General features: G+C 43.8%; 1 protein-coding gene across 1 annotated transcript; it reads left to right on the top strand.

Annotated features, from left to right (window-relative positions):
• Nucleotides 1-32,781: 32,781 nt before the first annotated feature.
• On the top strand, nucleotides 32,782-139,999 carry LOC126298652 (uncharacterized). Its single transcript, XM_049990106.1, has 3 exons — nucleotides 32,782-33,424; nucleotides 134,162-134,980; nucleotides 139,795-139,999. The coding sequence occupies exons 1-3, from the start codon at nucleotides 33,177-33,179 to the stop codon at nucleotides 139,997-139,999; spliced, it is 1,272 nt and encodes a 423-aa protein (XP_049846063.1). The 5' UTR covers nucleotides 32,782-33,176.
• The last annotated feature ends 4,180 nt before the right edge of the window (nucleotides 140,000-144,179 follow it).

The following is a 144,179-nucleotide window of genomic DNA, read 5'->3' as shown; positions in this document are numbered from 1 at the left end:
CAAGACAGCAAAATTGGCAGTGTACCTTGGTGAAGACAAGGACTGCACACAGATAGGTTCCAGCTTCAGTTCTTGATAATAAAACGCACAAAAATGAGGGCAGCGCAGATGTCAGTGCCCAGGTGAAATGTATAAAATAAATGTATATGTATAAAGAAATGTATAAATGTATAAATGAAATACATAAAACAAACCACAGGATCAAAAACAGAAAAATAACAGTGATCCCCAACTGTAATTGCACTGTGGTTACCGATACAGTACATATAAAAGAATAAATAATGCCCATCATAAAATTAAACGAACATGTGCTGGTTAGAGCAACGTGGCATCTTCTCCCTGATGGTGTATGTTAATATTCAACGTATTGAGTTTAATAGTAAAATTAATTTTTTTAAAAATGTGTTGTGGTATGAGACACGATGTTTGCCTCACGTTCTTATAGTCGATAATTTATCGGCTACACAGACAACATCGTTTCTAGGGCTGAAGATGAGTTGGAGCAAATGACCAGAGCACTAAAGGAGTCTGCCAGAAAATTTGGGCTAAACATAAATATAAAAGACCCAAGACAGTGTACCTCGTTTTGACACGTGGTCAATGACAGATTGCTGGTCATCTAAAATCGATGCAGGTGGGAGACCAGTCCTACAAGACATTGCATCAATTTAAATACTTAGGGGAACTTTTCGCTGTCACCTTGTTACGTGATGCAGAGATCAGTGCCAGAATAGAAACAGGAAACCAATCTTTTCACGACCTAGCACAACTACTTCGGTCCACATATCTCTTCAAGCAGTTGAAGATTCTAATATACAAAACCCTGATCCAGCCTGTTGTTCTATATTGCTGTGAGACATGGAGTATCGGGAAACAGGACCTCCATAAGCTCCTAGTTTTTGAGAGAAAAGTGTTTCAAAGATCTTCCGTCCAGTTCTCTATGCAGGCAAGGGAGAATGGAGGATCGGTCAAATCTAAGAGCTTGAGGAAGTATACCAGCAGCCCAACATAGCGCGATCTGTGAAAGCTAAGCGAATACAGTGGGCCGGCCATGTGTCCATAATGGAGGATTACAGATGGCCTCGGATGCTCCTGGCTTTCACACCTACAGGAAAGAGACCCCCAGGGAGACCCGAGAAGCGTTGGAGGTATGGCCCCCATGAATATTTCAACCAGACATCAATAGATTTGGACGGACGGCGGATAGCAGCAATGAACAGAATTCATGTAGCAGCGTATAGTCGACTGTGCCTGATCATGTAGAAGAAGAAGACAGAGAGTATCCCACTACGTAAATAATTCCCCACAGCTCTGTCCAGCACTCGCAATAAATCTAGCGATCACTTTCAGAATTCAAAAAACTTTCTTTTGGACTGGTAGTATTTCGCATCGTGCAGCAATGTAGCACTCTTCGTACTGTCTTCATTGACTACTAATTTATTTAGGTATAATTTTGTCAAGAGTTAATAGAAACTCTACGCGTTTAAAACGGTACAGTAAGCTTTCAGAATTTTCCGAATGGTCTTTCTAAGGTAGGAAATTGTTGCTAACATCACTGTATCAGCTGCTAAGTGAATTGATTCACGTGTCTTAATCACAGCGTGAAGTGCATTAAAATACGAACTATCTCACTTCTCTTTAATATTATTAACCAATATTCCATGGATATCTTCACCTGCAGCCTAACTGTAGGATGAGATAACACGCTAAGACTTAACTGAAAACAACTCATATCCTACCGCCTTTGGAATACATTTATCGAATCTGATAGCTTTGGTACTAAATAAGAATAACAATTTCCTCAGTTCTTGTTCACAGAAGGCTGGGAGTTCAATTACATTTTCAGTGTTAATTAGTTGCCTCATATTATTCCCTGGACTTCTCAGGAAAGCGTTTAAAAGTCTTCCTATCTCTGCTCCTTATCTCCAGGTACATACAACTTACTCAGAAATCCAAGAGCCAATAAATCTCACTGATATAATTTGTACAAAAAAGTGTTTGGTTTTAAATCACGAGATTAATTTTCGAGTCTCCTTCACGAATTTTTGTGTTTAATTTAACGATGGTACTTCAACGAACAATCACGTCTTCTGAGTGCTTCACATTTTATTTTTGTCAGGCAGTTTAGTTGTTGCCAGGTAGCAGGACGGGCGCTGGTCCAAACTGTACATATATTTTAGTAAAACATGCAATTGCAAGGAATCAACTGCTCAATGTAGAATTAATTTTGCTCTGTACTTAGGGGATAGTAGAGAACAAGAGAATAATTTCCTCATACAAACGCTGAAGACAGTAATTTAGATGGTTCTGAATAAATCGTCATGTCATTGTTATACGGAAGTTAAGCACTAGGCCCCTCTATCTTTATGTAGATACTCTGCTAGCTCTTGTACTCATGGATAAATACACTCTTGTCGCCCATAAAAAATGCGATACCTAACAAAATTTAAACATTTATCTAAAATTTGTTGAACAGTACAGGCAGATTCAAGTTATTTATAAGTTAATGAAATAGTGCAAAAATTAAATAGAAAACATTTTGGCTTTGTTCAGTCTGCAATATTTAATGTTCAAGAAATTGAACCATCTTTACTATTCTCTGCCAGTCTTTAAGGAATATAATTTATGCCTTTCGTTGTGGATATAAGATTTAGACACATTTTAAGATTCGGACGAGAGTCCTATCAGTCCTACATGATTTGTAGTAATGGCAAAGTGAAGCTATAGGCATGTTAAACTTTGAATACACCGAATAAATGCTGGTATATGTATATTTAAAAACATACTTTGTCTAACTGGGATGGTGCGAATCAGTGTGATGAATTCAGTGGGTGATAAACAGCCATGGTGTCAGCATTTATATGCCATACACATTGCTCATCTTCCAGTACCAATTGCCGCGGAGACTAATTTTAGCAGTCTATACCTTTATATGTGCAAAACAACATCAATTCAGGACTGGAATCCATAGGAACTGGAGATACTTTAGCCTCACATCCACACCGGGAAATGTACTGTTGAAGACTATTAAACGACTGGTGCTTTGTTCTCTTTTCTCACTTACCACCTTTCGTTTCTGCGCTCTTGCCACCCTGACACAAAGGGAACAACTTCATTTTCCCCTATTGTCTTGCTACAGTTCTATCGACCTCGTAAGTGGACAGTAAACCACAAAGTATCTATGCCCTGATAGGAAACGTCAATATTCGATTCAAAATATAGCTTAAAATAATTATTAACAAATAAAGCGCAATTACCGGTAAAGCATATTTTATGAACAACTGAAAATTACTAATGAGATAAAGATCTGGTTCAAATGGCTTTGAGCACTATGGGACTTAACTTATGAGGTCATCTGTCCCCTAGAACTTAGAACTACTTAAACCTAACTAACCTAAAGACTACAGTCACATTCATGTCCAAGGCAGGATTCGAACCTGAGAGCGTAGCGGACGCGCGGCTCCAGACTGAAGCGCCTAGAACCGCTCGGCCCCAATGGCCGTCTAAAAGATCTGTATGAACGACACGATTTTCATGTTTGTACTTGCAAAGTTTGTGTAGCTGCCGCGATGGTTAGCAGCCTGTTTGTTCAGATTTGCATTGAAGACGCGATGTGTTTCAGCGTCATTTTGTAGCCATTACTAACCGTGCGGCTCTCTTCCTGGTTGTGATTCAGTGGCAACGAGGAATCATAATAATTGTCTACAAAGAGAGGACAGGAATTCGGACACACAAAAAACACTTTAACACACATGACACGGCGTAGAAAAACAGCTGGCGTTCCGAGAGAGCTGCCTGTCATCCATGGACGCTAAACATAATGGTACTGCTAGGATTTGAATGGAATGGCTAGAGTTGTTCCAGCAAAATAGTGTGAATCTGAGATAATGGTAATGGATGTGGACTGCGATCACACCCCCTTCTCTGCATAGTAGATCACAAGTACTCAATAATATTGAGGTCTGGTTATATGGAGACCAGGGCGATGCGAAGACTCATATTTGTGGCCACTAAACTAGTCCTCGAATATACGACCTGTGTGGATAAGCGACTGTCTACCTGGAAGATAGCAGTGCCATTTTGGAACACTCGTTGTACTATGAGATGATTCAGATCAGGAAAAATTGTCACTTAAATGTTGACAGTAACCCCAGCTTGCAGAGACCAAGTGTCTGCCGGAATATCACAATATTTCTGTCCCAAGCATTCCCGAACCTCTGCTATGTTTCGCTCTTGAGACGTGAACTTAGCCACCTAAATGTCTTTATTCCATTAGCTACATATGATAACATATTTTTTGATTTCAGCACCACGTTTTCCTTTTATAGGCATCTGTTCGTTGGTTTTCGAACCCAGTTTACTGGGTAATATACGGCTTATAAAGGTCAGATAGTGTTGTTTTCGTGCTTAGAGGGTTCGCCAGTGGCACATTCAGTTCTGCAGTGGCTTCTGCCACTGTCGTCTTGTATATTTTATTGCCAATCACCGTTCATCACGCTCATTCAAAACAGTCTTTCGTCCGTTCTGGTGCTTAGCGGATAATATCCTTAGCTTTCCCCGTGTGCGGTATGAATCTTCGAGCGGAACCTCTTAAATCAACAAACATTTCGGTTACACAATACGAGATGAAAAATTTTCCCACGTTCGAAAGCACTGGGCTTCTACTTAATGCACGCACAATTACACATCAAACTATTATGACCGCCACTGAGATTTGCAACGCAATGAGAACATTGCAAACATGCCGTTCGTGGTCAAATACAACAGTGCAAAATGCCGGTTTGGCTATCCGTGTTTGTGTTGAAGCATGCATTTCTGCCTTTGTTTCAATTTCTGTGATGCCCAGGCCGCTTGAACGTTCTTAGGGTTGGAGAGTTGACAACTAGATTATGCAAATGTTCTGAGGCAAGAAACAGGACTTTTCTCACAAGAACCAGCCATTTTCAGAGAGCGAAACCGTTGCTCAAAACCACGTCGGGTGTGCCCATAAACACGATTTGCCATCCAGTGCAGACAAACTTAACATTCTCGATCAGGTGGCGGTCATTAGCTATGATTCGTGTCATGTGAGCAATTGTAACCGCGATATCCTCAAGAGAATGGGAGGCTATTCTGTTGGTTTGCATAGAGACTGCCTGGCTTCATCGGTGGTGTAGAACAAGTAATTTCCGCACTCACTGGCGACAACGTGGAAGAGACGCTTTGGGAAATGTGCTCCACGCTCACTAGAGCTAAACACCACGAAAGCGGGATGAGCTGGCATTCGATAACTACGGAGCGATCCCGAAGTAGTCTGTCTACCTGAGGGCAAAGGAAATTCCACTGTACCATAACCGCTGACACAGTACACTCGAATAATGTATTACCTACTCGAGGATTTGGCACACAGAAAATTGAAGTCAGACGACACCAATGGAATGAAGAAGACTTGAGCTTCTCTGATAGGGCCTGCCAAAAGAAATGGTCCATGAGTTTCGACCACTAGCTCCTACACCACCAAGGCTCTGCGGATTACCAAGGTTCAGAAACAGGACGTCCATCTATGTCCTGTTATAACCAAAATAGGCACATAAACGTACCAGCTGGCCAAACACCTAACGGCAGTATTAACGATCCTACATCGCTGATTGTCAGGACTGCATCAGTAGCTCTGCACGTTTCATTCAACAGGCGCAAAAGCGGCGCCTCCGCGACCAGGACCTTATACTGAGCTTTGATGTGGTATCTCTCTTCACCAGGATGCTGCTTGTTGATTCCGTCAAATTAGTGAAGGAGAAATTCAACGACATAATGACTAACATCTTCGAATTTGTCCTCCCATAAACATTCTCTCTCTTCAGTGGTCACTATTACGAAAAAATGTGGAGAACACAGCTGCACTGAAATCTATACGTTTGTCGTTTTGCCACTTGGGAGCGAAAGACTTCAGGATTTTCTCAAACATTTGATCTTTCAGCACTCCTGTGTAAAATTCACCATGGAGATGGAAGAGAACGGCGAACTCCTCTCTGTAAACGTCTTAGCCAAGCACAAAGCAAAACGCCACTACAGTACATAGCGTATACAATAAAGCCACTCACACTGATTTGGATCTCCACGCAGCCAGCTGCTATCATACTTCATTGCATGAAAGTATTCTACGGATATAGAGACACAGTCATCTATGATGGAGAACCCAGAATATGCGCCACCAATGTATAAAGAAGCGGGTGTGACAGTATCCGGCCAGGAAAGCGGGAAGACCCTACTACGACCACTATACAGCTAACTTAATGGGCAGCTGCTACAGCACAGAATCCTGCCACACCCACTACGACTACGGTTCCGAATGACAATGTTAGTGAAAGAGTATTTCCCAATGAGACCACAGATACCGAACGTATCGGTGTCTTCACCGAAGCAGACAGAATCTGTGGTGAAAGCTCCAATAGCTACTGTATTAGGAAACAGAATTGTAGCGGCTGCTACCACCCACCCCGATTTCGACGACTCTAATGAATGACAATGATTGTGCAAGTGACATTCCAATGGCGACCAACCGAACTGTTGGGGCATCCTTTATCAACACAGAAATCTCAGAACCAATGACGAAAACCACACTCTCCAATATTAGATGTTACTAGAAAGTTTCTGAAGCAGAATCTGCTCATGATAACATTTGTGGTGAGCCCCAGGAAACATCCTGAGTATCGTTAGTGAATATCTCTCTGGAAAGTACCTAGAAAAAATAGTTCGAAACCCCAATAGCGATCGGACTGAACTTGATTAAATGGCAAGGAATTGATCTCACATCCCTTGAGGATGTCGACACTTAAATTGGTTCCAGTGACTATGAAGAATTTGTAGTAATTTCATGTCAGAACAGAAGCTGTAGAGGTATGCCTACCATGGCACTATTTTCAAAGAATAACTGACCATGCCGTCGTTAGATATGTTCCTACAAGAGGAGTTCGTGACAGGATGGACACTACATGTGTTACGGTCACCACACAGAAGCATGAAAAGAAACGGATACAACTCAATAACATATATAAACCACAGTATACTGCTCCAGACAGAAGACGAATAAAACGAGTTAAGCTGTCTAGAGCACAGGAGAAATTCAATGAGTACCTTAGAAGAAGATAAGCGAAGAATCACTCAGAAGACTTGATAACATTCCGGTCGTATGTAAAGGCCGCTGGTGGCACGAAAGTTATTGATAGGCACTGAGGGACGAGGCAACGACTAATAATAAGTTTAGGAGACTATAAGCTGAAATACTTAACACATTTTTCAAACTGCCCTGTAAAGACGAGTCAATGGCGTCGAGAAACAGTTGAGATCGTTAAAGCCAGACAAAAAAAAAAAAAAAAAAAAAAAAAAAAAAAAAAAATTGGCAGAAACGGTGCCACATGACAGGATCAAAGCACAGGTCAGAGCCCTCCAGAAGAAGGGTAGCACATGTGAACCACAAAGCCACTGTCCAATATCCTTCAACGCCTCCCATTGTTATGCAGTCTTAGAAAATATTATGAGGTGAAATTTTAAAAGGTACCCAGAACAGATTGGCCTTCTTCATGCCAACCAGCACTGATTAGGTAACCAGCGATCATGTCAAACCAAACTCGTCCTTATGCGAAGCACTGAAAGTCAAGGAAGCATGCATTCAATCATATGAAGTATTTCGTAGCTTTCGAAAGGCATTTGAATCAGTACAACACATATGTATCTCTCCTGTAGAGATCGTGAAGACACAGTTAATGTAATGTCATAGTGCGCAGAGGCGTTTAATCAATCTTCTTGCGTCCCAAACGAAATAGAACAGCAAAACGTCCCAAAACTTGATACTTTGAAAACACCCTCTTCCATGCAGTTCACAGTAATTTGTAGTTTATAGATACATATGTCGATGGAGATGTATAGGTGGCGTGCGTTGTTCAAAAAATTCACTCCAGTGGCGATCTGTCTCTTTCTGCTGGTATTTGTTAGTTACAGTCCTTTGCCGTTCAATAAAGTCGTAGCAAGGATATATTTGTAGATGACACGCCTATCTGCAAAGGAAACAAGGAGAATTCACTTTTGAAATAAGGACAGACGTGTTAGGATTCAATAGTTACTCCACAAATCCAAAATCACTTACTCATTTAGGTCTCGAACCAGTCGAGTATACGAGACTGTAGCGATAGTTTCTGAACCCCTGGCATTCCCTCCCTTCAGATCGCGTCCGAGTTGGGTTTTTGCGGGCGGAGCCAAACAGCGAGGCCATCGGTCTCACCGGGTTAGGGTAGGACGGGAAAGGAAATCGGCCGTGTCCTTTCAATAGAGCCATCCCAGCATTTGCTTGCAGCGATTTTGGGAAATCACGGAAAACCTAAATCGGGATGGCCGGACGCGGGATTTTACGGCCGTCCTCCCAAACACGAGTACAGTGAGCTAACCTATGCGCCACCTCCCGCTGTCACAGACTTCATGACGTCACTGTCAACAATGAGTTCCGACAGCAAACCAATCGAACCGTTGCGTAGCATCAGTCTCATTGACAAACCTTCCGAAGAAAGAGTCGATTTCGAAGTGCCAATTAGGTATGAGACTGAACTGTTTATTTAGACCAAACCTTCTTGTCAGTAATCAAAGTTTCATTTGACTATTTTCGTGTCAGGAAACACTGTCGCTACTAAAGACTGCTTGTTTCACGTTTCCAGATGTTTTCTCGAGTGAAGTCGCTGTTCGGCTCGCCAGCTGCCAGCCAGGGGTGTCCCAGGCTGGTCGACGAGCCGCCAACACCTGCGCCTCTACGCTGCCTTCGGCCACCTCGACCAAAGCCGAGTGAGAGGAAGGTGGAGTCCACCACCACCGACTGCGAAGAGGCCGCAACTGATAAACCGCACCTTCAGGCAATCCATGTAAGCAGCAGAGCCTCCTTTGCACAACATTCATGAATAGTAACTCTCAGAGTGTTCCAAGACAAAAGACACAAATGAATTCCAAAACGGTTCTGCAGACACGTTTACTGACATACATTTTTCTTTTCACAGTTTGGTCCGAGACCGAGAATTGTGCATTTTGACTTGTCTGACGTTGAAGATGAAGAGGAGGAAGTCTCCGGCTCCTACTATCCTCCTGGAGTTCCAGTTCCACCCAGTCGGCTGCAGATCTTTGCCAACAGACCGCGCCGGAGGAAGATTATCCGAGAGCCACCGTCGCAGGAAGTGCAGACTGCGATGGCACATCTAAGAGCTGACATCCAAGCAATGGTATGTTAAGCATTTAGCTGTTAAAAACACTGCATTACGTTAGAAACACAAAAGTAGATTTCTTATAAACGCTGAAATAAATGTAAATGTAGGATTCATTTTAATCTACACACACATCCAACTGTGTAGACTACTTTCAATTGATGCTGAGGGGTGACATGGGATTGTGAAGCCACACGCGGTATATTGTTTGATGATATGTGGAAACGATATTTTGCAAAACTTACGTTAATTACGTTGGATCGAATGCTTATGAAGTCGTGATAAGATCAATACGAAGATTCAGTTAACTGGCTTTACAAATTATACCTCTGTAGTTTTCATTACTTGCTGAAGTCATAGTGATGTCACTGTTAGAGATATTTTGTAGCCTGTAATAGCTGAAATGCTAGATATAGTGCTGCTAAAGGAAGCAGCTTAATAAAAAGAATTCTTTTTGTCATTTTCAGGAGAACCCGGCACCTACAACATGGATTGGGCTTCTAGTGGAGACTCTAGTGGACCTGTACCGAAAGAAGAGAGAATACCGCCGGAACCACGGGTTGGCAGAGAGACCAGGGTTCGTCATCCGAATGAAGGGAAGATTCGCACCTGTTCGTGAGGCAGTGAGAAGATTTCTGCACCTGAAGAAGAGTGTGGACAAGAGACAGCTGCCGACGGGCATAGATTCAACACTGCGTGATTACTTTCTTCAATGTGAACACCCTGACCCTAATTATCCACAGATTATTCCATTAACACCTCAGCTACTTGAAACCGCGCTGTGATGTGAATGTTGGAAGCCAGTCTGGTTTGGCTTGAAATAAAACACCTTAAAACCTGTTTAGTTGTGTTTTTATTGCACAGTTAATAATCAAATACATTCTACACACAATGTACTAGTGTGAATGTGGAATAGTTCAGCACTGTGAAGATTGAAGTAACCTGATTTGTTGGAAATAAATCAAATTTAACTGGCAGTAGCATAAGCTGAATTAGAGAAGATGGCGCTGAAGATGACGTCACTAAGGTTGTGAATGGAGCAGATCAGTTTACTGTGTTCAAACTTTCAATCCGGTGAACGCGTTAAGAGGTGGAACAGACTCCTATGTAGACCGCCTCCAGACAACCCAAAGGAGTCAGATACAGTGAGACAAGAAAGGAAAAGTACAAGTCATGGTTAATGATAGTAGACTGAAAGCAATACTGAGAGGGTACATGTGTTAGGCAGTTTTCATGATATGAAATGTCTCAATTAACGCAGAACATAATGGGTATTCAACGTCTCAGTATGGAATGGTTTTAACTGAAACTTGGGACTCACCATTATATGAGGTGTGTGGCGAAGGATATTCATAAATAAGAATACATACTTATCATTTAGGTACAGGAAATTTTTTAGATGATAACCTTAATAATGCAATTTAGGGTGATACAGGAACATCGCTGAGAATGCTTCTTTCACTAAGGTGAAGATTGCGCCATTCCTTGAGTAGTGCAACAGCACTTGGATCCTCGAGATTCGTTCAACCAGCTGTTCCGGTCATGTATGTCCGTGACTGTTGCATCGTACGGCGCATTGTCGCACAACATACCGCATGGCCTACATCAGAATATTTTCACCAAGAGATTATTTGCATTACTAATTTCCAGAGGTAGTCTGCGAGGCAGAACTGTGTCAGCTAATCCCTATATTCTCGAATAATTTGAGTAAATGGCAAATATTTCTGAGCAACAGAGCTACCATCTGACTATACACGCATTTGCAGGAGTTAAGTGTAAAGCTAAAATAAGTTGACTGGATACCACAAATAATAAAAAATCATGGTACGTTATGCTACATACGAAAAGTCTATTTAACATGAACTCGTATCAGGAAAGGAAACAATGCAATCAAAAATATATGTTCTGGCTTGCTTAACTACGAGAATACGACTCCTCTTCATAGTTACAGAAATCGAAGAGATCTATATCGATACAAGTTAATATAAAATTGACTGCACATCACAAGAGGAAGTATAGATGGAATAAGGTGGCAAGCCAGATGTAGAGGAGTACATATTAAGCGGCTTTTCGACTGCTGTACATCAGTGACAGAGCTGGGAACACAGAAAGTAATGGTTTTGTCAGTGTAGAGGCTCCAGCAGAGAAATTCTTTACACTTCATTTAACTATTACAAAGGACAAAATACAGACTGTGGTAGTAATTGCGCATTCGGTAAAATATGTGAGGACTTCGATATTTATTTGACGTGGGGCAGTGAAAGATTGAGGGCACCTGCTGACACTGGCGACCGGTTTCAGTATGTTCCAAAATGAAACACTCCTAGGAATACCAGAAGTACACAGTCGTCGATAACTAGTTTCTAAACTCACCTGTGTTTAATCGAAAACACTAGAGTCCGGCGATAATTGATTGGTCTGCCCATGAATGGCAAATGAGAGCAAAAAAAAAATTCACATCAGTCACATTTGTTTAAGAAAGACAAATTCCAATACAGTTTTGTTTTACTAGAACTCAGAGTTGACCATACTGGAATTCAAGAGCATTTTCTGCTAGAAAGTGCCACAAACGAAAATGCGGCTGGCACAACAAAGATGGAACTATACTACAAATAATCCATCACGTTCCTCAGTATATTCTGGATTGTAAAAATCACACACTGCACACAAGAAATACCAAATTTCAGAAAGAAAGCAAAGGCCAATACGAGAATTGTTAAGCACCGAATGAATAAACTTGTTAAGGCAGATGACATTCACCTCTAAAAACACAGCAATGCTGATTCAGGTTATATTAAATTCAAATTAATTAACATTATTCCTAAGCCTTCCTATCAGTCCCAAGAAACCGTAATAGAGAAAACCATTTATAGAAGCAGATCCACTACTTTACTTAAACAGAAAATACAGTCCATACAAACAAAAATATCTTTTGTTATTCACCCAGTAAGTCTTATGATTATAATCGTATTTCAAATAAAGGACGAAAATTATGTTCTCACTTCAACATGCCACCTTCTCTCTAAGACGCCATTACAGTCTGATTCTTCCCTGTTTACGTTGTTTTCTGAGTGTTTAAGATGCCTCCGATAATCGTGGGTCCCACCGACTGTGAAGTACGGGCTGTTATAAGGTTTTGTTTATGCTAAAGACATAAAACCGATCGATATTCATCATGAGATCTGTACAGTTTACGGAGAAAACGTGAGTGATGGAATGGTAAGAAAGAGGGTGAGAGCATTTAAAGATGGCCGCACAAATGTGCATGATGAAAAACTTTGTGGGCGTCCTTCGATCGTTAATGAAAGTTTGGTGCAGGAAGTGAACAATAAGGTCAGAGAAAACAGGCGCTTTACAATTTCCTCCTTGCGGGATGACTCTCCTAATGTTTCTCTTAGTGGTTCTTATGGAACTGTGACCGAGCCCTTGAATTAACGATAATTGTGCGCATGTTGGGTACCGAAAATGTTGACGGATAAGCACAAAAGCAAACGTGTAGACAGTGCATTGACTTCCATTGAGCAGCACCAAAACGACGGCGACGATTTCTTAAGTCAAATTGTTTCGGGCGATGAAACGTGGCTCGCCTACGTCACACCAGAATGAAAGCAACAGTCCATGGAATGGCGGCATTCAGATTCACCTAGACAAGCGAAGTTCAAGCAAACAATTTCTGCCCGGAAAATCATGTTCTCAGTTTTTTGGGACGGAAAGGAGTATTGCTTGCGGAATATCAGACTAAAGATCTCATCACATCTTTTCGATGGGAAACTCTGCTTTTGAAGAAACACCTGAGCGGTCAGCGTCTTCAAGGCAATGACGAAGTCAAAATGGTTCAATTGGCTCTGAGCACTATGGGATTTAACTTCTGTTCTGAGGTCATCCGTCCGCTAGAACTTAAACCTAACTAACCTAAGGACATCACACACATCCATGCCGGAGGCAGCATTCGAACCTGCGACCGTAGCGGTCGCGCGGTTGCAGACTGTACTGCCTACAACCGCTCGGCCACTCCCGCCGGATGACGAAGTTAGAACAGTGGTGATGCAGGTATTAACAAGTCAGGCGGCCGACTTCTATGATCAAAGTATTCAAAAACGTGAACAACATTATGACAAGTGCCTCAATACTTGTGGAAATTATGTAGAACAGTAGATTAAGGTACAGGCTTTCATGTAAAAATAAAGTTCTTGAGATATCTTAGCACGTCTTTTTTTAAATTTCAAAACTGTGGTGTCACCGCCAGACACCACACTTGCTGGGTGGTAGCCTTTAAGTCGGCCGCAGTCCGGTAGTATACGTCGGACCCGCGTGTCGCCACTATCAGTGATTGCAGACCGAGCGCCGCTACACGGCAGGTCTAGAGAGACTTTCTAGCACTTGCCCCAGTTGTACAGCCAACTTTGCTAGCGATGGTTCACTGACTTCTACGCTCTCATTTGCCGAGACTATAGTTAGCATTGCCTTGACCTACGTTATTTGCTACGACGTAGCAAGGCGCCATTATCAGTTATTATTGTTTGTAAGATATGTACCGTGAATAGTGACGTTCACCATTAATGGAATAAAGTTAAGTATTCCACCAGCTACGTCCGTTTTTCTCACTTCTAATTCCCTTGTCATGTTCCAGACCTCAAGCCAGCCTGCGTGAGCTAAAACGCGTGCATTTCGGCTTCCTGTAGTAACGGTGTTGGCTCTCCTGCCAACCACAACATTGGCGACGAGAGTAAAAGTGTTCATATCTAACTGCCCTGATTTACTTGTGTTATGGCTTCGCCACAATCTCCAGATGTACTGTCCGAATTTTATCGCTTACAGAATCAGTAGACGCAGGCATTACTGGATGCCCTTGGACAGCTCTTCCAGGGTCAAAGTGCGATGCAAAACGATGCGGCAGCAGCCACTTCACCGCTAATGCAGCCACAACACGCTGTTGCATCCACTTTACGACCTTTTGATGCTGCACTGGAAAGCTGGACGGTGTGGTAACGCCATTCTGTATTCCATCTCGCCGCCTAAAGAAGTCAAGGTAACGAGCGGCAGCCTTATTTGTTGTCTTCTGTCGGCGTGAACACGTACCGTGTGATAGTCAAATTATTTCCCCGACGCGACGTAGCAACTCTGTCCTACGACGAAATTTTGTCTGCATTAGATGCATATTTCAAAGAATCAGTCAATGTAGTTGCGAAAAGGTATACCTTCTACCGTACAAAACGTACGGCAGGTCAGACTAATCGGGAGTGGCTTGCAACCTTGCAAAGCCTTACTTGGGATTGTGCTTTTCAGTGTCAATGTGGACTCCCTTATTCAGATACCATGGTACGTGATGCAATTGCACAGAACGTTTCTGATGTTCGTAAAAGGGAACAGATTTTGAAACTAGTCAATCCCTCCCTTCAATGAGTGATGGACATATGGGATCGGCAGGACACACTTGACTTTGCTCAGGAAGCATTTACAACTTCGCCAGCAGTGTGTCAGGTTAACCGGTCCGCCGGGCGAGCTGCACGGAGCAGTAAACAGCCCTCGCGCCCGGCCGCGCCGCTGCCGCCAGGCTCTCAGCCACGTGTGCCGCTCAGGCAAGCAAATGCAGTGATTCAAATCATGCCCGCGGTGTGCTACTAAACATTCGCGTGGGAATTGCCCTTCACGCCAGGCTATTTGCTTTTATTGTAATGAAAAAGGACATGTTCAGTGTGTTTGCCAGAGAAAGTTTCGGTCGGAATCTCAAACCCGTTCCAGGCCCTTTGCTTCGCGCAAGAATCGGAATCGAACCAAGGATACTCAGGCTCGCGAAACTTCGCCCATGGAAATTCATGTAGTTCATTCCACACCGCCCAGTGTCACTCTCTCTAACAGTGACAGTGTTCGTCCCAAAAATAGTGTGCGTCGACATCGCCGGGACTCCCGTCAAGTCTCAAGTGATTTTGTACCAGTGTCAGTTCACGTTGCACGAGACAGTCGCTCTTGTCGTCAGCAGGACAATAAACTTTTTGTAGACTTGGACATTAACGGCAAAGTGATACCATTCCAGCTCGATACCGGAGCTGCAGTTTCACTGATCAATCAAGACACTTACAAACTGCTGGGCACACCTCCGTTGCGTGCCGCAAATGTTAAATTAAGTAGTTATTCAGGACAAAAGATCCCTGTGTTATGACAGTGCAGCCTTCTTGCAACATACAAAGGACAAACAAACCTTGTGTCATTTTACGTCCTTCGTTCTTCTTGTGCAGTGAACTTGTTTGGTTTCGATTTATTTCAGTTGTTTAACTTGTCTATAGTAAATCAGGTCCTATCAGTGAACCAGACTGTGCCTTCAGACAGTGTTTCTCGTCTATGTGAAGAATTTGCAGGCATTTTTCACCGGGCCTCGGTTGCGCTAAGAACTATTAAGCACATTTGGAACTGAAAGTGAACGCGCAACCGAAATCTTTCAGAGCACGCAATGTTCGCCACGCATTGCGTGATGAGGTCGCAAAAACATTACACGATTTGGAATCACAAGGTGTAATTGAACGTGTGCAGGCATCTCTCTGGGAATCACCCTTAGTAATTTTGCCAAAACCTTTCGGAAAATTGAGACTTTTTGTGGACTTCAAGGCAACAGTGAATCCACAACTAGTGGTTGCAACTTTTCCTTTACCCCGCCCGGAAGATCTTTTTCACAAACTGTGCCCGGGTAAGTATTTATCGAAGTTGGACCTCGCAGATGCGTATATCCAAATACCGGTGGACAGAGAATCCCAGCGCGTTTTGGGTTGTATCAATTCAAACGACTGCCATCCGGGTGTGCATCCGCCCCTGCATTGTTTCAGCAATATCTACAAACTGTTTGTCCGTCGGTCCCTACTGCAGCAAATTATCTGGACGATATTGTGATCTCCGGAAATACGGAAGACGAACATTTGGCCAATCTCAGAACATTATTTCAGGTCTTAGACAAAATGGTCTTCGCTTGCGGAAGGACAAATGTGTGTTTCTTGCTCGGGACTTGCCGTACCTGATACATGTAATCAATGCCCAAGGCATACATCCTAGTCCCACGCACCTTCGTGCCATACAAGAGTTGCTTTCGCCGCAGAATTTGAAGCAGCTACAGAGTTTGCTGGGAAAAATTAGGTATTATAACAGATATATTCTGCATGCCTCTTCCATTTCAGATCCGCTTCATCGCTTACGCCTGTACTTCCAGGTACAGCGCAGAAATTCATTCGCTGGTCTATTTTCCTCTCGCAGTACCGCTACGATATTTTGTATCGGTCCACTGCTAAGCACAGAAACGCCGATGCGTTGTCGCACTTGCCTGTTGCTGAGGATAGGGCATTTGATTCCTCCGAACTTGCTTTCATGTTCATTGATGCGGAAACCGATGACGTGGTAGGATCGTTTCCGATTGATTTTAATCGAGTAGCTACAGCCACAGCTGCCGACCTTGTCCTTGCTCCCGTTCTGCGTTATGTTTTTATGCATTGGCCTTTGCCAAGGCACGGATCGGGGACCCGTTGGTTCGCCGATTTTTTGCTCACAAGGAGAGACTTTTTGTAATACGTGCTGTTTTGCTGTGCCGTTCTGATAATGATCAGTCCAGTGTCGTGGTACCACGTTCGTTGCAGCCCTCTGTCTTACAGCTTCTCCACCAAGGACATTGGGATATAGTGAGAACGAAACAACTTGCTCTTCAGCACTGTACTTGGTTCGGAGTTGATGCCGCGATGACGAATATGTGCTCTTCTTGCATGGTGTGTGGCGAACAACACTCAGCACCACCGCGGAAATTCTTTGCATGGCCGTTTTCACCAGAGTCGAACGGTGCCGCTGAACGATTCGTCAGGACTTTCAAGTCACAGATGTTGAAGTTGAAAGAGTTGCATTCTCGGGAGGACGCGTTACTGCTCTTTTTGTCCTCGTATCGCTCTCAGCCCCGAGATGGTCGCTCGCCGTCTGAGTTGCTCCACGGTCGCCCTCATCGAACCTTGATTTCTTTGCTGCATCCGCCACATCAGGTTCCTGTGCAGCGGCAGACACCTGTCTTTGCTCCAGGCGACGTTGTCTACTATCGCCACTACCGAGGTTCACGGTTTTGGCTCGAAGGGCGCATTCTTCGCTGCCTCGGACGCGCTATGTATCTCCGCCGCCGCCGCCGCCTCCGCCTGTTCTCCCTCCGGCGACGCCCGAAGTGGATGCGTGGCTGCAACCGCCGGGCGCCTCCCTGGGTCACGCGCAGCCGATCTCTTCTCGTGACCAGCTGTCCTCCGACATGGAACTCTTGCACGCTCCGGACCATATGTCGTCTTCGCCTGTCCGGTGCCCCGGCCCGATGGAGGTCGACCCTTCGGTCCCTGCTGGTATAGGCTTTCATGTAAAAATAAAGTTATTGAGATATCTTAGCACGTCTTTTTTTAAATTTAAAAACTGTGGTGTCACCGCCAGACACCACACTTGCTAGGTGGTAGCCTTTAAGTCGGCCGCGGTCCGGTAGTATACGTCGGACCCGCGTGTCGCCACTATCAGTGATTGCAGACCGAGCGCCGCCACACGGCAGGTCTAGAGAGACTTCCTAGCACTCGCTCCAGTTTTACAGCCGACTTTGCTAGCGATGGTTCACTGACTTCTACGTTCACGTTATTTGGTACGACCTAGCAAGGCGCCATTATCAGTTATTATTGATTGTAATTCATGTACCGTCAATACATCCGCTTTTCTCACTTGTAATTCCCTTGTCATGTTCCAGACCTCACGCCAGCCTGCGTGAGCTAAAACGCGTGCATTTCGGCTTCCTTTAGTTATAGGGGTTGGTTCTCCTGCCAACCACAACAACACGGATTTCGCTAATTGTAAGTCTTCGATCAGAGCGCATAAGTCGCGAACTTTCACTACATTTTCATTTATGTTTAGGTGAAATGATGTCTGAATCTTGGATCATCTTCATATGTTTCTCAGCCATTTTTAAATCTGTTGAAACAGACAAAAACGTTTGACTGGCTCACACAATTACCTCCAAAAGCTGTTTTTAATAGTTTGTGAGTCTGAAAAGCTGATGTCCCAGTTTTAGGACAAAATGTCACGCAAACTCGTTGCTCCGTTTTTACGTCCATTTTCACGCATTCAGGATCCGCCAACAAGCCATAACAGAGCCGCACTCCACCAGCTGCCACAACGTACTGAATAAAGGAAACCCATTTTCCTGTCAGAGGGCTTTCAAGGACTAGGCAGTGATTCACTCACCACCCTCCGTGTACCTACTACCCTCCAAACCTGTAATCAGTAGCGGATCCATTCTTAAAACTTTCCAATCACACCTTGTAGTTTCTATACCCGTGGCCTGCTTACAACAACTTTTAACTTCACACTTGAGGTTTCATGTAGTACGTCTCACTGCTTCTTGTATATATAATCAATAATGGATTCACGAAATGTATGTCTTTGAAAGATGTAGAGTTAATGTTTCGCTGTCCACTGACTGTAAGCCTGCTCTTCGGGTACTTCTTGGTAAACTTGTGTCATCAGAATGTGTCACATTCTTTGATAAATCGTTCATTTCTCTTGAAAATTGATTTATGGTCAAGATCAGGAGAAGTTAAGCAATATATACTGAGTGGTACCAAATTTAATATTTCTCAGCTCTGAGTTTTGCTTTATAGCTGTTATATCATTTGATAATCGGAAATTATCTTAATGTAATTAACGTGTGACGCCATCTGTACAAGTAGAATGACACCATCATAACGAGCGGTAGCGTTCTCGCTTCCCACGCCCGGGTTCCCGGCTTCGATTTCCGGCGGGGTCACGGAATTTCTCTGTCTCGTTATGGCTGGGTGTTGTGTGATGTTCTTAGGTTAGTTAGGTTTAAGTAGTTCTAAGTTCTAGGGGACTGATGACCATAGATGTTAAGTCCCATAGTGCTCAGAGCCATTTGAACACGATCATAATGGTGCTAGTAGCATGCCTTGATCTACACAATCAAAGGCTTTAGCAAGATTACAGAAAGTGTTATAACGGTAAGTTTCTGTTTGTTTGACAGTACTAAGACAGCATTTTTGATAAGAAAAACTGGGGAGGACAGACAATTAACCAGGAGTACTACAAATGGTTCCTTGAGCGTTTGCGCGAAGAGGTGCGGAAGAACAAAGGCCTGCATCGGGGGAAGACAGAAGGTGGGTGCTGCACCATGACTATGCTTAGGCTCATTGTGCCTTCTCCACTGTTGGATTTCTGACCAAATTCAAAATTCCTGTGCTTCCACAGCCGCCATATTCCCGTGATTCGGCCCCTGCAGACTTCTATCTGTTTCCTATACTGAAATTTTCACTTAAAGGGATGCCGTTTGACTCTATTGAAGACATCCAGGCAATTACGGAGAGCGTCCTCAACATACTTTAGTAAAAAAATTCCAGGAATGTTTGCAGAAGTGGAAACACCGTTGGAGTCGGTGTGTTCAATAAAAATGGAGTTATTTTCAAGGGGATGCATCACAGTAGCATGTATATAGCACCACTGTACAATTACAAGTCTATTCTTAAAACCTTCCAATCACAACACGTATGTTCTCGTTTGGTATTTGACATATAGCAGCACAGGTTTCTTGAGAATGCAGAGACAGATGCCAAAATCGATGGTCCGCGAGCCTTTGAAAACCGATACAATAATAACCGTAACATAATTCTGTGTGACAGAGAAAACGGAATTAACTGTAACGTAGATGTAAAGTGAGAGCAAATCGTGCAAATAGTGGCAGCTGTTTCAGTTTAACGAGCGAGCGCCGTGGAACACAACAAAATGCAAGACAGACATTTAACTAGTGGCATTCTCAACGACAGCAATTATGTTTCTACGATAAATATTGGACCATATATCAAAACGAAGTATTTCTTGCGTAGGATCTGCAGAGAGAGAAAATGCTACGAGGAAAATTGCCAAAATGAGATGTAAGACTTCTCAAAAAATTAGCCAAAAAGTATGTTATGAACACTAATTGAAAAAACAAAAATTAATTCTTGAGCACCACTATTATTAGTCTACATCAACCAGGGGTGCGGTGTATTAATACTGACACAGCATAGTGCAAATAGTGATCATAGAAAAAGAAAACCTCCTGTTTACACTTCAGTGACAAATGTCATACGATACCTGCTAATATCGTGTCGGACCTCCTTTTGCGAGACGTAATGCAGTAGCTCGATGTGGAATTGACTCAACAGTTCTCTGGAAGTGTCCATGCAAAAATATTTAATCATGTTGCTTCTATAGCAGTCCATAACTGCCAAACTGTTTCACCTGCAGGATTATGTTTGTGAATTGACTTCTCGGGTACGGCCCATAAATGTTCGATGGGACTGATGCCGGCAGGTCTGGATGACGAAATCGTTCACTCGATGTGTCCAGAACGTTCATCAAAACAATCGTGAAGAATTGTGACCGGTGAAATGGCGCATTGACCTGTATAAAATTCCAACGTTCTTTGGGAACATTTAATTTCGTGAATGGCAGCAAATGGTCTCCAAGTAGACGAACGTTAATATTTCATACATGAATATATGAAGATGATATCTGTTCATTCGGACATATCTTCATATAGATAAGGCTTTCCTGCCAATAATCCTCGTCAGCGCGGATGCACTCAGATTGCTCAAACACTTACGAGAATCGGTAGATTGGCTGCCGCGAGTAATGAGTATAGTGGGTACGGCCACAACAAACGTAGTGTGTGGACAGTAAGACGGCAGTGTGGGTGTCGTGGGGGGCGTCTCAGAGGTAAGTCCCTGCAGTCGCACTATCCTCTGTGTCCTCGATGGCTCAGTCCTACAGAGCGTCTGCCACGTTAGCGACAGTCTTTAAACCGCGAGGGGGCTTCGGTCTGAAGTAGGCTTGACTTCCCGAATGCAGAACGGGTCAGTAAACAGCTACGATACCAATCGATCGGCACTACTTAAGTAGTCTATACAAAGGTGTAACAACAGTCTGCGAAATATGGAAACATAAACGACACTTAAACATTGATAAGCAACGCATACAGCGGAAGGAGACCTCAGCGCTATCTAACAAGTGCTATCTTTCAAGTGTTTGAATTATCTGCGAGAATAAATTTTCAAAATACTTTCAGCCCGCCAGGCACAACGAACTCAGAGACATATGTAAGGTAGCAGCACAGCAGATCGAGAGAGGCGCAGATGTCGTTGGAATTAGGAATACGTAATTGCTATTTATTTTATCACTTCAACACTAATGAACTCTGAATCACATGCTAATATTTCATAAGTAATTATCATGCTGTATTTGGTAAGAGGAAGCCTACTGTAGGACTTTGATTTCACCAGGGAAGTGGGCGAAGCAAATCAGCTGCTGACAAACTGCATCCTCAGCTAGGTCAGCAGCCCGAGGTTGACAGGAATCTGTCAGGAATGTGTAATTCGCTGTACCCACCCAAAACAGAAGTGACGTCATGCCGTGACGCTGACAGTGCTTTGGCTGCTTGGAGTCTGTTGCCTGTACACCCACTCCCCTCCCTCACACCTTCTCAATACAGCAAAGTTGGCAGTGTTCCTTGGTGAAGACAAGGACTGCACACAGATAGGTTCCAGCTTCAGTTCTTGATAATAAATAGCACAAAAGAGGGCAGTGCAGATGTCAGTGGCCAGGTGAAATGTATAAAATAAATGTATGTGTATAAAGGAATGTATAAATGTATAAAGGAAATGTAAAAAATAAACCACAGGATAAATAACAGAAAGATAACAGTGACCCACAACTGTAATTCCGTTGTGGTTACCGATACAGTATATTTAATTTAGAACAGTAAAAAGTGCTCATCATAAAATTAATCGAATTACGTCGTGCAAACGTGCCGTTTAGAGGAACGTGGCATCTTCTCCCTGATGGTGTATGTTAATTTTCAACTTATTAAGTTTAATAACAAATTAAGTTTCTTTTAAAATGCGTTATGGATTGACGCATAACGTTTCTCTCACGTTCCTATAGTCGATAATTTATCGGCCACACAGACAGTATCGTTTCTAGGTCTGAAGGGGAGTTGGAGCAAATGACCAGAGCACTAAAGGAGCCTGCCAGGAAATTTGGGCTAAACATAAACAAAAAAGACCCAAGACAGAGTACCTCGTTATCACACGTGGTCAAAGCCAGACTGCTGGCCATCTAAAATCGATGCACGTGGGAGTACAGTCTTACTAGACAGTGCATCAATTTAAATACCTAAGGGAACTTTTCACTGACACCTTGTTACGTGATGCAGAGATTAATGCCACAATACAAGCAGGAAACCAATCTTATCACGTCCTCGCAAAACGCGTTCGGTCCACATATCTCTTCAAGCAGTTAAAGATTCGAATATACAGAACCTTGATCCAGCCTGTTGTTCTATATTGCTGTGAGACATGGAGTACCGGGAAACAAGATTTCCATAAGTTTCTAATTTTTGAGAGAAAAGTGTTTCAAAGATCTTCCGTCCAGTTCTGGATGCAGGCAAGGGAGAATGGGGGATCAGTCAAAAGTAACAGCTTGAGGAAGTATACCAACAGCCCAACATAGCGGGATCTGTGAAAGCTAAACGAATACAGTGGGCCGGCCATGTGTCCATAATGGAGGATTACAGATGGCCTCGGATGCTCCTGGCTTTCACACCTACAGGAAAGAGACCCCCAGGGAGACCCGAGAAGCGTTGGAGGTATGGCCTCCATGAATATTTCAACCAGACATCAATAGATTTGGACGGACGGTGGATAGCAGCAATGAACAGAATACTTGTAGCAGCGGATAGTCCACTGTGCCTGATCATGTAGAAGAAGAAGACAGAGAGTATCCCACTACGTAAATAATTCCCCACAGCTTTGTCCAGCACTCGCAATAAATCTACCGATCACTTTCAGAATTCAAAAAACTTTCTTTTGGACTGGTGGTATTTCGCATCGTGCAGCAATGTAGCACTCTTCGTACTGTCTTCATTGACTACTAATTTATTTAGGTATAATTTTGTCAAGAGTTATTAGGAACTCTACGATTTTGAAACGGTACAGTAAGCTTTCAGAATTTTCCGAATGGTCTTTCTAAGGTAGGAAATTGTTGCTAATATTACTGTATCAGCTGCTACGTGAATTGATCCACGTGTCTTAATCACAGCGCGAGGTGTATTAAAGTACGAACTATCTCACTTCTCTTTAATATTATTAACCAATATTCCATGAATATCTTCACCTGCAGCCTAACTGTAGGATGAGATAACACGCCAAGACTTAATTGAAAACAACTCATATCCTACCGCCTTTGAAATACATGTATCGAATCTGTTAGCTTTGGTACCAAATATGAATAACAATTTCCTCAATTCTTGCTCACAGCAGTCTGGAGTTGAATTACATTTTCAGTGTTAATTAGTCGCCTCATATTCTCCCCTGGGCTTCTGAGGAAAGCTTTTAAAAGTCTTCCTATTTCTGCTCCTTATCTCCAGGTACATACAACTTACTCAGAAATCCAAGAGCCAATAAATCTCACTGATATAATTTGTACAAAAAAGTGTTTGGTTTTAATTCACGAGATTAATTTTCGAGTCTCCTTCACGAATTTTTGTGTTTAATTTAACGATGGTACTTCAACGAACAATCACGTCTTCTGAGTGCTTCACATTTTCTTTTTGTCAGCAGTTTAATTGTCGCCAGGTAACAGGACGGACGCCGGTCGAAACTGTACATATATTTTAGAAAAAACATGCAATTGCAGGGAATCATCTGCTCAATATACTATTAATTTTGCTCTTTACTTGGGGGATAGTAGAGAACAAGAGAATAATTTCCTCATACAAACGCTGAAGAGAGTAATTTAGATGGTTCTGAATAAATCGTCATGTCATTGTTATACGGTACTCATGGATCAATTCACTCTTGTCGCCCATAAAAAATGCGATACCTAACAAAATTTAAACATTTATCTAAAATTTATTGAACAGTACAGGCAGATTCAAGTTATTTTTAAGTTAATGAAATAGTGCAAAAATTAAATAGAATACATTTTGGCTTTGTTCAGTCTGCAATATTTAATGTTCAAGAAATGCAACCACCTTTACTATATTCTGCCAGTCTTTAAGGAATATAATTTAGGCCTTTCATTTTAGATATAAGATTTAGATACATTTTAAGATTCGGACGAGAGTTCTATCAGTCCTACATAATTTGTACTAATGGCAAAGTGAACCTATAGGCAAGTTAAACTTTTACAATACATTCATAAGAACACCGAATAAATGCTGGTGTATGCATATTTAATAACATACTTTGTCTAACTGGGATGGTGCGAATCAGTGTGATGAATTCAGTGGGTGCTAAACAGCCATGGTGTCAGCATTTATATGCCACACACATTGCTCATCTTCCAGTACCAATTGCTGCGGAGAGTAACATTAGCAGTATATACCTTTATATGTGGAAATAACATCAATTCAGGACTGGAATCCATAGGAACTGGAGATACTTTAGCCTCACATCCACACCGGGAAATGTAATGTTGAAGACTATTAAACGACTGGTGCTTTGTTCTCTTTTCGCATCTACCACCTTCCTTTTATTCGGTCTTGTCACCCTGACACAAAGGGAACCACTTCATGTTCCCCTATTCTCTTGCTACAGTTCTATCGAACACGTAAGTGGACAGTAAACCACAAAGTATCTATGCTCTGATAGGAAACGTCAATATTCGGCTCAAAATATAGCTTAAAATAATTATTAACAAATAAAGCTCAATTACCGGTAAAGCATATTTTATGAACAACTGAAAATTACTAATGATATAAAGATCTGGTTCAAATGGCTCTGAGCACTATGGAACTTTTAAGTCTAAGATCATCAGTCCGCTAGAACTTAGAACTACTTAAACCTAGCAAACCTAAGGACAACACACACATCCATGCCCGAAGCAGGGTTCGAACCTGAGACCGTAGCGGACGCACTGCTCCTGACTGAAGTGCCTAGAACCGCTTGGCCCCAATGGCCGGCATAAAGATCTGGTTTTAACACTGTATGAATGACACGATCTTCAGGTTTGATCTTGCAAAGTTTATATGAAGGTGCCTGTTTGTTCAGATTTGCATTGAAGACGCGACATGTTTCAGCGTCTTTTTGTAGCCATTACGAACCGTGCGGCTCTCTTCCTGGTTGTGATTCAGTGGCAACGGGAAAGCAGAGTTATTGTCTTGAAAGAGAGGACAGAAATACGGACACACAAGAAACACATTAACACATCTGATACTCTGTAGATAAACAAATGGCATTCCGAGAGAGCTACCTGCCATCCATGGACGGTAAAAATAGAGGTACCGCGTGGATTTGCAGGGAATCGCGTACAGTTCTTCCAACAAAATAGTGTGAATCTCAGATAATGGTAATGGATGTGGACAGCGATCACGCCCCCTTCTCCGCATAGTAGATCACAAGTACTCAATAATATTGAGATCTGGTTATATGGAGACCAGGGCGATGCGAAGACTCATACTTGTGGCCACTAAACCAGCCCTCGAATATACGACCTGTGTGGAAAAGCGGCTGTCTACCTGGAAGATAGCAGTGCCATTTTGGAACACCCGTTGTACTATGAGGTGATCAAGATCAGGAAAAATTGTCACTTAAATGTTGACAGTAACCCCAGCTTGCAGAGACCAAGTGTCTGCCGGAATACCAAGATATTTCTGTCCCAAGCATTCCCGAACCCCTGCCATGTTTCGCTCTTGAGACGTGAACTCGGCCAACTAAATGTCTTTATTCCATTAGCTACATATGATAACATATTTTATGATTTCAACACCACGTTTTCCTTTTATAGGCATTTGTTAGTTGGTTTTGGATTCCAGCTCACTGGGTAACATACGGCTTATAAAGGTCAGATAGTGTTGCTTTAGTGCTTAGAGGGTTCGCCAGTGGGACATTCTGTTCTGCAGTGGCTTCTGCCGCTGTCGTCTTGTTTATTTTATTGCCAATCACCGTTCATCACGATCATTCAAAACAGTCTTTCGTCCGTTCTGGTGCTTAAAGGATGACATCCTAAGCTTCCCCCGTGTGCGGTATGAATCTTCGAGCGGAACCTATTAAATCAACAAACATTTCGATTACACAATACGAGATGAAAAATTTTCCCACTTTCGAAAGCACTGGGCTTCTACTTAATGCACGCACAATTACACAGCACACTATTCAGACCGCCACTGAGATTTGCAACGCAATGACAACATTGCAAACATGCCGTTCGTGATCAAATACAACAGTGCAGAATGCCGGTTTGGCTATCCGTGTTTGTGTTGAAGCATGCATTTCTGCCTTTGTTTCAATTTTTGTGCCGCCCATGCTGCTTGAACGTTCTTAGGGTTGCAGAGGTGACAACTAGATGATGCAAATGTTCTGAGGCAAGAAACAGGACTGTTCTCACACGAACCTGCCATTTTCAGAGAGCTAAACCGTTGCTCGAAACCACGTCAGGTGTGCCCATAAACACGATTTGCCATCCAGTGCAGACAAACTTTACATTTTCGATCAGTTGATGGTCACTAGCTATGATACGTGTTATGTGAACAGTTTTAACCGCGATGTCCTCAAGAGTATGGGAGGCTATCGTGTTCGTTTGCATAGAGACTGCCTGCTAAGACCACATCAGAGGTTTTGGGAGGAAGCGAGAAACTGATGCTTCCATATACTGAGAGACCAGTTTAAATAAATTTTGTAATGACGTCATCATCAGCATCATCATCATTAAAGACTAATTATGCCTTTCAGCGTTCAATCTGGAACATAGTCCCCCATATAAATGTCCTCAATGATCCCCTATTCAGTGCTAACATTGGTGCCTCTTCTGATGTTAAACTGTTGTAACCGCAGAAAAGCCAAGTCTTAATGCAGTTGTTCTCAGACGATACACCAGAAATCATACGGGGAGATAGAGTTAACAGGGGACGCCAGGCGTGTCAGAGGGGTCACAAGAGATAACGACGCAGCCAGATAGCCGAGGCGGCGGTCCAAGCGGCCAGGCAGCTGCGCGTGATAAGCAAGGAAGCAGACTCAGCTATTAAGATAAACAGGGCGCTCTGGGCAGGTCCCTTAATAAGCAATAACTTGCAGTATCAACACTCTTGGCTAGAGGGAGAAGTCTGGGAGCGGAGAGAGAAAGAAAGAGGGCCCTAGGTGGGGACCGCACTACGTCATGAGGAGCCAATGAAGGGCTCAGGACGCAGTGCGTGACCATATAGGGAGAGGCCCCTCTACCCCTCCACCCAGCTTCTGAAGAAAAGTACTGAAGTTAATACTAAAACAATCCCTAATAAGGAAAAGTTGCACTCGACGCTATGTCATGCCAAGCGCTGGCGGGGTCGAAGGGGAAGAGCTAACAAAACTCGGAGGCACGCCGCTCCGGGGATCTCTCTCTCTCTCGGGTTTAGGCAGCGACGGTAGTCAGCGTGAGTAGCAGCCGACTTGGGCTGAGGGCGGGCTGCAGGCAGACAGTTGGAGATAGTCGCCGATGAGCGTTTAGGCAGCGACCGCGGGACTCTGACGTAGGGTGCTAGTGTGGGCAGCAAAGTGCTGGAAAGTTCTATCAGGCAGCCAGAACGGTGGAAGTCAGTCACCGTCTCTGTAATGGGCTTGGCTATTCTGTAGGTACAATCACTACGCAGTTAGGGTGATCTGTATTCTTTATGAATAAATTAGAACTTTTATAAAGTCCATACGAGTTTACTTCTACCAACATCCTAGCCTTGTACCTTCACACCAGGGAATTTAACATCTTAGCCAGATCAAAAGTCTCCCTCTCAATTAGGTCAACCGGCTAATTCCCGTTTACGATCCGTGTCGCTCAATCCCTCGCAAAACCCACGCTTGGGACGCGACATAAATAAAAGTTTTGGTGCCAGGTGTGGGGTACCACAAAGGCATATAGGCAAAAAGGAGATAGGAGCCAGTAGATTTTGCTACAGCGACTGTGGCAATTAGCAGGAAGTTGTGGCGACTCGCAACTTTCAGCATTAGTAGCCCCACCACGACAGAGTCCAGAGAAGTAGTCCTAGCGGGTGCAGGGCAACGCAGGATAGCGGCAGCACGACGCGGAGCGACGAGGCACAGAGGTGCCTAAGCAGCCAGCGTTCGAGACCGGGGGTCCGGGCCGAGCAGCGGCAGCAGCCGTAGCAGCGGCAGCCGAGGCGAGCGACGGGGTCGGCACAACCCAGCAGAGCGGCGGCCGACGCATCGCGGCAGCGCGGAACAGCGCGGGCATAGACAGCACAGAGACAGCGCGGAGCAGCGCGGCACAACGCGGGACAACGCGGATCAGCGGAACAGACGGCGCACCACAAGAGAAGCGGTACATATAAAATTATATTAAGAATTTTGTATCTTGTATTGTAAAGTGCTAACATAGTTAAGTTGGTAAGATGGCCCAAACTAACAAAGTTCCGTCAGCCTCCAGTAGCGGTAAGATATCAGTGAAAGAAGCCTTGTGTATAGTTCCAAAAGTGTTCGAAGGAAATAAGAGAGATCTTAGGGAGTTTATTGAAAATGTAGACGCTGCATTTGAACTTGTGAAACCGGAGGAACACGAAACGTTACTGAAGTTTGTTAAAGCCAAAATAACCGGAGAGGCCAGATCGAGGCTGCAAGTAAGGGAACGCACGGGGACATGGCAGGAAGTAAAACATGTTCTAGAGGAAAATTATGCGAGTAAGCGTACCATTGACTACTACGCGTGCAAGATATTTCAATCGAGACAGGGACAAGGAGAGCCAATTGCGACATGGGCAAGCCGAATAGATGAAATGCAAAGGGATTTCAGGGAAGCAGTAAGCAGAGTTACGGCTAGGGAGAACTTAAAGGGCGCAATAGAACTGGTTGATTCACTAGGAAGAGCATGCTTTATACAAGGGTTAAGCAATGATAGAATACAGACGATAGTAAGAAGTAGAGGCGATGAAATCACGCTAGCAGCGGCCGTGGAACTAGCATTGCAAGAAGAAAGTGCAATACTGTCAATGAAAGAGCGGGGACTAGCCCCAAGAGTAACTTTCAACCGGGGAAAGGAAACGGTGAAGAATACCAGAGATATTAGAGATTTGAAATGTTTCAATTGTGGATTGAGAGGGCACATGGCAAGCAAGTGTAGAAAGAATAGGCCAGAGGGAAGAGTACGGATAATGACGGGCAAAGAGTTTACGAATTTTTGTTACGGGTGCGACAAGCCAGGACATACAGACGCGGAATGCCGGGTAAGATTAAGAAAAATTAAGCCGATAGATACAAGAGACTTTAGAGGAAATCATAGGGAAGCTGATGGAGGGTTACGAGAGTGGAGGTGCCCACAATGTAATCTACCAGGGAACTGTGGAGGTCCGTGTACGAGGGTAAAAGACGTTGCTTGTTTCAAGTGTAAGCGGCCGGGACATTACGCGAAAGATTGTCACGCAGGGCCCTGGCACGCATGGAGAAAAGGCAGGGTGCCAGTATCGAGCAAAACCGGTAAAGTGGTGCAGCGAAACTAAGAGGCGGAAAGGCCAGACAGTCGGGCCTTGTTGCGATAGGTAAACCCTCAGTTAGGGTAATCGACTGTGCAACAGAAAATGACGTTTTGGTTTTATACTGCATAGAATTAAAAAGATATTTGAAGTTGCTAATAGACACTGGAGCACAGTTGTGTCTGCTCAAGAGAATTAGTATTCCGATAAATAGTACACTTGCAATTAATGAAGCGGAAAGGCTTCGGCTAAAAGGTGTAACCAGCGAGGCCGTCAGCACAATAGGTACGGTACAGGTACACTTAAGTGTGGACGGTTCTGAGCAAGTAGGGCAAAAATTTCACGTGTACGGGAGAGGATTAGATATTCCGTACGACGGACTGATAGGCAGAAATTTCTTGACAGAGCATAGAGTTAAGTTAGACTATGCAGGTAAAATAGTGAGACTAAAAGGGCGAGATATACCCTTAGTAGTAGAGGAAGAGCCAAAGGGACATGAGAACGAACAAGATTCAGAAGTAGGCGGGGAAATAGGGCCCCGAGAGGAAAAAATAATGTTATTAAAGGTGGAAGGAAATGTAAAAAGGGGAATCGAAAAGGAAATTATTCCTAGGCAGGAGATTGCACAAGGGGTACATGTACCTGAAGCGTTAGTAAAAGTGCGAAATGGGAAATGCGTAGTAAGTGCATTAAACTTGTCAGAAGACAGAGTGCAGTTAGGAAACGTCAGGTTAATGACGGAAGAATTAGAAAAAGTAGGGAAAATACGCGAAGTAAAATGTTGTACTAATGTCATAGGAAAGACAGAAAGTCGTACTAGTGTGTTGCGAAGGCAATTAAGAATGGATCATTTGAACGCTGAAGAGAAAAGCGCTCTAGCAGAGGTTTGCGCGGAATACGGAGATGTATTTCATCTACCAGGGGACAACCTGTCCTATACTTCCGCAGTGAAGCACAGAATACCGATTGCACCGGAACACGCGGGAAAGGTAGTAAACGCTAGACCGTACAGGATCCCGGAAGCGCAAAAGGAAGTGCTAAGGGAGCAAATAGAGCAGATGCTAAGAGATGACATAATTGTCGAGAGTAAGAGCGCTTGGAACGCACCGTTACTGTTAGTTCCAAAGAAGCTAGACGCTAGTGGCAAACAGAAATGGAGAATCGTAGTGGACTACAGACGATTAAATGATATCACTGTAGGCGATGCATTTCCACTACCGAATATCTCCGAGATACTGGATCAGTTAGGGCAAGCTAAGTACTTCTCGACGCTTGACCTCGCAAGCGGGTACCATCAAATATTGACGGACGAGAAGGACAGAGAGAAAACGGCATTTAGCTCAAACTATCAGCATTACGAATACAAACGAATGCCGATGGGACTGAAGGGAGCCCCAGGATGTTTTCAGAGACTGATGAATACAGTCTTGGCAGGTTTACAAGGAGTGAAATGCTTTGTATATCTAGACGACATAGTATGCTATGGGGAAAACCTGCAGGAGCATAACGAAAAGCTCCGGGAAATATTTGACAGGTTGCGAGAGCACAATTTGAAGCTGCAACCAGACAAGTGTGAATTCCTGAGGAAGGAAGTAATCTTCCTAGGTCATTGCATCACTGACAAAGGAATATCACCAGATATGGCGAAGGTGGAGAAGGTGAAGTTCTTCCCACAGCCAAAGACAACTAAGGAACTAAAAGGGTTTCTCGGATTGATAGGTTACTACCGCCGTTTCATTGCTAACTTCAGCAAGATTGCGAAACCTCTCCATGAGCTCTTAAAAAAGGGAGTGGAGTACCGATGGAGCGAACGTCAGAACAATGCGTTCGAAGAACTAAAAGAGAAATTAATAAACCCTCCGTTACTTCAGTACCCTGACTTTACGAAACCGTTCATCATTACAACGGATGCGAGTAACGCAGCCTTGGGTGCAGTGTTATCGCAAGGTAAGAAGATTGGCGAAGACTTGCCCATCGCATATGCATCCAGAGCATTGAACAAAGCCGAACTAAATTATAGCACAACGGAAAAAGAGTTGTTGGCTATAGTTTACGCAGTAAAACAGTTCAGACCATATGTATATGGCAGAAAGTTCACTGTAGTGACAGACCATAAGCCACTAACGTGGATATTTAGTGTCAAAGATCCGAGTTCGAGACTCCTGAAGTGGAGACTGAAACTCGAGGAGTATGATTATGAAGTAATATACAAGCCAGGAAAGTTAAATAGTAATGCGGATGCGCTGAGTAGAATAAGGCATGAAGGGAAGGAAGAGATAGATGCGAAGCAGAAGGTGGAGACGGAGATCTCGGCAGCAAAAGCAAATGGGGAAGAAAGTTCCGTAAACGTGCGGCAAGCACAAGTGTCGAGTGAAATAGAACAGGAAACGGATAGTGGTGAGGAAATTAGTCCCGAAGAAAAAGAAAATATACTAAAGGAAATGCATGACAATCCCTTGGGAGGTCACCAAGGAATGCACAGGACACTCGAAAGAATTAAAGCATACAAGCAGTGGCGCGGAATGAAGCGTGACATTGAAAATTACATTAGGAAATGCCCATCGTGTCCAAAGAATTAAAACACGCAAATGAAAACTAGGATGCCCTTAGAAATTACAGACACAGCAGAAACAGTATTCGGAAAGTGTGCGATGGATATAGTGGGTCCACTAGATGTATCTAATACAGGAAAAAGGTACATGTTAACATTCCAAGACGATCTGAGTAAATTTACCTTAGCAATCCCAATTGACAAACAAGATGCCGAAACAGTAGCTGAGGCATTTGTGGAAAACGTAGTATTAAGGTATGGAATTCCATCAGTATTATTAACAGATCAAGGGTCTAACTTTCTGAGTGTTGTATTTAAAAGTGTATGTAAATTGTTGAAGGTAAAGCGTATAAATACTACAGCGTACCACCCTGAATCAAATGGTGCACTAGAAAGAAGTCATAGAACTATTGTAGAGTATCTCAGACACTTTGTAACAGGAGATCAAAGTTCTTGGGACAAATGGGTACCGTATGCAATTTTTGTGTTCAACACTACACCACACAGCAGCACAGGATACACACCATTTGAATTACTATACGGAAGAAAGGTTAACATACCAGGAGTACTGCAGCAAGAAACACAGCAGGTAAGTTACAATTATGAAATGTATGTAAATAAACTAAGAGCGAGAATGCAGGAAGCCCACAGAGTGGCCAGAGACTCGATTATAAGAAGTAAGAAAATCAGTAAGGAACAGTATGACATGAAACAAAATCCAAAAAACTTCAAGGTAGGAGATAAAGTATTACTGCACGATGAGTCGGTGAGACGGGGTAGATCTCGGAAATTAGATTCACAATGGAGAGGTCCATTTGAGGTAGTAAAAGTGGAAGGTCCTAACGTAGTAATAAAAGTTAAAAGAAATAAGGGAACAAAAGTACATGCCAACAGGCTGAAACAATTCTTTTAAATTTCAGGTATGGCACTCAAGTGGCAGGTCGTGAAATTCGTCATAGTGATAACAGCATACTACATCACTGCATCAGAGCATGCAACAAATGAGTACCAAGTGACGCCATTTCCGAGTTCATCAGGACTATATTACGATAATAGAGGACAGGTAGAAATATACAGTACCACATGGAGAATAGTCACATACGTAAATCTAGATATAATAACAGAAAGGTTTCAGAATGCAGAGAGGTATGGTAGGGCAGCGGTACAAAGGTGCCGAGAAACACTAACACAACTAAATGTAGGATTAATAGAATGCAGGGTACTAGACCAACAAGTAACCCATCATGTGGAAAAAATCACAGGATTGCAACTTTTAGTACAGCAGCTAACGAAACACGAGACCAGAAGGAAGAGAGGAGTATTCAACTTCGTCGGGCAGGTAAGTAAAATACTGTTCGGGACGTTGGACGAAGCAGATGCAGCATACTATAAGGAAAGAATAGACGCTATGGAGAAAAACTCAGAAGGGTTGTTGAGGCTAACAAAGGAACAGGTGGCAGTGGTAAGAGCCACATTGGCGGGAGTAAACAGGACGGTATATACACTAGAGTCAAATGAGCACGTTCAGAAGACAGGTATGCAAAGACTAGAACGATTCATGAAGGAATACGTGAAGGAAACCGATATAGGGTTTAAACGTGTAGCGTCCTTCGCCACAGTAACAGAGCAAGTATTACAACTATCGGCAGTGTTTGGTCAGATCGAAGAGGAATACGAACAAATGATAAATGCCATTGTAAATGCTCAGAAGGGAATACTACAGCCTCATATAATTAATCCAGTCCAAATTGTAAAATACCTAAGTTTAATACGGGAAGAACTAAAAGATGTAAAGTTTCCTGTTCCTCTTACGGAGTCCTCAGGTTATCTATTGTTAAGAATAATTGATTTAGATGTTTTCATCTCGGGTAGCATACTAGGATATGTAATTAATATTCCATTAATAGATAATAACAATTTCAATTTGTATAGAGTACTCCCACTACCAAAAGAAATTCCAAACATGAAAGGTAAATATGTGTACATACAGCCAGAGAAAGAATTCTTACTAATAGATGAATCCAAAAGGCAGTACGCGAAACTTTCTGCGGAGGAACTAAAATGTAAGGAGCTAAGTAAAAATAGGAGACTGTGCAAACAAGCATTCGCCTTGCTGTCAACATTCGACCACGAAGAGTGCGAAGCCAAATTGTTGCAACCGGTAAGAGAAATTCCGGAAGATTGTGTGCGAAAAATAGTCGCACTGAATCAGAGCCTTTGGACTCATCTAAACAGTAACGAATGGCTATATGTAGCACCGAAGGAAGAAGGCTTAACAGTATTGTGTGGAAGGGAACCACCAAAGGACCTAGTAATAAAAGGGGTAGGAAAAATTAGTTTTTACGGTAAATGTAAGGGGTATGGCACTAGAGTGTTCATACAAACAGATAGAGTGATTCAGAGTAATGTGACGAAGAAAGACATAGTTCCGCAGATCAATCTAGAATTCGATTGTTGCGTGGTAAACAAGGAAAAAAGGAATGTCTCAACGTTAGCATTAGATTTGCCATTGGACCAGGTAATAACACAGTTAGACGACTTGAAAGTCGCAGGAAAAAGACTGGATGATGTCCAGAAGATGGTAGAGAGACAAGAGGAGGAAATGAAGTACTCCAGGTACTTCACACATTACTCCATAACTACGTATGTAGCCATATCAATAGTTATTCTAATCATAATAACATGCTGTTGTAAAAACTGTAAATGTTGTAAAGACTGTTTTAAAAGTATATGGAAATATTTTGAAGACAGTGATTGTTGTGGAAAAGTATGTATAAGAAATACCATAGTGAACCAATACCCAGAGACTAGTTCAGCTAGAAGACACAGTAATAAAGAAACTGAAGAGATAGTAATTTATGAAAGATGTGGAAAAGACCAAGGTGATACGGTCGCTTTCAGAAACAGACGTTAAATAACTGTATTTGAAATATGTAATTGAAATGTAACTGTATTTGAAATGTGTAATTGAAATGTAACTGTATTTGAAATGTAATTCTAATTGAAATGTGAATGTATGTATCAATGAAAGTGTCTTTTGATTTTAATGCAAATGCTTTTGACATAACTGAATGTTAGGCATGTATAATGTAATTGTATTATTGTGTGTTTAATGAATTTGACTTTACTAAATGAAAATGAAAAATATAACATATCAGATGCTAATGTAATAAACAAATCTGTAAAGCATGTAATAGAAAAAAAAAGTCACAATTGACGCTACTCTGAGGAGTAACGCCAATTTCCCTGGCGGGGGAGGTGTTGTAACCGCAGAAAAGCCAAGTCTAAATGCAGTTGTTCTCAGACGATACACCAGAAATCATACGGGGAGATAGAGTTAACAGGGGACGCCAGGCGTGTCAGAGGGGTCACAAAAGATAACGACGCAGCCAGATAGCTGAGGCGGCGGTCCAAGCGGCCAGGCAGCTGCGCGTGATAAGCAAGGAAGCAGACTCAGCTATTAAGATAAACAGGGCGCTCTGGGCAGGTCCCTTAATAAGCAATAACTTGCAGTATCAACACTCTTGGCTAGAGGGAGAAGTCTGGGAGCGGAGAGAGAAAGAAAGAGGGCCCTAGGTGGGGACCGCACTACGTCATGAGGAGCCAATGAAGGGCTCAGGACGCAGTGCGTGACCATATAGGGAGAGGCCCCTCTACCCCTCCACCCAGCTTCTGAAGAAAAGTACTGAAGTTAATACTAAAACAATCCCTTATAAGGAAAAGTTGCACTCGACGCTACGTCATGCCAAGCGCTGGCGGGGTCGAAGGGGAAGAGCTAACAAAACTCGGAGGCACGCCGCTCCGGGGATCTCTCTCTCTCGGGTTTAGGCAGCGACGGTAGTCAGCGTGAGTAGCAGCCGACTTGGGCTGAGGGCGGGCTGCAGGCAGACAGTTGGAGATAGTCGCCGATGAGCGTTTAGGCAGCGACCGCGGGACTCTGACGTAGGGTGCTAGTGTGGGCAGCAAAGTGCTGGAAAGTTCTATCAGGCAGCCAGAACGGTGGAAGTCAGTCACCGTCTCTGTAATGGGCTTGGCTATTCTGTAGGTACAATCACTACGCAGTTAGGGTGATCTGTATTCTTTATGAATAAATTAGAACTTTTATAACGTCCATACGAGTTTACTTCTACCAACATCCTAGCCTTGTACCTTCACACCAGGGAATTTAACATCTTAGCCAGATCAAAAGTCTCCCTCTCAATTAGGTCAACCGGCTAATTCCTGTTTACGAACCGTGTCGCTCAATCCCTCGCAAAACCCACGCTTGGGACGCGACAGAACTTTGGACAACTTAGGCAACGGCCATGGCGCAGTGGTAACACCGAATCCCGTCACATCACCGAAGTTAAGCGCTGTCGGGCTGGGATGGGTGACCATCCGGTCTGCCGAACCTGCGACCGTAGCGGTCACGCGGTTCCAGACTGTAGCGCCTAGAACCGCTCGGCCACCTCGCCCCCCCCCCACCCACACACACACACATACACACACACACACACACACACACACACACACACACACACACACACACACACACACACACAAACGCTCGCAGGCACGCGCGCACCCACGACCACAGTACGGTACGTTGAGAGATGTAGCAGAGAAGGTGAGGTGGGTACCCACCTGGGTATCAGGTGTCGGCGTGACTGCAGTAGCGCCGCTGAATGCCGCCGACGCTCGCTCCGTGTCGGTAAAAAAAAAGCCCATGCTCTGCTACTCCTGCAAGAGGCGCGACCGTTGAGTTTTCCTCGTGTGAAAATGGCACATTTGTCTGTAATCATTTGTGGCTGGCGTGTGTCTTCAGTTACGCAGGCGGGTTGTTGTTTAGTGTCTAAGCACAAACCCAGGGAGCCTCTGAGAAGAGCGTTGTAGGGAAACCGAGTAGATTAGTTTAGTTTAGATTAGATTAGATTAATACTTGTTCCATACGACACTTCGTAATGATGTGGAACGTGTGAGGTTAATGAAAGATGTCTGTACAAGATATTACATTACACAAAATATTGCATGACACTAATGCTTAATTTATATCTAAAAATTCAGCCAATGAGTAGAAGGAGTTGTCATCTAGAAATTCTTTTAATTTATTTTGAAATGTTGGTTGACTATCTGTCAGGCTTTTGATGCTGTTTGGTAGGTGACCAAAGACTTTTGTGGCAGCATAATTTACCCCCTTCTGTGCCAAAGTCAGATTTAACCCTGCATAGTGAAGATCATCCTTTCTCCTGGTGTTATAGCTATGCACACTGCTATTACTTTTGAACTGGGCTGGATTATTAACAACAAATTTCATAAGTGAATATACACTCCTAGAAATTGAAATAAGGACACCGTGAATTCATTGTCCCAGGAAGGGGAAACTTTATTGACACATTCCTGGGGTCAGATGCATCACATGATCACACTGACAGAACCACAGGCACATAGACACAGGCAACAGAGCATGCACAATGTCGGCACTAGTACAGTGTATATCCACCTTTCGCAGCAATGCAGGCTGCTATTCTCCCATGGAGACGATCGTAGAGATGCTGGATGTAGTCCTATGGAACGGCTTGCCATGCCATTTCCACCTGGCGCGTCAGTTGGACCAGCGTTCGTGCTGGACGTGCAGACCGCGTGAGACGACGCTTCATCCAGTCCCAAACATGCTCAATGGGGGACAGATCCGGAGATCTTGCTGGCCATGGTAGTTGACTTACACCTTCTAGAGCACGTTGGGTGGCACGGGATACATGCGGACGTGCATTGTCCTGTTGGAACAGCGAGTTACCTTGCCGGTCTAGGAATGGTAGAACGATGGGTTCGATGACGGTTTGGATGTACCATGCACTATTGAGTGTCCCCTCGACTATCACCAGAGGTGTACGGCCAGTGTAGGAGATCGCTCCCCACACCATGATGCCGGGTGTTGGCCCTGTGTGCCTCGGTCGTATGCAGTCCTGATTGTGGCGCTCACCTGCACGGCGCCAAACACGCATACGACCATCATTGGCACCAAGGCAGAAGCGACTCTCATCGCTGAAGACGACACGTCTCCATTCGTCCCTCCATTCACGCCTGTCGCGACACCACTGGAGGCGGGCTGCACGATGTTGGGGCGTGAGCGGAAGACGGCCTAACGGTGTGCGAGACCGTAGCCCAGCTTCATGGAGACGGTTGCGAATGGTCCTCGCCGAAACCCCAGGAGCAACAGTGTCCCTAATTTGCTGGGAAGTGGCGGTGTGGTCCCCTACGGCACTGCGTAGGATCCTACGGTCTTGGCGTGCATCTGTGCGTCGCTGCGGTCCGGTCCCAGGACGACGGGCACGTGCGCCTTCCGCCGACCACTGGCGAAAACATCGATGTACTGTGGAGACCTCACGCCCCACGTGTTGAGCAATTCGGCGGTACGTCCACCCGGCCTCCCGCATGCCCAGTATACGCCCTCGCTCAAAGTCCGTCAACTGCACATACGGTTCACGTCCACGCTGTCGCGGCATGCTACCAGTGTTAAAGACTGCGATGGAGCTCCGCATGCCACGGCAAACTGGCTGACACTGACGGCGGCGGTGCACAAATGCTGCGCAGCTAGCGCCATTCGACGGCCAACACCGCGGTTCCTGGTGTGTCCGCTGTGCCGTGCGTGTGATCATTGCTTGTACAGTCCTCTCGCAGTGTCCGGAGCAAGTATGGTGGGTCTGACACACCGGTGTCAATGTGTTCTTTTTTCCATTTCCAGGAGTGTATATACTGTGAGGTTACTGTGAGGATCCCTAGATCCTTAAATAGTTGTCTGCAGGATGACTGTGGGTGGGCTCCAGCAATTATTCTGATTACACGTTTTTGAGCAATGAATACTTTTCTACTCAACGATGATTTACCCCAGAATATGATACCATACGAAAGCAGTGAATGAAAGTAGGCATAGTGAGCTAATTTACTGAGATTCTTATCACCAAAATTTGCAATAACCCTAATAGCATACGTAGCCGAACTCAGACGTTTCAGCAGACCATCAATGTGTTGCTTCCAGTTTAACCTCTCATCAATGGCCATACCTAAAAATATTGAAAATTCTCCCTTAGCTACAGACGTCTGTTCAAAGTCTACATTTATTACTGGAGTTGTGCCAGTCAGTCGTCGTACCGGCCGTGCACCGGGCATCACACCCCTGGCAAAAAGTACTGGTCGGTGTGGCGAGGCCGGTTGTATAAAATACCGCTTTGAAGAAAAGAATCTACATTCCACTCAACGAGACAGAAGACTGATTCATAGAGTTCCATTTGTTGGCACAGTCATTTTTATCGCACAAATACAAACGGTTGCGGGCCTCAGTGGCCACCTTCAGAAGATACAATAGAAAAAAATAACAGAGCTTGAATTAAGACCTTAAAGCACGTACAATTTATTTACTAGTTATTCATCTTTTGAATCTGCAGCTCTTGTCCTTTCTTTCCCCATTTGCAGTTAAATTATAGGATATGGGTTCTGCCTTTTTACAAACACATTATTTTCTCTTTTTACCCAAACATGTTTCAGCACCTCTTTGCCATCATCTGTATATGGTTTTGAAGGACCACTTCTGGGTTAATTTTGAACGCCGACGGAGTTCGGAAATGAAAGAACACAGTGCAAACCGCGTTTTGAGAAGTAAAAAGGTGTTTATAAAGAAAGAAACTACACAAAGTTCATTAATATGTGTGTGCAGTGTCCTTGGAACCTAAACGAAGAAGGACCGATCTCAACAAAAGACGACAAACTATCAGTGCAGGACACCATACAGTTGGTCTTGCAAAACCATATAATGTAAAATCGCGTTTTCAGTAAACAATAATCCACTGCTGATGGTACAGAGGTGGTGAAACATGTTTACGTAAAAAGAAAAAAAAATAGTGTATTTGCAAAAAGGTGGTACTCAAATTATATAATTTACTACGTCTACTTGTGGGTTAAGTAGTATGCATTTACACTACATGTGGATCACACCTACGAGCGGCATTTTGTGAACAAACGTCCATACGCTGTGGAACTGAATGTTCCAGTGCATTTGAGAACACAGTGGGATCAAAAACTCGCTGGGATGGATACCACACCTCCTGGAGTGTGGCAGCTATCCCGACACTTCACCAGGGAAAAACACTGCACCCCAACGCTACAGGGACCGGACGGCCCCGCCTGCTTCGCGGAGCAGAAGGCGGAGCTCATGGCCACCACACCAGCAGCGTCTTTCACACCGAACCTGGCTCCCTCCGACCCAGCGTTCACACTTGAAACTGACCAGGTGCTTACACAGCCTGTAGCCCAGCCTGTGCGCACCGAAATCAGACGCACAACAACAAACGAAATCACATGGGCAATTATGCACTCTACATCTAGGAAAGCTACGGGTCACGATGGCATTCAGAACCGCGTTTTGCAGGAACTCACGGTCAACGCCATAGAATATATCACCTGCATTACGAATGCCATACTCAAACACCAATACTTCCCGGCCTTTTGGAAGACGGCCAAGGTCTTGACGCTCAGCAAGCCAGGGAAAGACCACTCCCTCCCACAAAATTACCGACCCATCAGCCTGTTGAGCGCGCTCAGTAAGATCGTTAAGAAGGTGGTTCTAAAACGATTCACTCAGTTTTGCATTGACAATGACACCCTGGGCCCGGAGCAACAACTACTGAGAGTCGTAGAATACATAACACACCGCTACAACACGAACAAAGCAACTGGGTCAGTGTTCCTTGACATCGAGAAAGCTTTCGATCGTCTCTGGCACAATGGCCTCATCCGCAAACCCACGGCCGCTGGGTTCCCCGACGGACTCGCATGCCTCGCACACTCATACCTCACCAACAGAAGTTTCAACACTGACATTCAGGGTAAACAATCGACACAACATATTATCCAAGCAGGGGTACCCCAAGGAAGCATTCTAGGGCCCCTCTTGTTTAATCGCTACATCAATGATATTCCAACGACACAATACACGACGGTTGCCATCTACACGGATGACACGACCATCCTTACGCAAGACTGCAAACCGTCAAACATTAGTAGCAGACTACAGGCAGCACTCAGAACTGTCGAACCTTGGAGAACTGGCGTATTAAAGTAAACCTCGACAAGTGCGAGGCAGTTCTGTTCACTCGCAGGCCGAAATTACTGCGCAAACACCAAAATGCAGACCAGTAACACTACATGGAAGTCCAATACGCTTCTCTGCGAAAGTCAGATACGTCAGTGATTGGCTAGACCGGAAGCTCACATGGGGGGACCACATATAATACATGACCAACAGAGCAAACGCGAGGCTCAGACAACTCTATCCTATGCTCAACAGGAATAGTACTCTGAATATGAGGGTGTCTAGGACATTATAAATGACACTGATTAGACCCCTGATGACATACGCAGCTCTTGTCTGAGGATACGCAGGGTCGATACACCTGGACCGCCTTCAGAAAAAACAGAACAAGATATTACGTATCATAAGCAATGCTCCCTGATACACACGGACAGCGGACTTTCACCGAGAATACCGACTGGAGACTCTCCAGGAGTTATTCAAAAAACGCGTCACGCGACTGTACAAGAAATCAAGTCACTCGAACAATCCTCGCATCCTACACCTGGGCAACTGCAATCACAACCATAGATGGAAACACAAGCGCCCAAAAACACTCCTTAGGGACTAACCATCTATGGTAACTTCGTAACTACGCAAACGACACAGTGAGGCGAGCCCCTGCACTTCAGCCACTGACTAGCTTGCTAGCTGAGCCTCTGCCATGAGGCAATCGCGGGGAAGCCATACACGACACACAAACAAACTCCCAACACATATCACACTGCCAGTTCCTTCGAGAACCATCGAACTGCCAAACCTACAACGACATGGCTATGTCACAGGAGCAGCAGCAGCAGCAGCAGCTGCAGCCCCAGGAGACATCGTCGGCCCAGCAGCAGCAGCGCTCACCTCCCCGAGAGGACTGATCATTCTATGACAATCTGGCATCGCTTCTATGGTAGATACCCAACCGCTAACACAACCTTACCTTGCACGATCTGTCGCAGATAGCAAGAAACCGCTGCTGCCCTTACTACCCAACTTGACACTGTCGCAAAGGAGTTTTTTCCCTTGGCACTTCTTTCCCTCTGCCCTTAAAACCGCCCTTCTTTCAAGCTTGACTCTGTCCAGCTTTTTCGACCACTTCTATCATCCAGATGCACCCGTATTAGTGGGTAACCCTTCCCAGACGTACGGATAACATCGCAGTTCCTCGATCCTGCGATCTCCTCGATTCTAAATACTAACAATGCAGAGGTGAAAGCAGACCTTTTGAGTTGGTCACCATGCTCGCGCGAGCGTGGAGGGTCTCACACCGAAAGGCTTATCAGAAGCTCACAGCAGCTCATAATTAGTTTCTAAATCACAAAGTCTATTTCAAAAAAAAAGAAAAAAGAAAAAAAGGATTGTTGATCTACCCATTAATGGTAAATGCCAGCCAATAAGTTATCACATCAGATTTATTTAACAAAGACAACTTCCAAATCAGTTTTGCTTCACTAGAGCCCGGAGATAACGATACTGGAATTCAAGAGAACCTTGTGCTACAAAGTGCCACAAATAAAACACCACAAATAAAGCACGCAGCTAGCACAACCAAGACTGGAACTATACTACAAAGAATCCTAACAACGTTCCTCTACATATTCCGAAAGGTAAAATTCACACACTCCACACAAGAAGTGAAAAATTTCAAGTAGAAAGCAAAGCCCATTACGAGTATTATTAGGTACCAAATGAATAAACTTGTCAAGGCAGTTGACATTCAGCTTTAAAAAGATAGCAAGACTAAGGTTATTTCAAATTCAGATTATTTACCACTGATCCTAAGACTTCATAACAGCCCTTATAAACCGTAGTACAGAAAACCATTTGCGGAAGCAGATCCATTATTTTACTTAGAGTAACGTCTATACTAACAAATAAAAATCCTTTGTTACTCACCCCGTAAGTCTTCTGATTATAATCGTATTTCAAATAAAGGACTAAAATTATGTATTCATTTCAACATGCCACCCTCTGTCTAAGACGCCATTTCAGTCTGATTCTTCCTTGTTTACGTTCTGTACTGAGTGTTTAAGATGCCTCCGATAATCTTGAGTCCCGCCGACTATGAAGTACAGGCTGTTATAAGATTTCTTAGTGATAAGGCCTAAAAGCGATCGATATTCATCGGGAGATCTGTGCACTTGAAGGAGGGAACATGAGTGATGGAATGATAAGAAAGTGGGTGAGAGCATTTAAAGATGGCCGCACAAATGTGCATGATGAACAACGGAGTGAGAGTCCTTCGATCGTTAATGAAAGTTTGGTGCAGGAAGTGGACAATAAGGTGAGAGAAAACAGACGCTGTACGATTTCCTCCTTGCGGGTTGACTTTCCTAATGTTTCTCGTAGTGTTTTTATGGCATTGTGACTGAGCACTTGAATTACCGAAAATTGTGGGCATGTTGAGTACCGAAAAGGTTGACCGATGTACACGAAACCAAACGTTTAGACAGTGCATAGACTTTCCTTGAACGGTCCGCATGTGGCGAATCAGACTAAAGATCACATCACAACTCTAGATCATCCTCCGTACAGCCCCAATCTTGTCAAAATTGTTTAAATGGCTCTGAGCACTACGGGACTTATCTTCTGAGGTCATCAGTCCCCTAGAACTTAGAACTACTTAAACCTATCTAACTTAAGGACATCACACACATCCATCCCCGAGGCACGATACGAACCTGCGATCGTAGCGCTCGCGCGGTTGTAGTCCGTACCGCCTAGAACCGCTCGGCCACTCCCGCCGGCTGACGAAGTCAAAACAGTGGTGATGCAGTGGTTAACAAGTCAGGCGGCAGACTTGTATGAGGAGGGTATTCAAAAACTGGAACAACGTTATGACAAGTTCCTCAATATTGACGGACATTATGTAGAAAAATAGATTAAGGTACAGGCTTTCATGTCAAAATAAAGTTATTGAGATATCTTAGCAATTTCAAAACGGTACTTACTTAATAAACACTCCTCGTATATAATCAGGGTGGTCCATTGATCGTGACCGGGCCAAATATCTCACGAAATAAGCGTCAAACGACAAAACTACAAAGAACGAAACTCGTCTAGCTTGAAGGGGGAAACCAGACGGCGCTATGGTTGGCCCGCTAGATGGCACTGCCATAGGTCTAACGGATATCAACTGCGTTTTTTAAAAATAGGAACCCCTAATTTTTTATTAAACATTCGTGTATTACGTAAAGAAATAAGAATGTTTTAGTTGGACCACTTCTTTCGCTTTGTGATAGATGACGCTGTAATAGTCACAAACATATGGCTCACAATTTTAGACGAACAGTTGGTAACAGGTAGGTTTTTAAAATTAAAATACAGAACGTAGGTACGTTTGAACATTTTATTTTGGTTGTTCCAATGTGATGCATGTAAATTTGTGAATTTATCATTTCTGAAACGCATGCTCTTACAGCGTGATTACCTGTAAATACCACATTATTGCAATAACTGCTCAAAATGATGTCCGTCAACCTCAATCCATTTGGCAATACGTGTAACGATATTCCTCTCAACAGCTAGTAGTTTGCCTTCCGTAATGTTCGCACATGCATTGACAATGCGCTGACGCATGTTGTCAGGCGTTGTCTGTGGATCACGATAGCAATTATCCTTCAACTTTCTCCACAGAAAGAAATCTGGGGACGTCAGATCCGGTGAACGTGCGGGTCATGGTATGGTGCTTCGACGACCAATCCACCTGTCATGAAATATGCTATTCAATACCGCTTCAACCCCACGCGTGCTATGTGCCGGTCATCCATCATGTTGGAAGTACATCGCCATTCTGTCATGCAGTGAAACATCTTGTAGTAACGTCGGTACAACATTACGTAGTAAATCAGCATACATTGCATCATGTAGATTGCCATCGATAAAATGAGGGCCAATTATCCTTTCTCCCATAATGCCGTACCATACATTAACCCGCCAATGTCGCTGATGTCCCACTTGTCGCAGCCATTGTGGATTTTCCGTTGCCCAGTAGTGCATATCATGCCGGTTTACGTTACCGCTGTTGGTGAATGACGCTTCGTAGCTAAATAGAACGCGTGCAAAAATCTGTTATCGTCGCGTAATTTCTCTCGTGCCCAGTGGCAGAACTGTACACGACGTTCAAATTCGTCGCTGTGCAATTCTTGGCGCATAGAAATATGGTATGGGTGCAATCGATGATGATGTAGCATTCTCAACACCGACGTTTTTGAGATTCCCGATTCTAGCGCTATTTGTCTGCTACTGATGTGCGGATTAGCCACAACAGCAGCTAAAACACTTACTTGGGCATCATCATTTGTTGCAGATCGTGGTTGACGTTTCACATGTGGCTGAACACTTCCTGTTTCCTTATATTACGTAAATATACGGCGAACGGTCCAGTCACTTGGATGATGTCGTCCAGGATACCTAGCAGCACACATAGCACACACCAGTTGGCCATTTGGATCACAATACCCATACATCAACACGATATCGACCTTTTCCGCAATTGGTAAACGGTCCATTTTAACATAGGTAGTGCAATACGAAGCAAATACCGTCCGCACTGGCGGAATGTTACGTGATGCCACGTACTTATACGTTTGTGACTATTACAGCGCCATCTATCACAAAGCAAAAAAAGTGGTCCAACTAAAACATTCATCTTTCTTTACGTACTACACGAATATGTAATAAAATATGGGAGTTCCTATTAAAAAAACGGATTTGTGATCCGTTTGACCTATGGCAGCGCCGGCCGGGGTGGACGAGCGGTTCTAGGCACTACAGTCTGGAACCGCGCCACTGTTACGGTCGCAGGTTCGAATCCTATCTCGGGCATGGATGTGTGTGATGTCCTTAGTTTAGTTAGGTTTAAGTAATTCTAAGTTCTCGGAGACTGATGACCTTAGAAGTTATGTCCCATAGTGATTAGAGCCATCGGAACCATTTGGACCTATGGCAACGCCATCTAGCGGACCAACCATAGCGCCATCTGGTTTCCCCCTTCAAGCTAGACGAGTTTCTTTCTTTGTAGTTTTTTCGTTTGACGCTTATTTCGTGAGATATTTGGTCCGGTAACTATCAATGGACCACCCTGCATGTAACGGTGACACTCACTTGTAGAAGTGCATAAAACCAAGTTATTTCTTTTTAGAAATCTTTACACCCATTCTGAAAGTAATCTGTTAACAGTAGTTGAGATGGGCTTCTCAACAGTAGCACCAGATTTTCTTATTAAAAATGCTGTCTTAGTACTGTCAAACTAACAGAAAGTTACTATCTTAACACTTTCTGTAATCTTGCTAAGGCCTTTGATTGTGTAGATCAAGGCATGCTACTAGGATCATTATGATGGTGTAATTCTACTTGTACAGATGGCGTCACACGTTAATTACATTAAGATAATTTCCGATTATCAAATGATATGTCAGCTATAAAGCGATATTGAGAGTTGAGAAATATTAAATTTGGTACCACTGAATATATATTGCTTAACTTCTCCTGATCTTGACCATAAATCAAATTTCAAGGGAAATGAACGATTTTTCAAAAAATGTGAAGGATTCTGATGACACAAGTTTACCAAGAAGTACCCGAAGAGCAGGCTTACAGTCAGCGGACAGCGAAACATTAACTCTAGATCTTTCAAAGACATACATTTCGTGAATCCATTATTGCTTATATATACAAGAAGCAGTGACACATACTACTTGAAACTTCGTGTAAAGTTAGACGTTGTTCTAAGCAGGCCACGAGTACAGAAACTACGAGGTGTGATTGGAATGTTTTAAGAATAGATCCGGTACCGATTACTGGTTTGGAGGGTAGGTAGACCTGCGGGTGGGTGAGTGAGTAGTTGTCTTGTCCTTGAATGCCCTCTGTTCTAAAAATGGGAAATCAGCTTTTGAGACTTACGAACTATTAAAAACAGCTTTTGGAGATAATTGTGTGAGCCAGTCAAATGTTGTTATCTGTTTCAACAGATTTAAAAATGGCTGCGAAAAAATGGAAGATGAACCACGGTTCAGACATCCTTCCACCTCAAAAACAAACGAAAATGTTGTGAAAGTTCGCGACTTAATGCACTCTGATCATAGACTTACAATTAGAGAGATGCCTGATGAACTTAATTTAAATTTCTATGCAGGTCAGTCAATTTTAATGGATTAACTGAACATGCGTCGGGTGTCTCCAAAATTCATTCGGGAAATGTGGTCAATTGACCAGAGACGATACCGACTTGAAGTGCGATAGGCACTGATTAATCGGGATAAAAATGAGCTATATTTTTTAATTAGGGTAATTACAATTGAAGAATCGTTGGTGTACGGATATGGTCCTGAAACCAAGGTGCAGTCTGCGCAGTGGAAGACTCCAAGTTCATCACGACCGAAAAAAAAAACACGGCAAAGTTGGGCGAAGGCAAAGACGGCGTTGGTGATTTTCTCCGATTCTACCAATATTGTTTATCATAAATTTACCCCTGGAGGACAGATAATTAACCAGGAGTACTACAAATGTGACCATGAGCGTTTGCGCGTAAAGGTGCGGAAGAAGAAAAGGCCTGCATTTTTGAAAGACTTGAGTTGGCTGCTGCACGATGACAATGCTCTGGCTCATTGTGCCTTCTCCACTGTTGGATTTCTGACCAAATCCAAAATTACTGTGCTTCCACAATCGCCACAACACCTGATTTTACCCCTGCAGACTTCTATCTGTTTCCTAAACAGATATTTTCACTGAAAGGGAAGCAGTTTGGCTGTATTGAATGTAGACGAGATGTGGCTCAAATTCAAAGATATAGTAGCAACAGCAATTGAGATATTCATACCTCATAAATTGGTAAGAGATGGAACGGATCCCCCGTGGTACACAAAAAAGGTCCGAACTCTGTTGCAGAGGCAACGGAAAAAGCATGCGAAGTTCAGAAGAACGCGAAACCCCGAAGATGGGCTAAAATTTACAGACGCGCGAAATTTGGCACGTACTTCGATGCGAGATGCCTTTAATAGGTTCCACAACGAAACATTGTCTCTAAATTTGGTAGAAAATCCGAAGAAATTCTGGTCGTATGTAAAGTACACAAGCGGCAAGACGCAGTCAATACCTTCGCTGCGCAGTGCCGATGGTACTGTTATCGACGACTGTGCCGCTAAAGCGGAGTTATTGAACGCAGTTTTCCGAAATTCCTTCACCAGGGAAGACGAATGGAATATTCCAGAATTTGAAACACGAACATCTGCTAGCATGAGTTACTTAGAAGTACATACCTTAGGGGTTGCGAAGCAACTCAAATCGCTTAATACGGGCAAGTCTTCAGGTCCAGATTGTATACCGATTAGGTTCCTTTCAGATTACGCTGATACTGTAGCTCCCTACTTAGAAATCATATACAACCGCTCGCTCACCGATAGATCTGTACCTACAGATTGGAAAATTGCGCAGGTCGCACCAGTGTTCAAGAAGGGTAGTAGGAGTAATCCATTTAACTACAGACCTATATCATTGACGTCGGTTTGCAGTAGGGTTTTGGAGCATATACTGTATTCAAACATTATGAATCACCTCGAAGGGAACGATCTATTGACACGTAATCGGCATGGCTTCAGAAAACATCGCTCTTGTGCAACGCAGCTAGCTCTTTATTCGCACGAAGTAATGGCCGCTATCGACAGGGGATCTCAAGTTGATTCCGTATTTCTAGATTTCCGGAAAGCTTTTGACACCGTTCCTCACAAGCGACTTCTAATCAAGCTGCGGAGGTATGAGGTATCGTCTCAGTTGTGCGACTGGATTCGTGATTTCCTGTCAGGAAGGTCGCAGTTCGTAGTAATAGACGGCAAATCATCTAGTAAAACTGAAGTGATATCAGGTGTTCCCCAGGGAAGCGTCCTGGGACCTCTGCTGTTCCTGATCTATATAAATGACCTGGGTGACAATCTGAGCAGTTCTCTTAGATTGTTCGCAGATGATGCTGTAATTTACCGTCTAGTAAGGTCATCCGAAGACCAGTATCAGTTGCAAAGCGATTTAGAAAATATTGCTGTATGGTGTGTCAGGTGGCAGTTGACGCTAAATAAACGAAAAGTGTGAGATGATCCAGATGAGTTCCAAAAGAAATCCGTTGAAATTCGATTACTCGATAAATAGTACAATTCTCAAGGCTGTCAATTCAACTAAGTACCTGGGTGTTAAAATTACGAACAACTTCAGTTGTAAGGACCACATAGATAATATTGTCAGGAAGGCGAGCCAAAGGTTGCGTTTCATTGGCAGGACACTTAGAAGATGCAACAAGTCCACTAAAGAGACAGCTTACACTACACTCGTTCGTCCTCTGTTAGAATATTGCTGCGCGGTGTGGGATCCTTACCAGGTGGGATTGACGGAGGACATCGAAAGGGTGCAAAAAAGGGCAGCTCGTTTTGTATTATCACGTTATAGGGAAGAGAGTGTGGCAGATATGATACACGCGTTGGGATGGAAGTCATTACAGCATAGACGTTTTTCGTCGCGGCGAGACCTTTTTACGAAATTTCAGTCACCAACGTTCTCTTCCGAATGCGAAAATATTTTGTTGAGCCCAACCTACATAGGTAGGAATGATCATCAAAATAAAATAAGAGAAATCAGAGCTCGAACAGAAAGGTTTAGGTGTTCGTTTTTCCCGCTCGCTGTTCGGGAGTGGAATAGTAGAGAGATAGTATGATTGTGGTTCGATGAACCCTCTGCCAAGCACTTAAATGTGAATTGTAGAGTAGTCATGTAGATGTAAACATAGATCCAGGCCAATACGGAGAGCGTCCTTACCATACTTTAGTAAAAAATTTCCAGGAATGTTTCCAGAAGTGGAAACACCGTTGGAGTCGGTGTGTTCAGCAAGAAGGGGATTATGTTGAAGGAGATGCATCACAGTAGCATGTAAGTACCACCACTGTACAATTACAAGTCCATTCTTAACACTTTCCGATCACAACTCGTATATTCTCATTATTCTGTGCAGAGACAGATGCCAAAATCGATGGTTCATGAGCCTTTGAAAACCGATACAATAATAACCGTAACATAATTCTGTGTGACAGTGAAAACGTGCAAATAGTGGCAAATGTTTCAGTTTAACGAGTGCGCGCCGTGGAACACGACAAAATGCAAGACAGACATTTAACTAGTGGCATTCTCAACGACAGCAATTATGTTTCTACGGTTAGTATTGGACCCTATATCAAAATGAAATATTTCTTGCGTAGGATCTGAAAGACGAGAGAAAATCCTACGTGGAAAATTGCCAAAATGAGATGTAAGACTTCTCAAAAAATTAGCCAAAAAGCATGTTATGAACACTTACTTGAAAAAACAAAAATTAATTCTTGAGCACCACTTTTATTAGTCTACATCAACCAGGGGTGCGGTGTATTAATACTGACACAGCATAGTACAAATAGTGATCATAGAAAAAGAAAACCTCCTGTTTACACTTCAGTGACAAATGTCATACGATACCTGCTAATATTGTGTCGGACCTCCTTTTGCGAGACGTAATGCAGTAGCTCGATGTGGTATTGACTCAACAGTTCGCTGGAAGTCCCATGCAAAAATATTTTATCATGTTGCTTCTATAGCAGTCCATAACTGCCAAACTGTTTCACCTGCAGGATTATGTTTGTGAATTGACCTCTCGGGTACGGCCCATAAGTGTTCGATGGGACTGATGCCGGTACATCTGGGTGACGAAATCGTTCACTCGATTTGTCCAGAACGTTCATCAAAACAATCGTGAAGAATTGTGACCGGTGAAATGGCGCATTGACCTGTATAAAATTCCAACGTTCTTTGGGAACATTTAATTTCGTGAATGGCAGCACATGGTCTCCAAGTAGACGAACGTTAATATTTCATACATCAATATATGAAGATGATATCTGTTCATTCGGACATGTCTTCATATAGATAAGGCTTACCGGCCGATAATCCTCGTCACCGCGGATGCACTCTGATGGCTCAAACAGTTACGAGAATCGGTAGATTGGCTGCCGCGAGTAATGAGTATAGCGGGTACGGCCACAACAAACGTAGTGTGTGGACAGTAAGATGGCAGTGTGGGTGTCGTGGGGGGCGTCTCAGAGGTAAGTCCCTGCAGTCGCACTATCCTCTGTGTCCTCCATGGCTCAGTCCTACAGAGCGTCTGCCACGTTAGCGACAGTCTTTAAACCGATAGGGGGCTTCGGTCTGAAGTAGGCTTGACTTCCCGAATGCAGAACGGGTCAGTAAACAGCTACGATACCAATCGATCGGCACTACTTAAGTAGTCTATACAAAGGTGTAATAATAGGCTTCGAAATATGGAAATATAAACTACACTTAAACATTGATAAGCAACGCATACAGCGGAAGGAGACCTCAGCGCTATCTAACAAGCGCAATCTTTCAAGTGTTTGAAATATTTGGGAGAATAAATTTTCAAAATACTTTCAGCCCGCCAGGCACAACCAACCCAGAGACATATGTAAGGTAGCAGAAGAGTAGATCGAGAGAAGCGCAGATGGCATTGGAATTAGGAATACGTAATTGCTATTCATTTTATCACTTCAACACTAATGAACTCTGGATGACATGCTAATATTTCATAAGTATTTATGAAGTTATATTTGGTAAGAGAGAGCCTACTGGAGCACTTCGATTTCACCAAGAAAGTGGGCGAAGCAAATCAGCTGCTGACAAGTTGCATCCTCAGCTAGGTCAGTAGCCCGAGGTTGTCAGGAATCTGTCAGGAATGTGTCAATCGCTGTACCCACCCGAAACAGAAGTGACGTCATGCCGAGACGCTGACAGTGCTCTGGCTGCTTGGAGTCTGTTGCTTGTACAACCACTCCCCTCCCCCACACCTACTCAAGACAGCAAAATTGGCAGTGTTCCTTGGTGAAGACAAGGAATGCACACAGATAGGTTCCAGCTTCAGTTCTTGATAATAAATAGCACAAAAATGAGGGCAGTGCAGATGTCACTGCAGAGGTGAAATGTATAAAATGAATGTATGTGTATAAAGTAAGGTATAAATGTATAAATGGAATGTATAAAATAAACCACAGGATAAATAACAGAAAGATAACAGTGACCCACAACTAAAATTCCGCTGTGGTTAGCGATACAGTATATTTAGAAGAGTAAAAAGTGCCCATCATAAAATTAATCGAATTACGACAAGCAAATGTGGCATCTTCTCCCTGATGGTGTATGTTAATTTTCAACTTATTGAGTTTAATAACAAAATTAAGTATTTTTAAATGCGTTATGGATTGACGCATAATGTTTGCCTCACGTTCCTATAGTCGATAATTTATCGGCCACACAGACAGCATCGTTTCTAGGTCTGAAGAGGAGTTGGAGGAAATGACCAGAGCGCTAAAGGAGCCTGCCAGAAAATTTAGGCTAAACATAAACATAAAAGACCCAACACAGAGTACCTCGTTATGACACGTGGTCAAACCCAGACTGCTGGTAATCTAAAATCGATGCAGGTGGGAGTACAGTCCTACAAGACAGTGCATCAATTTAAATACCTAGGGGAACTTTTCACTGACACCTTGTTACGTGATGCAGAGATCAATGCCAAAATACAAGCAGAAAACCAATCTTATCACGGCCTAGCACAACGCCTTCGGTCCACATATCTCTTCAAACAGTTAAAGATTCGAATATTCAAAACCCTGATCCAGCCTGTTGTTCTATATTGCTGTGAGACATGGAGTATCGGGAAACAGGACTTCCATAAGCTCCTAGTTTTTGAGAGAAAATTGTTTCAAAGATCTTCCGTCCAGTTCTGGATCCAGGCAAGGGAGAATGGGGGATCAGTCAAAACTAAGAGCTTGATGAAGTATACCAGCAGCCCAACATAGCGGGATCTGTGAAAGCAAAACGAGTACAGTGGGCCGGCCATGTAACCTGGGTGGAAAATCAAAGATGGCCTCGGAAGCTCCTGGATTTCACACCTACAGGAAAGAGACCACCAGGGAGACCCGAGAAGCGTTGTAGGGATGGCCTCCATGAATATTTCATCCAGACATCAATAGTTTTCGACGGATGGCGGATAGGAGCAATGAACAGAATATTTGTAGCAGCGTGTGGTCCACAGGGCCTTATCATGTAGAAGAAGAAGAAGAAGAAGAAGAAGACAGACAGACAGTATCCCACTACGTAAATATTTACGCACATCTTTGTCCTGCACTCGCAATCAATCTACCGATCACTTTCAGAACATAAAAAAATTTCTTTTGTATTGGTGGTATTTTGCATTGTGCATCAATGTAGTACTCTTGGTACTGTCTTCATTGCCGACTTATTTAGTTAGATATAATTTTGTCAAGAGTTATTAGGAACTCTACGCGTATGAAACGGTACAGTAAGCTATCAGAATTTCCCGAATGGATAAAACGCTAAGACTTAACTGAAAACAACTCATATCCTACCGTCTTTGAAATACATGTATCGAATCTGATAGCTTTGGTACTAAATAAGAATAACAATTTCCTCAATTCTTGTTCACAGCAGTCTGGAGTTCAATTACATTTTCAGTGTTAATTAGTCGCCTCATATTCTCCCCTGGACTTCTCAGGAAAGCGTTTAAAAGTCTTACTATGTGTGCTCCTTATCTCCAGGTACATACAACTTACTCAGAAATCCAAGAACCAATATAATTTGTACAAAAAAGTGTTCGGTTTTCAATCACGAGATTAATTTTCGAGTCTCCTTCACAAATTTTGGTGTGAAATTTAACGAGGGTACTTCAACGAACAATCACGTCTTCTGAGTGCTTCACATTTTCTTTTTGTCAGGCAGTTTAGTTGTTGAGAGGTAGCAAAAAGGACGCCGGTCCAAACTGTACATATATTTTAGTAAAACATGCAATTGCAGGGAATCAACTGCTCAATGTTGTATTAATTTACTCTGTACTTGGGGGATAATAGAGAACAAGAGAATAATTTCCTCATACAAACGCTGAAGAGAGTAATTTAGATGGTTCCGAATAAATCGTCATGTCATTGTTATACGGAAGTTAAGCACTAGGCCCCTCTATCTTTATGTAGATACTCCGCTAGCTCTTGTACTCATGGATCAATACACTCTTGTCGCCCATAAGAAATGCGATACCTAGCAAAATTTAAACATTTACCTGAAATTTGTTGAACATTACAGGCAGATTCAAGTTATTTATAAGTTAATGAAATAGTGCAAAAATTAAATAGAAAATATTTTGGCCTTGTTCAGTCTGCAATATTTAATGTTCAAGAAATTCAACCATCTGTACTATTTTCTGCCAGTCTTTAAGGAATATAATTTGTGCCTTTCATTGTCGATATAAGATTTAGATACATTTTAAGAATCGGACGCGATTTCTAGCAGTCCTACATGATTTGTACTAATGGTAGTGTGAACCTATAGACATGTTAAACTTTGACAATACATCCATAAAAACACCGAATAAATGCTGGTATATGCATATTTAAAAACATACTTTGCCTAAGCGGGATGGTGCGAATCAGTGTGATGAATTCAGTGGGTGCTAAACAGCATGGTGTCAGCATTTATATGCTATACACATTGCTCATTTTCCAGTACCAATTTCCGCGGAGAGTAATTTTAGCAGTCTATACCTTTATATGTGAAAACAACATCAATTCAGGACTGGAATCCATAGGAACTGGAGATACTTTAGCCTCACATTCACACCGGGAAATGTAGTGTTGAAGCCTATTAAACGACTGGTGCTTTGTTCTCTTTTCGCACCCACCACCTTTCGTTTCTGCGCTCTTGCCACCTTGACACAAAGAGAACCACTTCATTTTCCCCTATTCTCTTGCTACAGTTCTATCGACCACGTAAGTGGACATTAAACCACAAAGTATCTATGCCCTGATAAGAAACGTCAATATTCGGCTCAAAAGATAGCTTAAAATAATTATTAACAAATAAAATGCAATTTCAGTTTCAGGGAGAGCATAAGGGAGCATTTGACAGGAATGGGGGAAAGAAATACAGTAGCAGAAGAATGGGTAGCTTTGAGGGATGAAGTAGTGAAGGCAGCAGAGGATCAAGTAGGGCTAGTAGAATTCCTTGGGTAACAGAAGAAATATTGAATTTAATTGATGAAAGGAGAAAATATAAAAATGCAGTAAATGAAGCCGACAAAAAGGAATACAGACGTCTCAAAAATGAGATCGACAGGAAGTGCAAAATGGCTAAGCAGGGATGGCTAGTTGAACAAAGGTAAGAATGGAGAGGCTTATCTCACTAGGGATAAGATAGATACTGCCTACAGGAAAATTAAAGGGACATTTGGAGATAAGAGAACCACTTGTATGAACATCAAGAGCTCAGATGGAAACCCAGTTCTAAGCAAAGAAGGGAAAGCAGAAAGGTGGAAGGAGTATATAGAGGGTCTATACAAGGGCGATGTACTTGAGGACGATATTATGGAAATAGAAGAGGATGTAGATGAAGATGAAATGGGAGATACGATACTGCGTGAAGAGTTTGACAGAGCACTGAAAGACCTGAGTCGAAACAAGGCCCCAGGAGTAGACAACATTCCATTGGAACTACTGACGGTCTTGGGAGAGCCAGTCCTGACAAAAACTCTACCATCTGGTGAGCAAGATGAATGAGACAGGCGAAATACCCTCAGACTTCAAGAAGAATATAATAATTCCAATCCCAAAGAAAGCAGGTGCTGACAGATGTGAAAATTACTCAACTATCAGTTTAATAAGTCACAGTTGCAAAATACTAACGCGAATTCTTTACACACGAACGGAAAAAAAACTAGTACAAGCCGAACTCGGGGAAGATCAGTTGGGATTCCGTAGAAATGTTGGAACACGTGAGGAAATACTGACCCTACGACTTATCTTAGAAGCTAGATTAAGGAAGGGCAAACCTACGTTTCTAACATTTGTAGACTTCGAGGAAGCTTTTGACAATGTTGACTGGAATACTCTCTTTCAAATTCTGAAGGTGGCACGGGCAAAATACAGGGAGCGAAAGGCTATTTACAATTTGTACAGAAACCAGATGGCCGTTATAAGAGTCGAGGGACATGAAAGGGAAGCAGTTGTTGGGAAGGGGATGAGACAGTGTTGTAGTCTCTCCCCGATGTTATTCAATCTGTATATTGAGCAAGCAATAAAGGAAACAAAAGAAAAGTTCGGACTAGGTATTAAAATCCATGGAGAAGCAATAAAAACTGTGAGGTTCGCCGATGACATTGTAATTCTGTCAGGAAGTCATTTCTGAAAGTATTTGTATGGAGTGGAGCCATGTATGGAAGTCAAACATGAGCGATAAATAGTTTGGACAAGAAGAGAATAGAAGCTTTTGAAATGTGGTGCTACAGAAGAATGCTGAAGATTAGATGGGTAGATGACATAACTAATGAGGAAGTATTGAATAGGATTGGGGAGAAGAGAAATTTGTGGCACAACTTGACCAGAAGAAGGGATCGGTTTGTAGGACATGTTCCGAGGCATCAAGGGATCACAAATTTAGCATTGGAGGGCAGCGTGGAGGGTAAACATCGTAGAGGGAGACCAAGAGATGACTACACTAAACAGCGAGGCCATCGGTCTCACCGGATTAGGGTAGGACGGGAAAGGAAATCGGCCGTGTCCTTTCAATAGAGCCATCTCAGCATTTGCTTGCAGCGATTTTGGGAAATGACGGAAAAAATAAAACGGCCGTCCTCCCGAACGCGAGTCCAGGGTGCTAACCACTGCGCCACCTCCCGCGGTCACAGACTGCCTCTTGATCATAATCGCCTTCTTTTTTTCATTATATATAGACTCCGATTGTCAGTAAATGTAAGAGATCGTGTCTTCATGACGTCACTGTCAACAATGAGTTTCGACAGCAAACCAACCGAACCGTTGCGTAGCATCAGTCTCATTGACAAACCTTCCGAAGAAAGAGTCGATTTCGAAGTGCGCTTTCTAGGAAGTCTGTTTCGCATCCTTCGGGCTGTGAGGAAGAAGTTGAGAAGTGGGGAGGTAGGTGAACACTGACTTTTAAATTATTCTGCAGTCATAGGCATGGGATCAGGCTCTGGAAGACAAATTTTCATATTTAGTTTGCTAATTGGTTTCATTTAAGCGGGAAGGTGATATCACTATTACTATACTTACTATAATGACTAATTTATTTGGCGCCGTAGAAAGCGTTTAAGACAAATAATCAAATGTACAATGCCTGCTGTATATCATGTAGTGTATTATTAACATATTTCGTAACTCCAGACTCTCAATAATTGTTGGTTTGATACAAGTATTTGTTTTCTTTTAACGATGCATCAGGTTTTTCTTCAGTTTACTTGGTGTTTCAATCTAAAAATACAGCATCACTTAATTTCTTTTATTTATGATGAGATCTGGTGTGTGTCCCATACGGTGTCGTGTATGGTATGAGACTAAACTGTTTATTTAGGCCAAACCTTCTTGTCAGTAATCAAAATTTCATTTGACTATTTTCGTGTCAGGAAACACTGTCGCTACTAAAGACTGCTTGTTTCACGTTTCCAGATGTTTTCGCGAGTGAAGTCGCTATTCGGCCCGCCAGCTGCCAGCCAGGGGTGTCCCAGGCTGGTCGACGAGCCGCCAAGACCTGCGCCTCTACGCAGCCTTCGGCCACCTCGACCAAAGGAGGATGAGAGGAAGGTGGAGTCCACCACCACCGACTGCGAAGAGGCCCCTGCTGATAAACCGCACCTTCAGGCAATTCATGTAAGCAGCAGAGCCTCCTTTGCACAACATTCATGAATAGTAACTGTCAGACTGTTCCAAGAAAAAAGACAGAAATGAATTCCAATACCGATCTGCAGACACGTTTACTGACATAAATTTTTCTTTTCACAGTTTGGTCCGAGACCGAGAATTGTGCATTTTGACTTGTCTGACGTTGAAGATGAAGAGGAGGAAGTCTCCGGCTCCTACTATCCTCCTGGAGTTCCAGTTCCAACAAGTCAGCTGCAGATCTTTGCCAACAGACCGCGCCGGAGGAAGATTATCCGAGAGCCACCGTCGCAGGAAGTGCAGACTGCGATGGCACATCTAAGAGCTGACATCCAAGCAATGGTATGTTAAGCATTTAGCTGTTAAAACACTGCATTACGTTAGAAACACAAAAGTAGATTTCTTATAAACGCTTGAAATAAATGTAAATGTAGGATTCATTTTAATCTACACATACATCCAACTGTTTAGACTACTTTCAATTGATGCTGAGGGGTGACAAGGGATTGTGAAGCCAAATCCGGTATATTGTTTGAGAATATGTGGAAACGATATTTTGCAAAACTTACGTTAATTAAGTTGGAAGGAATGCTTATGGCGTTGTGATAAGATCGATACGAAGATTCAGTTAACTGGCTTTACAAATTATACCTCTGTAGTTTTCATTACTTGCTGAAGTCATAGTGATGTCACCGTTAGAGATATTTTGTAGCCTGTAATAGCTGAAATGCTAGATATAGTGCTGCTAAAGGAAGCAGCTTAATAAAAAGAATTCTTTCTGTCATTTTCAGGAGAACCCGGCACCTACAACATGGATAGGGCTTCTAGTAGAGACTCTAGTGGACCTGTATCGAAACAAGAGAGATTACCGCCGGAACCACGGGTTGGCAGAGAGACCAGGGTTCGTCATCCGAATGGAGGGAAGACTCGCACCTGTTCGTGAGGCAGTGAGAAGATTTCTGCACCTGAAGAAGAGTGTGGACAAGAGACAGCTGCCGACGGGCATAGATTCAACTCTGCGTGATTACTTTCTTCAATGTGAACACCCTGACCCTAATTATCCACAGATTATTCCATTAACACCACAGCTACTTGAAACCGCGCTGTGATATGATTGTTGGAAGCCAGTCTGGTTTGGCTTGAAATAAAACACCTTAAAACCTGTTTAGTTGTGTTTTTATTGCACAGTTAATATTCAAATACATTCTACACACAATGTACTAGTGTGAATGTGGAATAGTTCAGCACTGTGAAGATTGAAGTAACCTGATTTGTTGGAAATAAATGAAATTTAACTGGCAGTAGCATAAGCTGAATTAGAGAAGTTGGCGCTGAAGATGACGTCACTAAGGTTGTGAATGGGGCAGATCAGTTTACTGTGTTCAAACTTTCAATCCGGTAACCGCGTTAAGAGGTGGAACAGACTCCTATGTAGACCGCCTCCATACAAGCCAAAGGATTCAGATACAGTGAGACAAGTAAGGAAAAGTACAAGTCATGGTTAATGATAGTAGACTGAGAGCAATACTGAGAGGGTACATGTGTTAGGCAGTTTTCATGATATGAAATGTCTCAATTAACGCAGAACATAATGGGTATTCAACGTCTCAGTATGGAATGGTTTTAACTGTAACTTGGGACTCACCATTATACCACGCGATGTGAGGTGTGTGGCGAAGGATATTCATAAATAAGAATACGTACTTATCATTAAGGTACAGTAAATTTTTCAGATGATAACCTTAATAATGCAATTTAGGGTGATACAGGAACATCGCTGAGAATGCTTCTTTCACTAAGGTGAAGATTGCGTCATTCCTTGAGTAGTGCAACAGGACTTGGATCCTCGAGTTTCGTTCAACCAGCTGTTCCGGTCATGTATGTCCGTGACTGTTGCATCGTACGGCGCATTGTCGCACAACATACCGCATGGCCTACATCAGAATATTTTCACCAAGAGATTATTTGCATTACTAATTTCCAGAGGTAGTCTGCGAGGCAGAACTGTGTCAGCTAATCCCTATATTCTCGAATAATTTGAGTAAATGGCAAATATTTCTGAGCAACAGAGCTACCATCTGACTATACACGCATTTGCAGGAGTTAAGTGTAAAGCTAAAATAAGTTGACTGGATACCACAAATAATAAAAAATCATGTTACTTTATGCTACATACGAAAAGTCTATTTAACATGAACAACTCGTATCAGGAAAGGAAACTATACAATCAAAAATATATGTTCTGGCGTGCTTGACTAGGACAATCCCAGACCTCTTCATAGTTACAGAAATCGAAGAGATCTATGTCGATAAAAGTTAATATAAAATTGACTGCACATCACAAGAGGAAGTATAGCTGGAATAAGGTGGCAAGCCAGACGTAGAGGAGTAAAATATTAAACGGCTTTTCGACTGCTGTACTTCAGTGACAGAGCTGGGAACACAGAAAGAAATGGTTTTGTCAGTGTAGAGGCTCCAGCAAAGAAATTCTTTACACTTCATTTAACTATTACAAAAAAAAAAAGATTGTGGTAATAACGGCGCATTCGGTAAAATATGTGAGGACTTCGGTATTTATTTGACGTGGGGCAGTAAAAGATTGAGGGCAACTGCTGACACTGCCGACCGGTGTCAGTATGTTCCAAAATGAAACACTCCTAGGAATACCAGAAGTACACAGTCGCCGATAACTAGTTTCTAAACTCACCTGTTTTTCATCGAAAACACTCGAGTACGTCGATAATTGATTGGTCTGCGCATGAATGGCAAATGAGAGCAAAAAAATTTCACATCAGTCACATATGTTTAAGAAAGGCAAATTCCAATACAGTTTTGTTTTACTAGAGCTCAGAGTTACCCGTACTGGAGTTCTAGAGTATCTTCTCCTACAAACTGCCACAAATGAAAATGCGGCTAGCACAACAGAGATGCAACTATACTACAAATAATCCTTCACGTTCCTCAATATATTCTGGACGGTAAAAATCACACAAGAAATACAAAATTTCAGAAAGAAAGCAAAGGCCAATACGAGAATTATTAGGCACCGAAGGAATAAACTTGTTAAGGCAGATGACATTCACCTCTAAAGACACAGCAATGCTGATTCAGGTTATATTAAATTGAAATTAATTACCATTATTCCTAAGCCTTCCTAACAGACCCAAGAAACTGTAATACAGAAAACCATTTATGGAAGTAGATCCACTACTTTACTTAAACAGAAAATACAGTCCATACAAACAAAAAATCTGTTGTTACTCACCCAGTAAGTCTTATGGTTATAATAGTACTTCAAAAAAAGGACGAAAATTATGTACTCCCTTCAACATGCCACCTTCTCTCTAAGACGCCATTACTGTCCGATTCTTCCCTGTTTACGTTGTGTTCTGAGTGTTTAAGATGCCTCCGATAATCGTTGGTCTGACCGACTTTGAAGTACGGGCTGTTATAAGGTTTCTTTGTGCTAAAGACATAAAACCGATCGATATTCATCTTGAGATCTGTACAGTTTACGGAGAAAACGTAAGTGATGGAATGGTAAGAAAGAGGATGAGAGCATTTAAAGATGGCCGCACAAATGTGCATGATGAAAAACTTCGATCGTTAATGAAAGTTTGGTGCAGGAAGTGAACAATAAGGTCAGAGGAAACAGACGCTTTACGATTTCCTCCTTGCGGGATGACTCTCCTAATGTTTCTAGTAGTGTTTTTTATGGAACTGTGACCGAGCACTTGAATTAACGATAATTGTGCGCATGTTGGGTACCGAAAATGTTGACGGATAAGCACAAAAGCAAACGTGTAGACAGTGCATTGACTTCCCTTGAGCAGCACCACAACGACGGCGACGATTTCTTAAGTCAAATTGCTTCGGGCGATGAAACGTGTGTCGCCTGCGTCACACCAGGGTGAAAGCAACAGTCCATGGAATGGGGGCATTCAGAATCACCTAGACAAGTGAAGTTTAAGCAAACAATTTCTGCCCGGAAAATTATGTTCTCAGTTTTTTGGGACGGAAAAGGAGTACTGCTTGCGGAATATCAGACTAAAGATCTCATCACATCTTTTCGATGGAAAACTGTGTTTTTGAAGGACCACCTGGACGGTCAGCGTCTTCAAGGCAATGACGAAGTCAAAATGGTTCAATTGGCTTTGAGCACTATGGAACTAAACTTCTGAGGTCATCAGTCCGCTAGAACTTAAACCTAACTAACCTAAGGCCATCACACACATCCATGCCGGAGGCAGCATTCGAACCTGCGACCGTAGCGGTCGCGCGGTTGCAGACTGTACTGCCTACAACCGCTCGGCCACTCCCGCCGGCTGACGAAGTCAGAACAGTGGTGATGCAGGTATTAACAAGTCAGGCAGCAGACTTCTATGAGCAAAGTATTCTAAAACGTGAACAACATTATGACAAGTGCCTCAGTACTGACGGAAACTATGTAGAACAGTAGATTAAGGAACAGGCTTTCATGTAAAAATAAAGTTATTGAAGTATCTTAGCACGTCTTTTTTTAAATTTCAAAACTGTGGCGTCACCGCCAGAAACTGCAACTCCTAGGTGGTAGCCTTTAAGTCGGCCGCGGTCCGTTAGTATACGTCGGACCCGCGTGTCGCCACTATCAGTGATTGCAGACCGAGCGCCGCCACACGGCAGGTCTAGAGAGACTTCCTAGCACTCGCTCCAGTTGTACAGCCGACTTTGCTAGCGATGGTTCACTGACTTCTACGCTCTCATTTGCCGAGACTATAGTTAGCATAGCCTTGAGCTACGTTATTTGCTACGACCTAGCAAGGCGCCATTATCAGTTATAGATTGTAATTCATGTACCGGCAATAGCGACGTTCACCATTAATGGTTTAAAGTTAAGTATTCCACCAGCTACGTCCGTTTTTCTCACTTCTAATTCCCTTGTCATGTTCCAGACCTCACGCCGGCCTGCGTGAGCTAAAACGCGTACATTTCGGCTTCCTGTAGTAACGGTGTTGGCTCTCCTGCCAACCACAACATTGGCGACGAGAGTAAAAGTGTTCTTATCTAACTGCCCTGATTTACTTGTGTAATGGCTTCGCCACAATCTCCAGATTTTGAAACTAGTCAATCCCTCCCTTCAACAAGTGATTGACATATTGGATTGGTAGGACACAATTGACTTTGCTCAGGAAGCATTTACAACTTCGCCAGCAGTGTGTCAGGTTAACCGGACCGCCGGGCTAGCTGGACGGAGCATTAAACAGCCCTCGCACCCGGCCCGCCAGGCTCTCAGCCACGTGTGCCGCGCAGGCAAGCAAATGCAGTGATCAAATCATGCCCGCGGTGTGCTACTAAACATTCGCGTGAGAATTGCCCGTCACGCCAAGCTATTTGTTTTTATTGTAATTTATTGTAACTGTAATATTGTTTTTATTGTAATATTTTTATTGTAATTGAAATAAAGTGTTTTTATTGTAATAATTGTAATTGTATGTTCACAGTGTTTGCCAGAAAAAGCTTCGATCGGAAACTCAAACCCGTTCCAGGCCGTTTGCTTCGCGCCGGAATAGGAATCGAACCAAGGATACTCAGGCTCGCGAAACTTCGCCCATGGAAATTCATGTAGTTCATTCCACTCCGCGCAGTGCCATTCTCTCTAACAGTGACAGTGTTCGTCCCAAAAATAGTGTGCGTCGACACCGCCGGAACTCCCGTCAAGTCGCAAGTAATTTTGTACCAGTGTCAGTTCACGTTGCACGAGACAGTCGCTCTTGTCGTCAGCAGGACAATAAACTTTTTGTAGACTTGGACATTAACGGTAAAGTGATACAATTCCAGCTCGATACCGGAGCTGCAGTTTCACTGATCAATCAAGACACTTACAAACTGCTGGGCACACCTCCGTTGCGTGCCGCAAATGTTAAATTAAGTAGTTATTCAGGACAAAAGATCCCTGTGTTAGGACAGTGCAGCCTTCTTGCAACATACAAAGGACAAACAAACCTTGTGTCATTTTACGTCCTTCGTTCTTCTTGTGCAGTGAACTTGTTTGGTTTCGATTTATTTCAGTTGTTTAACTTGTCTATAGTAAATCAGGTCCTATCAGTGAACCAGACTGTGCCTTCAGACAGTGTTTCTCGTCTATGTGAAGAATTTGTAGACAATTTTGCAACAATTTTGGAACTGAAAGTGAACGCGCAACCGAAATCTTTCAGAGCACGCAATGTTCGCCACGCATTGCGTGATGAGGTCGCAAAAACATTACACGATTTGGAATCACAAGGTGTAATTGAACGTGTGCAGGGTTCTCTCTGGGAATCACCCTTAGTAATTTTGCCAAAACCTTTCGGAAAATTGAGACTTTTTGTGGACTTCAAGGCAACAGTGAATCCACAACTAGTGGTTGCAACTTTTCCTTTACCCCGCCCGGAAGATCTTTTTCACAAACTGTGCCCGGGTAAATATTTTTCGAAGTTGGACCTCGCAGATGCGTATATCCAAATACCGGTGGACAGAGAATCTCAGCGCGTTTTGGTGGTTAACACGCATCTTGGGTTGTATCAATTCAAACGACTGCCATTCGGGTGTGCATCCGCCCCTGCATTGTTTCAGCAATATCTACAAACTGTTTGTTCGTCGGTCCCTACTGCAGCAAATTATCTGGACGATATTGTGATCTCCGGAAATGCGGAAGACGAACATTTGGCCAATCTCAGAACATTATTTCAGGTCTTGCGACAAAATGGTCTTCGCTTGCGGAAGGACAAATGTGTGTTTCTTGCTCGGGACTTGCCGTACCTGATACATGTAATCAATGCCCAAGGCATACATCCTAGTCCCACGCACCTTCGTGCCATACAAGAGTTGCCTTCGACGCAGAATGTGAGGCAGCTACAGAGTGTGCTGGGAAAAATTACGTATTATAACAGATATATTCCGCACGCCTCTTCCATTTCAGCTCCGCTTCATCGCTAACGCCGTAAAGGTGTTCCGTTCGTTTGGACGACGGGATGCGAACGTGCCTTTCGCCAGTTGACATCGGCGTTGCTTTCCAATACTTGCCTTACGCCATTCGATCCCCGGAAGCCCCTTTTGTTGATGGTGGATGCATCGGATTTCGGGATCGGTGCTGTGCTTGCGCACAAAGATGGATCCCACGATCGCCCTATTGCCTTTGCGTCCAAATTGCTCTCGGCTGCTCAAAGAAATTATTCGCCGATCGAGAATGAAGCATTGGCTCTAGTATTTGATGTTCCATGATTTCTTGTATGGTCGTCACTTTACCATAATCACAGACCACAAACCTTTGACATCACTTTTTCATCCGGCCAAGCCTGTACTTCCAAGTACAGCGCAGAAATTCATTCGCTGGTCTTCTTTCCTCTCGCAGTATTTCTACGATATTTTGTATCGGTCCACTGCTAAGCACGGAAACGCCGATGCGTTGTCGCGCTTGCCTGTTGCTGAGGATAGGGCATTCGATTCCTCCGAACTTGCTTGCATGTTCATTGATGCGGAAACCGATGACGTGGTCGGATCATTTCCGATTGATTTTGGTCGTGTAGCTACAGCCACCGCTGCCGACCCTGTCCTTGCTCCCGTTCTGCGTTTTGTTGCTACGCAATGGCCCTTGTCAAAGGCACGGATTGGGGACCCGTTGGTTCGCCTTTTTGTGCTCTTCTTGCATGGTGTGTGCCGAACAACACTCAGCACCACCGCGGAAATTCTTTGCATGGCCGTTTTCGCCAGTCAAACGGTGCCGCTGAACGATTGGTCAGGACTTTCAAGTCACAGATGTAGAAGTTGTAAGAGTCGCATTCTCGGGAGGACGCGTTATTGCTCTTTTTGTCCTCGTATCGCTCTAAGCCCCGAGATGATCGCTCGCCGGCTGAGTTGCTCCACGGTCGCCCTCATCGAACCTTGATGTCTTTGCTGTATCCGCCACATCAGGTTCCTCTGCAGCGGCAGACACCTGTCTTTGCTCCAGGCGACGTTGTCTACTATCGCCACTACCGAGGTTCACGGTGTTGGCTCGAAGGGCGCATTCTTCGCTGCCTCGGACGCGCTATGTATCTGGTTTTGGGGGCCTCTGGTGAGGTGCGTCGGCATCTCAACCAGCTGCGCCTCTGTCGTCGCACGGGATCTGCCGCTCGCCGTCTGCTTTCAGCGACGGTGCCGTCCGGTCAGCGCCCCGGGGACCCATCTACTGGCTCGCCTCAGCCCCAGGTGTTACCGACGCTGCCCTCCATTTTGCTCCATGGCGACGCGCCGCCGCCACCGCCGCCGCCGCCTGTTCTCCCTCCGGCGACGCCGGGCGCCTCCCTGGGTCACGCACAGCCGATCTCTTCTCGTGACCAGTTGTCCTCCGACATGGAACTTTTGCCCGCTCTGGACCACATGTCGTCTTCGCCCGTCCGGTGCCCCGGCCCGATAGGGGTCGACCCTTCGGCCCCTGCTATGGAACCGCGTGTCGCCACCGCGTGTCGTGCAGACCGAGCGCCGCCACACGGCAGGTCTAGGGACTTCCTAGCACTCGCTCCAGTTGTACAGCCGACTTTGCTAGCGATGCTTCACTGACTTCTTCGCTCTCATTTGCATGCTTTGATCTACACAATCAAAGGCTTTAGCAAGATTACAGAAAGTGTTATAACGGTAAGTTTGTTTGTTTGACAGTACTAAGACAGCATTTTTGATAAGAAAAACTGCTTCTGTTGTTGAGAAGCCCATCTCAACTGTTGTTAACAGATTACTTTCAGAATGGGTATATGGATATGAACCTGAAACCAAGGTGCAGTCTTCGCATTATAGACTACAGGTTCACCACGACCGAAAAAGCACGGCGAAGTTGGACGAAGGTGAAGATGATGATGACGATTTTCTTCGATTCTACCGATATTGTGCATAGTGAGTTTACCCCGGGAGGACAGACAATTAACCAGGAGTACTACAAATGGGTCCTTGAGCGTTTGCGCGAAGAGGTGCGGAAGAACAAAAGTCCTACATCGGGGGAAGACAAAAGGTGGGTGCTGCACCATGACTATGCTTTGGCTCATTGTGCCTTCTCCACTGTTGGATTTCTGACCAAAGTCAAAATTCCCGTGCTTCCACAACCGCCATATTCACGTGATTCGGCCCCTGCAGACTTCTATATGTTTCCTATACCGAAATTTTCACTTAAAGGGATGCCGTTTGACTCTATTGAAGACATCCAGGCAAATACGGAGAGCGTCCATTACAGTGGAAACACCGTTGTAGTCGGTGTGTTCAGTAGGAAGGGTATTATTTTCAAAGCGATGCATCACAGTAGCATGTAAGTACCACCACTGTACAATCACAAGTCCATTCTTAAAACTTTTCAATCACAACTCTTATGTTCTCGTTTGGTATTTGACATATAGCAGCAAAGGTTTCTTGAGAATGCAGAGACAGATGCCAAAGTCGATGGTCCGCGAGCCTTTGAAAACCGATACAATAATAACCGTAACATGATTCTGTGTCACAGAGAAAAGTGAGATCAAATCGTGCAAATAGTGGCACCTGTTTCAGTTTAACGAGCGCGCGCCGTGGAACACAACAAAATGCAAGACAGACATTTAACTAGTGGCATTCTCAACGACAGCAATTATGTTTCTACCGTTAGTATTGGACCCTATATCAAAATGAAATATTTCTTGCGTAGGATCTGAAAGACGAGAGAAAATCCTACGTGGAAAATTGCCAAAATGAGATGTAAGACTTCTCAAAAAATTAGCCAGAAAACATGTTATGAACACTTACTTGAAAAAACAAAAATTAATTCTTGAGCACCACTTTTATTAGTCTACATCAACCAGGGGTGCGGTGTATTAATACTGACACAGCATAGTACAAATAGTGATCATAGAAAAAGAAAACCTCCTGTTTACACTTCAGTGACAAATGTCATACGATACCTGCTAATATTGTGTCGGACCTCCTTTTGCGAGACGTAATGCAGTAGCTCGATGTGGTATTGACTCAACAGTTCGCTGGAAGTCCCATGCAAAAATATTTTATCATGTTGCTTCTATAGCAGTCCATAACTGCCAAACTGTTTCACCTGCAGGACTATGTTTGTGAATTGACCTCTCGGGTACGGCCCATAAATGTTCGATGCGACTGACGCCGGCACATCTGGGTGACGAAATCGTTCACTCGATGTGTCCAGAACGTTCATCAAAACAATCGTGAAGAATTGTGACCAGTGAAATGGCGTATTGACCTGTATAAAATTCCAACGTTCTTTGGGAACATTTAATTTCGTGAATGGCCACAGATGGTCTCCAAGTAGACGAACGTTAATATTTCATACATGAATATATATATAGATAAGGCTTTCCGGCCAATAATCCTCGTCACCGCGGATGCACTCAGATTGCTCAAACACTTACGAGAATCGGTAGATTGGCTGCCGCGAGTAATGAGTATAGCGGGTACGGCCACAACAAACGTAGTGTGTGGACAGTAAGATGGCAGTGTGGGTGTCGTGGGGGCGTCCCAGAGGTAAGTCCCTGCAGTCGCACTATCCTCTGTGTCCTCGATGGCTCAGTCCTACAGAGCGTCTGCCACGTTAGCGACAGATTTCGGGTTCGAGTGACGGTCTCGGCGCACATTTTCAACAGACCCCGTTGATGTTTATCAACGCCTGTAAGCAGCTAATGGTCGGGATTTCACTGTAATTTCATCCGAAAATATTTCAAGTCAATATTAGCTTTAATTGGATTAGAATCCCCTGTGCACTCGGTGTAGTGCAAGCCATATCATTCTGAAGCCAACACCAGCTGTAACAGGTTTCTAGTTGTCTAGGATCCAACCAAAGTTGTAACGACCCTAGGAGCTGCTAGCAAAGGCACTGGCGTTCCTCTCTGCTGCCCTTGCCACATTTCACCACACTGTCCAAACGGATACGTGCGTGATACTTGCGGCCCACACTGATTTCTGTAAGAAATACATCATGTATTTATGACAGACAGGAAAACCGTAGGATTTCAGATCTTCTGTTGACTGCAGAAAAAAACCTACAGAACTATTAACCGATATAAAGTTGCAAAAAAAAAAAAAAGATTCAAATGGCTCTGAAGACTATGGGACTTAACTTCTGTGGTCATCAGTCCCCTAGAACTTAAAACTATTTAAACCTAACCAACCTAAGAACATTACACACATCCATGCCCGAGGAAGGATTCGAACCTGCGACCGCAGGTGTCTCGCGGTTCCAGACTGTAGCGCCTAGAACATCTCTTCCACCCCGGCAGGCATAAAGTCGCGTAACTACTTCATATGTACACAGTGAAATGTATCTCAGTAGCACAGAATTATAGCCTTTAGAAATAGAACCGAAAAGTTTGTTTTTGGACAGCTGATCAGAACACACTATCAGGTTGTTAATAAACTGCTTAAATCTTCTAGACCTTTTACTGTGTCCCATTTCTCTAAGTGATAGGTGTTATGGTAAGAGTTTTGGCAATGTTAATGATACTCGGTGGCCGGTTGGCGCACGTGAAGCTACCACTACTTTACGGAATCTGTTTACCGACTCCGTTTGTTTGAGTCTAAAGTAAATGACATTTTAAAGCTTGGGAACGTTTTCTGAAAGTTTGTGTAGCGTGTATCTGAGACTATACTTGGGTAAAAGCCCGGTGCTTACTTGGCTAAAAATCATGTGCAGACCATCCCTCGTCTTTAAACCGCGACGCGTCTTCGGTCTGAAGTAGGCTTGTCTTCCCGAATCCAGAATGGGCCAGGAAACAGCTACGATACCAATCGATGTGCACTACTTAAGTAGTCTATACAACGGTGTAACAACGATCTACGCAATATGGAAACATAAACGACACTTAAACATTGATAAGCAACGCATAGCGCGGAAGGAGACATGAGCGCTATCTAACAAGTGCTATCTTTCAATTGATTGAAATATCTGCGAGAATAAATTATCAAAATACTTTCATCCCACCAGGCACAACGAACCCAGAGTCATATGTAAGGTAGCAGAAGAGCAGATCGAGAGAAGCACAGATGGCATTGGAATTAGGAATACGTAATTGCTATTCATTTTATCACTTCATCACTAATGAACTCTGAATGACATGCTAATATTTCATAAGTATTTATCGTGCTGTATTTGGTAAGAGGTAGCCTACTGTAGGACTTTGATTTCACCAAGGAAGTGGGCGAAGCAAATCAGCTGCTGACAAGTTGCATCCTCAGCTAGGTCAGCAGCCCGTGGTTGTCAGGAATCTGCCTCGAGCCTGTTAGTCGCTGTACCCACCCGAAACAGAAGTGACGTCATGCCGTGACGCTGACAGTGCTTTGGCTGCTTGGAGTCTGTTGCCTGTACACCCACTCCCCTCCCTCACACCTTCTCAAGACAGCAAAATTGGCAGTGTTCCTTGGTGAAGACAATGACTGCACACAGATAGGTTCCAGCTTCAGTTCTTGATAATAAATAGCACAAAAAGAGGGCAGTGCAGATGTCAGTGGCCAGGTGAAATGTATAAAATAAATGTATGTGTATAAAGGAATGTATAAATGTATAAATGAAATGTAAAAAATAAACCACAGGATAAATAACAGAAAGATAACATAGACCCACAACTGTAATTCCGTTGTGGTTACCGATACAGTATATTTAGTTTAGAACAGTAAAAAGTGCTCATCATAAAATTAATCGAATTACGTCGTGCAAACGTGCCGTTTAGAGGAACGTGGCATCTTCTCCCTGATGGTGTATGTTAATTTTCAACTTATTGAGTTTAATTACAAAATTAAGTTTCTTTTAAAATGCGTTATGGATTGACGCATAATGTTTGTCTCACGTTCCTATAGTCGAGAATTTATCGGCCACACAGACAGTATCGTTTCTAGGTCTGAAGGGGAGTTGGAGCAAATGACCAGAGCACTAAAGGAGCCTGCCAGGAAATTTGGGCTAAACATAAACATAAAAGACCCAAGACAGAGTACCTCGTTATGACACGTGGTCAAAGCCAGACTGCTGGCCATCTAAAATCGATGCAGGTGGGAGTACAGTCCTACTAGACAGTGCATCAATTTATATACCTAGGGGAACTTTTCACTGACACCTTGTTACGTGATGCAGAGATTAATGCCACAATACAAGCAGGAAACCAATCTTATCACGTCCTCGCAAAACGCGTTCGGTCCACATATCTCTTCAAGCAGTTAAAGATTCGAATATACAGAACCTTGATCCAGCCTGTTGTTCTATATTGCTGTGAGACATGGAGTACCGGGAAACAAGATTTCCATAAGCTCCTAATTTTTGAGAGAAAAGTGTTTCAAAGATCTTCCGTCCAGTTCTGGATGCAGGCAAGGGAGAATGGGGGATCAGTCAATACTAACAGCTTGAGGAAGTATTCCAGCAGCCCAACATAGCGGGATCTGTGAAAGCTAAACGAATACAGTGGGCCGGCCATGTGTCCATAATGGAGGATTACAGATGGCCTCGGATGCTCCTGGCTTTCACACCTACAGGAAAGAGACCCCCAGGGAGACCCGAGAAGCGTTGGAGGTATGGCCTCCATGAATATTTCAACCAGACATCAATAGATTTGGACGGACGGTGGATAGCAGCAATGAACAGAATACTTGTAGCAGCGGATAGTCCACTGTTCCTGATCATGTAGAAGAAGAGAGTATCCCACTACGTAAATAATTCCCCACAGCTTTGTCCAGCACTCGCAATAAATCAACCGATCACTTTCAGAATTCAAAAAACTTTCTTTTGGACTGGTAGTATTTCGCATCGTGCAGCAATGTAGCACTGTTCGTACTGTCTTCATTGACTACTAATTTATTTAGGTATAATTTTGTCAAGAGTTATTAGGAATTCTACGCTTTTGAAACGGTACAGCAAGCTTTCAGAATTTTCCGAATGGTCTTTCTAAGGTAGGAAATTGTTGCTAATATTACTGTATCAGCTGCTACGTGAATTGATCCACGTGTCTTAATCACAGCGCGAGGTGTATTAAAGTACGAACTATCTCACTTCTCTTTAATATTATTAACCAATATTCCATGGATATCTTCACCTGCAGCCTAACTGTAGGATGAGATAACACGCCAAGACTTAATTGAAAACAACTCATATCCTACCGCCTTTGAAATACATGTATCGAATCTGTTAGCTTTGGTACCAAATAAGAATAACAATTTCCTCAATTCTTGCTCACAGCAGTCTGGAGTTGAATTACATTTTCAGTGTTAATTAGTCGCCTCATATTCTCCCCTGGGCTTCTGAGGAAAGCTTTTAAAAGTCTTCCTATCTCTGCTCCTTATCTCCAGGTACATACAACTTACTCAGAAATCCAAGAGCCAATAAATCTCACTGATATAATTTGTACAAAAAAGTGTTTGGTTTTAAATCACGAGATTAATTTTCGAGTCTCCTTCACGAATTTTTGTGTTTAATTTAACGATGGTACTTCAACGAACAATCACGTCTTCTGAGTGCTTCACATTTTCTTTTTGTCAGGCAGTTTAATTGTCTCCAGGTAACAGGACGGACGCCCGTTCTAAACTGTACATACATTTTAGAAAAAACATGCAATTGCAGGGAATCATCTGCTCAATATACTATTAATTTTGCTCTTTACTTGGGGGATAGTAGAGAACAAGAGAATAATTTCCTCATACAAACGCTGAAGAGAGTAATTTAGATGGTTCTGAATAAATCGTCATGTCATTGTTATACGGAACTAAACCACTAGGCCCTCTATCTTTATGTAGATACTCTGCTAGCTCTTGTACTCATGGAGCAATACACTCTTGTCGCCCATAAAAAATGCGATACCTAGCAAAATTTAAACATTTATCTAAAATTTATTGAACAGTACAGGCAGATTCAAGTTATTTTTAAGTTAATGAAACAGTGCAAAAATTAAATAGAATACATTTTGGCTTTGTTCAGTCTGCAATATTTAATGTTCAAGAAATGTAACCACCTTTACTATATTCTGCCAGTCTTTAAGGAATATAATTTAGGCCTTTCATTTTAGATATAAGATTTAGATACATTTTAAGATTCGGACGAGAGTTCTATCAGTCCTACATGATTTGTACTAATGGCAAAGTGAACCTATAGGCAAGTTAAACTTTTACAATACATTCATAAGAACACCGAATAAATGCTGGTGTATGCATATTTAATAACATACTTTGTCTAACTGGGATGTTCCCCTATTCTCTTGCTACAGCTCTATCGACCACGTAAGTGGACAGTAAACCACAAAGTATCTATGCCCTGATAGGAAACGTCAATATTCGGCTCAAAATATAGCTTAAAATAATTATTAACAAATAAAGCTCAATTACCGGTAAAGCATATTTCATGAACAACTGAAAATTACTAATGATATAAAGATCTGGTTCAAATGGCTCTGAGCACTATGGAACTTTTAAGTCTAAGATCATCAGTCCGCTAGAACTTAGAACTACTTAAACCTAGCAAACCTAAGGACAACACACACATCCATGCCCGAAGCAGGGTTCGAACCTGAGACCGTAGCGGACGCACTGCTCCTGACTGAAGTGCCTAGAACCGCTTGGCCCCAATGGCCGGCATAAAGATCTGGTTTTAACACTGTATGAATGACACGATCTTCAGGTTTGATCTTGCAAAGTTTATATGAAGGTGCCTGTTTGTTCAGATTTGCACTGAAGACGCGATATGTTTCAGTGTCTTTTTGTAGCCATTACGAACCGTGCGGCTCTCTTCCTGGTTGTGATTCAGTGGCAACGGGAAAGCAGAGTTATTGTCTTGAAAGAGAGGACAGAAATACGGACACACAAGAAACACATTAACACATCTGATACTCTGTAGATAAACAAATGGCATTCCGAGAGAGCTACCTGCCATCCATGGACGGTAAAAATAGAGGTACCGCGTGGATTTGCAGGGAATCGCGTACAGTTCTTCCAACAAAATAGTGTGAATCTCAGATAATGGTAATGGATGTGGACAGCGATCACGCCCCCTTCTCCGCATAGTAGATCACAAGTACTCAATAATATTGAGATCTGGTTATATGGAGACCAGGGCGATGCGAAGACTCATACTTGTGGCCACTAAACCAGCCCTCGAATATACGACCTGTGTGGAAAAGCGGCTGTCTACCTGGAAGATAGCAGTGCCATTTTGGAACACCCGTTGTACTATGAGGTGATCAAGATCAGGAAAAATTGTCACTTAAATGTTGACAGTAACCCCAGCTTGCAGAGACCAAGTGTCTGCCGGAATACCAAGATATTTCTGTCCCAAGCATTCCCGAACCCCTGCCATGTTTCGCTCTTGAGACGTGAACTCGGCCAACTAAATGTCTTTATTCCATTAGCTACATATGATAACATATTTTATGATTTCAGCACCACGTTTTCCTTTTATAGGCATCTGTTCGTTGGTTTTGGATCCCAGCTCACTGGGTAACATACGGCTTATAAAGGTCAGATAGTGTTGTTTTCGTGCTTAGAGGGTTCGCCAGTGGGACATTCTGTTCTGCAGTGGCTTCTGCCGCTGTCGTCTTGTTTATTTTACTGCCAATCACCGTTCATCACGATCATTCAAAACAATCTTTCATCCGTTCTGGTGCTTAAAGGATGATATCCTAAGCTTCCCCTGTGTGTGGTATGAATCTTCGATGGGAACCTCTTAAATCAACAAACATTTCTGTTACACAATACGAGATGAAAAATTTTCCCACGTTCGAAAGCACTGGGCTTCTACTTAATGCACGCACAATTACACAGCACACTATTCAGACCGCCACTGAGATTTGCAACGCAATGATAACATTGCAAACATGCCGTTCGTGATCAAATACAACAGTGCAAAATGCCGGTTTGGCTATCCGTGTTTGTGTTGAAGCATGCATTTCTGCCTTTGTTTCAATTTTTGTGCCGCCCATGCTGCTTGAACGTTCTTAGGGTTGCAGAGGTGACAACTAGATGATGCAAATGTTCTGAGGCAAGAAACAGGACTGTTCTCACACGAACCAGCCATTTTCAGAGAGCTAAACCGTTGCTCAAAACCACGTCAGGTGTGCCCATAAACACGATTTGCCATCCAGTGCAGACAAACTTAACATTCTCGATCAGGTGGCGGTCATTAGCTATGATTCGTGTCATGTGAGCAATTGTAACCGCGATATCCTCAAGAGAATGGGAGGCTATCCTGTTGGTTTGCATAGAGACTGCCTGGCTTCATCGGTGGTGTAGAACAAGTAATTTCCGCACTCACTGGCGACAACGTGGAAGAGACGCTTTGGGAAATGTGCTCCACGCTCACTAAAGCTAAACACCACAAAAGCGGGATGAGCTGGCATTCGATAACTACGGAGCGATCCCAAAGTAGTCTGTCTACCTGAGGGCAAAGGAAATTCCACTGTACCATAACCGCTGACACAGTACACTCGAATAATGTATTACCTACTCGAGGATTTGGCACACAGAAAATTGAAGTCAGACGACACCAATGGAATGAAGAAGACTTGAGCTTCTCTGATAGGACCTGCCAAAAGAAATGGTCCATGAGTTTCGACCACTAGCTCCTACACCACCAAGGCTCTGCGGCTTACCAAGGTTCAGAAACAGGACGTCAATCTATGTCCTGTTATAACCAAAATAGGCACATAAACGTACCAGCTGGCCAAACATCTAACGGCAGTATTAACGATCCTACATCGCTGATTGTCAGCACTGCATCAGTAGCTCTGCATGTTTCATTCAACAGGAGCAAAAGCTGCGCCTCCGTGACCAGGACCTTATACTGAGCTTTGATGTGGTATCTCTCTTCACCAGGATGCTGCTTGTTGATTCCGTCAAATTAGTGAAGGAGAAATTCAACGACATAATGACTAACATCTTCGAATTTGTCCTCCCATAAACATTCTCTCTCTTCAGTGGTCACTATTACGAAAAAATGTGGAGAACACAGCTGCACTGAAATCTATACGTTTGTCGTTTTGCCACTTGGGAGCGAAAGACTTCAGGATTTTCTCAAACATTTGATCTTTCAGGACTCCTGTGTAAAATTCACCATGCAGGTGGAAGAGAACGGCGAACTCCTCTCTGTAAACGTCTTAGCCAAGCACAAAGCAAACGCCACTACAGTACATAGCGTATACAATAAAGCCACTCACACTGATTTGGATCTCCACGCAGCCAGCTGCTATCATACTTCATTGCATGAAGGTATTCTACGCACACAGGAGAAATTCAATGAGTACCTCAGAAGAATATTAGCGAAAAAACACTCAGAAGGCTTGACAACATTCCGGTCGTATGTAAAGACTGCTGGTGGCACGAAAGTTATTGATAGGCACTGAGGGACGAGGCAACGACTGACAATACGTTTAGGAGACTATAAGCTGAAATGCCTAACACATTTTTCAAACTGCCCTGTAAAGACGAGTCAATGGCGTCGAGAAACAGTTGAGATCGTTAAAGTCAGAAAAAAAGGCAGAAACGGTGCCACATGACAGGATCAAAGCACAGGTCAGAGTCCTCCAGAAGAAGGGAAGCACATGTGAACCACAAAGCCACTGTCCAATATCCTTCAACGCCTCCCATTGTTATGCAGTCTTAGAAAATATTATGAGGTGAAATTTTAAAGGGTACCCAGACCAGATTGGCCTTCTTCATGCCAACCAGCACTGATTAGGTAACCAGCGATCACGTCAAATAAAAAATCGTCCTTACGCGAAGCACTGAAAGTCATGGAAGCATGCATTCAATCATATGAAGTATTTCGTAGCTTTCGAAAGGCATTTGAATCAGTACAACACGTACGTATCTCTCCTCTAGAGATCGTGAAGACACAGTTAATTTAATCTCTTCGCGCACGGAGGCGTTTAATCAATCTTCTTGCGTCCCAAACGAAATAGAACAGGAAAACGCCCCAAAACTTGATACTTTGAAAAGACCCTCTTCCATGCAGATCACAGTAAGATTGTAGTTTGTAGATACATGTGTCGATGGAAACGTATAGGTGGCGTGCGTTGTTCAAAAACTTCACTCCAGTGGTGATCTGTCTCTTTCTGCTGGTATTTGTTAGCTACAGTCCTTTGTCGTTCAATAAACTCGTAGCAAGGATATATTTGTAGATGACACGCCTATCTGCAAAGGAAACAAGGAGAATTCACATTTGAAATAAGGACACACGTATTTGGATTCAATAGTTATTCCACAAATCCAAAATAACTTACTGGTTTAGGTCGAGAACTAGTAGAGTATACGAGACTGTAGCGATAGTTTCTGAACCCCTGGCATTCCCTCCCTTCAGATCGCGTCCGAGTTGGGCTTTTGCGGGAGGAGCCAAACAGCGAGGCCATCGGTCTCACCGGGTTAGGGTAGGACGGGAAAGGAAATCGGCCGTGTCCTTTCAATAGAGCCATCCCAGCATTTGCTTGCAGCGATTTTGGGAAATCACGGAAAACCTAAATCGGGATGGCCGGACACGGGATTTTACGGCCGTCCTCCCAAACACGAGTACAGTGAGCTAACCACTGCGCCACCTCCCGCGGTCACAGACTGCCTCTTGATCATCATCGCCTTCTTCTTTTCATTATATATAGACTCCGATTGTCAGTAAATGTAAGAGATCGTGTCTTCATGACGTCACTGTCAACAATGAGTTGCTACAGCAAACCAACCGAACCGTTGCGTAGCATCAGTCTCATTGACAAACCTTCCGAAGAAAGAGTCGATTTCGAAGTGCGCTTTCTAGGAAGTCTGTTTCGCATCCTTCGGTCTGTGAGGAAGAAGTTGAGAAGAAGTGAGGAGGTAGGTGAACACTGACTTTTAAATTATTCTGCAGTCGTAGGCATGGGATCAGGCTCTGGAAGACAAATATTTTACCTATTGTGTACGTATCAGTAGGTCGGTTTATTCCTCAATTCCTGTCTTGTACACTATACTCTACACTTTTGATTAACTTCTGTATTTGCTGCGCCGCTGCATTGCGTTGCTCATAGTCCAGGAAATTAGCCTGCAACAAGGAGCACAACTCACTGCACATGTGGAAAACCACTTGTCCTCACACTGTGAGCAGGTTTCATATGTAGTTTGCTAATTAGTTTCATTTAAGCGGGAAATGTGATCATCGCTATTACTATACTTATCGATTCTCCAACAACCTTAAAAATATTTGCTTACTAATTTATTTGGCACCGTAGAAAGCGTTTAAGACAAATAATTAAATGTAGAATGCCTGCTGTATATGATGTAGTGTATTATTAACAAATTTCGTAACTCCAGACTCTCAATAATTGTTGGTTTGATACAAGTATTTGTTTTCTTTTAACGATCCATCAGGTTTTTGGGCAGTTTACTTGGCGTTTCAATCTAAAATACAGCATCACTTAATTTTTTTATTTATGGTAAGATCTGGTGGGTGTCCCATACGGTGCCAATTATGGTATGAGACTGAACTGTTTATTTAGACCAAACCTTCTTGTCAGTAATCAAAGTTTCATTTGACTATTTTCGTGTCAGGAAACACTGTCGCTACTAAAGACTGCTTGTTTCACGTTTCCAGATGTTTTCGCGAGCGAAGTCGCTGTTCGGCTCGCCAGCTGCCAGCCAGGGGTGTCCCAGGCTGGCCGACGAGCCGCCAACACCTGCGCCTCTACGCCGCCTTCGGCCACCTCGACCAAAGGAGGATGAGAGGAAGGTGGAGTCCACCACCACCGACTGCGAAGAGGCCCCTGCTGATAAACCGCAGCTTCAGGCAATTCATGTAAGCAGCAAAGCCTCTTTGCACAACATTCATGAATAGTAACTGTCAGAGTGTTCCAAGAAAAAAGACAGAAATGTATTCCAAAACCGATCTGCAGACACGTTTACTGACATAAATTTTTCTTTTCACAGTTTGGCCCGAGACCGAGAATTGTGCATTTTGACTTGTCTGACGTTGAAGATGAAGAGGAGGAAGTCTCAGGCTCCTACTATCCTCCTGGAGTTCCAGTTCCACCCAGCCGGCTGCAGATCTTTGCCAACAGACCGCGCCGAAGGAAGATTATACGAGAGCCACCGTCGCAGGAAGTGCAGACTGCGATGGCACATCTAAGAGCTGACATCCAAGCAATGGTATGTTAAGCATTTAGCTGTTAAAAACACTGCATTACGTTAGAAACACAAAAGTAGATTTCTTATAAACGCTTGAAATAAATGTAAATGTAGGATTCATTTTAATCTACACATACATCCAACTGTTTAGACTACTTTCAATTGATGCTGAGGGGTGACAAGGGATTGTGAAGCCAGACGCGGTATATTGTTTGATGATATGTGGAAACGATATTTTGCAAAACTTACGTTAATTAAGTTGGAAGAAATGCTTATGGAGTCGTGATAAGATCAATACGAAGATTCAGTTAACTGGCTTTACAAATTATACCTCTGTAGTTTTCATTACTTGCTGAAGTCATAGTGATGTCACTGTTAGAGATATTTTGTAGCCTGTAATAGCTGAAATGTTAAATATAGTGCTGTAAAAGGAAGCAGCTTAATAAAAAGAATTCTTTTTGTCATTTTCAGGAGAACCCGGCACCTACAACATGGATTGGGCTTCTAGTGGAGACTCTAGTGGACCTGTACCGAAAGAAGAGAGAATACCGCCGGAACCACGGGTTGGCAGAGAGACCAGGGTTCGTCATCCGAATGGAGGGAAGACTCGCACCTGTTCGTGAGGCAGTGAGAAGATTTCTGCACCTGAAGAAGAGTGTGGACAAGAGACAGCTGCCGACGGGCATAGATTCAACACTGCGTGATTACTTTCTTCAATGTGAACACCCTGACCCTAATTATCCACAGATTATTCCATTAACACCTCAGCTACTTGAAACCGCGCTGTGATGTGAATGTTGGAAGCCAGTCTGGTTTGGCTTGAAATAAAACACCTTAAAACCTGTTTAGTTGTGTTTTTATTGCACAGTTAATATTCAAATACATTCTACACACAATGTACTAGTGTGAATGTGGAATAGTTCAGCACTGTGAAGATTGAAGTAACCTGATTTGTTGGAAATAAATGAAATTTAACTGGCAGTAGCATAAGCTGAATTAGAGAAGTTGGCGCTGAAGATGACGTCATTAAGGTTGTGAATGGGGCAGATCAGTTTACTGTGTTCAAACTTTCAATCCGGTGAACCGGTTAAGAGGTGGAACAGACTCCTATGTAGACCGCCTCCAGACAACCCAAAGGAGTCAGATACAGTGAGACAAGTAAGGAAAAGTACAAGTCATGGTTAATGATAGTAGACTGAAAGCAATACTGAGAGGGTACATGTGTTAGGCAGTTTTCATGATATGAAATGTCTCAATTAACGCAGAACATAATGGGTATTCAACGTCTCAGTATGGAATGGTTTTAACTGAAACTTGGGACTCACCATTATACCACGCGATATGAGGTGTGTGGAGAAGGATATTCATAAATAAGAATACGCACTTATCATTAAGGTACAGGAAATTTTTTAGACGATAACCTTAATAATGCAATTTAGAGTGATACAGGAACATCGCTGAGAATGCTTCTTTGACTAAGGTGAAGATTGCGCCATTCCTTGAGTAGTGCAACAGGACTTGGATCCTCGAGTTTCGTTCAACCAGCTGTTCCGGTCATGTATGTCCGTGACTGTTGCATCGTACGGCGCATTGTCGCACAACATGCGGCATGGCCTACATCTGGATATTTTCTTCAAGAGATTATTTGCATTACTAATTTCCAGAGGTAGTCTACGAGGCAGAACTGTGTCAGCTAATCCTTATATTCTCGAATAATTTGAGTAAATGGCAAATATTTCTGAGCAACAGAGCTACCATCTGACTATACACGCATTTGCAGCAGTTAAGTGTAAAGCTAAAATAAGTTGACTGGATACCACAAATAATAAAAAATCATGTTACTTTATGCTACATACGAAAAGTCTATTTAACATGAACAACTCGTATCAGGAAAGGAAACTATACAATCAAAAATATATGTTCTGGCGTGCTTGACTAGGACAATACCAGACCTCTTCATAGTTACAGAAATCGAAGACATCTATGTCGATACAAGTTAATATAAAATTGACTGCACATCACAAGAGGAAGTATAGCTGGAATAAGGTGGCAAGCCAGACGTAGAGGAGTAAAATATTAAACGGCTTTTCGACTGCTGTACTTCAGTGACAGAGCTGGGAACACAGAAAGTAATGCTTTTGTCAGTGTAGAGGCTCCAGCAGAGAAATTCTTTACACTTCATTTAACTATTACAAAGGACAAAATACAGACTGTGGTAGTCACTGCGCATTCGGTAAAATGTGTGAGGACTTCGGTATTTATTTGACGTGGGACAGTGAAAGATTGAGGGCACCTGCTGACACTGGTGAGCGGTTTCAGTATGTTCCAAAATGAAACACTCCTATGAATACCAGAAGTACACAGTCGTCTATAACTAGTTTCTAAACTCACCTGTTTTTCATCGAAAACACTCGAGTACGGCGATAATTGATTGGTCTGCGCATGAATGGCAAATGAGAGCAAAATAAATTTCACATCAGTCACTTATGTTTAAGAAAGGCAAATTCCAATACAGTTTTGTTTTACTAGAGCTCAGAGTTACCCGTACTGGAATTCTAGAGTATCTTCTGCTACAAACTGCCACAAATGAAAATGCGGCTAGCACAACAGAGTTGGAACTATACTACAAATAATCCTTCACGTTCCTCAATATAGTCTGGACGGTAAAAATCACACAAGAAATACAAAATTTCAGAAAGAAAGCAAAGGCCAATACGAGAATTATTAGGCACCGAATGAATAAACTTGTTAAGGCAGATGACATTCACCTCTAAAGACACAGCAATGCTGATTCAGCTTATATTAAATTCAAATTAATTACCATTATTCCTAAGCCTTCCTAACAGTCCCAAGAAACCGTAATAGAGAAAACCATTTATGGAAGCAGATCCACTACTTTACTTAAACAGAAAATACAGTCCATACAAACAAAAAAATCTTTTGTTACTCACCCAGTAAGTCTTAGGATTATAATCGAATTTCAAATAAAGGACGAAAATTATGTTCTCACTTCAACATGCCACCTTCTCTCTAAGACGCCATTACTGTCCGATTCCTCCCTGTTTACGTTGTGTTCTGAGTGTTTAAGATGCCTCCGATAATCGTGGGTCCCACCGACTGTGAAGTACGGACTGTTATAAGGTTTCTTTGTGCCAAAGACATAAAACCGATCGATATTCATCTTGAGATCTGTACAGTTTACGGAGAAAACATGAGTGATGGAATGGTAAGAAAGAGGGTGAGAGAGCATTTAAAGATGGCAGCACAAATGTGCATGATGAAAAACTTTGTGGGCGTCCTTCGATCGTTAATGAAAGTTTGGTGCAGGAAGTGAACAATAAGGTCAGAGAAAACAGACGTTTTACGGTTTCCTCCTTGCGGGATGACTTTCCTAATGTTTCTCGTAGTGTTTTTTATGGCACTGTGACCGAGCCCTTTAATTAACGATAATTGTGCGCATGTTGGGTACCGAAAATGTTGACGGATAAGCACAAAAGCAAACGTGTAGACAGTGCATCGACTTCCCTTGAGCAGCACCACAACGACGGCGACGATTTCCTAAGTCAAATTGTTGCGGACGATGAAACGTGTGTCGCCTGCGTCACACCAGGGTGAAAGCAACAGTCCATGGAATGGCGGCATTCAGATTCACCTAGACAAGTGAAGTTCAAGCAAACAATTTCTGCCCGGAAAATCATGTTCTCAGTTTTTTGGGACGGAAAGGAGTACTGCTTGCGGAATATCAGACTAAAGATCTCATCACATCTTTTCGATGGGAAACTCTGCTTTTGAAGAAACACCTGAGCGGTCAGCGTCTTCAAGGCAATGACGAAGTCAAAATGGTTCAATTGGCTCTGAGCACTATGGGATTTAACTTCTGTTCTGAGGTCATCCGTCCGCTAGAACTTAAACCTAACTAACCTAAGGACATCACACACATCCATGCCGGAGGCAGCATTCGAACCTGCGACCGTAGCGGTCGCGCGGTTGCAGACTGTACTGCCTACAACCGCTCGGCCACTCCCGCCGGATGACGAAGTTAGAACAGTGGTGATGCAGGTATTAACAAGTCAGGCGGCCGACTTCTATGATCAAAGTATTCAAAAACGTGAACAACATTATGACAAGTGCCTCAATACTTGTGGAAATTATGTAGAACAGTAGATTAAGGTACAGGCTTTCATGTAAAAATATAGTTCTTGAGATATCTTAGCACGTCTTTTTTTAAATTTCAGAACTGTGGTGTCACCGCCAGACACCACACTTGCTAGGTGGTAGCCTTTAAGTCGGCCGCGGTCCGTTAGTATACGTCGGACCCGCGTGTCGCCACTATCAGTGATTGCAGACCGAGCGCCGCCACACGGCAGGTCTAGAGAGACTTCCTAGCACTCGCTCCAGTTGTACAGCCGACTTTGCTAGCGATGGTTCACTGACTTCTACTCTCTCATTTGCCGAGACGGTAGTTAGCATAGCTTTGAGCTACGTTATTTGCTACGACCTAGCAAGGCGCCATTATCAGTTATAGATTGTAATTCATGTACCGGCAATAGCGACGTTCACCATTAATGGTTTAAAGTTAAGTATTCCACCAGCTACGTCCGTTTTTCTCACTTCTAATTCCCTTGTCATGTTCCAGACCTCACGCCGGCCTGCGTGAGCTAAAACGCGTACATTTCGGCTTCCTGTAGTAACGGTGTTGGCTCTCCTGCCAACCACAACATTGGCGACGAGAGTAAAAGTGTTCTTATCTAACTGCCCTGATTTACTTGTGTAATGGCTTCGCCACAATCTCCAGATGTACTGTCCGAATTTTATAGATTACAGAATCAGCCGACGCAGGCCTTACTGGATTCCCTTTGACAGCTCGTCCAGGGTCATCGTGCGATGCAAAACGATGCGCCAGCAGCCGCTTCACCGCTAACGCAGCCACAACACGCTGTTGCATCCACTTTTCGACTTTTTGATGCTGCACTGGAAAGCTGGACGGAGTGGTCACGACAATTTGGATTCCATCTCGCCGCCTATAGAATTCAAGGTAACGAGCGGCAGCCTTATTTGTTGTCTTCTGTCGGTGTGAACACGTACCGTGTGATAGTCAAATTATTTCCCCGACGCGACGTAGCAACTCTGTCCTACGACGAAATTTTGTCTGCATTAGATGCATATTTCAAAGAATCAGTCAATGTAGTTGCGAAAAGGTATACCTTCTCCCGTACAAAACGTACGGCAGGTCAGACTAATCGTGAGTGGGTTGCAACCTTGCAAGGCCTTACTAGGGATTGTGCATTTCAGTGTCAATGTGGACTCCCTTATTCAGATACTATGGTACGTGATGCAATTGCACAGAACGTTTCTGATGTTCGTATAAGGGAACAGATTTTTAAACTAGTCAATCCCTCCTTTCAATAAGTGATGGACATATTGGATCGGCAGGACACACTTGACTTTGCTCAGTAAGCATTTGCAACTTCGCCAGCAGTGTGTCAGGTTAACCGGCCCGCCGGGCGAGCTGCACGGAGCAGTAAACAGCCCTCGCGCCCGGCCGCGCCGCTGCCGCCAGGCTCTCAGCCACGTGTGCCGCGCAGGCAAGCAAATGCAGTGATCAAATCATGCCCGCGGTGTGCTACTAAACATTCGCGTGGGAATTGCCCGTCACACCAAGCTATTTGTTTTTATTGTAATAAAAAACGACATATTCAGAGTGTTTGCCAGAAAAAGCTTCGATCGGAATCTCAAACCCGTTCCAGGGTCTTTGCTTCGCGCCGGAATCGGAATCGAACCAAGGATACTCAGGCTCGCGAAACTTCGCCCATGGAAATTCATGTAGTTCATTCCACACCGCCCAGTGCCACTCTTTCTAACAGTGACAATGTTCGTCCCAAAAATAGTGTGCGTCGACATCGCCGGGACTCCCGTCAAGTCTCAAGTGATTTTGTACCAGTGTCAGTTCACGTTGCACGAGACAGTCGCTCTTGTCGTCAGCAGGACAATAAACTTTTTGTAGACTTGGACATTAACGGTAAAGTGATACCATTGCAGCTCGATACCGGAGCTGCAGTTTCACTGATCAATCAAGACACTTACAAACTGCTGGGCACACCTCCGTTGCGTGCCGCAAATGTTAAATTAAGTAGTTATTCAGGACAAAAGATCCCTGTGTTAGGACAGTGCAGCCTTCTTGCAACATACAAAGGACAAACAAACCTTGTGTCATTTTACGTCCTTCGTTCTTCTTCTGCAGTGAACTTAATTGGTTTCGATTTATTTCAGTTGCTTAACTTGTCTATAGTAAATCAGGTCCTATCAGTGAACCAGTCTGTGCCTTCAGACAGTGTTTCTCGTCTATGTGAAGAATTTGTAGACAATTTTGCACCGGGCCTCGGTTGCGCTAAGAACTATTAAGCACATTTGGAACTGAAAGTGAACGCGCAACCGAAATTTTTCAGAGCACGCAATGTTCGCCACGCATTGCGTGATGAGGTCGCAAAAACATTACACGATTTGGAATCACAAGGTGTAATTGAACGTGTGCAGTGTTCTGTCGGGGCATCACCCTTAGTAATTTTGCCTAAACCTTCCGGAAAGTTGAAACTTTGTGTGGATTTGAAGGCAACAGTGAATTCACAACTAGTGATTGAAACTTTTCCTTTTACCCGCCCGGAAGATCTTTTTCACAAACTGTGCCCGGGTAAATATTTTTCGAAGTTGGACCTCGCAGATGCGTATATCCAAATACCGGAGGACAGAGAATCTCAGCGCGTTTTGGTGGTTAACACGCATCTTGGGTTGTATCAATTCAAACGACTGCCATCCGGGTGTGCATCCGCCCCTGCATTGTTTCAGCAATATCTACAAACCGTTTGTTCGTCGGTCCCTACTGCAGCAAATTATCTGGACGATATTGTCATCTCCGGAAAGACGGAAGACGAACATTTGGCCAATCTCAGAACATTATTTCAGGTCTTGCGACAAAATGGTCTTCGCTTGCGGAAGGACAAATGTGTGTTTCTTGCTCGGGACTTGCCATACCTGATACCTGTAGTCAATCCCCGGAAGCCCCTTTTGTTGATGGTGGATGCATCGGATTTCGGGATCGGTGCTGTGCTTGCGCACAAAGATTGATCGCACGATCGCCCTATTGCCTTTGCGTCCAAATTGCTCTCGACTGCTCAAAGAAATTACTCGCAGATCGAGAAAGAAGCATTGGTTCTAGTATATGGTGTTACAAAGTTTCATGATTTCTTGTATTGTCGTCACTTTACCATAATCACAGACCACAAACCTTTGACATCGCTTTTTCATCCGACCAAGCCTGTACTTCCACGTACAGCGCAGAAATTCATTCGCTGGTCTATTTTCCTCTCGCAGTACGATATTTTGTATCGGTCCACTGCTAAGCACGGAAACGCCGATGCGTTGTCGCGCTTGCCTGTTGCTGAGGATAGGGCATTCGATTCCTCATGTTCATTGATGCGGAAACCGATGACGTGGTCGGATCATTTCCGATTGATTTTGGTCGTGTAGCTACAGCCACAGCTGTCGACCCTGTCCTTGCTCCCGTTCTGCGTTTTGTTGCTACGCAATGGCCCTTGTCAAATGCACGGATCTGGAACCCGTTGGTTCGCCGATTTTTTTCTCACAAGGAGAGACTTTTTGTACGGCGTGGTGTTTTGCTGTTGCGTTCTGATAACGATCAGTCCAGGGTCGTGGTACCACGTTCGTTACAGTCCTCTATCTTACAACTTCTCCACCAAGGACATTGGGGTATAATGAGAAAGAAACAATTTGCTCGTCAGCACTGTACTTGGTTCGGAATCGATGCCGTGATTACGAATATGTGCTCTTCTTGCATGGTGTGTGCCGAACAACACTCAGCACCACCGCGGAAATTCTTTGTATGGTCAAAAGCCACTTCCCCTTGGCAACGCTAACACATCGATCTTACTGGTCCATTCTGGAATGTTTGATGGTCTGTTGTGGTAGGTTCATTCAGTAATTTTCCTTTTGTTGTCTGGATGCCTTCCACGACGTCATCTGCCACCATCCAAGCGTTATCTGCTATCTTTTGCATTGAAGGTCTTCCACAGACTATTGTTTCCGACAATGGCCCGCCATTCATGTCAGCAGAATTTCAGTCATTCTGCAGGGCCAATGGTATTCAACATCTGACGTCCGCGCCGTTTTCACCACAGTCAAACGGTACCGCTGAACGATTGGTCAGGACTTTCAAGTCATAGATGTTGGAGTTGAAGCATTCTCGGGAGAACGCGTTATTGCTCTTTTTGTCCTCGTATCGCTCTCAGCCCCGAGATGGTCGCTCGCCGGCTGAGTTGCTCCACGGTCGCCGCCATCGAACCTTGATGTCTTTGCTGTATCCGCCACATCAGGTTCCTGTGCAGCGGCAGACACCTGTCTTTGCTCCAGGCGACGTTGTCTACTATCGCCACTACCGAGGTTCACGGTGTTGGCTCGAAGGGCGCATTCTTCGCTGCCTCGGACGCGCTATGTATCTGGTTTTGGGGGCCTCTGGTGAGGTGCGTCGGCATCTCAACCAGCTGCGCCTCTGTCGTCGCACGGGATCTGCCGCTCGCCGTCTGCTTTCAGCGACGGTGCCGTCCGGTCAGCGCCCCGGGGACCCATCTACTGGCTCGCCTCAGCCCCAGGTGTTACCGACGCTGCCCTCCATTTTGCTCCATGGCGACGCGCCGCCGCCACCGCCGCCGCCGCCTGTTCTCCCTCCGGCGACGCCCGCGTGGCTGCAACCGCCGGGCGCCTCCCTGGGTCACGCGCAGCCGGTCTCTTCTCGTGACCAGTTGTCCTCCGACATGGAACTCTTGCCCGCTCTGGACCACATGTCGTCTTCGCCCGTCCGGTGCCCCGGCCCGATGGAGGTCGACCCTTCGGCCCCTGCTATGGAACCGCGTGTCGCCACTATCAGTGATTGCAGACCGAGCGCCGCCACACGGCAGGTCTAGAGAGACTTTCTAGCACTCGCCCAGGTGTACAGCCGACTTTGCTAGCTATGGTTCACTGACTTCTACGCTCTCATTTGCATGCTTTGATCTATACAATCAAAGGCTTTAGCAAGTTTACAGAAAGTGTTATAACGGTAAGTTTGTTTGTTTGACAGTACTAAGACAGCATTTTTGATAAGAAAAATTGCTTCTCTTGTTGAGAAGCCCATCTCAACTGTTGTTAACAGATTACTTTCAGAATGGGTATATGGATATGAACCTGAAACCAAGGTGCAGTCTTCGCATTATAGACTACAGGTTCACCACGACCGAAAAAGCACGGCGAAGTTGGACGAAGGTGAAGATGATGATGACGATTTTCTTCGATTCTACCGATATTGTGCATAGTGAGTTTACCCCGGGAGGACAGACAATTAACCAGGAGTACTACAAATGGGTCCTTGAGCGTTTGCGCGAAGAGGTGCGGAAGAACAAAAGGCCTGCATCGGGGAAAGAGAGAAGTTGGGTGCTGCACCATTACTATGCTTAGGCTCATTGCGCCTCCTCCACTGTTGAATTTCTGACCAAAGTCAAAATTCCTGTGCTTCCACAACCGCCATATACCAGTGATTCGGCCCCTGCAGACTTCTATCTGTTTCCTATACTGAAATTTTCACTTAAAGGGATGCCGTCTGACTCTATTGAAGACATCCAGGCAATTACGGAGAGTGTCCATTACATACGTTAGTAAAGAATTTCCAGGAATGTTTGCAGGAGTGGAAACAACGTTGGAGTCGGTGTGTTGAGTAGGAAGGCTATTATTTTCAAGGCGATGAATCACAGTAGCATGTAAGTACCACCACTGTACAATTACAAGTCCATTCTTAAAACTTTCCAATCACAACTCGTATGTTCTCGTTTAGTATTTGACATATAGTTGCACAGGTTTCTTGAGAATGAAGAGACAGATGCCAAGATCGATGGTCCATGAGCCTTTGAAAACCGATACAATAATAACCGTAACATAATTCTGTGTGACAGAGAAAACGCAATTAATTGTAACGTAGATGTAAAGTTAGAGGAAATCGTGCAGATAGTGGCAGCTGTTTCAGTTTAACGAGTGCGCGCCGTGGAACACGACAAAATGCGAGACAGACATTTAACTACTGGCATTCTCAACGACAGCAATTATGTTGCTACCGTTAGTATTGGACCCTATATCAAAATGAAATATTTCTTGCGTAGGATCTGAAAGACGAGAGAAAATCCTACGTCGAAAATTGCCAAAATGAGATGTAAGACTTCTCAAAAATTTTGCCAAAAAGCATGTTATGAACACTTACTTGAAAAAACAAAAATTAATTCTTGAGCACCACTATTATTAGTCTACATCAACCAGGGGTGCGGTGTATTAATACTGACACAGCATAGTGCAAATAGTGATCATAGAAAAAGAAAACCTCCTGTTTACACTTCAGTGACAAATGTCATACGATACCTGCTAATATTGTGTCGGACCTCCTTTTGCCAGACGTAATGCAGTAGCTCGATGTGGTATTGACTCAACAGTTCGCTGGAAGTCCAATGCAAAAATATTTTATCACGTTGCTTCTATAGCAGTCCATAACTGCCAAACTGTTTCCCCTGCAGGATTTTGTTCATGAGTTGACTTCTCGGGTACGGCCCATAAATGTTCGATGGGACTGATGCCGGTACATCTGGGTGACGAAATCGTTCACTCGATTTGTCCAGAACGTTCATCAAAACAATCGTGAAGAATTGTGACCGGTGAAATGGCGCATTGACCTGTATAAAATTCCAACGTTCTTTGGGAACATTTAATTTCGTGAATGCCAGCACATGGTCTCCAAGTAGACGAACGTTAATATTTCATACATGAATATATATATAGATAAGGCTTTCCGGCCAATAATCCTCGTCACCGCGGATGCACTCAGATTGCTCAAACACTTACGAGAATCGGTAGATTGGCTGCCGCGAGTAATGAGTATAGCGGGTACGGCCACAACAAACGTAGTGTGTGGACAGTAAGATGGCAGTGTGGGTGTCGTGGGGGCGTCCCAGAGGTAAGTCCCTGCAGTCGCACTATCCTCTGTGTCCTCGATGGCTCAGTCCTACAGAGCGTCTGCCACGTTAGCGACAGATTTCGGGTTCGAGTGACGGTCTCGGCGCACATTTTCAACAGACCCCGTTGATGTTTATCAACGCCTGTAAGCAGCTAATGGTCGGGATTTCACTGTAATTTCATCCGAAAATATTTCAAGTCAATATTAGCTTTAATTGGATTAGAATCCCCTGTGCACTCGGTGTAGTGCAAGCCATATCATTCTGAAGCCAACACCAGCTGTAACAGGTTTCTAGTTGTCTAGGATCCAACCAAAGTTGTAACGACCCTAGGAGCTGCTAGCAAAGGCACTGGCGTTCCTCTCTGCTGCCCTTGCCACATTTCACCACACTGTCCAAACGGATACGTGCGTGATACTTGCGGCCCACACTGATTTCTGTAAGAAATACATCATGTATTTATGACAGACAGGAAAACCGTAGGATTTCAGATCTTCTGTTGACTGCAGAAAAAACCCACAGAAATATTAACCGATATAAAGTTGCAAAAAAAATGATTCATATGGCTCTGAGGACTATGGGACTTAACTTCTGTGGTCATCAGTCCCCTAGAACTTAAAACTATTTAAACCTAACCAACCTAAGAACATCACACACATCCATGCCCTAGGCAGGATTCGAACCTGCGACCGTAGCTGTCTCGCGGTTCCAGACTGTAGCGCCTAGAACATCTCTTCCACCCCGGCAGGCATAAAGTCGCATAACTACTTCATATGTACACAGTGAAATGTATGTCAGTAGCACAGGATTATAGCCTTTAGAAATAGAACCGAAAAGTTTGCTTTTGGACAGCTGATCTGAACACACTATCAGGTTGTTAATAAACTGCTTAAATCTTCTAGACCTTTTACTGTGTCCCATTTCTCTAAGGGATAGGTGTTATGGTAGGAGTTTTGGCAATGTTAATGACAGTCGGTGGCCGGCTGGCGCACGTGAAGCTACCACTACCTTACGGAATCTGTTTACCGACTCCGTTTGTTTGCGTCTAAAGTAAATGACATTTTAAAGTTTGTGCAGCGTGTATCTGAGACTATACTTGGGTAAAAGCCCGGTGCTTACTTGGCTGTATGTGGGGAAAAAGACTAAAAATCATGTGCAGACCATCCCTCGTCTTTAAACCGCGACGCGTCTTCGACCTGAAGTAGGCTTTTCTTCCCGAATCCAGAATGGGCCAGTAAACAGTTACGATACCAATCGATGTACACTACTTAAGTAGTCTATACAACAGTGTAACACCGATCTACGCAATATGGAAACATAAACGACACTTAAACATTGATAAGCAACGCATACCGCGGAAGGAGACATCAGCGCTATCTAACGAGCGCAATCTTTCAATTGTTTGAAATATCTGCGAGAATAAATTATCAAAATACTTTCATCCCACTAGGCACAACGAACCCAGAGACATATGTAAGGTAGCAGAACAGCAGATCGAGAGAAGCACAGATGTCGTTGGAATTAGGAATACGTAATTGTTATTCACTTCATCGCTTCATCACTAATGAACTCTGAATGACATGCTAATATTTCATAAGCATTTATCATGCTGTATTTGGTAAGAGGTAGCCTACTGTAGGACTTTGATTTCACCAAGGAATTGGGCGAAGCAAATCAGCTGCTGACAAGTTGCATCCTCAGCTAGGTCAGCAGCCCGTGGTTGTCAGGAATCTGCCTCGAGCTTGTTAGTCGCTGTACCCGCCCGAAACAGAAGTGACGTCATGCCGTGATGCTGACAGTGCTTTGGCTGCTTGGAGTCTGTTGCTTGTACAACCACTCCCCTCCCACACACCTACTGAAGACAGCAAAATTGGCAGTGTACCTTGGTGAAGACAAGGACTGCACACACAGATAGGTTCCAGCTTCAGTTCTTGATATTAAAACGCACAAAAATGGGGGCAGCGCAGATGTCGGTGCCCAGGTGAAATGTATAAAATAAATGTATATGTATAAAGTAATGTATAAATGAAATACATAAAACAAATCACAGGATCAAAAACAGAAAAATAACAGTGAACCACAACTGTAATTGCACTGTGGTTACCGATACAGTACAATTTAAAGAGTAAATAATGCCCATCATAAAATTAAACGAACATGTGCCGTTTAGAGCAACGTGGCATCTTCTCCCTGATGGTGTATGTTAATATTCTACTTATTTAGTTTAATAGCAAAGTTAAGTTTTTTTTAAATGTGTTGTGGTATGAGATACGATGTTTGTCTCACGATCCTATAGTCGAGAATTTATCGGCTACACAGACAATATCGTTTCTAGGCCTGAAGAGGAGTTGGAGCAAATGACCAGAGCACTAAAGGAGTCTGCCAGAAAATTTGGGCTAAACATAAATATAAATGACCCAAGACAGTGTACCTCGTTATGACACGTGGTCAATGACAGAGTGCTGGTCATCTAAAATCGATGCACGTGGGAGACCAGTCCTACAAGACATTGCATCAATTTAAATACCTAGGGGAACTTTTCACTGTCACCTTGTTACGTGATGCTGAGATCAGTGCCAGAATAGAAACAGGAAACCAATCTTTTCACGACCTAGCACAACTGCTTCGGTCCACATATCTCTTCAAGCAGTTGAAGATTCTAATATACAAAACCCTGATCCGGCCTGTTGTTCTATATTGCTGTGAGACATGGAGTATCGGGAAACAGGACCTCCATAAGATCCTAGTTTTTGAGAGAAAAGTGTTTCAAAGATCTTCCGTCCAGTTCTGTATGCAGGCAAGGGAGAATGGGGGATCGGTCAAGTCTAAGAGCTTGAGGAAGTATACCAGCATCCCATCTGTGAATGCTAAACGAAAACAGTGGGCCGGCCATGTGTCCATAATGGAGGATTACAGATGGCCTCGGAAGCTCCTGGCTTTTTACACCTACAGGAAAGAGACCACCAGGGAGACCCAAGAAGCGTTGGAGGGATGGCCTCCTTGAATATTTCAACCAGACATCAATAGATTTGGACGGATGGCGGATAGCAGCAAAGAACAGAATACTTGTAGCAGCGTATAGTCGACTGTGCCTAATCATGTAGAAGAAGAAGACAGAGAGTATCCCACTACGTAAATAATTCCCCACAGCTTTGCCCAATAAATCAACCGATTACATTCAGAACATAAAAAAGTTTCTTTTGAATTGGTGGAATTTTGCATTGTGCAGCAATGTAGTACTCATCGTACTGTCTTCATTGACTACTTATTTAGTGAGGTATAATTTTGTTAAGAGTTAATAGGAACTCTACGCGTTTAAAAAGGTACAGTAAGCTTTCAGATTTTTCCGAGTGGTCTTTCTAAGGTAGGAAATTGTTGCTAACATCACTGTATCAGCTGCTACGTGAATTGATCCACGTGTCTTAATCACAGCGCGAGGTGTATTAAAGTACGAACTATCTCACTTCTCTTTAATATTATTAACCAATATTCCATGGATATCTTACCTGCAGCATAACTGTAGGATGAGATAACACATTAAGAATTAACTGAAAACAACTCATATCCTACCGCCTTTGGAATACATGTATCGAATCTGATAGCTTGGGTACTAAATAAGAATAACAATTTCCTCAATTCTTGTTCACAGCAGGCTGGGAGTTCAATTACATTTTCAGTCTTAATTAGTTGCCTCATATTCTCACCTGGACTTCTCAGGAAAGCGTTTAAAAGTCTTCCTATCTCTGCTCCTTATCTCCAGGTACACTCCTGGAAATTGAAATAAGATTACCGTGAATTCATTGTCCCAGGAAGGTGAAACTTTATTGAGACATTCCTTCGGTCAGATACATCACATGATCACACTGACAGAACCACAGGCACATAGACACAGGCAACAGAGCATGCACAATGTCGGCACTAGTACAGTGTATATCCACCTTTCGCAGCAATGCAGGCTGCTATTCTCCCATGGAGACGATCGTAGAGATGCTGGATGTAGTCCTGTGGAACGACTTGCCATGCCATTTCCACCTGGCGCATCAGTTGGACCAGCGTTCATGCTGGACGTGCAGACCGCGTGAGACGACGCTTCATCCAGTCCCAAACATGCTCAATGGGGGACAGATCCGGAGATCTTGCTGGCCAGGGTAGTTGACTTACACCTTCTAGAGCACGTTGGGGGGCACGGGATACATGCGGACGTGCATTGTCCTGTTGGAACAGCAAGTTCCCTTGCCGGTCTAGGAATGGTAGAACGATGGGTTCGATGACGGTTTGGATGTACCGTGCACTATTCAGTGTCCCCTCGACGATCACCAGAGGTGTACGGCCAGTGTAGGAGATCGCTCCCCACACCATGATGCTGGGTGTTGGCCCTGTGTGCCTCGGTCGTATGCAGTCCTGATTGTGGCGCTCACCTGCACGGCGCCAAACACGCGTACGACCATCATTGGCACCAAGGCAGAAGCGACTCTCATCGCTGAAGACGACACGTCTCCATTCGTCCCTCCATTCACGCCTGTCGCGACACCACTGGAGGCGGGCTGCACGATGTTGGGGCGTGAGCGGAAGACGGCCTAACGGTGTGCGGGACCGTAGCCCAGCTTCATGGAGACGGTTGCGAATGGTCCTCGCCGATACCCCAGGAGCAACAGTGTCCCTAATTTGCTGGGAAGTGGCGGTGCGGTCCCCTACGGCACTGCGTAGGATCCTACGGCCTTGGCGTGCATCCGTGCGTCGCTGCGGTCCGGTCCCAAGTCGACGGGCACGTGCACCTTCCGCCGACCACTGGCGACGACATCGATGTACTGTGGAGACCTCACGCCCCAAGTGTTGAGCAATTCGGCGGTACGTCCACCCGGCCTCCCGCATGCCCACTACACGCCCTCGCTCAAAGTCCGTCAACTGCACATACGGTTCACGTCCACGCTGTCGCAGCATGCTACCAGTGTTCAAGACTGCGATGGAGCTCCGTATGCCACGGCAAACTGGCTGACACTGACGGCGGCGGTGCACAAATGCTGCGCAGCTAGCGCCATTCGACGGCCAACACCGCGGTTCCTGGTGTGTCCGCAGTGCCGTGCGTATGATCATTGCTTGTACAGCCCTCTCGCAGTGTCCGGAGCAAGTATGGTAGGTCTGACACACCGGTGTCAATGTGTTCTTTTTTCCATTTCCAGGAGTGTAGATACAACTTACTCAGAAATCCAAGAGCCAATAAATCTTACTGATATAATTTGTACAAAAAAGTGTTTGGTTTTAAATCACGAGATTAATTTTCGAGTCTCCTTCACGAATTTTTGTGTTTAATTTAACGATGGTACTTCAACGAACAATCACGTCTTCTGAGTGCTTCACATTTTCTTTTTGTCAGGCAGTTTAGTTGTTGCCAGGTAGCAGGACGGGCGCTGGTCCAAACTGTACATATATTTTAGTAAAACATGCAAAATCAAGGAATCAACTGCTCAATGTAGTATTAATTTTGCTCTTTACTTGGGGGATAGTAGAGAACAAGAGAATAATTTCCTCATACAAACGCTGAAGAGAGTAATTTAGATGGTTCTGAATAAATCGTCATGTCATTGTTATACGGAACTAAACCACTAGGCCCTCTATCTTTATGTAGATACTCTGCTAGCTCTTGTACTCATGGAGCAATACACTCTTGTCGCCCATAAAAAATGCGATACCTAACAAAATTTAAACATTTTCCTAAAATTTGTTTAACAGTACAGGCAGATTCAAGTTATTTATAAGTTAATGAAATAGTGCAAAAATTAAATAGAAAACATTTTGGCTTCATTCAGTCTGCAATATTTAATGTTCAAGAAATTCAACCATCTTTACTATTCTCTGCCAGTCTTTAAGGAATATAATTTATGGCTTTCATTGTGGATATAAGATTTAGAAACATTTTAAGATTCGGAAGAGAGTCCCATCAGTCCTACATGATTTGTAGTAATGGCAAAGTGAATCTATAGGCATGTTAAACTTTGACAATACATCCATAAAAACACCGAATAAATGCTGGTATATGCATATTTAAAAACATACTTTGTCTAACTGGGATGGTGCGAATCAGTGTGATGAATTCATTGGGTGCTAAACAGCCATGGTGTCAGCGTTTATATGCCACACACATTGCTCATCTTCCAGTACCAATTGCTGCGGAGAGTACCATTAGCAGTATATACCTTTATATGTGAAAATAACATCAATTCAGGAATGGAATCCATGGGAACTGGAGATACTTTAGCCTCACATCCACACAGGGAAATGTACTGTTGAAGCCTATTAAACGACTGGTGCTTTGTTCTCTTTTCGCACCCACCACCTTCCTTTTATCCGCTCTTGTCACCCTGACACAAAGGGAACAACTTCATGTTCCCCTATTCTCTTGCTACAGTTCTGTCGACAATGTAAGTGTACAGTAAACCAAAAGTATCTATGCCCTGATAGGAAACGTCAATATTCGGTTCAAAATATAGCTTAAAATAATTATTAACAAATAAAGCGCAATTACCGGTAAAGCATATTTTATGAACAACTGTAAATTACTAATGAGATAAAGATCTGGTTCAAATGGCTCTGAGCACTATGGGACTTAACTTATGAGGTCATCTGTCCCCTAGAACTTAGAACTACTTAAACCTAACTAACCTAAAGACTACACTCACATCCATGTCCGAGGCAGGATTCGAACCTGAGACCGTAGCGGACGCGCGGCTCCAGACTGAAGCGCCTAGAACCGCTCGGCCCCAATGGCCGTCTAAAAGATCTGTATGAACGACACGATTTTCATGTTTGTACTTGCAAAGTTTATGTGTAGCTGCCGCGATGGTTAGCAGCCTGTTTGTTCAGATTTGCATTGAAGACGCGATGTGTTTCAGCGTCATTTTGTAGCCATTACTAACCGTGCGGCTCTCTTCCTGGTTGTGATTCAGTGGCAACGAGGAATCATAATAATTGTCTACAAAGAGAGGACAGGAATTCGGACACACAAAAAACACATTAACACACATGACGCGGCGTAGAAAAACAGCTGGCGTTCCGAGAGAGCTGCCTGTCATCCATGGACGCTAAACATAATGGTACTGCTAGGATTTGAATGGAATGGCTGGAGTTGTTCCAGCAAAATAGTGTGAATCTGAGATAATGGTAATGGATGTGGACTGCGATCACGCCCCCTTCTCTGCATAGTAGATCACAAGTACTCAATAATATTGAGGTCTGGTTATATGGAGACCAGGGCGATGCGAAGACTCATATTTGTGGCCACTAGACTAGTCCTCGAATATACGACCTGTGTGGATAAGCGACTGTCTACCTGGAAGATAGCAGTGCCATTTTGGAACACTCGTTGTACTATGAGATGATTCAGATCAGGAAAAATTGTCACTTAAATGTTGACAGTAACCCCAGCTTGCAGAGACCAAGTGTCTGCCGGAATATCACAATATTTCTGTCCCAAGCATTCCCGAACCTCTGCTATGTTTCGCTCTTGAGACGTGAACTCGGCCACCTAAATCTCTTTATTCCATTAGCTACATATGATAACATATTTTTTGATTTCAGCACCACGTTTTCCTTTTATAGGCATCTGTTCGTTGGTTTTCGAACCCAGTTTACTGGGTAATATACGGCTTATAAAGGTCAGATAGTGTTGTTTTCGTGCTTAGAGGGTTCGCCAGTGGCACATTCAGTTCTGCAGTGGCTTCTGCCACTGTCGTCTTGTATATTTTATTGCCAATCACCGTTCATCACGCTCATTCAAAACAGTCTTTCGTCCGTTCTGGTGCTTAGCGGATAATATCCTTAGCTTTCCCCGTGTGCGGTATGAATCTTTGAGCGGAACCTCTTAAATCAACAAACATTTCGGTTACACAATACGAGATGAAAAATTTTCCCACGTTCGAAAGCACTGGGCTTCTACTTAATGCACACACAATTACACATCACACTATTATGACCGCCACTGAGATTTGCAACGCAATGAGAACATTGCAAACATGCCGTTCGTGGTCAAATACAACAGTGCAAAATGCCGGTTTGGCTATCCGTGTTTGTGTTGAAGCATGCATTTCTGCCTTTGTTTCAATTTTTGTGCCGCCCAGGCCGCTTGAACGTTCTTAGGGTTGGAGAGTTGACAACTAGATTATGCAAATGTTCTGAGGCAAGAAACAGGACTTTTCTCACACGAACCAGCCATTTTCAGAGAGCGAAACCGTTGCTCAAAACCACGTCAGGTGTGCCCATAAACACGATTTGCCATCCAGTGCAGACAAACTTAACATTCTCGATCAGGTGGCGGTCATTAGCTATGATTCGTGTCATGTGAGCAATTGTAACCGCGATATCCTCAAGAGAATGGGAGGCTATCCTGTTGGTTTGCATAGAGACTGCCTGGCTTCATCGGTGGTGTAGAACAAGTAATTTCCGCACTCACTGGCGACAACGTGGAAGAGACGCTTTGGGAAATGTGCTCCACGCTCTCTAGAGCTAAACACCACGAAAGCGGGATGAGCTGGCATTCGATAACTACGGAGCGATCCCGAAGTAGTCTGTCTACCTGAGGGCAAAGGAAATTCCACTGTACCATAACCGCTGACACAGGACACTCGAATAATGTATTACCTACTCGAGGATTTGGCACACAGAAAATTGAAGTCAGACGACACCAATGGAATGAAGAAGACTTGAGCTTCTCTGATAGGGCCTGCCAAAAGAAATGGTCCATGAGTTTCGACCACTAGCTCCTACACCACCAAGGCTCTGCGGATTACCAAGGTTCAGAAACAGGACGTCCATCTATGTCCTGTTATAACCAAAATAGGCACATAAACGTACCAGCTGGCCAAACACCTAACGGCAGTATTAACGATCCTACATCGCTGATTGTCAGGACTGCATCAGTAGCTCTGCACGTTTCATTCAACAGGCGCAAAAGCGGCGCCTCCGCGACCGGGACCTTATACTGAGCTTTGATGTGGTATCTCTCTTCACCAGGATGCTGCTTGTTGATTCCGTCAAATTAGTGAAGGAGAAATTCAACGACATAATGACTAACATCTTCGAATTTGTCCTCCCATAAACATTCTCTCTCTTCAGTGGTCACTATTACGAAAAAATGTGGAGAACACAGCTGCACTGAAATCTATACGTTTGTCGTTTTGCCACTTGGGAGCGAAAGACTTCAGGATTTTCTCAAACATTTGATCTTTCAGCACTCCTGTGTAAAAGTCACCATGCAGGTGGAAGAGAACGGTGAACTCCTCTCTGTGGACATCTTAGCCAAGCACAAAGCAAACGCCACTACAGCATATGTGTGCGGATATAGAGACACAGTCATCTATGATGGAGAACCCAGAATATGCGCCACCAATGTATAAAGAAGCGGGTGTGACAGTATCCGGCCGGGAAAGCGGGAAGACCCGACTACGACCACTATACAGCTAACTTAATGGGCAGCTGCTACAGCACAGAATCCTGCCACCACCACTACGACTACGGTTCCGAATGACAATGTTAGTGAAGGAGTATTTCCCAATGAGACCACAGATACCGAACGTATCGGTGTCTTCACCGAAGCAGACAGAATCTGTGGTGAAAGCTCCAATAGCTACTGTATTAGGAAACAGAACTGTAGCGGCTGCTACCACCCACCCCGATTTCGACGACTCTAATGAATGACAATGATTGTGCAAGTGACATTCCAATGGCGACCAACCAAACTGTTGGGGCATCCTTTATCAAAACAGAAAGCTCAGAACCAATGACGAAAACCGCACTCTCCAATATTAGATGTTACTAGAAAGTTTCTGAAGCAGAATCTGCTCATGATAACATTTGTGGTGAGCCCCAGGAAACATCCTGAGTATCGTTAGTGAATATCTCTCTGGAAAGTACCTAGAAAAAATAGTTCGAAACCCCAATAGCGATCGGACTGAACTTGATTAAATGGCAAGGAATTGATCTCACATCTTTGAGGATGCCCACACTGAAATTGGTTCCAGTGACTATGAAGAATTTGTAGTAATTTCATGTCAGAACAGAAGCTGTAGAGGTATGCCTACCATGGCACTATTTTCAAAGAATAACTGACCATGCCGTCGTTAGATATGTTCCTACAAGAGGAGTTCGTGACAGGATGGACACTACATGTGTTACGGTCACCACACAGAAGCATGTAAAGAAACGGATACAACTCAATAACATATATAAACCACAGTATACTGCTCCAGACAGAAGACGAATAAAATGAGTTAAGCTGTCTAGAGCACAGGAGAAATTCAATGAGTACCTTAGAAGAACATAAGCGAAGAATCACTCAGAAGACTTGATAACATTCCGGTCGTATGTAAAGGCCGCTGGTGGCACGAAAGTTATTGATAGGCACTGAGGGACGAGGCAACGACTGATAATAAGTTTAGGAGACTATAAGCTGAAATACTTAACACATTTTTCAAACTGCCCTGTAAAGACGAGTCAATGGCGTCGAGAAACAGTTGAGATCGTTAAAGCCAGACAAAAAAAAAAAAAAAAAAATTGGCGGAAACGTGCCACATGACAGGAATAAAGCACAGGTCAGAGCCCTCCAGAAGAAGGGTAGCACATGTGAACCACAAAGCCACTGTCCAATATCCTTCAACGCCTCCCATTGTTATGCAGTCTTAGAAAATATTATGAGGTGAAATTTCAAAAGGTACCCAGAACAGATTGGCCTTCTTCATGCCAACCAGCACTGATTAGGTAACCAGAGATCACGTCAAACCAAACTCGTCCTTATGCGAAGCACTGAAAGTCAAGGAAGCATGCATTCAATCATATGAAGTATTTCGTAGCTTTCGAAAGGCATTTGAATCAGTACAACACATATGTATCTCTCCTGTAGAGATCGTGAAGACACAGTTAATTTAATGTCATAGTGCGCAGAGGCGTTTAATCAATCTTCTTGCGTCCCAAACGAAATAGAACAGCAAAACGCCCCAAAACTTGATACTTTGAAAACACCCTCTTCCATGCAGATCACAGTAATTTGTAGTTTATAGATACATATGTCGATGGAGATGTATAGGTGGCGTGCGTTGTTCAAAAAATTCACTCCAGTGGCGATCTGTCTCTTTCTGCTGGTATTTGTTAGTTACAGTCCTTTGCCGTTCAATAAAGTCGTAGCAAGGATATATTTGTAGATGACACGCCTATCTGCAAAGGAAACAAGGAGAATTCACTTTTGAAATAAGGACAGACGTGTTAGGATTCAATAGTTACTCCACAAATCCAAAATGACTTACTCATTTAGGTCTCGAACCAGTCGAGTATACGAGATTAAAGCGATAGTTTCTGAACCCCTGGCATTCCCTCCCTTCAGATCGCGTCCGAGTTGGGTTTTTGCGGGCGGAGCCAAACAGCGAGGCCATCGGTCTCACCGGGTTAGGGTAGGACGGGAAAGGAAATCGGCCGTGTCCTTTCAATAGAGCCATCCCAGCATTTGCTTGCAGCGATTTTGGGAAATCACGGAAAACCTAAATCGGGATGGCCGGACGCGGGATTTTACGGCCGTCCTCCCAAACACGAGTACAGTGAGCTAACCTATGCGCCACCTCCCGCTGTCACAGACTTCATGACGTCACTGTCAACAATGAGTTCCGACAGCAAACCAATCGAACCGTTGCGTAGCATCAGTCTCATTGACAAACCTTCCGAAGAAAGAGTCGATTTCGAAGTGCGCTTTCTAGGAAGTCTGTTTCGCATCCTTCGGGCTGTGAGGAAGAAGTTGAGAAGAAGTGAGGAGGTAGGTGAACACTGACTTTTAAATTATTCTGCAGTCGCAGGCATGGGATCAGGCTCTGGAAGACAAATATGTTACCTATTGTCTACGTATCAGTAGGTCGGTTTATTCCTCAATTCCTGTCTTGTACACTATACTCTACACTTTTGATTAACTTCTCTATTTGCTGCGCCGCTGCATTGCGTTGCTCAAGTCCAGAAAATTAGCCTGGAACAAGGAGCACAACTCACTGCACATGTGGAAAACGTCTTGTCCTCACACCGTGAGCTGGTTTCATATTTAGTTTGCTAATTAGTTTCCTTTAAGTGGGAAGGTGATCATCACTATTACTATACTTTTCGATTCTCCAACAACCTTTAAAATATTTGCTGACTAATTTATTTGGCACCGTAGAAAACGTGCAAGACAAATAATTAAATGTACAATGCCTGCTGTATATCATGTAGTGTATTATTAACATATTTCGTAACTCCAGACTCTCAATAATTGTTGGTTTGATACAAGTTTTTGTTTTGTTTTAACGATCCATCAGGTATTTGGTCAGTTTACTTAGTGTTTCAGTCTATAATACAGCATCACTTAATTTTTTTTATTTATGATAAGATCTGGTAGGTGTCCCATACGGTGCCAATTATGGTATGAGACTGAACTGTTTATTTAGACCAAACCTTCTTGGCAATAATCAAAATTTCATTTGACTATTTTCGTGTCAGGAAACACTGTTGCTACTAAAGACTGTTTGTTTTACGTTTCCAGATGTTTTCGCGAGTGAAGTCGCTGTTCTGCTCGCCAGCTGCCAGCCAGGGGTGTCCCAGGCTGGCCGACGAGCCGCCAACACCTGCGCCTCTACGCCGCCTTCGGCCGCCTCGACCGAAGCCGAGTGAGAGGAAGGTGGAGTCCACCACCACCGACTGCGAAGAGGCCGCCGCTGATAAACCGCACCTTCAGGCAATTCATGTAAGCAGAAAAGCCTCTTTGCACAACATTCATGAATAGTAACTGTCAGAGTGTTCCAAGACAAAAGACCGAAATGAATTCCAAAACCGTTCTGCAGACACGTTTACTGACATAAATTTTTCTTTTCACAGTTTGGTCCGAGACCGAGAATTGTGCATTTTGACTTGTCTGACGTTGAAGATGAAGAGGAGGAAGTCTCCGGCTCCTACTATCCTCCTGGAGTTCCAGTTCCACCCAGTCGGCTGCAGATCTTTGCCAACAGACCGCGCCGAAGGAAGATTATCCGAGAGCCACCGTCGCAGGAAGTGCAGACTGCGATGGCACATCTAAGAGCTGACATCCAAGCAATGGTATGTTAAGCATTTAGCTGTTAAAAACACTGCATTACGTTAGAAACACAAAAGTAGATTTCTTATAAACGCTTGAAATAAATGTAAATGTAGGATTCATTTTAATCTACACATACATCCAACTGTTTAGACTACTTTCAATTGATGCTGAGGGGTGACATGGGATTGTGAAGCCAGACGCGGTATATTGTTTGATGATATGTGGAAACGATATTTTGCAAAACTTACGTTAATTACGTTGGATCGAATGCTTATGAAGTCGTGATAAGATCAATACGAAGATTCAGTTAACTGGCTTTACAAATTATACCTCTGTAGTTTTCATTACTTGCTGAAGTCATAGTGATGTCACTGTTAGAGATATTTTGTAGCCTGTAATAGCTGAAATGCTAGATATAGTGCTGCTAAAGGAAGCAGCTTAATAAAAAGAATTCTTTCTGTCATTTTCAGGAGAACCCGGCAGCTACAACATGGATTGGGCTTCTAGTGCAGACTCTAGTGGACCTGTACCGAAACAAGAGAGATTACCGCCGGAACCACGGGTTGGCAGAGAGACCAGGGTTCGTCATCCGAATGAAGGGAAGACTCGCACCTGTTCGTGAGGCAGTGAGAAGAGTTCTGCATCTGAAGAAGAGTGTGGACAAGAGACAGCCGCCGACGGGCATAGATTCAACTCTGCGTGATTACTTTCTTCAATGTGAACACCCTGACCCTAATTATCCACAGATTATTCCATTAACACCACAGCTACTTGAAACCGCGCTGTGATGTGAATGTTGGAAGCCAGTCTGGTTTGGCTTGAAATAAAACACCTTAAAACCTGTTTAGTTGTGTTTTTATTGCACAGTTAATATTCAAATACATTCTACACACAATGTACTGGTGTACATGCGGAAAAGTTCAGCACTGTGAAGATTGAAGTAACCTGATTTGTTGGAAATAAATCAAATTTAACTGGCAGTAGCATAAGCTGAATTAGAGAAGTTGGCGCTGAAGATCGTCACTAGGGTCGTGAATGGGGCAGATCAGTTTACTGTGTTCAAACTTTCAATCCGGTGAACGCGTTAAGAGGTGGAACAGACTCCTATGTAGACCGCCTCCAGACAACCCAAAGGAGTCAGATACAGTGAGACAAGTAAGGAAAAGTACAAGTCATGGTTAATGATAGTAGACTGAAAGCAATACTGAGAGGGTACATGTGTTAGGCAGTTTCCATGATATGAAATGTCTCAATTAACGCAGAACATAATGGGTATTCAACGTCTCAGTGTGGAATGGTTTAACTGAAACTTGGGACTCACCATTATACCACGCGATATGAGGTGTGTGGCGAAGGATATTCATAAATAAGAATACGTACTTATCATTAAGGTACAGGAAATTTTTTAGATGATAACCTTAACAATTGAATTGAAGATGATACCAGAAACATCCCTGAGAATGCTTCTTTCACTAAGGTGAAGATTGCACCATTCCTTGAGTAGTGCAACAGGACTTGGATCCTCGAGATTCGTTCAACCAGCTGTTCCGGTCATGTATGTCCGTGACTGTTGCATCGTACGGCGCATTGTCGCACAACATGCGGCATGGCCTACATCTGGATATTTTCTTCAAGAGATTATTTGCATTACTAATTTCCAGAGGTAGTCTGCGAGGCAGAACTGTGTCAGCTAATCCCTATATTCTCGAATAATTTGAGTAAATGGCAAATATTTCTGAGCAACAGAGCTACCATCTGACTATACACGCATTTGCAGGAGTTAAGTGTAAAGCTAAAATAAGTTGACTGGATACCACAAATAATAAAACATCATGGTACTTTATGCTACATACGAAAAGTCTATTTAAGATGAACAACTCGTATCAAAAACATATGTTCTGGCGTGCTTAACTACGAGAATACGACACCTCTTCATAGTTACAGAAATCGAAGAGATCTGTGTCGATACAAGTTAATATAAAATTGACTGCACATCACAAGAGGAAGTATAGATGGAATAAGGTGGCAAGCCAGATGTAGAGGAGTACATTTTAAGCGGCTTTTCGACTGCTGTACATCAGTGACAGAGCTGGGAACACAGAAAGTAATGGTTTTGTCAGTGTAGAGGCTCCAGCAGAGAAATTCTTTACACTTCATTTAACTATTACAAAGGACAAAATACAGACTGTGGTAGTAACTGCGCATTCGGTAAAATATGTGAGGACTTCGATATTTATTTGACGTGGGGCAGTGAAAGATTGAGGGCACCTGCTGACACTGGCGACCGGTTTCAGTATGTTCAAAAATGAAACACTCCTATGAATACCAGAAGTACACAGTCGTCTATAACTAGTTTCTAAACTCACCTGTTTTTCATCGAAAACACTCGAGTCCGGCGATAATTGATTGGTCTGCCCATGAATGGCAAATGAGAGCAAAAAAAAAAAAAAAAAAATTCACATCAGTCACATTTGTTTAAGAAAGACAAATTCCAATACAGTTTTGTTTTACTAGAACTCAGAGTTGACCATACTGGAATTCAAGAGCATTTTCTGCTAGAAAGTGCCACAAACGAAAATGCGGCTGGCACAACAAAGATGGAACTATACTACAAATAATCCATCACGTTCCTCAATATATTCTGGATTGTAAAAATCACACACTGCACACAAGAAATACCAAATTTCAGAAAGAAAGCAAAGGCCAATACGAGAATTATTAGGCACCGAATGAATAAACTTGTTAAGGCAGATGACATTCACCTCTAAAAACACAGCAATGCTGATTCAGGTTATATTAAATTCAAATTAATTACCATTATTCCTAAGCCTTCCTAACAGTCCCAAGAAACCGTAATAGAGAAAACCATTTATGGAAGCAGATCCACTACTTTACTTAAACAGAAAATACAGTCCATACAAACAAAAATATCTTTTGCTATTCACCCAGTAAGTCTTATGATTATAATCGTATTTCAAATAAAGGACGAAAATTATGTTCTCACTTCAACATGCCACCTTCTGTCTAAGACGCCATTACAGTCTGATTCTTCCCTGTTTACGTTGTCTTCTGAGTGTTTAAGATGCCTCCGATAATCGTGGGTCCCACCCACTGTGAAGTACGGGCTGTTATAAGGTTTTGTTTGTGCTAAAGACATAAAACCGATCGATATTCATCATGAGATCTGTACAGTTTACGGAGAAAACATGAGTGATGGAATGGTAAGAAAGAGGGTGAGAGCATTTAAAGATGGCCGCACAAATGTGCATGATGAAAATCTTTGTGGGCGTCCTTCGATCGTTAATGAAAGTTTGGTGCAGGAAGTGAACAATAAGGTCAGAGAAAACAGGCGCTTTACAATTTCGTCCTTGCGGGATGACTCTCCTAATGTTTCTCTTAGTGGTTCTTATGGAACTGTGACCGAGCACTTGAATTAACGATAATTGTGCGCATGTTGGGTACCGAAAATGTTGACGGATAAGCACAAAAGCAAACGTGTAGACAGTGCATTGACTTCCCATGAGCAGCACCGCAACGACGGCGAGGATTTATTAAGTCAAATTGTTTCGGGCGATGAAACGTGGCTCGCCTACGTCACACCAGAATGAAAGCAACAGTCCATGGAATGCCGGTATTCAGATTCACCTAGACAAGTGAAGTTCAAGCAAACAATTTCTGCCCGGAAAATCATGTTCTCAGTTTTTTGGGACGGAAAGGAGTACTGCTTGCGGAATATCAGACTAAAGATCTCATCACATCTTTTCGATAGGAAACTCTGCTTTTGAAGAAACACCTGAGCGGTCAGCGTCTTCAAGGCAATGACTAAGTCAAAATGGTTCAATTGGCCCTGAGCACTATGGGATTTAACTTCTGTTCTGAGGTCATCCGTCCGCTAGAACTTAAACCTAACTAACCTAAGGACATCACACACATCCATGCCGGAGGCAGCATTCGAACCTGTGACCGTAGCGGTCGCGCGGTTGCAGACTGTACTGCCTACGACCGCTCGGCCACTCCCGCCGAATGACGAAGTTAGAACAGTGGTGATGCAGGTATTAACAAGTCAGGCGGCCGACTTCTATGAGCAAAGTATTCAAAAACGTGAACAACATTATGACAAGTGCCTCAATACTTGTGGAAGTTATGTAGAACAGTAGATTAAGGTACAGGCTTTCATGTAAAAATATAGTTCTTGAGACATCTTAGCACGTCTTTTTTTAAATTTCAGAACTGTGGTGTCACCGCCAGACACCACACTTGCTAGGTGGTAGCCTTTAAATTGGCCGCGGTCCGTTAGTATACGTCGGACCCGCGTGTCGCCACTATCAGTGATTGCAGACCGAGCGCCGCCACACGGCAGGTCTAGAGAGACTTCCAAGCACTCGCACCAGTTGTACAGCCGACTTTGCTAGCGATGGTTCACTGACTTCTACGCTCTCATTTGCCGAGACTATAGTTAGCATTGCCTTGACCTACGTTATTTGCTACCACATAGCAAGGCGCCATTATCAGTTATTATTGTTTGTAAGATATGTACCGTGAATAGTGACGTTCACCATTAATGGAATAAAGTTAAGTATTCCACCAGCTACGTCCGTTTTTCTCACTTCTAATTCCCTTGTCATGTTCCAGACCTCAAGCCAGCCTGCGTGAGCTAAAACGCGTGCATTTCGGCTTCCTGTAGTAACGGTGTTGGCTCTCCTGCCAACCACAACATTGGCGACGAGAGTAAAAGTGTTCATATCTAACTGCCCTGATTTACTTGTGTTATGGCTTCGCCACAATCTCCAGATGTACTGTCCGAATTTTATCGCTTACAGAATCAGTAGACGCAGGCATTACTGGATGCCCTTGGACAGCTCTTCCAGGGTCAAAGTGCGATGCAAAACGATGCGGCAGCAGCCACTTCACCGCTAATGCAGCCACAACACGCTGTTGCATCCACTTTACGACCTTTTGATGCTGCACTGGAAAGCTGGACGGTGTGGTAACGCCATTCTGAAATCCATCTCGCCGCCTAAAGAAGTCAAGGTAACGAGCGGCAGCCTTATTTGTTGTCTTCTGTCGGCGTGAACACGTACCGTGTGATAGTCAAATTATTTCCCCGACGCGACGTAGCAACTCTGTCCTACGACGAAATTTTGTCTGCATTAGATGCATATTTCAAAGAATCAGTCAATGTAGTTGCGAAAAGGTATACCTTCTTCCGTACAAAACGTACGGCAGGTCAGACTAATCGGGAGTGGGTTGCAATCTTGCAAGGCCTTACTTGGGATTGTGCATTTCAGTGTCAATGTGGACTCCCTTATTCAGATACTATGGTACGTGATGCAATTGCACAGAACTTTTCTGATGTTCGTAAAAGGGAACAGATTTTGAAACTAGTCAATCCCTCCCTTCAATGAGTGATGGACATATGGGATCGGCAGGACACACTTGACTTTGCTCAGGAATCATTTGAAACTTCGACAGCAGTGTGTCAGGTTAACCGGCCCGCCTGGCGAGCTGCACGGAGCAGTATACAGCCCTCGCGCCCGGCCGCGCCGCTGCCGCCAGGCTCTCAGCCACGTTTGCCAGAGAAAGTTTCGGTCGGAATCTCAAACCCGTTCCAGGCCCTTTGCTTCGCGCAAGAATCGGAATCGAACCAAGGATACTCAGGCTCGCGAAACTTCGCCCATGGAAATTCATGTAGTTCATTCCACTCCGCGCAGTGCCACTATCTCTAACAGTGACTGTGTTCGTCCCAAAAATAGTGTGCGTCGACATCGCCGGGACTCCCGTCAAGTCTCAAGTGATTTTGTACCAGTGTCAGTTCACGTTGCACGAGACAGTCGCTCTTGTCGTCAGCAGGACAATAAACTTTTTGTAGACTTGGACATTAACGGCAAAGTGATACCATTCCAGCTCGATACCGGAGCTGCAGTTTCACTGATCAATCAAGACACTTACAAACTGCTGGGCACACTTCCGTTGCGTGCCGCAAATGTTAAATTAAGTAGTTATTCAGGACAAAAGATCCCTGTGTTATGACAGTGCAGCCTTCTTGCAACATACAAAGGACAAACAAACCTTGTGTCATTTTACGTCCTTCGTTCTTCTTGTGCAGTGAACTTGTTTGGTTTCGATTTATTTCAGTTGTTTAACTTGTCTATAGTAAATCAGGTCCTATCAGTGAACCAGACTGTGCCTTCAGACAGTGTTTCTCGTCTATGTGAAGATTTTCAGACATTTTTCACCGGGCCTCGGTTGCGCTAAGAACTATTAAGCACATTTGGAACTGAAAGTGAACGTGCAACCGAAATTTTTCAGTGCGCGCAATGTTCCCCACGCATTGCGTGATGAGGTCGCAAAAACATTACACGATTTGGAATCACAAGGTGTAACTGAACGTGTGCAGGCTTCTCTCTGGGAATCACCCTTAGTAATTTTGCCAAAACCTTTCGGAAAATTCAGACTTTTTGTGGACTTCAGGGCAACAGTGAATCCACAACTTGTGGTTGCAACTTTTCCTTTACCCCGCCCGGAAGATCTTTTTCACAAACTGTGCCCGGGTAAATATTTTTCGAAGTTGGACCTCACAGATGCGTATATCCAAATACCGGTGGACAGAGAATCCCAGCGCGTTTTGGTGGTTAACACGCATCTTGGGTTGTATCAATTCAAACGACTGCCATCCGGGTGTGCATCCGCCCCTGCATTGTTTCAGCAATATCTACAAACTGTTTGTCCGTCGGTCCCTACTGCAGCAAATTATCTGGACGATAATGTGATCTCCGGAAAGACGGAGGACGAACATTTGGCCAATCTCAGAACATTATTTCAGGTCTTGCGACAAAATGGTCTTCGCTTGCGGAAGGGCAAATGTGTGTTTCTTGCTCGGGACTTGCCATACCTGATACATGTAATCAGTGCCCAAGGCATACATTATAGTCCCACGCACCTTCGTGCCATACAAGAGTTGCCTTCGCCGCAGAATTTGAAGCAGCTACAGAGTGTGGTGGGAAAAATTAGGTATTATAACAGATATATTCTGCATGCCTCTTCCATTTCAGTTCCGCTTCATCGCTTACGCCTGTACTTCCAGGTACAGCGCAGAAATTCATTCGCTGGTCTATTTTCCTCTCGCAGTACCGCTACGATATTTTGTATCGGTCCACTGCTAAGCACAGAAACGCCGATGCGTTGTCGCACTTGCCTGTTGCTGAGGATAAGGCATTTGATTCCTCCGAACTTGCTTTCATGTTCATTGATGCGGAAACCGATGACGTGGTCGGATCGTTTCCGATTGATTTTCGTCGAGTAGCTACAGCCACAGCTGCCGACCTTGTCCTTGCTCCCGTTCTGCGTTATGTTTTTATGCATTGGCCTTTGCCAAGGCACGGATCGGGGACCCGTTGGTTCGCCGATTTTTTGCTCACAAGGAGAGACTTTTTGTAATACGTGGTGTTTTGCTGTGCCGTTCTGATAATGATCAGTCCAGTGTCGTGGTACCACGTTCGTTGCAGCCCTCTGTCTTACAGCTTCTCCACCAAGGACATTGGGATATAGTGAGAACGAAACAACTTGCTCGTCAGCACTGTACTTGGTTCGGAGTTGATGCCGCGATTGCGAATATGTGCTCTTCTTGCATGGTGTGTGGCGAACAACACTCAGCACCACCGCGGAAATTCTTTGCATGGCCGTTTTCGCCACAGTCGAACGGTGCCGCTGAACGATTGGTCAGGACTTTCAAGTCACACATGTTGAAGCTGAAAGAGTCGCATTCTCGGGAGGACACGTTATTGCTCTTTTTGTCCTCGTATCGCTCTCAGCCGCGAGATGGTCGCTCGCCGGCTGAGTTGCTCCACGGTCGCCCTCATCGAACCTTGATGTCTTTGCTGCATCCGCCACATCAGGTTCCTGTGCAGCAGCAGACACCTGCTTTTGCTCCAGGCGACGTTGTCTATCGATACTCAAGGCGTTGGCTCGAAGGGCGCATTCTTCGCTGCCTCGGACGCGCTATGTATCTGGTTTTGGGGGCCTCTGGTGAGGTGCGTCGTCATGTCAATCAGCTGCGCCTCTGTCGTCGCACGGGATCTGCCGCTCGCCGTCTGCTTTCAGCGACGGTGCCGTCCGGTCAGCGCCCCGGGGACCCATCTACTGGCTCGCCTCAGCCCCATGTGTTACCGACGCTGCCTTCCATTTTGCTCCATGGAGACGCGTCGCCGCCACCGCCACCACCACCGCCGCCGCCGCCGCCGCCACCGCCCTCCGGCGACGCCCGCAGTGCTTGCGTCGCTGCAACCGCCGGGCGCCTCCCTGGGTCGCGCGTCACCAGTTGTCCTCCGACATGGAACTCTTGCCCGCTCTGGACCATATGTCGTCTTCGCCCGTCCGGTGCCCCGGCCCGATGGATGTCGACCCTTCGGCCCCTGCTGGTAGAGGCTTTCATGTAAAAATAAAGTTATTGAGATATCTTAGCACGTCTTTTTTTAAATTTAAAAACTGTGGTGTCACCGCCAGATACCACACTTGCTAGGTGGTAGCCTTTAAGTCGGCCGCGGTCCGGTAGTATGCGTCGGACCCGCGTGTCGCCACTATCAGTGATTGCAGACCGAGCGCCGCCACACGGCAGGTCTAGAGAGACCTCCTAGCACTCGCTCCAGTTGTACAGCCGACTTTGCTAGCGATGGTTCACTGACTTCTACGTTCACGTTATTTGGTACGACCTAGCAAGGCGCCATTATCAGTTATTATTGATTGTAATTCATGTACCGTCAATACATCCGCTTTTCTCACTTGTAATTCCCTTGTCATGTTCCAGACCTCACGCCAGCCTGCGTGAGCTAAAACGCGTGCATTTCGGCTTCCTTTAGTTATAGGGGTTGGTTCTCCTGCCAACCACAACAACACGGATCTTCCTAATTGTAAGTCTTCGATCAGAGCGCATAAGTCGCGAACTTTCACTACATTTTCATTTTTTTTAGGTGAAATGATGTCTGAATCTTGGATCATCTTCATATGTTTCTCAGCCATTTTTAAATCTGTTGAAACAGACAAAAACGTTTGACTGGCTCACACAATTACCTCCAAAAGCTGTTTTTAATAGTTTGTGAGTCTGAAAAGCTGATGTCCCAGTTTTAGGACAAAATGTCACGCAAACTCGTTGCTCCGTTTTTACGTCCATTTTCACGCATTCAGGATCCGCCAACAAGCCATAACAGAGCCGCACTCCACCAGCTGCCACAACGTACTGAATAAAGGAAACCCATTTTCCTGTCAGAGGGCTTTCAAGGACTAGGCAGTGATTCACTCACCACCCTCCGTGTACCTACTACCCTCCAAACCTGTAATCAGTAGCGGATCCATTCTTTAAACTTTCCAATCACACCTTGTAGTTTCTATACCCGTGGCCTGCTTACAACAACTTTTAACTTCACACTTGAGGTTTCATGTAGTACGTCTCACTGCTTCTTGTATATATAAGCAATAATGGATTCACGAAATGTATGTCTTTGAAAGATGTAGAGTTAATGTTTCGCTGTCCACTGACTGTAAGCCTGCTCTTCGGGTACTTCTTGGTAAACTTGTGTCATCAGAATGTGTCACATTCTTTGATAAATCGTTCATTTCTCTTGAAAATTGATTTATGGTCAAGATCAGGAGAAGTTAAGCAATATATACTGAGTGGTACCAAATTTAATATTTCTCAACTCTGAGTTTTGCTTTATAGCTGTTATATCATTTGATAATCGGAAAGTATCTTAATGTAATTAACGTGTGACGCCATCTGTACAAGTAGAATGACACCATCATAACGAGCGGTAGCGTTCTCGCTTCCCACGCCCGGGTTCCCGGCTTCGATTTCCGGCGGGGTCACGGAATTTCTCTGTCTCGTTATGGCTGAGTGTTTTGTGATGTCCTTAGGTTAGTTAGATTTAAGTAGTTCTAAGTTCTAGGGGACTGATGACAATAGATGTTAAGTCCCATAGTGCTCAGAGCCATTTGAACACGATCATAATGGTGCTAGTAGCATGCCTTGATCTACACAATCAAAGGCTTTAGCAAGATTACAGAAAGTGTTATAACGGTAAGTTTCTGTTTGTTTGACAGTACTAAGACAGCATTTATGATAAGAAAAACTGCTTCTCTTGTTGAGAAGCCCATCTCAACTGTTGTTAAGATTACTTTCAGAATGGGTATATGGACATAAACCTGAAACCAAGGCGCAGTCTTCGCATTGGAGACTACAGGCTCACCACGACCGAAAAAGCACGGCAAAGTTGGACGGAGGTGAAGATGATGATGACGATTTTCTTCGATTCTACCGATATTGTGCATCGTGAGTTTACCCGGGGAGGACAGACAATTAATCAGAAATACTACAAATGGGTCCTTGAGCGTTTGCGCGAAGAGGTGCGGAAGAACAATAGGCCTGCATCGGGGGAAGACAGAAGGTGGGTGCTGCACCATGACTATGCTTAGGCTCATTGTGCCTTCTCCACTGTTGGATTTCTGACCAAATTCAAAATTCCTGTGCTTCCACAACCGCCATATTCCGGTGTTCGGTCCCTGCAGACTTCTATCTGTTTCCTATACTGAAATTTTCACTTAAAGGGAAGCAGTTTGACTCTATTGAAGACATCCAGGCAATTACGGAGAGCGTCCTTAACATACTTTAGTAATAAATTTCCAGGAATGTTTGTAGAAGTGGAAACACCGTTGGAGTCGGTGTGTTCAGTAGTAAGGGGGTTATTTTCAAGGCGATGCATCACAGTAACATTCTCGTAGCAGCACTGTACAATTACAAGTCCATTCTTAAAACTTTCCAATCACAACTCGTATGTTCTCGTTTGGTATTTGACATACAGTAGCACAGGTTTCTTGAGAATGCAGAGACAGATGCCAAAATCGATGGTCCATGAGCCTTTGAAAACCGATATAATAATAACCGTAAGATAATTCTGTGTGACAGAGAAAACGGAATTAATTGTAACGTAGATATAAATTTAGAGCAAATCGTGCAAATAGTGGCAAATGTTTCAGTTTAACGAGCGCGCGCCGTGGAACACGACAAAATGCGAGACATTCATTTAACTTGTGGCATTCTCAACGACAGCAAATACGTTTCTATCTTAAGTGTTGCACCCAATATCAAAATGAAATATTTATTGCGTAGGATCTGAAAGACGACAGAAAGTCCAACGTGGAAAATTGTCAAAATGAGATGTAAGACGTCTCAAAAAATTAGCCGAAAAGCATATTACGAACAGGTACTTGAAACAACAAAAATTAATTCTTGAGCACCACTATTATTTGTCTACATCAACCAAGGGTGCGGTATATTAATACTGACACAGCATAGTACAAATAGTGATCATAGGAAAAGGAACCACCCTGTTTACACTTCAGTAGCAAAGGTCATACGATACGTACTAATATTGTGTCGGACCTCCTTTTGCCCGACGTAATGTAGCAGCAGGTTGTGGTATTGACTGAACAGTTCGCTGGAAGTCCCATGCGAAAATATTTAGCCATGTTGCTTCTATAGCGATCCATAATTGACAAACTCTTTCTGGTGCTGGATTATGGTTCGGAATTGACCTGGGACTGATGCCGGCAGATCTAGGTGTGCCAAATCGTTCACTCGATTTCTCCAGAACGCTTATCATAACAATTGTGAACAATTGTGGCCCGGTGAAATGGCGCATTGACCTCTATAAATATTCCATCGTCGTTTGGGAACATTTAAGTTCCTGAATGGCAGCAGATGGTCTCCAAGTAGACGAACGAAAATATTTCATGCATGAATATATGAATATGGTATCTTTTCTTTCACACATGTCTTCATATAGATAAGGCTTTCCGGCCAATAATCTTCGTCACCGCGGATGCACTCTGATGGCTCAAACACTTACGAGAATCGGTAGACTGGCTGCCGCGAGTAATGAGTATAGTGTTGTACGGCCACAACAAACGTAGTGTGTGGACAGTAAGACGGCAGTGTGGGTGTCGTGGGGGCCGTCCCAGAGGTAAGTCCCTGCAGTCGCACTATCCTCTGTGTCCTCGATGGCTCAGTCCTACAGAGCGTCTGCCATGTTAGCGACAGTCTTTAAACCGCGAGGGGGCCTCGGTCTGAAGTAGGCTTGACTTCCCGAATGCAGAACGGGTCAGTAAACAGCTACGATACCAATCGATCGGCACTACTTAAGTAGTCTATACAAAGGTGTAACAATAGGCTACGAAATATGGAAACATAAACGACACTTAAACATTGATAAGCGACGCATACAGCGGAAGGAGGCCTCAGCGCTATCTAACAAGCGCAATCTTTCAAGTGTTTGAAATATTTGCGAGAATAAATTTTCAAAATACTTTCAGCCCGCCAGGCACAACGAACCCAGAGACATATGTAAGGTAGCAGAAGAGTAGATCGAGAGAAGCGCAGATGGCATTGGAATTAGGAATACGTAATTGCTATTCATTTTATCACTTCAACACTAATGAACTCTGGATGACATGCTAATTTTTAATAAGTATTTATGAGGTTATATTTGGTAAGAGAGAGCCTACTGGAGGACATTGATTTCACCAAGGAAGTGGGCGAAGTAAATCAGCTGCTGACAAGTTGCATCCTCAGCTAGGTCAGCAGCCCGAGGTTGTCAGGAATCTGTCAGGAATGTGTCAGTCGCTGTACCCACCCACAACAGAAGTGACGTCATGCCGTGACGCTGACAGTGCTTTGGCTGCTCCCTCTCGCGTACTCAAGACAGCAAAATTGGCAGTGTTTCTTGGTGATGACAATAACTGCACACAGATAGGTTCCAGCTTCAGTTCTTGATAATAAATGGCACAAATATGAGGGCAGTGCAGATATCACTGCTCAGGTGAAATGTATAAAATAAATGTATATGTATAAAGTAATGTATAAATGTATAAATGAAATGTATAAAATAAACCACAGGATAAATAACAGAAAGATAACAGTGACCCACAACTGTAATTCCGCTGTGATTACCGATACAGTATATTTAGAAGACTAAAAAGTGCCCATCATAAAATTAATCGAATTACGACATGCACATGTGGCACCTTCTCCCTGGTGGTGTATGTTAAATTTCAACTTATTGAGTTTAATAACAAAATTAAGTTTTTTTAAAATGCGTTATTGATTTACGCATAATGTTTGTCTCACGTTCCTATAGTCGAGAATTTATCGGCCACACAGACAGTATCGTTTCGAGGTCTGAAGAGGAGTTGGAGCAAATGACCAGAGCACTAAAGGAGCCTGCCAGAAAATTTGGGCTAAACATAAACATAAAAGACCCACGACAGAGTACCTCGTTATGACACGTGGTCAAAGCCACACTGCTGGTAATCTAAAATCGATGCACGTGGGAGTACAATCCTACAAGACTGTGCATCAATTTAAATACCTAGGGGAACTTTTCACTGACACCTTGTTACGTGATCAGAGATCAATGCCAGAATATAAGCAGGAAACCAATCTTATCACGGCCTAGCACAACGCCTTCGGTCCACATATCTCTTCAAACAGTTAAAGATTCGAATATACAAAACCCTGATCCATAAGCTCCTAGTTTTTGAGAGAAAATTTTTTCCATGATCTTCCGTCCAGTTCTGGATGCAGGCAAGGGAGAATGGGGGATCAGTCAAAACTAAGAGCTTGATTAAGTATACCAGCAACCCAACATAGCGGGATCTGTGAAAGCGAAACGAATATAGTAGGCCGGCCATGTGGCGTTGATGGAAAATCACAGGTGGCCTCGGAAGCTCCTGGATTTCACACCTACAGGAAAGAGACCACCAGGGAGACCCGAGAAGCGTGGTAGGGATGGCCTCCACGAATATTTCAACCAGACATCAATAGATTTGGACGGATGGTGGATAGGAGCAATTTACAGAATACTTGTAGCAGCGTGTGGTTCACAGGGCCTGATCATGTAGAAGAAGAAGAAGACAGACAGTATCCCACTACGTAAATAATTACGCACAGCTTTGTCCAGCACTCGCAATAAATCTACTGATCACTTTCAGAACATAAAAATTATCTTTTGTATTGGTGGTATCTTGCATTGTGCAGCAATGTAGTACTCTTGGTACTGTCTCCATTGACTGCTTATTTAGTTAGGTCTAATTTTGTCAAGAGTTATTAGGAACTCTACGCGTATGAAACGGTACAGTAAGCTATCAGAATTTTCCGAATGGATAAAACGCTAAGACTTAACTGAAAACAACTCATATCCTACCGCCTTTGGAATACATGTATCGAATCTGATAGCTTTGGTACTAAGTAAGAATAACAATTTCCTCAATTCTTGTTCGCAGCAGGCTGGGAGTTCAATTATATTTTCAGTGTTAATTAGTCGCCTCATATTCTCCCCTGGACTTCTCAGGAAAGCGTTTAAAAGCCTTCCTATCTCTGCTCCTTATCTCCAGGTACATACAACTTACTCAGAAATCCAAGAGCCAATAAATCTCACTGATTTAATTTGTACAAAAAAGTGTTTGGCTTTCAATCACGAGATGAATTTTCGAGTCTCCTTCCCAAATTTTGGTGTGAAATTTAACGAGGGTACTTCAACGAACAATCACGTTCTCTGAGTGCTTCACATTTTATTTTTGTCAGGCAGTTTAGTTGTTGCCAGGTAGCAGGACGGGCGCTGGTCCAAACTGTACATATACTTTAGTAAAACATGCAATTGCAAGGAATCAACTGCTCAATGTAGTATTAATTTTGCTCTTTACTTGGGGGATAGTAGAGAACAAGAGAATAATTACCTCATACAAATCCTGAAGACAGTAATTTAGATGGTTCTGAATAAATCGTCATGTCATTGTTATACGGAACTTAACCACTAGGCCCGCGATCTTTATATAGATACTGCGCTAGCTCTTGTACTCATGGATCAATACACTCTTGTCGCCCATAAGAAATGCGATACCTAAAAAAATTTAAACATTTACATCAAATCTGTTGAACTTTACAGGCAGATTCAAGTTATTTATAAGTTAATGAAATAGTGCAAAAATAGAAAACATTTTGCCTTTGTTCAGTCTGCAATATTTAATGTTCAAGAAGAAATTCAACCATCTTCACTATTCTCTGCCAGTCTTTAAGGAATATAATTTATGCCTTTCATTGTGGATATAAGATTGTGATACATTTTAAGATTCGGACGCGAGTTCTATCAGTCGTACATGATTTGTACTAATGGCAGTGTGAACCTATAGGCATGTTAAACTTTGACAATACATCCATAAAAACACCGAATAAATGCTGGTATATGCATATTTAAAAACATACTTTGCCTAAGTGGGATGGTGCGAATCAGTGTGATGAATTCAGTGGGTGCTAAACAGCCATGGTGTCAGCATTTATATGCCATACACATTGCTCATCTTCCAGTACCAATTTCCGCGGAGAGTAATTTTAGCAGTCTATACCTTTATATGTGAAAACAACATCAATTCAGGACTGGAATCCATAGAAACTGGAGATACTTTAGCCTCACATTCACACCGGGAAATGTACTGTTGAAGCCTATTAAACGACCTTTCGTTTCTGGGCTCTTGCCACCCTGACGTAAAGGGAACCACTTCATTTTCCCTATTCTCTTGCTACAGTTCTATCGACCACGTAAGTGGACATTAAACCACAAAGTATCTATGCCCTGATAGGAAACGTCAAAATATAGCTTAAAGTAATTATTAACATATAAAGCGCAATTTCAGTTTCAGGGAGAGCATAAGGGAGCAATTGACAGCAATGGGGGAAAGAAATACAGTAGAAGAAGAATGGGCAGCTTTGAGGGACGAAGTAGTGAAGGCAGCAGAGGATCAAGTAGGTAAAAAGACGAGGGCTAGTAGAAATGCTTGGGTAACAGAAGAAATATTGAATTTAATTGATGAAAGAAGAAAATATAAAAATGCAGTAAATGAAGCCGTAAAAAAGGAATACAGACGTCTCAAAAATGAGATCGACAGGAAGTGCAAAATGGCTACGCAGGGATGGCTAGAGGACAAATGTAAGGATGGAGAGGCTTATCTCACTAGGGATAAGATAGATACTGCCTACATTAAAATTAAAGGGACCTTTGGAGATAAGAGAACCACTTGTATGAACATCAAGAGCTCAGGTGGAAACCCAGTTCTAAGCAAAGAAGGGAAAGAAGAAAGGTGGAAGGACTATATAGAGGGTCTATACAAGGGCGATGTACTTGAGGACGATATTATGGAAATGGAAGAGGATGTAGATGAAGACGAAATGGGAGATGCGATACTGCGTGTAGAGTTTGACAGAGCACTGAAAGACCTGAGTCGAAACCATGTCCCCGGAGTAGACAACATTCCATTGGAACTACTGACGGCCTTGGGAGAGCCAGTCCTGACAAAACTCTACCATCTGGTGAGCAAGATGTATGAGACAGGCGAAATACCCTCAGACTTCAAGAAGAATATAATAATTCCAATCCCAAAGAAAGCAGGTGTTGACAGATGTGAAAATTACCGAACTATCAGTTTAATAAGTCACAGCTGCAAAATACTAACGCGAATTCCTTACAGACGAATGGAAAATGCCTTGATCTACACAATCAAAGGCTTTAGCAAGATTACAGAAAGTGTTATAACGGTAAGTTTCTGTTTGTTTGACAGTACTAAGACAGCATTTTTGATAAGAAAAACTGGGGAGGACAGACAATTAACCAGGAGTACTACAAATGGTTCCTTGAGCGTTTGCGCGAAGAGGTGCGGAAGAACAAAGGCCTGCATCGGGGGAAGACAGAAGGTGGGTGCTGCACCATGACTATGCTTAGGCTCATTGTGCCTTCTCCACTGTTGGATTTCTGACCAAATTCAAAATTCCTGTGCTTCCACAGCCGCCATATTCCCGTGATTCGGCCCCTGCAGACTTCTATCTGTTTCCTATACTGAAATTTTCACTTAAAGGGATGCCGTTTGACTCTATTGAAGACATCCAGGCAATTACGGAGAGCGTCCTCAACATACTTTAGTAAAAAAATTCCAGGAATGTTTGCAGAAGTGGAAACACCGTTGGAGTCGGTGTGTTCAATAAAAATGGAGTTATTTTCAAGGGGATGCATCACAGTAGCATGTATATAGCACCACTGTACAATTACAAGTCTATTCTTAAAACCTTCCAATCACAACACGTATGTTCTCGTTTGGTATTTGACATATAGCAGCACAGGTTTCTTGAGAATGCAGAGACAGATGCCAAAATCGATGGTCCGCGAGCCTTTGAAAACCGATACAATAATAACCGTAACATAATTCTGTGTGACAGAGAAAACGGAATTAACTGTAACGTAGATGTAAAGTGAGAGCAAATCGTGCAAATAGTGGCAGCTGTTTCAGTTTAACGAGCGAGCGCCGTGGAACACAACAAAATGCAAGACAGACATTTAACTAGTGGCATTCTCAACGACAGCAATTATGTTTCTACGATAAATATTGAATCATATATCAAAATGAAGTATTTCTTGCGTAGGATCTGCAGAGAGAGAAAATGCTACGTGGAAAATTGCCAAAATGAGATGTAAGACTTCTCAAAAAATTAGCCAAAAAGTATGTTATGAACACTAATTGAAAAAACAAAAATTAATTCTTGAGCACCACTATTATTAGTCTACATCAACCAGGGGTGCGGTGTATTAATACTGACACAGCATAGTGCAAATAGTGATCATAGAAAAAGAAAACCCCCTGTTTACACTTCAGTGACAAATGTCATACGATACCTGCTAATATTGTGTCGGACCTCCTTTTGCCAGACGTAATGCAGTAGCTCAATGAGGTATTGACTCAACAGTTCGCTGGAAGTCCCATGCAAAAATATTTTATCATGTTGCTTCTATAGCAGTCCATAACTGCCAAACTGTTTCCCCTGCAGGATTTTGTTCGTGAGTTGACTTCTCGGGTACGGCCCATAAATGTTCGATGGGACTGATGCCGGTACATCTGGGTGACGAAATCGTTCACTTGATTTGTCCAGAACGTTCATCAAAACAATCGTGAAGAATTGTGACCGGTGAAATGGCCCATGGACCTGTATAAAATTCCAACGTTCTTTGGGAACATTTAATTTCGTGAATGGCAGCAAATGCTCTCCAAGTAGACGCACGTTAATATTTCATACATGAATATATATATAGATAAGGCTTTCCGGCCAATAATCTTCGTCACCGCGGATGCACTCTGATGGCTCAAACACTTACGAGAATCGGTAGACTGGCTGCCGCGAGTAATGTGTATAGTGGGTACGGCCACTACAAACGTAGTGTGTGGACAGTAAGATGGCAGTGTGGGTGTCGTGGGGGGCGTCTCAGAGGTAAGTCCCTGCAGTCGCACTATCCTCTGTGTCCTCGATGGCTCAGTCCTACAGAGCGTCTGCCACGTTAGCGACAGTCTTTAAACCGCGAGGGGGCTTCGGTCTGAAGTAGGCTTGACTTCCCGAATGCAGAACGGGTCAGTAAACAGCTACGATACCAATCGATCGGCACTACTTAAGTAGTCTATACAAAGGTGTAAGAACAGTCTGCGAAATATGGAAACATAAACGACACTTAAACAGTGATAAGCAACGCATACAGCGGAAGGAGACCTCAGCGCTATCTAACAAGTGCTATCTTTCAAGTGTTTGAATTATCTGCGAGAATAAATTTTCAAAATACTTTCAGCCCGCCAGGCACAACGAACTCAGAGACATATGTAAGGTAGCAGCACAGCAGATCGAGAGAGGCGCAGATGTCGTTGGAATTAGGAATACGTAATTGCTATTTATTTTATCACTTCAACACTAATGAACTCTGAATCACATGCTAATATTTCATAAGTAATTATCATGCTGTATTTGGTAAGAGGAAGCCTACTGTAGGACTTTGATTTCACCAGGGAAGTGGGCGAAGCAAATCAGCTGCTGACAAACTGCATCCTCAGCTAGGTCAGCAGCCCGAGGTTGACAGGAATCTGTCAGGAATGTGTCATTCGCTGTACCCACCCGCAGCAGAAGTGACGTCATGCCGTGACGCTGACAGTGCTTTGGCTGCTTGGAGTCTGTTGCCTGTACACCCACTCCCCTCCCTCACACCTTCTCAATACAGCAAAGTTGGCAGTGTTCCTTGGTGAAGACAAGGACTGCACACAGATAGGTTCCAGCTTCAGTTCTTGATAATAAATAGCACAAAAGAGGGCAGTGCAGATGTCAGTGGCCAGGTGAAATGTATAAAATAAATGTATGTGTATAAAGGAATGTATAAATGTATAAATGAAATGTAAAAAATAAACCACAGGATAAATAACAGAAAGATAACAGTGACCCACAACTGTAATTCCGTTGTGGTTACCGATACAGTATATTTAATTTAGAACAGTAAAAAGTGCTCATCATAAAACTAATCGAATTACGTCGTGCAAACGTGCCGTTTAAAGGAACGTGGCATCTTCTCCCTGATGGTGTATGTTAATTTTCAACTTATTGAGTTTAAAAACAAATTAAGTTTCTTTTAAAATGCGTTATGGATTGACGCATAATGTTTGTCTCACGTTCCTATAGTCGAGAATTTATCGGCCACACAGACAGTATCGTTTCTAGGTCTGAAGAGGAGTTGGAGCAAATGACCAGAGCACTAAAGGAGCCTGCCAGGAAATTTGGGCTAAACATAAACAAAAAAGACCCAAGACAGAGTACCTCGTTATGATACGTGGTCAAAGCCAGACTGCTGGCCATCTAAAATCGATGCACGTGGGAGTACAGTCCTACAAGACAGTGCATCAATTTAAATACCTAGGGGAACTTTTCACTGACACCTTGTTACGTGATGCAGAGATTAATGCCACAATACAAGCAGGAAACCAATCTTATCACATCCTCGCAAAACGCGTTCGGTCCACATATCTCTTCAAGCAGTTAAAGATTCGAGTATACAGAACCTTGATCCAGCCTGTTGTTCTATATTGCTGTGAGACATGGAGTACCGGGACACAAGATTTCCATAAGCTCCTAATTTTTGAGAGAAAATTGTTTCAAAGATCTTCCGTCCAGTTCTGGATGCAGGCAAGGGAGAATGGGGGATCAGTCAATACTGACAGCTTGAGGAAGTATTCCAGCAGCCCAACATAGTGGGATCTGTGAAAGCTAAACGAATACAGTGGGCCGGCCATGTGTCCATAATGGAGGATTACAGATGGCCTCGGATGCTCCTGGCTTTCACACCTACAGGAAAGAGACCCCCAGGGAGACCCGAGAAGCGTTGGAGGGATGGCCTCCATGAATATTTCAACCAGACATCAATAGATTTGTACGGACGGCGGATAGCAGCAATGAACAGAATTCATGTAGCAGCGTATAGTCGACTGTGCCTGATCATGTAGAAGAAGAAGACAGAGAGTATCCCACTACGTAAATAATTCCCCACAGCTTTGTCCAGCACTCGCAATAAATCTACCGATCACTTTCAGAATTCAAAAAACTTTCTTTTGGACTGGTGGTATTTCGCATCGTGCAGCAATGTAGCACTGTTCGTACTGTCTTCATTGACTACTAATTTATTTAGGTATAATTTTGTCAAGAGTTATTAGGAACTCTACGCTTTTGAAACGGTACAGTAAGCTTTCAGAATTTTCCGAATGGTCTTTCTAAGGTAGGAAATTGTTGCTAATATTACTGTATCAGCTGCTACGTGAATTGATCCACGTGTCTTAATCACAGCGCGAGGTGTATTAAAGTACGAACTATCTCACTTCTCTTTAATATTATTAACCAATATTCCATGGATATCTTCACCTGCAGCCTAACTGTAGGATGAGATAACACGCCAAGACTTAATTGAAAACAACTCATATCCTATCGCCTTTGAAATACATGTATCGAATCTGTTAGGTTTGGTACCAAATATGAATAACAATTTCCTCAATTCTTGCTCACAACAGTCTGGAGTTGAATTACATTTTCAGTGTTAATTAGTCGCCTCATATTCTCCCCTGGGCTTCTGAGGAAAGCTTTTAAAAGTCTTCCTATTTCTGCTCCTTATCTTCAGGTACATACAACTTACTCAGAAATCCAAGAGCCAATAAATCTCACTGATATAATTTGTACAAAAAAGTGTTTGGTTTTAATTCACGAGATTAATTTTCGAGTCTCCTTCACGAATTTTTGTGTTTAATTTAACGATGGTACTTCAACGAACAATCACGTCTTCTGAGTGCTTCACATTTTCTTTTTGTCAGCAGTTTAATTGTCGCCACGTAACAGGACGGACGCCGGTCGAAACTGTACATATATTTTAGAAAAAACATGCAATTGCAGGGAATCATCTGCTCAATTTAGTATTAATTTTGCTCTTTACTTGGGGGATAGTAGAGAACAAGAGAATAATTACCTCATACAAACGCTGAAGAGAGTAATTTAGATGGTTCTGAATAAATCGTCATGTCATTGTTATACGGAACTAAACCACTAGGCCCGCGATCTTTATGTAGATACTCTGCTAGCTCTTGTACTCATGGATCAATACACTCTTGTCGCCCATAAGAAATGCGATACATAACAAAATTTAAACATTTATCTAAAATTTATTGAACAGTACAGGCAGATTCAAGTTATTTTTAAGTTAATGAAATAGTGCAAAAATTAAATAGAATACATTTTGGCTTTGTTCAGTCTGCAATATTTAATGTTCAAGAAATGCAACCACCTTTACTATATTCTGCCAGTCTTTAAGGAATATAATTTAGGCCTTTCATTTTAGATATAAGATTTAGATACATTTTAAGATTCGGACGAGAGTTCTATCAGTCCTACATAATTTGTACTAATGGCAAAGTGAACCTATAGGCAAGTTAAACTTTTACAATACATTCATAAGAACACCGAATAAATGCTGGTGTATGCATATTTAATAACATACTTTGTCTAACTGGGATGGTGCGAATCAGTGTGATGAATTCAGTGGGTGCTAAACAGCCATGGTGTCAGCATTTATATGCCACACACATTGCTCATCTTCCAGTACCAATTGCTGCGGAGAGTAACATTAGCAGTATATACCTATATATGTGAAAATAACATCAATTCAGGACTGGAATCCATAGGAACTGGAGATACTTTAGCCTCACATCCACACCGGGAAATGTACTGTTGAAGCCTATTAAACGACTGGTGCTTTGTTCTCTTTTCGCATCTACCACCTTCCTTTTATTCGGTCTTGTCACCCTGACACAAAGGGAACCACTTCATGTTCCCCTATTCTCTTGCTACAGTTCTATCGACCACGTAAGTGGACAGTAAACCACAAAGTATCTATGCCCTGATAGGAAACGTCAATATTCGGCTCAAAATATATCTTAAAATAATTATTAACAAATAAAGCTCAATTACCGGTAAAGCATATTTTATGAACAACTGAAAATTACTAATGATATAAAGATCTGGTTCAAATGGCTCTGAGCACTATGGAACTTTTAAGTCTAAGATCATCAGTCCACTAGAACTTAGAACTACTTAAACCTAGCAAACCTAAGGACAACACACACATCCATGCCCGAAGCAGGGTTCGAACCTGAGACCGTAGCGGACGCACTGCTCCTGACTGAAGTGCCTAGAACCGCTTGGCCCCAATGGCCGGCATAAAGATCTGGTTTTAACACTGTATGAATGACACGATCTTCAGGTTTGATCTTGCAAAGTTTATATGAAGGTTCCTGTTTGTTCAGATTTGCATTGAAGACGCGACATGTTTCAGCGTCTTTTTGTAGCCATTACGAACCGTGCGGCTCTCTTCCTGGTTGTGATTCAGTGGCAACGGGAAAGCAGAGTTATTGTCTTGAAAGAGAGGACAGAAATACGGACACACAAGAAACACATTAACACATCTGATACGCTGTAGATAAACAAATGGCATGCCGAGAGAGCTACCTGCCATCCATGGACGGTAAAAATAGAGGTACCGCGTGGATTTGCAGGGAATCGCGTACAGTTCTTCCAACAAAATAGTGTGAATCTCAGATAATGGTAATGGATGTGGACAGCGATCACGCCCCCTTCTCCGCATAGTAGATCACAAGTACTCAATAATATTGAGATCTGGTTATATGGAGACCAGGGCGATGCGAAGACTCATACTTGTGGCCACTAAACCAGCCCTCGAATATACGACCTGTGTGGAAAAGCGGCTGTCTACCTGGAAGATAGCAGCGCCATTTTGGAACACCCGTTGTACTATGAGGTGATCAAGATCAGGAAAAATTGTCACTTAAATGTTGACAGTAATCCCAGCTTGCAGAGACCAAGTGTCTGCCGGAATACCAAGATATTTCTGTCCCAAGCAATCCCGAACCCCTGCCATGTTTCGCTCTTGAGACGTGAACTCGGCCAACTAAATGTCTTTATTCCATTAGCTACATATGATAACATATTTTATGATTTCAGCACCACGTTTCCCTTTTATAGGCATTTGTTACTTGGTTTTGGATCCCAGCTCACTGGGTAACATACGGCTTATAAAGGTCAGATAGTGTTGTTTTAGTGCTTAGAGGGTTCGCCAGTGGGACATTTTGTTCTGCAGTGGCTTCTGCCGCTGTCGTCTTGCTTATTTTATTGCCAATCACCGTTCATCACGCTCATTCAAAACAGTTTTTCGTCCGTTCTGGTGCTTAAAGGATGACATCCTAAGCTTCCCCCGTGTGCGGTATGAATCTTCGATGGGAACCTATTAAATCAACAAACATTTCGGTTACACAATACGAGATGAAAAATTTTCCCACTTTCGAAAGCACTGGGCTTCTACTTAATGCACGCACAATTACACAGCACACTATTCAGACCGCCACTGAGATTTGCAACGCAATGACAACATTGCAAACATGCCGTTCGTGGTCAAATACAACAGTGCAAAATGCCGGTTTGGCTATCCGTGTTTGTGTTGAAGCATGCATTTCTGCCTTTGTTTCAATTTTTGTGCCGCCCATGCTGCTTGAACGTTCTTAGGGTTGCAGAGGTGACAACTAGATGATGCAAATGTTCTGAGGCAAGAAACAGGACTGTTCTCACACGAACCTGCCATTTTCAGAGAGCTAAACCGTTGCTCAAAACCACGTCAGGTGTGCCCATAAACACGATTTGCCATCCAGTGCAGACAAACTTTACATTTTCGATCAGGTGATGGTCACTAGCTATGATACGTGTTATGTGAACAGTTTTAACCGCGATGTCCTCAAGAGTATGGGAGGCTATCGTGTTCGTTTGCATAGAGACTGCCTGCTAAGTCCACATCAGAGGTTTTGGGAGGCAGCGAGAAACTGATGCTTTCATATACTGAGAGACCAGTTTAAATAAATTTTGTAATGACGTCATCATCAGCATCATCATCATTAAAGACTAATTATGCCTTTCAGCGTTCAATCTGGAACATAGTCCCCCATATAAATTTCCTCAATGATCCCCTATTCAGTGCTAACATTGGTGCCTCTTCTGATGTTAAACTGTTGTAACCACAGAAAAGCCAAGTCTTAATGCAGTGGTTCTCAGACGATACACCAGAAATCATACGGGGAGATAGAGTTAACAGGGGACGCCAGGCGTGTCAGAGGGGTCACAAAAGATAACGACGCAGCCAGATAGCCGAGGCGGCGGTCCAAGCGGCCAGGCAGCTGCGCGTGATAAGCAAGGAAGCAGACTCAGCTATTAAGATAAACAGGGCGCTCTGGGCAGGTCCCTTAATAAGCAATAACTTGCAGTATCAACACTCTTGGCTAGAGGGAGAAGTCTGGGAGCGGAGAGAGAAAGAAAGAGGGCCCTAGGTGGGGACCGCACTACGTCATGAGGAGCCAATGAAGGGCTCAGGACGCAGTGCGTGACCATATAGGGAGAGGCCCCTCTACCCCTGCACCCAGCTTCTGAAGAAAAGTACTGAAGTTAATACTAAAACAATCCCTAATAAGGAAAAGTTGCACTCGACGCTATGTCATGCCAAGCGCTGGCGGGGTTGAAGGGGAAGAGCTAACAAAACTCGGAGGCACGCCGCTCCGGGGATCTCTCTCTCTCTCGGGTTTAGGCAGCGACGGTAGTCAGCGTGAGTAGCAGCCGACTTGGGCTGAGGGCGGGCTGCAGGCAGACAGTTGGAGATAGTCGCCGATGAGCGTTTAGGCAGCGACCGCGGGACTCTGACGTAGGGTGCTAGTGTGGGCAGCAAAGTGCTGGAAAGTTCTATCAGGCAGCCAGAACGGTGGAAGTCAGTCACCGTCTCTGTAATGGGCTTGGCTATTCTGTAGGTACAATCACTACGCAGTTAGGGTGATCTGTATTCTTTATGAATAAATTAGAACTTTTATAAAGTCCATACGAGTTTACTTCTACCAACATCCTAGCCTTGTACCTTCACACCAGGGAATTTAGCATCTTAGCCAGATCAAAAGTCTCCCTCTCAATTAGGTCAACCGGCTAATTCCCGTTTACGAACCGTGTCGCTCAATCCCTCGCAAAACCCACGCTTGGGACGCGACATAAATAAAAGTTTTGGTGCCAGGTGTGGGGTACCACAAAGGCATATAGGCAAAAAGGAAATAGGAGCCAGTAGATTTTGCTACAGCGACTGTGGCAATTAGCAGGAAGTTGTGGCGACTCGCAACTTTCAGCATTAGTAGCCCCACTACGACAGAGTCCAGAGAAGTAGTCCTCGCGGGTGCAGGGCAACGCAGGATAGCGGCAGCACGACGCGGAGCGACGAGGCACAGAGGTGCCTAAGCAGCCAGCGTTCGAGACCGGGGGTCCGGGCCGAGCAGCGGCAGCAGCCGTAGCAGCGGCAGCCGAGGCGAGCGACGGGGTCGGCACAGCCCAGCAGAGCGGCGGCCGACGCATCGCGGCAGCGCGGAACATCGCGGGCATAGAGAGCACAGAGACAGCGCGGAGCAGCGCGGCACAACGCGGGACAACGCGGATCAGCGGAACAGACGGCGCACCACAAGAGAAGCGGTACATATAAAATTATATTAAGAATTTTGTATCTTGTATTGTAAAGTGCTAACATAGTTAAGTTGGTAAGATGGCCCAAACTAACGAAGTTCCGTCAGCCTCCAGTAGCGGTAAGATATCAGTGAAAGAAGCCTTGTGTATAGTTCCAAAAGTGTTCGAAGGAAATAAGAGAGATCTTAGGGAGTTTATTGAAAATGTAAACGCTGCATTTGAACTTGTGAAACCGGAGGAACACGAAACGTTACTGAAGTTTGTTAAAGCCAAAATAACCGGAGAGGCCAGATCGAGGCTGCAAGTAAGGGAACGCACGGGGACATGGCAGGAAGTAAAACATGTTCTAGAGGAAAATTGTGCGAGTAAGCGTACCATTGACTACTACGCGTGCAAGATATTTCAATCGAGACAGGGACAAGGAGAGCCAATTGCGACATGGGCAAGCCGAATAGATGAAATGCAAAGGGATTTCAGGGAAGCAGTAAGCAGAGTTACGGCTAGGGAGAACTTAAAGGGCGCAATAGAACTGGTTGATTCACTAGGAAGAGCATGCTTTATACAAGGGTTAAGCAATGATAGAATACAGACGATAGTAAGAAGTAGAGGCGATGAAATCACGCTAGCAGCGGCCGTGGAACTAGCATTGCAAGAAGAAAGTGCAATACTGTCAATGAAAGAGCGGGGACTAGCCCCAAGAGTAACTTTCAACCGGGGAAAGGAAACGGTGAAGAATACCAGAGATATTAGAGATTTGAAATGTTTCAATTGTGAATTGAGAGGGCACATGGCAAGCAAGTGTAGAAAGAATAGGCCAGAGGGAAGAGTACGGATAATGATGGGCAAAGAGTTTACGAATTTTTGTTACGGGTGCGACAAGCCAGGACATACAGACGAGGAATGCCGGGTAAGATTAAGAAAAATTCAGCCGATAGATACAAGAGACTTTAGAGGAAATCATAGGGAAGCTGATGGAGGGTTACGAGAGTGGAGGTGCCCACAATGTAATCTACCAGGGAACTGTGGAGTTCCGTGTACGAGGGTCAAAGACGTTGCTTGTTTCAAGTGTAAGCGGCCGGGACATTACGCGAAAGATTGTCACGCAGGGCCCTGGCACGCATGGAGAAAAGGCAGGGTGCCAGTATCGAGCAAAACCGGTAAAGTGGTGCAGGGAAACTAAGAGGCGGCAAGGCCGCACAGTCGGGCCTTGTTGCGATAGGTAAACCCTCAGTTAGGGTAATCGACTGTGCAACAGAAAATGACGTTTTGGTTTTATACTGCATAGAATTAAAAAGATATTTGAAGTTGCTAATAGACACTGGAGCACAGTTGTGTCTGCTCAAGAGAACGAGTATTCCGATAAATAGTACACTTGCAATTAATGAAGCGGAAAGGCTTCGGCTAAAAGGTGTAACCAGTGAGGCCGTCAGCACAATAGGTACGGTACAGGTACACTTAAGTGTGGACGGTTCTGAGCAAGTAGGGCAAAAATTTCACGTGTACGGGAGAGGATTAGATATTCCGTACGACGGACTGATAGGCAGAAATTTCTTGACAGAGCATAGAGTTAAGTTAGACTATGCAGGTAAAATAGTGAGACTAAAAGGGCGAGATATACCCTTAGTAGTAGAGGAAGAGCCAAAGGGACATGAGAACGAACAAGATTCAGAAGTAGGCGGGGAAATAGGGCCCCGAGAGGAAAAAATAATGTTATTAAAGGTGGAAGGAAATGTAAAAAGGGGAATCGAAAAGGAAATGATTATTCCTAGGCAGGAGATTGCACAAGTGGTACATGTACCTGAAGCGTTAGTAAAAGTGCGAAATGGGAAATGCATAGTAAGTGCATTAAACTTGTCAGAAGACAGAGTGCAGTTAGGAAACGTCAGGTTAATGACGGAAGAATTAGAAAAAGTAGGGAAAATACGCGAAGTAAAATGTTGTACTAATGTCATAGGAAAGACAGAAAGTCGTACTAGTGTGTTGCGAAGGCAATTAAGAATGGATCATTTGAACGCTGAAGAGAAAAGCGCTCTAGCAGAGGTTTGCGCGGAATATGGAGATGTATTTCATCTACCAGGGGACAACCTGTCCTATACTTCCGCAGTGAAGCACAGAATACCGATTGCACCGGAACACGCGGGAATGGTAGTAAACGCTAGACCGTACAGGATCCCGGAAGTGCAAAAGGAAGTGCTAAGGGAGCAAATAGAGCAGATGCTAAGAGATGACATAATTGTCGAGAGTAAGAGCGCTTGGAACGCACCGTTACTGTTAGTTCCAAAGAAGCTAGACGCTAGTGGCAAACAGAAATGGAGAATCGTAGTGGACTACAGACGATTAAATGATATCACTGTAGGCGATGCATTTCCACTACCGAATATCTCCGAGATACTGGATCAGTTAGGGCAAGCTAAGTACTTCTCGACGCTTGACCTCGCAAGCGGGTACCATCAAATATTGACGGACGAGAAGGACAGAGAGAAAACGGCATTTAGCTCAAACTATCAGCATTACGAATACAAACGAATGCCGATGGGACTGAAGGGAGCCCCAGGATGTTTTCAGAGACTGATGAATACAGTCTTGGCAGGTTTACAAGGAGTGAAATGCTTTGTATATCTAGACGACATAGTATGCTATGGGAAAAACCTGCAGGAGCATAACGAAAAGCTCCGGGAAGTATTTGACAGGTTGCGAGAGCACAATTTGAAGCTGCAACCAGACAAGTGTGAATTCCTGAGGAAGGAAGTAATCTTCCTAGGTCATTGCATCACTGACAAAGGAATATCACCAGATATGGCGAAGGTGGAGAAGGTGAAGTTCTTCCCACAGCCAAAGACAACTAAGGAACTAAAAGGGTTTCTCGGATTGATAGGTTACTACCGCCGTTTCATTGCTAACTTCAGCAAGATTGCGAAACCTCTCCATGAGCTCTTAAAAAAGGGAGTGGAGTACCGATGGAGCGAACTTCAGAACAATGCGTTCGAAGAACTAAAAGAGAAATTAATAAATCCTCCGTTACTTCAGTACCCTGACTTTACGAAACCGTTCATCATTACAACGGATGCGAGTAACGCAGCCTTGGGTGCAGTGTTATCGCAAGGTAAGAAGATTGGCGAAGACTTGCCCATCGCATATGCATCCAGAGCATTGAACAAAGCCGAACTAAATTATAGCACAACGGAAAAAGAGTTGTTGGCTATAGTTTACGCAGTAAAACAGTTCAGACCATATGTATATGGCAGAAAGTTCACTGTAGCGACACACCATAAGCCACTAACGTGGATATTTAGTGTCAAAGATCCGAGTTCGAGACTCCTGAAGTGGAGACTGAAACTCGAGGAGTATGATTATGAAGAAATATACAAGCCAGGAAAGTTAAATAGTAATGCGGATGCGCTGAGTAGAATAAGGCATGAAGGGAAGGAAGAGATAGATGCGAAGCAGAAGGTGGAGACAGAGATCTCGGCAGCAAAAGCAAATGGGGAAGAAAGTTCCGTAAACGTGCGGCAAGCACAAGTGTCGAGTGAAATAGAACAGGAAACGGATAGTGGTGAGGAAATTAGTCCCGAAGAAAAAGAAAATATACTAAAGGAAATGCATGACAATCCCTTGGGAGGTCACCAAGGAATGCACAGGACACTCGAAAGAATTAAAGCATACAAGCAGTGGCGCGGAATGAAGCGTGACATTGAAAATTACATTAGGAAATGCCCATCGTGTCAAAAGAATAAAAACACGCAAATGAAAACTAGGATGCCCTTAGAAATTACAGACACAGCAGAAACAGTATTCGGAAAGTGGGCGATGGATATAGTGGGTCCACTAGATGTATCTAATACAGGAAAAAGGTACATGTTAACATTCCAAGACGATCTGAGTAAATTTACCTTAGCAATCCCAATTGACAAACAAGATGCCGAAACAGTAGCTGAGGCATTTGTGGAAAACGTAGTATTAAGGTATGGAATCCCATCAGTATTATTAACAGATCAAGGGTCTAACTTTCTGAGTGATGTATTTAAAAGTGTATGTAAATTGTTGAAGGTAAAGCGTATAAATACTACAGCGTACCACCCTGAATCAAATGGTGCACTAGAAAGAAGTCATAGAACTATTGTAGAGTATCTCAGACACTTTGTAACAGGAGATCAAAGTTCTTGGGACAAATGGGTACCGTATGCAATTTTTGTGTTCAACACTACACCACACAGCAGCACAGGATACACACCATTTGAATTACTATACGGAAGAAAGGTTAACATACCAGGAGTACTGCAGCAAGAAACACAGCAGGTAAGTTACAATTATGAAATGTATGTAAATAAACTAAGAGCGAGAATGCAGGAAGCCCACAGAGTGGCCAGAGACTCGATTATAAGAAGTAAGAAAATCAGTAAGGAACAGTATGACATGAAACAAAATCCAAAAAACTTCAAGGTAGGAGATAAAGTATTACTGCACGATGAGTCGGTGAGACGGGGTAGATCTCGGAAATTAGATTCACAATGGAGAGGTCCATTTCAAGTAGTAAAAGTGGAAGGTCCTAACGTAGTAATAAAAGTTAAAAGAAATAAGGAAACAAAAGTACATGCCAACAGGCTGAAACAATTCTTTTAAATTTCAGGTATGGCACTCAAGTGGCAGGTCGTGAAATTCGTCATAGTGATAACAGCATACTACATCACTGCATCAGAGCATGCAACAAATGAGTACCAATTGACGCCATTTCCGAGTTCATCAGGACTATATTACGATAATAGAGGACAGGTAGAAATATACAGTACCACATGGAGAATAGTCACATACGTAAATCTAGATATAATAACACAAAGGTTTCAGAATGCAGAGAGGTATGGTAGGACAGCGGTACAAAGGTGCCGAGAAACACTAACACAATTAAATGTAGGATTAATAGAATGCAGGGTACTAGACCAACAAGTAACCCATCATGTGGAAAAAATCACAGGATTGCAACTTTTAGTACAGCAGCTAACGAAACACGAGACCAGAAGGAAGAGAGGAGTATTCAACTTCGTCGGGCAGGTAAGTAAAATACTGTTCGGGACGTTGGACGAAGCAGATGCAGCATACTATAAGGAAAGAATAGACGCTATGGAGAAAAACTCAGAAGGGTTGTTGAGGCTAACAAAGGAACAGGTGGCAGTGGTAAGAGCCACATTGGCGGGAGTAAACAGGACGGTATATACACTAGAGTCAAATGAGCACGTTCTGAAGACAGGCATGCAAAGACTAGAACGATTCATGAAGGAATACGTGAAGGAAACCGATATAGGGTTTAAACGTGTAGCGTCCTTCGCCACAGTAACAGAGCAAGTATTACAACTATCGGCAGTGTTTGGTCAGATCGAAGAGAAATACGAACAAATGATAAATGCCATTGTAAATGCTCAGAAAGGAATACTACAGCCTCATATAATTAATCCAGTCCAAATTGTAAAATACCTAAGTTTAATACGGGAAGAACTAAAAGATGTAAAGTTTCCTGTTCCTCTTACGGAGTCCTCAGGTTATCTATTGTTAAGAATAATTGATTTAGATGTTTTCATCTCGGGTAGCATACTAGGATATGTAATTAATATTCCATTAATAAATAATAACAATTTCAATTTGTATAGAGTACTCCCACTACCAAAAGAAATTCCAAACATGAAAGGTAAATATGTGTACATACAGCCAGGGAAAGAATTCTTACTAATAGATGAATCCAAAAGGCAGTACGCGAAACTTTCTGCGGAGGAACTAAAATGCAAGGAGCTAAGTAAAAATAGGAGACTGTGCAAACAAGCATTCGCCTTGCTGTCAACATTCGACCACGAAGAGTGCGAAGGCAAATTGTTGCAACCGGTAAGAGAAATTCCGGAAGATTGTGTGCGAAAAATAGTCGCACTGAATCAGAGCCTTTGGACTCATCTAAACAGTAACGAATGGCTATATGTAGCACCGAAGGAAGAAGGCTTAACAGTATTGTGTGGAAGGGAACCACCAAAGGACCTAGTAATAAAAGTGGTAGGAAAAATTAGTTTTTACAGTAAATGTAAGGGGTATGGCACTAGAGTGTTCATACAAACAGATAGAGTGATTCAGAGTAATGTGACGAAGAAAGACATAGTTCCGCAGATCAATCTAGAATTCGATTGTTGCGTGGTAAACAAGGAAAAAAGGAATGTCTCAACGTTAGCATTAGATTTGCCATTGGACCAGGTAATAACACAGTTAGACGACTTGAAAGTCGCAGGAAAAAGACTGGATGATGTCCAGAAGATGGTAGAGAGACAAGAGGAGGAAATGAAGTACTCCAGGTACTTCACACATTACTCCATAACTACGTATGTAGCCATATCAATAGTTATTCTAATCATAATAACATGCTGTTGTAAAAACTGTAAATGTTGTAAAGACTGTTTTAAAAGTATATGGAAATATTTTGAAGACAGTGATTGTTGTGGAAAAGTATGTATAAGAAATACCATAGTGAACCAATACCCAGAGACTAGTTCAGCTAGAAGACACAGTAATAAAGAAACTGAAGAGATAGTAATTTATGAAAGATGTGGAAAAGACCAAGGTGATACGGTCGCTTTCAGAAACAGACGTTAAATAACTGTATTTGAAATGTGTAATTGAAATGTAACTGTATTTGAAATGTGTAATTGAAATGTAACTGTATTTGAAATGTAATTCTAATTGAAATGTGAATGTATGTATCAATGAAAGTGTCTTTTGATTTTAATGCAAATGCTTTTGACATAACTGAATGTTAGGCATGTATAATGTAATTGTATTATTGTGTGTTTAATGAATTTGACTTTACTAAATGAAAATGAAAAATATAACATATCAGATGCTAATGTAATAAACAAATCTGTAAAGCATGTGATGGAAAAAAAATAAAAGAGTCACAATTGACGCTACTCTGAGGAGTAACGCCAATTTCCCTGGCGGGGGAGGTGTTGTAGCCGCAGAAAAGCCAAGTCTAAATGCAGTTGTTCTCAGACGATACACCAGAAATCATACGGGGAGATAGAGTTAACAGGGGACGCCAGGCGTGTCAGAGGGGTCACAAGAGATAACGACGCAGCCAGATAGCCGAGGCGGCGGTCCAAGCGGCCAGGCAGCTGCGCGTGATAAGCAAGGAAGCAGACTCAGCTATTAAGATAAACAGGGCGCTCTGGGCAGGTCCCTTAATAAGCAATAACTTGCAGTATCAACACTCTTGGCTAGAGGGAGAAGTCTGGGAGCGGAGAGAGAAAGAAAGAGGGCCCTAGGTGGGGACCGCACTACGTCATGAGGAGCCAATGAAGGGCTCAGGACGCAGTGCGTGACCATATAGGGAGAGGCCCCTCTACCCCTGCACCCAGCTTCTGAAGAAAAGTACTGAAGTTAATACTAAAACAATCCCTAATAAGGAAAAGTTGCACTCGACGCTACGTCATGCCAAGCGCTGGCGGGGTCGAAGGGGAAGAGCTAACAAAACTCGGAGGCACGCCGCTCCGGAGATCTCTCTCTCTCTCGGGTTTAGGCAGCGACGGTAGTCAGCGTGAGTAGCAGCCGACTTGGGCTGAGGGCGGGCTGCAGGCAGACAGTTGGAGATAGTCGCCGATGAGCGTTTAGGCAGCGACCGCGGAACTCTGACGTAGGGTGCTAGTGTGGGCAGCAAAGTGCTGGAAAGTTCTATCAGGCAGCCAGAACGGTGGAAGTCAGTCACCGTCTCTGTAATGGGCTTGGCTATTCTGTAGGTACAATCACTACGCAGTTAGAGTGATCTGTATTCTTTATGAATAAATTAGAACTTTTATAACGTCCATACGAGTTTACTTCTACCAACATCCTAGCCTTGTACCTTCACACCAGGGAATTTAACATCTTAGCCAGATCAAAAGTCTCCCTCTCAATTAGGTCAACCGGCTAATTCCCGTTTACGAACCGTGTCGCTCAATCCCTCGCAAAACCCACGCTTGGGACGCGACAAAACCTATTACTTCAAAATCATTCTTAACCGAATCCAAGTACCTTCTCCTTGGTCTACCTCGATTTATCCTACCCTCTATTGATGAAGCCATGAGTCTCTTGGAACCTTGCTTCTCCCATGCGTGTAACATGACCCCACCATCTAAGCCTGTTCGCCCTGACCGCTACATCTTTAGAGTTCATTCCCAGTTTTTCTTTGATTTCCTCATTGTGGACACCCTCCTGCCATTGTTCCCATCTACTAGTACCTGCAATCATCTTAGCTATTTTCATATCCGTGACCTCAACCTTGTTGATAAGGTAACCTGAATCCACCCAGCTTTCGCTCCCATACAACAAAGTTGGTCGAAAGATTGAACGGTGCACAGATAACTTGGTCTTGGCACTGACTTCCTTCTTGCAGAAGAGAGTAGATCGTAGCTGAGCGCTCACTGCATTAGCTTTGCTACACCTCGCTTCCAGTTCTTTCACTATGTTGCCATCCTGTGAGAATATGCATCCTAAGTACTTGAAACCGTCTACCTGTTCTAACTTTGTTCCTCTTACTTGGCACTCAATCCGTTTATATCTCTTTCCCACTGACATTACGTTTGTTTTGGAGATTCTAATCTTCATACCATAGTCCTTACATTTCTGATCTAGCTCTGAAATATTACTTTGCAAACTTTCAATAGAATGTGCCATCACAACTAAGTCATCTGCATATGCGAGACTGCTTATTTTATGTTCACCTATCTTAATCTCACCCGGCCAGTCTATTGTTTCCAACATATGATCCATAAATAATATGAACAACAGTGGGGACAGGTTGCAGCCTTGTCTTACCCCTGAAACTACTCTGGACCATGGACTCAATTTACCGTCAACTCTAACTGCTGCCTGACTATCCATGTAAAGACCTTTAATTGCTTGCAAGAGTTTGCCTCCTATTCCATAATTTCTTCCTCCTAGGAACCCGCTCATATGTCTTTTCTAGATCTATAAAACATAGATACAATTACCTGTTCCACTCGTAACACTTCTCCATTATTTGCCGTAAGCTAAAGATCTGGTCCTGACAACCTCTAAGATGCTAAACTCACACTAATTTTCATCCAATTTGTCCTCAACTAATACTGGCACTTTCCTTTCAACATACCTGAGAAGATTTTACCCACAACGCTGAGCAAAGAGATACCTCTGCAGCTGTTTCAAACTTTTCTGTTTCCATGTTTAAAGATTGGTGTAATTACTGCTTTTTTGTTTATTTTTTTTTTAATTTGGGCCTCCTACCTCCCCTATAGCCCTACCTTGTCCTCTCCAAAAATTCCCGCCATCCTCTGGTGTCGACGCAGCACGTAAAACAGCGTGCTGTGAGTAGCAAGACTTATTGACATAAACCGAAATAAAAGCGGAGACAGACTCTGCAATGCCTCCGGCGGCGACGACACTATTCAGAAAACACACCTCCCTCTGCAGGTGTAAAGCAAGTGATGACGTTAGAAACTAAAGAGAAAGGAGTAAATAAAGGCAGAAATGAATGCAAAAGAAAATACATGGACGGCAGCTCACTGAAATGAAAACGGAATTGGCGAGATAGTCCCATCGTCTATAAAATGAACGGAAGAATAAACCTCGAAGACAGATTACGTGTTTTCCAATGGTCCAAGAATATCGCATACAAAGTGTACACATTGTCCATGTTACCAATTTCCATAGTATCAGTATCGTCGAATAATCTAAGCTAACGATGCCCAGAAGGCCAATGTCAAAACCCGGGTATAGGCAAGTCGAGGGTAGTTGGAAAATCCGAGTGGCAGAAGATTCAGGGCTAAACCCAGGCAATTCCTGTATGAGGTGCCTTAGTCAGCCAGGAACACCCTTTGGTAACCATGAACCATCGCCACCTTTAGGAATCTTGCGAAAGTAGTGGTATAGTTCCGGTCAGATTCCGCCAGGCGATGCTGGCTCCAAATGTAGTCCATAAAAGAGACAGCATCGGTGAGGCAAAGGTCATATATCGTGAAAATGGTGTGGCCCAAAAGCGACACCATTGCGTTACGTCGTGTTCGGGGGTTGGCCTGGATGTCAGGGGTGAGGAACCAGTCGATGAACACACTGTCCGGTGTAGTCCCACCGGTCAGCGCTAAAAGCAAACGTGCAAGGTGCCACACTTCTGTGACGTAGGGGCATAAGAGGAGATGCTCCCTGCTGTCGACGTCACCACAACGGCCGCAAGCAGCCGAGGGCCGCAGGCGGATGGCCGCCAGGCGATGATTAGTGGCTATTAAATTGTTGACGACGCGATACCATAGCGAAGAAACGGCCGTGCGAAGGGCTGGGTGGTTAATATTGGTCCAAGCTTGGCGCCAGATGACCGACGGTCGGCTGTCCTCCAATTTACGTGGCGAGGGCTGGCCTCGAAGTGCCTGGTACAGGCGCTTCGACGTGCGCGCCAGTGGCCACCGTTAGGACGTAACTCTGATTGAGGTGATAGTCCTTGACCGTCGTCATCCGGAACGGAATGTGCGTCAGACAGACTGGTGCACGCGCCGATGGCGGGCGACAACGGTCGAAAAGCACCGCCGTCGTCCCACCTGGGTCAATCTACGCAGAGTGGCGATACGGTGAATCAGGAGGGCCGCACATTTGCGGGGAAAGTCAACGAGCCCAAGGCCACCGTCGACCTTTGGCAGTGTACAAGTCTGCGCATCTACTTTGAAGAGTGCATGCCGCCACAATAGCCAATATACTGTTTGCGAGATGGCCCTGCCGGTTTGCTTCGGTAGTGTAAGTAGTTGTGCGACATACCGTGCCCGTGATAGGACGTAAGTATTAATCGGTTGGATACGTTGATGGAGATCGAGTCGTCGATCAGCGTGACTCACGCAAAGGCCTCTGATGCGGGTGAGAATTCGCCGCCACGTGACTGTCAACATGCGCTGTGGACAGGCAGTCACCTCAAGGCCCAAGATGCGTTGTTCCCCTACAATCCGGTACCATGGGCGTTCGATGGTCAATGATCGGGGTCCTAGCGGGATGAGCACCGTTTTGTTGGAATCTAACATAGCACCGGATGCTCGTTCATAAACGTTGAGGACACGGCGCACTGAATCGATGTCCCTGGCGTTCGCTACAAACACACCGACATCATCGGCGTATGCCGCACTGCGGAAGGTGACGCCTGGGAAAGCGACACCGTCGACCATCCGTCCGATGTCAGGCAGCATGGGGTCCAGTGCTAAAGCGTACAAATACATCGACAAGGGACACCCTTGGCGAACTGAGCGTCTGACGGGAATTGGTCGCGATCTGCAGCCGTTCACAACGATTGTGGAATTCGCTCCATCCAAGGAATGCCGGATGACTCTTATGAAACGCTCCCCGAAACCCATCCGCGACATAACGGCCAGCAGGTATAGATGGGAGACCCTATCGAAGGCACCGGCGAAATCTAATGAAAGAATTGCAGCCGGAGTTTGAGCGTCGGCGGTGAGTAAGACAGCATCACGGTATATCGAAGCGGCGGTAAAGATGGAGCGATTCGAAACGCCACATGATTGAGTGGTACAAAGTGTCTTATTCATGACCTGTTTGAGACGTGAAGCAACGCTTCGCGCCACCAACTTATAGTCAGTGTTAAGAACGGTGATGGGGCGTAGGTCTTGAGCCCGACAGTGACCTGTGACCTTCGGAATAAGGACAATACGCCCAGCTAGAAATTCGGCGGGTAGCTCGCAACCAGCAAAAATTTCCTCGCACATTTGGCAGAAGCGGTCTCCTAACAGAACCCAAAATTGCTGGTAAAACTCATAAGGAAGACCGTCGGGGTCAGGTGATTATAGTCGTGGACAGGCACGGAGGACAGATGGGAGGTCAGCGAGTGTGACTGGCTCAGTCAAACGGTCGCGGTCTCGACCATCCAATGAAGTCGGGACCCCACCGATGAGCGCTCGTTGGGCGGCGATGTCTACCTCAACATCCTGGAAGAGGTGTGTAAAATGGTCTGTGAGGTGGTTGAGGACTTCACGATGGTCTGTGAGGTGCGTACCATCGGCTGCTTTAAGGCGTAGAATGGCGTTCTTCTTGGCATGATACCGTTCAGAGGCGAGGTGATAGATGGATGGCCTCTCGCCCGCAATCAGGGATGCGGAACGACACCTCACCACCATCCCCTCTGCCTTCTCCCGAGAGAAGCGAAGGATTGTCGCTTTATTTTTGTTGATGCGCATGCGTAGCTGGTCATACCTGTCAGCAGGAAGGGTTAGTGCATCATTGAGACATTGTTGATAGAAGTCTAGTGTGCTACACTTCCAGTGTGCGACCTCGCGACTGTGCTGCTGGATAACACGTCGCAGTCGCGGCTTCGCACAGCGGAGCCACCAAAGTACAGTGGTAGAGTACTTCGATGCAGTAGCGATGCAATCCCGCCATGTTTTCGTGACAAGAGTGCGAAGTTCACTCGTTGGAAGATGTGTATTCATCTTCCAATAGGTGCCCCGAGGAACCGGGGTTGGACCCATGATAAGCAAAGAGCAAGAGTATGCACAGTGGTCACTAAAGGCCATAGGAATGACTTGGACGGCACAAAGGGCAGAGATCAAATCAGCAGAGACATAAACACGATCAATACGGCTTGCCCCAGTGGGGTAGATGTGAGTAAAGTGTGTGTAGGCGGGATGAAAGTGGCTCCATGTATCATTAAGGTCAGCCGCCCGAAGGAGGAAAGAGAGAGCTTCACACCTCATAGGCGTCGGGACCTGATCAGCATCGGATACCACACAGTTGAAATCTCCACCAAACACGATAAGACGACGAGCAGTCAAGAAAGGGGTGATATCTGACGTAAAAAGGGACGTTCTGGCATGGCTGTGATTAGCTCCTGAAGGAGCGTAGACGTTAATAAAATGGACATCCCGAATGATGCATGCAAGAACGCGACCATTGGGTAGTTTTGTAACATCGGATGGAGTTAACTCCGATCGGTAGAGCAAAGCAGTGCCCCGCTTGGCGTCCGGGTCGATGTTATATAGCGCCTCATAACCAACCAGGTCAGAGAAAAAGAGGGCACAAACCTCCTGGAGAAAAACCACATCAAATGCACCTAGGCGCAAAAAGTACTTTTGGGAGCGTAATTTTACTGGCTTGGAGATGGAGTTGATATTGACCGTTAAAAGGGAGAGGGCTCCCGGCTGACGGTCAATTGCAGGCATAAGAAAGCAACACAGAGAAAGTAGCGTCAGAAGAGGTCATGGTCGTAGGTAAGTAGGTGTGTATATATCGAGACTGTAACCCTGCGACATGACTCCCGATGTTAAAGACAAATACCAGACAGCTCATGTGGGAACGAGCCCACTCAATCACGCATTTCGTCTTCTTCATCGTCAGCCCAGTTCAGCCCTCTCCCGCCATCGACGGGATAGTCCGAATGGGGTGGCGCAGACGGCTCGATCGCAGCGGAATGTGAGAGGGTGCGAGTGCGCTGCGGCGGCTGTTCGCTACCCTGTTCGTTTTTATGCTTTGCGGGGACTGCTCCCCGATCTCGTGATGAAGTAATAAGCGCCTCTAATTGGCGAGCAGTTTTCCGCATACCATCAGAGCGGTCAGCGGAAACAGAGCGTGTAACTGAAGAGGCCTGAGATTCAGCCTCACTGCTGCTCTCGGGAGGGGGACATATGGCGCCCTCCTCCTCCGCCTGCTGTTCTTGGCTCGCCTTCTTGCGCCTGTGACGACGCCGGGGGGACTTGGCGTCCGCACGGTCATCTGCCGGTGGGGGTGGCGGAGGAAGAACAACCTCCATACGATCCACAGTGTCCATACCACCGGCCATAGCAGGTGCACTAGGTGCCGCCGTCGGTACCGCCACTGCGGGCGTCGGGTCCGAAATAATCTCAAGAGGGCTGTCAACGGGGGCAGTAGGTGTCGTATTCACCACTCCTGACGGACCCGGAGTCGATTCGTCAGTTCTGTCAGCGGTCCGGTGGGCAGCACGCGCCGCTATCTCGCTGAGAAGAGGTACAAGGGTGTCTCCTCCAGGGCGTTCCCGCGGCAGTTGCACAGGGCGCCTGCGCGGGCATTCCACGCGCACGTGCTCCGTAGACTGACAGGGGGAGCATGTCTGTGGTTGCCCTATATAGGTAACCTGTGCCCTTGTACTGGCGATGTTTAAGTAGGACGGTATGTGCTGGCGGAGGTCCATGCGAACACTTCGGACTCTGCTGTTGCCCTGGAAACGGTAGGCACTGCCCCACTTTCCATTCGTGATGCTAAGCACCTTGCCGTACCGCGACAGGACACGGCCGATTACTTCATTGGGACACTCAGGGGGTTCGTTAAATAGCCGCACAGTCCGTATCCCAAAGCCAGATGGCACTACATGCACTGTTCCGACTGTTCCATCGAAGTAGCGGAACGGGCGTTCGCCCGCGAGTGCCGGCCATACTTTCCGTATTTCTCTTGGTCGAGGAATTTCACGAATAACGAGAATAGTACAAAATCCAGTTGGAAGGTGTCGACGTCATTTTCCGGTACTTTCAGATCACCAAATATCCATTCCTGTATTTCGAAGGCCGTAGGCCGTCTCGCTGTTCTGTCGAATACGCATCGAATACTATTTCGTCCAGTCTGATGGAACCTGTCCACTGTATTTGATGAGTTCCGACTTAATTTCATCCACCCCAGCCGCTTTATTGCACTGCAATCTATTGACCATTTTCTACACTTCCTCAAATGTGATCCTATTTCCATCATCTTTTCTGTCCCATTGTGCATCGAAATCTGAAACATTACTGATCGTATTGTCTCCTGCATTGAGCAACTCTTCAAAATATTCCCTCCATCTGCCCACGGCATCAACAGCATTCACCAGCGGTTTTACTGACCTGTCCAAAATACTTGTCATTTCCTTCTTACCCCCCTTTCGAA

The sequence above is a fragment of the Schistocerca gregaria genome, chromosome 1 (genome assembly GCF_023897955.1).
Source record: "Schistocerca gregaria isolate iqSchGreg1 chromosome 1, iqSchGreg1.2, whole genome shotgun sequence".
NCBI classification, from domain to species: domain Eukaryota; kingdom Metazoa; phylum Arthropoda; class Insecta; order Orthoptera; family Acrididae; genus Schistocerca; species Schistocerca gregaria.
The sequence above is the reverse complement of the archived record's forward strand: the minus strand, read 5'-3'. Positions and strand labels throughout refer to the sequence as shown.

Excerpts from the sequence above, each read along its gene's own strand:
- LOC126298652 (XM_049990106.1), top strand. The coding sequence starts at position 33,177 with ATGGCACTCAAGTGGCAGGTCGTGAAATTCGTCATAGTGATAACAGCA. Across the intron at positions 33,425-134,161 it reads GGTAGGGCAGCGGTACAAAG|GTGCCGAGAAACACTAACAC; the intron begins GTGCCGAGAAAC and ends AGCGGTACAAAG. Across the intron at positions 134,981-139,794 it reads GGTAAATATGTGTACATACA|ACTGGTGCACGCGCCGATGG; the intron begins GCCAGGGAAAGA and ends TGCGTCAGACAG.